This window comes from Drosophila subpulchrella, chromosome 2L (assembly GCF_014743375.2).
Source record: "Drosophila subpulchrella strain 33 F10 #4 breed RU33 chromosome 2L, RU_Dsub_v1.1 Primary Assembly, whole genome shotgun sequence".
Classification (NCBI taxonomy): domain Eukaryota; kingdom Metazoa; phylum Arthropoda; class Insecta; order Diptera; family Drosophilidae; genus Drosophila; species Drosophila subpulchrella.
Genome location: NC_050610.1, coordinates 17,180,323 through 17,291,687, shown reverse-complemented (window position 1 = coordinate 17,291,687; position 111,365 = coordinate 17,180,323). Strand labels below are relative to the sequence as shown.

The window sequence follows — 111,365 nt, the reverse complement described above, 5'->3', positions numbered from 1 at the left end:
AAACAAACAAATGAGAGAAGCGGCTAAGATAAACAGTTAAGACGGCAATCAAGCTGATCGCAGACCTTGTGGTAATCAAAGAGATAAACATATATAAGAAACCATAGAATCGCATCCTATCGAGAGTGTTCTAATTTCTAAAAACTAGTGGAGTGGCTTTAATGGCGATTTATGAATCTGTCCTAAATGAAACGGGTTTTCTGTGGTCCACTGAACGGGAAACAACGACCACAAAAATTAAAACAATAAAAAAAACAAATTATCTAAACTTATAACAAGCCATTTAATTCGAGCGTGTACACTTCAGCAAAGTATCTCTGGAGTTTTGTAGAGGCAGCTCTCATCAAATCATCGACTCCTAAAGTTCGACCTTCTGGCCAAAATTGTCAGTTATTTTGGCCTTTTCACTTATGATTTGTTTATTAGTTTAATTTTAAGCTTTTTTCTTATATAGTATGGTTAAGGTTACCTAGTTCGGTTTATAAATAAACTTTTGGTGAAATTAATAGCTATTTTGAGTCGCCTTCACCTGTTTCATTGAGCTAACATCTTTCTATTCATATTTTTAAAATGATATTTATTATAATGTTTATGAAAGAAATCTTCAGCTCAGTGCTAATAATCTATCGATTTTCTTACAACATTTTACAAAGTCTATGGGTGGACAGATGTTCAAGATAAGACTTTAGAGCATTTATGTTAATTGAAATCAAAGCCAGAAACAATATAATCAAAATTCAATGCCACTTTGATTTAGGATTTAGTGTTTCTTTCAATCTTTTTTTTTCCATGGGCTTTGGGAATGTGGCTATATGAAGTCGGAAGTTGTTGGTCAGGTTTACAAATGGCACTATTGAACGAAGAAATTATGATTTGCTATGGCAGACCAATGCTTACCAGATATATTTACATATTATCCGGCATTCCCATAAATATTCAGAATGAGAAGAACTGTTAAAAATTATAATATTCTTGACGTAGTAATTAACATACAGTCGTTAACATTTTAATTCTTATGAGTCACTGACTGTATCAATGAAAAGAAGTAAGCTGAAAAATGAAAACGAAAAGCCGGTAAATTTAAATATTGGTAGACAGTTAAAAAAAAAACGATTCTTATAATCAGGATTATCAAAAAAATGTAGTTTTACTGAGCTCGACAATTTTTTATCGAAAACATTAAAATCATCATGTCATTGCTAAAAATATGATATTGCATAATCATAAATAAACCACTTTTAAGTAGACGAAAATTGGTTTCTCAAACAATAGAACCAGATTTTGTTGGTTAACCAATTGAAAGAAATCTCCCAACTTCGCAACGCAATTCTTTCGAAGTGAAAAAAGTTTCTTAATTTAAGAGAGAATCCCCCCAAGCGTATCAAATCTGCAAATAAAGAAAAAATATCAAATACTTAAGGGGCTGAAAACGCAATTCGCACATCGCAAATGAGATTCCAATCGATGGCCTTGATGCTATTAGATTTTTGGCAAATAATTATCATGCTCCTTATTGTTGTCATGATAAATCATAATTAATAATACGCGAAGCTTAGGCACTTCTGACCAAATGGGCCATCATCAGCATAGGAAATATGAATAGCATAAAGTTCAAGTCATTGGATAAACACATGGCAAAAAACACGTTCGCTTTTTTACGGAACCCCAACCGGAAGTCAGATGTTAAAACGAGAATTCTGATAGGAAGTAAAATAGGTTAATGTTCAGATTGGCGCTTGGCTTTATAGACTCACCATTATATGTTGGTTCTAACGGGTTTTATTTTTGGCGAAGGCTACCGGTTGATTCATTTGCGATTGTCTCTTTTGTGGGGGGGACAACACAATCTCCGTGTTTCGAATTTGGTTTTGGAATCGGTCAGAGTTCAGCTCATTTTCGGCGTTTGGTCAACAGGGCACGAGGTTAAATTCTCGAAAAAGGAAATAGCCCCTCGCTGTTGATTGCACAGAACAAGTAGAATATGTTTGTTTGGGGCTTAATTATTGCGGAAATTTTGCGAAAAATAAATTTTGGAAGAACGGTTCAAAGGAGGATATTAAATAGAATAGTATTTTTTTGAGTAGAGCTAACTATTTGATAAACTTATGTATGTAAGCCTTATTTTACTATTGGGAAAGTTACTCTTTGAAAAAACCTTCTTAATAATTATTAGTTTAATTTACTATATAAATATAATATGTCCAAGCCCCTATTTTTTGATAATTATTTAATAACAACTTATGTAAGCTTTTACCTACACAGCGAGAATTTTGACGTTTTCAACTAAGTGGAAAATGTTCTTAAAAATAAAACGAAATTTTTGAAGTTGAAAATGTTTCCATTGTTCTTGAATGTACATTGTACATTGTATATCTCAATTATTAAACTATTTGTCCAGCCAGTAGTACATACTTATTCAAAAGTTGTTTAATAAACTCATTTTAACTTTTCTCTGCTTACCATTTCGTTCTAGTATTCAGAAGATTGATACTAAAATGAACTTACACAGTTTTTAAGAACGAATGTTCTCAATTCAAGAACAATGTAATTGAATAATTCTCTCTGTGTACTGTTGAAAAAGGTACACTTTTAAAACTACTTACAAATAATTAGAAGTTTTAATAACAAAAAAATAAGTACAAAATCGTGTTTTTTTATAAAGATTATTATTAATATTTAATTTTAATAATTGTATAATTTTATAAATTTAAAAAGGAAGCGAACTCTGCCAAATTTGTATTCGGTAACGAGATTATTATTAATATTTAATTTTAATAATTGTATATTTTAAATAAACTTTAATAAATTTAAAATGTAGCGAGCAATACCAAATTTTTATTCGGTAACGTTGGCAACTCTTTTCAACAGCTGATGGAAGCTATCGACTGTCACTCTCAAAAATGCTCTCTTTTATTTGTCAAAACAACCACTGGAAACCCTGAAATCAACAGGAACAGCTGGGACTCCCGCCTTTTTCGCCTCTTTCCTCCAGCCCCTTAATCCCCTTTTTATTTTCTCTCACTGCGCCTGCGTCACAAATGTCAAAAAAGCCACGCAATGGGAAACGAAGTTGAGGCGAAAAGCAGTCAAAAAATAGAAATAAGCGAATAAAATAAAACAAACCAGACACAAAAAGAATGCTCAAAGATCCAGTAAATCAATTTGCATAATTTGGTAATTAATCGATCAAGTGTATGCCGGCTTACCCCAAAACAGCTATAAAATAATAAAATAAACCTATTTTGGTGTAATATACGTAAAACGGTGTTTAGGAAATTCGAAATTAAATATAACTTTATAAGTTTAGAAAGTGAAAGAAATTTGTATAAAATTCCTTTTGTTTTTGTGTGCAACATGTGCTCAAGAAATCCATAAACGACCTTAAACATTTTTATCAGTTTTTTGACCCGCAAAACTTCTTGTTAAAAATGCAAATTGAAATCTAAAAAAACGCACGTATGCAAAAAAAACGATATCAGCTAAAATAACTAAAATTCGCTTCTTATGCAATGCGAAAATGTGACGAAATCGTTAAGAATGGCCAACCAAATAATATTTCAATCGATTAACATAACCTGTTTTAAATGCAAAAACCAAGTCCGAATTGATGGCTTGGTGTGTGTGAGTGTGAAAGAGAGGAGAAGGAAGAAAAGGAATGAGAAGGAAAGAGAGACCAAAGTGCATTGTGATGTTGACAATAAGGAAAGAGGATAAAAGTTGGCCAAAAATTGCATTTAACCAAATTTACGGCCAGTGGACTTTCATCTGATTTACAAATAAAGTTAAGGAAAATACGTAAATCGGGATTTGAGGGGAAAGTGAACAGCAGTTTCAGAAGTTAAGGTCGATTTTTATTATAATGATGAGTTAATGCGATAATATACTTTCGGTTTTAATTCAATTGTGAGCTTAAAGACAAGTAAAATGAAGAGCAAATTTTATTTAAAGTGTTACAAAAGAGGATTTGGCGCAATTCAGCTAGGAATATTATTTTCAAATATTTATATTGTTTTTAAATTATTATTATTATTAATTTTAAATTATTATATTTCTTGTACACAAAAATATAAGCAAAATTCTATTAAATTCAAAAGGAATTTGGTGTTTGATCTTTTAAGCTGGCTTTTCCTTAGAAGTCTTTTTTGGGCAAAGTAGACAAAAATTTTAATATGAACAAATCTATTGCATTTACACAATTCTGAGTGAGTAATACAAAGTGTTTATTTGGGAAATCACTGTGTTAAAAGTGAATAAGTTAAAAATTAAAGTGTCAGCAGAAAGTTTAAAGCCTTCTATCAAAAATTTTTAATCATGTTTCCCTTTAAAAAATATCGTCAAAAAGTTCATGCAATAAAAATTTGTTAGCAAAGTGACAAAAATTATGATTCATCTATTCAGAGCTTTGTCATAATATTTAGTCATGTTTACATTGTCCTAATGCTAGTAATAAATGTGTGCAACAAATAGAGCAGCATAAATCTCAAGTAACTTAAGTAATTTTTTAAGTAAAACAACCTATTACAAACGGTTAACAAATAATATTATGACACTTGGGAAATAAGTATACAATTTTATAGTGCCGATGCAGTTTAAAAATCTCTTGATAAGAGCACTTTTTGTTAAGTGATTTTTTATAACTAAGTGATTAAGTATCATAAAAGGGCCTTCAAAGAAATGCAACACCCAAGCAAGCTGTAACTTTTATGTTTCATAACGCTAATTAGTCATATTCCAGCTGCCCTTCTAATGCAGCTAGTGATAAATTAAAAAAAAAACATACAAAAGCATAAATCTCAATTAAGTCGAAACAATTACACGAATTAAAAACAAAGATAAATAGCGTAAAGCGAAGCGCAGCCCAAAGCAACATAAGAACCGAGCAACGATCAAAACAAAAGTAAAAAACAAAAAAATTAAATACAATAAAAAAACAAGCCGAAGCTGCGCTTGAAGCTCGATGACGTCACAAGTGGAGCTTCGGCCGAGCGGCCGCAGCAGCGCAGTCGACGTCGACGTCGACGCCGGCGATATATCCAATAGCGCGCCAAAATAAGAAGTCGAAATTCATTCCTTTCGAGCCCACAACGTTCAAATTCGTTTGCTACGCTCACGAGAGCGGACGTGCAGTGCGGATAAATCCGACGAAAAAGTCAGACAAAAGCCCCCAAACTATATACAAAAAAAAGTCAGATATACAAATCACTCACGAAATTAACTTGAAACAAAAACCCTAATTAATATCGCGTCTGTTGCTTGCGGTTGTGTTTCGTTTGCATTTAAATAAACGGGAAATAAACCTACGAAAAATTACATAAAAGTAAAAGCCAATTAAATTATAAACTTGTGTTGTAGGAAAGTGTGTTTTAACTATACAATAACCAAAAAACAGATCAAACTAAATCGAGCCAGTCTGTGAGAAAAATGGAGAGAAACAACAACAACCTGCCCGTCGAGGATGAGCAACGTCCGGCCAATGGACACGCCCTTAAGAACGGCAACGGAGTGGTCCACCCTAAAGAGGAGGCGATCGCTCCTGCCGCCAATGGCTGGGCTCAGGTCCTGTGGAATACCTGGGATGCCTTCGCGGACGTGGCCTGGTTCATCATCTGCTGCATTGGATACATTCTACAGGTATGTTTTTTAAAATTATATAGGGGTTCTGATGTACTGCTTCATGATAGAATAGGAAATATTAACATTTAAAGTGGTTCCTAGAAAGTTTTAGAAAAATTTCAAAGCAAAAAAATTGCATAATTAAATATTGTTTAGTTTTAGAGATCATTTAAAAATAATAATTTTAGTAATTAGAACATTTTTTAAATTAATATACGGGTTTTGATATACTGTTTCCTGTTAGAATCGAAAATATAGGCTTTTAATGTGGTTCCTAAAAAGTTTTTAGAAAATTGCATGCCAAATAAATCGTATACTTAAATATTTATTAATTTGAGTGATCATTTAATAATAATTTTGAAAGTACTTTAAATATTTTTAAAATTGATATAATTGTTCTGATATACTGGATCCTTTAGAATGGGAAACTTAAACATTTAAAGTGGTTCCTAGAAAGATATAGACAAAATTGCATGCCCAATAAATCGCTTATTTAAATATTCTTTACTTTTAGAGATCATTTAAAACTAATTTTTCTAGTATTTAAAAATTCTTAAACATGATATATGGGTTTTTGGGGTTCTGTTAGAATCGGAAACATAAGCTTTTACGGTGGTTACTAGAAAGTTATCGAAAAATGACATACCAAATAAATTGCATTCTTATATATTCTTTATTTTATAGAGATCGATAAAAACTAATTTTTCTAGTACTTAAAAACATACTAAACTATTTAAAATTAAATTTTAAAAAAATATCAAAGTTTTCTTTGAAAAAAAAACATATAAAGTAGTCTTAAACCTACTTGCTAATTTTATTTAAATAAGCTGAGTCAAAATTTGCTTCAGCTTAAATGAAATACAAATAAAAAATACCCATGAACAAAAGGTTTCTAATTTTTGAGCGAGCAAATAAAAGACACTTTATTGTCTCTCAAACTGTCAGATGACCGCGACCTTCGCACTTTTGTTTACAACGGATTAATAAAAATAGTTAAACGGTTGTTGAAATCCCATTTGTTTCCTCCGCTCGAAAGAATAATTCACCTTCGTTTTGACTTTGGTTGATTAGCAACATCGTGTGATTTAGTTAACGCCTTTTACCTTCGGGGTCTTGTCGAAATATGTGTCAATGCTGTCACAGAGAATCGCAACGAGAATTCCAAGTCAAGTCTGGCGATCGCATGGCTGCCAAAAATAATGAACGGCAGCGATTAACTTATTTAATTAGCTGCGAAAAGGATGTGATATATGTGATGTATGTGATATATGGCCAAAGGTAATGGGCATTGCCAATGGCAGCACGTGTGGCGTTTAATTGGAACCGTGAAAGAGATTTAAGGCATTAAGATCCAGCGGAGACAAGTTTAAAGATCGCAACTTTAGATACGAGGGAGGGGCCCGGCGATTTAGGGACTGCTCGAGATGATGTAAACCAGCCTGTGAACGATAATTTATTTTGACTTGCGAATTTGGTTTTTGAGATGTAATCAGGGAAGGGGAAAGGATGGACGGAACCAGTTCAAAATTGAGTTATCAGGCTTCATATTTTCACATAATAATTGAATAAATCAGGGTCATAAACTAGCCAAGTTTATGAGGACAAAGATGCATACACTTATTAGTATAGTCTCTTCTAAATTAAAAATAAAATAAAACTAACTACTGAAACTACATTTTTCCATAACGTTTAAAAATAATACAGCTTAATAAATAAATAAGTTGTTATATTGAAGAAAACTTTTATGAGCTAATCGTTATTTGAGTTCGGAATAATATTATTAAATTAAAAAAAGCCCATTAGAAAACTCATCATAAATTTACCTTAAACGAAAACCGGCTGCCAATATAACTAACAATGAATTGGCACTGCCAGTAATTATAATTAATAAAAAACTAGCCATCAATCTCAATTTGAAATTCAAATAAGTGCTAAAGTGACTAATGCAACAGCTTAGCTATACTTATTGGTCACATGCCTAATTAATTGCCTTTTTACAGTTGAATGAGAATGCAAACTTGGAGAGTTACAAGCGATAAGTTCATTAGGGCTCTCAAGCCAATAAAACGGCTTAGAGACTCCAAAGATCTCAGGGAATTTTGAAAATTAGGCCCAGACCCGTATCGTATTCAAACTGACACTCTGACAAGCTAAGTGCTTTTTAAATAACCAAAAATAAAATACAATACAGGCAATTTCAATTTCATTGCATAATACTCTGTTTGTGGTAATTATATTTTCACTTCACCGCAAAAACAAACTCAAAAAAAAAGCATAAAACCTTTTGTAGCGATATGATCGTGAAATATGTGTGGCATGATAGCCAGATTCATCGGTATTCCTCCGTTGCGGTGTCATCATTATGAGGCATGAGCCCCATGGGAGAGGCCCCATAGAAATAGAGACGCTGGGTAAAAATCTGTTGACATTTGCATGCCAAATGCAAAACCAGCGACTCAGAAAGACAACTGAATTTGCATGTTAATTCACGGATTTGGTAAACGCTTAAATGTAATTCTAAACGCTAACCGCCTGACTGGTTTTGTCGATGATAGTTGGCAGATGTGCAAATTGCATGCTGATTGTTGTGATTGAATTAACAATCGGTTGGAAACCCATGGTGTATTATTAGCCCGATTTATGTCAATGCATTCCTGGCATGCATTTAACAAAAGACTTGGGCAACAAACTTGCGCTGAAAGTTCCACCTACAAGTTAGATATTAAAGGAAAAAAGATATGTGGGCTCTGTTACACAGCTAAAAAAAATAGTTTTATAAGAAGGGCTATACGTTATTTTAAAGAAATATAGACCTAATTCTATTTTCAATTTTTTTTTAACATTTTATAGAAAGTTAATCTTTAAAAAAAAGGAAACTTTTAAAAACAGCTTCAATTAATGTAAAATATATCAGTATTATCCTTCTTATCACGAATTAGGCTCTCGTTCCTTCTTGAAATAAAGTTTTGTAACTGAACCTTTTAGATATATTTTAGAATATTTTAAGGTGTAGAATAAAAAAGGGTTATGTATTGTATTTTAGTACACACCATTTTCAGAAGAAACACTTTTTTGTGCAGTTATGTAAGAATACAAATAAAATTTAATTATCAAATTCCCTATTCTTAGTTGTAAAACATATTTATAAAATTTACCAAAAATATCCGATTTGTTTTATTAAAAATTCTTATTGTATTCTAAATTTCGCCAAAAAGAATTGCAAATTTCTTGACCATTTCGGGCCAGGTTTCTTCGAGTGCCCGGGGCTTGTAATGAGCCAATTCAGCAGAGTTTCTGCCCGCTGCTGAAGTCGCTGTCAACTGCGCCGCTGCGTTTGGCTTGTTGACCTAGTTCAACTTTTGCATTTTGCCGGCTTTGTGGTGGTGGTGCTGTTGGCCACTTGGCGAGCCTGTTTTTATTAGCTAGCCGCAAGAGGCACACACTCACACACATCCATTGCATTGTAATTGTGGTAACAACAACAGCCACCGCAATTTCGCGGGCATTCGTTGGCTCTTGTGTGTGCGTTGCAAACGCAAACGCAATTGAAATTGAAAGTGTTTGCGGCCACCCAAAAGGCAAATAGCTAAATACAATATCTTACTACTGGATGGGTTGCCATAGCTCACCACTTTGTTGGCTGTTAGCCGTAAGTCGTTTTGTTGGCTTGGAGACCGGGCCGGTTGCAGGTTCATAACCCGCATGCGGCCTTGTGCTTTCGACTGATTTACGGCTGCCAGTGTGTGAGTGTGAGACTGAAAAATGGGTTACGGGGCGGGTGTACCTCGTCAATGTCCATATAATATATACAAGACAAAAAAAACTGCCTGACAAGCACATCGTACATCATCGCCGCAAAGAAACAACACTTACAATTATTTGAGGAAGCTAATTATTTCTCTAAAAAATTCCTTGAGCATCAACTAATGGTTTCGAAATCACTAAAAACATATTTCGTTAATCGAAATTCAATTGTGCTTATCTCTTTGCAATAACAACAGTTTTTAGAAGGCCGAAAAAATCTTGAAAAATTCGATTTATCACATGCAAGTCTCGGTTTTCTATAAATAATAAATTATAATAATACAAAGTCTTAAATAACTAAAAATGTTATTAAACTAGTTTTACCTTTTTTTTAATGATACAAAATTGCTTATATTGCAATGGATTTTTAGAATATATATATATTTTTTTGTTTTTTAAAGCATTAATTGAGTTTTATAGAACTATTAATGACACCTGCTGGTTTCCCTGTCTTAAAATAAAGTAACTACTAGCCAATCACTCGACATATCCGTTGCAGCTGATTTTAGCTTGGCAAATATCCGCTTTGGCAGACAAATTGCCACTCAAGTCACTCGATTCACAAGTTGCAATAGTCGATATCGCATAGAACTCGATTGTGCGATTTATGAGCGCGTGTCTCCATGGCAAATACACTGTTAGATGCCTTTATTGTGATGCTAATTTTTCTCCGAATCTATAAATGAAAATTGCCATTGAAGGCCGCACCGGCAACCACCCGCCTGCCATAAAAATCAAAAAGCACAAAAAAAGCAAAGCAGCCAAAAGAAGCCAATCATTGGCCAATTGGCCAGGTAGGCTAAAAACTTTCAAGTGTATAAGGGGAGGGGAGCGGATACTCGATTCAAATGCAATGCATCGTGCTGCAGTCAAATGCTAGCTGTGTTTTCTGCATTTGTTGTCGGCGGGTTTCAATTTCAGGTTTATTATTATATTTTGCTGTTCACTTGTCCTCTTTCTGGGGGTAATACGATTTATTTGCTGAATGCTTCAAAAAATGCTTATAAAACATAAAATAGTTATTGGGTAACAAACCTATTTTATATGAAAAACCATTGCTTCATAAATATTTTAGATTTTATATTCAGATTTTCAATTTAAATAATAAGATAAATAATAATAAAATCATTCAAATTGTTTTAAAATTTTTTAATCTTATATTAAATCGTTTATAAAGTAAGTCCTGAAACAAAAATGTTTAAAATGCTAAGAACTACATTTTCAATGCATTCAATATTAATATATCAATTTTTATTCAATTTTTCGCTAGGAGGAAAATAATTATTTCATAGTATATTACTTTTTTATTAAATATATTTACAAAACTCGCTTATATAATATAAATCTTAAGACAAGAGTATTTAAAATGCTGCCAGCCAAATCATCGATGCATTTAATATTGCTGCCTAAGCTTTTTTATTTTTATTGCAACTGTCGGTGTCTGTGTCTAGTTTCAAAGCATTTCGGCAAAGAAGGTCATTCAGAGGGGTGGCTAAGAGGTGGATACAGGCGGAGGGGGTATTACCACTCAACGTCTGCCAAGTGTTTGTGCATTGGCAGCATTGCAACACCGGCGTTTACAATGTTTTGTGGCAAGTTCGTGCCTTAAGTCTTTTGTTTTGGCTCATTCGCTCATTCAATGCACTCAAAGCCACTGTGTATTTTCCACTCGACTCATGCAAAAAGTGGCCAAAATTGGAGCCAATTTGGCTGACAGCCAGGTGCGAGTGTGTGTGTGTGCGATATCAAGCTTTTTAGTGGGTTGGGCAAGAGGCCGCCAGCTTGTGGTATTCGGTTTCACTTTCAGCCGGCTCTAGAACCACGTTAACCGCCTTAACCATGTTAACCAGGCGGCGGCGACTTCGGCTTGTTGATATTTTCGCAATTCTCTTGGAACCGAAACAAAAAAAAAAGGGGAGAGAGAAACAAGTTTGTCCAATTGCTTTTGTCTGCAAACATTTGATTACTGGCCGAGAGCAGAGCTACCACAAATGATGATGATAATGATGATGGCGGGAATGGAAATAACCCAGCCGGCTTAGCGCCTTAGAAGTATGAGCGCAAGATGATCCCGAGATCCAGAGATCAGCCACTTGGCATTTGGTTTGCATAGATATTATGCAAGATTTTCGCCATCCCCAGAGACGAGAGCATTCCACACATATTGGCTATTTAATGGGGCTAATGAATGGGGAAGACTCGTGTTAATTAATGTTCAAACAGCTCTAATGAGCTAACACACATTCTGCCATTTGTGCAACTTGAGTTAGCTACCATCAGAGATTTTTATGCTATTGCTAATGATGTTTGTTTGAGCAAAGCAGTTCAAGTATAAACATTGCAAAGCTACAAAAGCCAATATGAAATATGTAAATTCCGTATTGAAATATGAAAACCTGAAATGCAACCTTCAAATGTAAATTTAAATTTTCCACTCTTGTAAGCTGTAATTATCAAATGCATCCATAATTAACTTGTCCGATTTCACGCCCAATCATAGACCAATTTCCGTTACAAACTGAAACATACACAAATCATTTTCAAATGCCAAAGACCTTAGAAAATTTTCCAATCACTAAAAGCTAAGTCTATCAAATCAAAATCAGTGCATCCGAGATCAAGCCGATTATGCGGCCCTCAACAGCTTACAAAGGTCAATTCATTGGACCTTGACAGTCACCAGAAAATCTGTAGACAGACTTTAAAGACGTCACAAATGCTGCGGGACCAATAAACCCAGCTAAATGGACTTTATGCTGACTCGGCATGTTTTTTATGGGGGAAATACTTTAGCCAGACAACCAAATTCTCAAATGACATGGCTAAAATTTTAAACCTGCGCGCAAAATTTACATTTGTCTGTATAAAAGTCTCGAAAAATTTCCATGATCTCTTGGCAAATCTTTCTCTTTCATTCTTGATCACTAAATTTGATTTCAATTTGCATTTTTTTGTCATTTTATGCCACAAAATGAAAAGAAATCGCTGCTCGTATTATGTTAATTATCGTATTATGTATAAATTATAATTGCGCGCTTCCTGTCCTTGTTATTTGAGTTGGGCTGAGAAAAGAGCACATTGCATGTTAAATTATGTGACAAAATGTCTGTCAACGAGCTGGCAGCAGCAGCATGGAAATGAAAGGGCCAAAAGCAACTCATCATCGTTGTTGTCAGCAACATCAACCTGCCCAAGACACCGGTAACAAGTTTCCTTTGATTAATTTTAGTATAATTTATGATATCATTTTTCGGCGGGGCAGGAAAGCGTTTGCGAAAATGTAATGAGGGGAATATGTTTTCTTCTTTATAAGGGCACCGAATGCAATATGCTCTAAAAATATTAAAAACATTTTTGAAATAAAAAAAAAAATTACATAGGTATACATTAATATGTTTTATTAGGTCCATATTTTTTTAAAGTTCCATAAAGTTTTAGAACGAATAAAAAATATATTAAGAATACTAACATAATTTGTAAGTAAAAAAATTACCTTTTATTATTTGAAATTATAAGCCTAATGTATTTTGATGTTCTGAAATATATACAAGTAACTTAATAAAATGATGAAACCCTGTAAAAAACAAAAAATGAAATGATTTTAAGTTGGTGATCTAATATATGTTTATTATTTATGATATCACCCCACTTGAGAGTATAAAAAGACACAAAGTTGCGACACATTCATTGTTAATGTCAAAATAATTGGACACGCTTGCCGGACCGGGCTCGAAACCCCGGTTCAGTCTCAGGTGCAAAAGCCAGCCCAGGAGACCAGGTGCCCTAAGCGGATGGGGCGAATTGCTGGCGGCAAGTTCGCGTGTGGCATGAAAATTTATGGGATGCCCCCGCGTGCAACGCAGAAAGTGCTACTGTGCAACATGTTAAATATTAAGTTCGCTGCCTCAGTCTTTTGTTTCGCCTTTCCCTTTCGGTCACTTTTTTTCCCAAGCCGCAAAGGAGGCGAGATGGTCATAAATTTTGACAGCTTATTGACACTAAACGAGCACAAAATGTTTTTTTTAGTTTTTTGCTTGCAAATATTTTTGACTACCTACATGTATCAATTAATTGCGGGGCAATTGAGTTGAACTACTCGCCTCGCCCACTGACGCCCCCAATAGTTTTTCAAGGCGGCGAAATGCGGTCTATTAACACGCAGATGCCAAGTGGCAAAAGTTGTTTACAATTTTACACTTTGTTTGGGCTTCCATTTGAGTATTGTGTAAACTTTGAATTTGTCTTTATTTGCATACGCGTGACTCGGATCAGTTTTGGTGTGCATACATATAGGAAATGAATGGGACGAGAAAACAAAAGACTTAAGCGACAAACTGATTTGCATAGCGTGGGGCAAGAGAAAGAAAGAAATTTTATGGTTTTATTTTTGCAGAATGGGAATTTTTGGTTTAGCATATTTTGTAGAATATCTTCATATTTATTTATGCAACTTGGCAAGGCAGATATTGTTTCTAAGAACTTTTCCAGCAACGCTGCCTGCTCATTAGAAATTGTAATCAACGCAAAAAAAGGGCCTCACATTAAAGACAACATTCAATAAACTGCATCACACATAAGTATTCCTTGGAACCCTTGCCAAATGGATATTTAATTAACTCTTGGTACAAATTTAATTATAGCCCTTCTCTAATTAAATTCAATTTTGTGTCGCTTCCAGGATCTCTACTACATTGCCTTCGGCTATCCCGAAAAGGAGCTCAACACAGACGTTGCTCTGATCACAGGTGGTGGCAATGGACTTGGTCGTCTGTTGGCAGAGAGACTGGGAAAGATGGGAACCAAGGTCGTTATCTGGGACATCAACAAGAAGGGTGAGTGTTCAGATCAAGCCATTCGAAAGAGGGTTAACAAATAATTGTGTTATAAACCTTTGATCGCAGGCATTGCGGAAACCGTCGAAATCGTCGAAGAGGCGGGCGGCTATTGCAAGGGATATGTGGTGGATATATCCAAAAAGGAAGAGGTCTACAAGGCGGCCGATGTTATTAGAGCGGAAGTTGGTGATGTAAGTACACAGAGATTATATATTTTAATCAAAAAATATTAAATTTAATCATAAAATTAAATATTTATTAATAAATAAAAGGAAAGTGAAAACATATGCTAAACGTTTTCCAATCAATTTGTTTTTATATAATCTTAACATATAATATTGGAATATTTCACTAAAAAAAGTTTACCAAAAATGTGCTATTTGAACCCGTTTTCGTGCGATGAAAAGTATATTTTTAGCCACAACAATGAACGTAACTATTTTTAAGAAATGGTAACCTCAGTTTGGTATCATTATCCGATATTTTTCCCGTGTTACTCAATTCAGGGGGGATAGGCGGAAAGTGCGTGCGGGAATTGAAGCATAAAAGTCCAGTAATTGCTGTTTACAGTCGAGCGCCTAATGTGGCATCAGACTAGTCGTCATATAATTGTTTGTTGAGGGGCGTTTAATGGCCTTTATGCCGGCCAGAACCCAGCCTTCTTCTTGAGAGCGCGGAACACATGTAAGCCGGCACCATCCAAGACTTGCAACAGTGGCTGCCACACCCCGTAGCAACACATTTATGCATATTCATGTCATAAATTTAAAGCGAAGCCAGGGCGGAGAAAAAAAAATTTGTATGCATGAGCGCATCGTCATCGTTGCGGCAACCTTGAGAAATTGTTGCACATTACACAAACGGCAGGAGAAAAAAATGCAGAAGCCAAGTCCAATCCGGTCTTCTGCAAACTGGTTGCCACTTCGCATCCGATCTGCTCATTTATCACAATCTGGGGCAGTTTCCAGGCGCTGCAACATTGCAAGTGATATTCAAAGTAATCCACAAATTTTTTGTTAAGCTTAAGTGACTTTTCACAATTTTAATCAATTTGCTTTGCTAATTATGTAGATTTCTTTTAACATTGTTCTTTCAATTAGAAGTCTACAAATATGAGCTTTGGTAATGAGTGGGTAAGCAGTCAAGGTTGAGGTAGTCTGTTAATTATAGGAAGAGTAATTAGTTATTACTTAAACAACCAATTTGGTTTAATGAAAGTCAAGCAACGATTTCCTGAACTTGTATTTGCATAAAGTACTGATTTACTAATAGTAATTTTTTTATTTTTTATAAAATCAAAAATATTATATACATTTCTTTCTTTACAATTTAATTTAAAAATTGGTTTTCCTATTCTGTTAAGATTAATAATTAATAAATTTTCCAAAGCTAGAGGCACTTTTACAATTTTATTTTCCTCTTTATTACCACTTTAAATTTAAAAGAAATTTCGAAACAATATTCTTATTCACCGAATCCAACATTTTACCATTTATACAATTTAACCTCAGTTAATTGCTCCAAAATTGTTGCCACAAGCATCTAATGCCATCATTATGAGATTTTTCATGCATGGCCAGGTCAATTTCCAAAGTTTACTGAACTGCCAAAACCCCTAAATTATTTGCTGAAATTATAACTTCAGTTGAAAAGCGATGGAAAAGTGGTTAACATTATGACAGAAATTCAAGCATAAAAAGGCAAGCAACAAGAACACAAAAAAAGTTGGTAAAGGAGAAAAAACAAACAAAGCCATAATTTTGAAAGAGTTATATAATGACAGCGGCAACATCGTTGAACCTGAAAGTCACAAAAAATAAATAGAGATGAAAAACAGTGGCTAAAAAAAATGTTAACTGCTTAGTAAGTCATGCGTTATGCAGATGACGCGTTGTTTTTTAGCTGCCTTTTTTGTAGTGTCAAATTCTGTTGTTGTTTTTTGTTTTTATCTCTCTGTTTTACTATTGCTCGAAGCCCTCTGAAATATTACATTTAATATTTTTTAATGGCCTGGCAATGTTGTTGTTTGGTTTTAATGGTCCGCCACTGTTGTTTTTGCTTAATGCACGCCTCGTTAAATGTTTTTGCCCGGTTACAGCGGGGCAAATTCGAAATCGCTCATACGCAATGTATGACCTGCCCCTGCCCCTGCCTCACAAACCAATTGCACTTGAACTCGCCCTCGATTCGGATCACTGTTGTGCACTTGTTGTTAACTTATTTAACCACCAGCTGTAATCGGATAGGTTTCAGGGGGACTAAGTGAGCCAACTGTTGTTACTTGAGTTTTTCAAGCATCTTACATTATTCGCATTTGGACCTTGACATGACCGACATTATGGTTGGCTGCCATTTGAAGGATTTCACTTTTCGGTAAATAAATCTCTGAAGCTCGCGTATATTTCAAGGGAAACTTGAAGTTCTTAAAAAATTTGTCGGTACTTAAAAAGCAAAATAAAACTAGGAAAACTACGTTAAAGTTGTTTATTAATATTGCAAGATACATTTCATTTTAAAATCCGTGAAGTTTGACTATATACTCTTGCAAAATTAGTCAAAATTTAAAGAGTAAAATAAAACTGGGAAAACTAATGTTAAAATTATTTTCCTTTGGCATATCGTAAATCAAATAGCTTATGAACAGACTTTGACTTAGGCAAGCCCACGCCTTTAAAATATTTTACCAGATAGTCAAACAAGTCGAGAATATACATATTTTTTTGGCATTTTGGTGTTAGTGGCACGACAAGAAATTACGCAATCTGCAAATTGCTGGCCACATTTTTGGCAAATTTATTTCCATTAATCTGTTTATTTCGATAAGAATGTCCTACTTTAATACTACTTAAAACTTATTTTCTATAAAATTATAAAATATATTTAATTAGCTTACACTAATAGCGTGTTTATATTGGTTTCCCTCTTATGGGTTTTTAAATTTTAAATAAAATATTTCTTTAACATTTTTTTTATAGGTATTTACATTCCTTGCATATCGCTACATAATTACATACCTTTCCCTACTAAAATTTGGCAACATTTTGTGTACATTGCAGGTCACTCTGCTGATCAACAATGCGGGCGTTGTATCTGGACTGCACCTTTTGGACACACCTGACCATCTGATCGAGCGGTCGTTCAATGTGAATGTCATGGCACACTTTTGGGTAAGTCCATAAAAATGAAAACCACTTTGTGGCGAGAATGCTGTGGATGCTAATGCCAGTGTTTCAATGTTGCAGACGACAAAAGCGTTTCTGCCCAAAATGATTGAGAATGATCGAGGACACATTGCCACGATCGCCTCGCTGGCCGGCCATGTGGGCATTAGCAAATTGGTCGATTACTGTGCAAGTAAATTCGCAGCGGTGAGTTTGCTTTATATACCCACACCCGTGTTCCCCCGCCTCCATGAGTTATCGATAATTACAGGTTGGCTTTGATGAGGCTTTGAGGCTGGAGCTGGAAGTCCTTGGACATACGAACATCCAAACCACCTGCATCTGCCCCTTCTTCATCCAGGCCACTGGCATGTTCGACGACGTGAATGCCAGGTGAGTGCCATCCAACCAACCAACGATCCAACTTCTTCTCCCGTTCCACGAGAACTGACATTTTGACTTGGTAAATGATTGCAGATGGGTCCCCACACTGAATCCCAACGATGTGGCCGATCGTGTCATTGCGGCCATCAGGAAGAACGAGAAACTGGCCGTCATACCCGGCTTCCTCAAGATCCTCCTCTCCTTCAAGTGGTATGTAAACAAATGGACTTTCGCCCCATCACTAATAATGATAATTTGCCGCACTTAATTAGGCGCCATAATGGTTGTAAGGGACTTGTAGTCCCCTAATGGGAAATGCTTGACTTGAATATTTTAATTTGAGCTTATTTAATGGCAGTGTTTCCCGTCGAGGGGGAAAGTTAATCATATATGTTAGTGGGAAAGGGTTGCAGGTGTTGCAGCTAATTTTGATTTAATTGTGGTGTCTAATTTCTTGTGAAAAAGCATAAATAGCATTCTTTGAGCATTTTAAGTTTGGAAAAGCTATGGAAAAGATTTTTTGATTTGATCTTTCCCTTTGCTTAACAGTGTTTTGAACATAAGTCATATTGTTTGAAGAAAAGAAGAAAAGAAATATTTATTATTTTACAGACTTATGAGTAACATTCATTTTAACTTTAATGTGTTCTTTTTGTGGCAATGCCAATAACAGGTAGAAATTCTACGTTTTTAAAAGCATGACCACAAATTTATCTACCCCCATCAAATATGATAAAAACCTAAGTTGGAAATGCTCGCTCATTCACTACACTGCAAAAATAAAAGTAGACAAAAATAAGCAAATATTTTGATATAACAATTTTTATTTATCAGAAAACCACTTGTGTAACCTTACACAACCTTACATATATTACATAAATAATACTATTTAAAACTTATTGGGTTTATTTTTTATACGACGACTTTAAAGTATTATAAAGAAAGAATTATGGAAACCATACATTGTATTATAATGAAATCATTCAGTAAGCTTTTCTATATATTTTCAAGTAATTTAAGTGAAGTATGGAATAGCGCTTAGCTTTTAGAGCTCGAGTGTAGATAACCCCACCTTAAATCATAGCGTACCCCCTCGGCCACATTACCATGCCTAATGGTCTCGCTTTAATGTGTTTCTCTTAAATAATGCATAATATTTACCTTTGCCTTGGCCCACCTTTTGCTCACCCACTCTGCTTGTATTTTCGCAGGACCTTCCCCTGGGGCTGTGTGGGTGGCTTGCTGAAGCGCCTGGTGCCCGATGCCTCCCCCCACGGCCTGCCCAGCTCCATAGCCGCCCCGTTACCGCTGAACTCCAATGGCAAGTCGACGGCCGCCGATATTGCCGCTCTGGATGCGGAGCTAAGTAGCGTTACTCTGCCGGCGAAGCCACCCTCGATGCTCATCCAAAGGACACCGTCGCTGGGGGAGCGTGTCCTTTGAGCGCCCAACGAACTCCATACCACAGCGCACCACCCTAAACCCTACACCGCACCACCACCCACTCCTGTTGTTACATATATCCACATTATACTTTCTTTCCAACGTTTGTGTGCATTTTATGAGCTTGGAGTTACGAGCATGTGTAATTGAATTTCGTGTTTTTGGCATTTTTCTGCTGCGGAGAACCATTTACTAAATCTAAGCTACAAATCTAGTGATATTACATTTAGTTAAAGTAGTTTGAAGGGGAAAGCGTTATTAGCCTTAATTAATCGAATTGTATTTTTGTAATGCCTCTTAAGCGTACGTTTCTATGTTAAGGTAATGTCTTGCATTTCCAATTTTGCCAGTAGTCATCACTTAATTTAAAAACAATCTCCCCTCCCCCTCAGCCTGTTTAATATAAACAAAGTCTTAAGCCATTATTTTTCTACTTATGTAAATGCAATCAAAACTCTTGCTCAATGGAATTGTCCAATTCAAAACTGAAAACTAACTTTGTTAAAAACATAAACGTTTTTTTTTAGCTATAACAAATTCTTAGTTAATTTAGCTTAGATATTGTATAGGTATTATTGAACAAATTCATCCAATGTTATGTATAAAAAACAAATTTATGTTCAAAATATATTATATGAAAACAGTGTAATGTGTCTTTTGTTCTGGTATGGTTTTAAAATATAATTGGGATTGTGCTATTTAAGTACGATGCTTTCAATAAATATAGTAAAGACTTATTAGGAATACTTAATAATATACATTTTTGGCTTAGAGAGAGTACTGAATTATTAGTTGGGCTTGTAGTGTTTATAAAATTAAGTTAAGTTTCAGCTCTGAAATACTAGTATTCTTAGCCATCTATTAAACACTTAAATTAAATCAACTAGCGAATGGGTTCTCATCGTATTTGATACTTAGTGCCTTGGGCACTTCGTATCTTCCCACGGGATCCCTGTAAATTGGATTAATGTGTTCCACACTTTTCTTTTGCTCTTCCATAAATTTGGCATATTCCCTGGAATCTTTAGCTCGAATACACCACAGAATTAGGAACATGATCACGAGTCCAATGAGCAGGGTAAATGCCGATATATAACCAACTAGGGCCACGTAATCCAGGGGCTCGCATACGACATCTTGGATAATCAGATAATTTGCATGATCGATCACCTGATAGACAAAGAAGCTATCACATTGGATGCCATGTTTGTTCACAACTCGAACCAAGCAAGGATCCTGTTCGGGATCCAATTCTTTAACAAATCGTGGCGTATATTTATCTTGTCTATCCAAACTGCTGCATATTTCAGTCAAGTTATCACATGCGCCCATTCCCTGCTTTTGTTGAATTAGGCAGGTAACGCAGGGTTCATAGAACAGGCACAGTTTGTTATCCTTTTCCGGATCGATTTCACAGAATTTTCCCAAGTAGGGCTCATCACACAGGCATTCTTCGCACTCGCAATGGCCTCTTTGCGAACAAATCTCCGCCGTGGGTCCCACACAGGCATCCGTAGCCCCATCGCAATTGCATTTGCTACCCGACCATCCGTATTTGCAAACACACTGGCCACAAAAGCAATCCGCAAGCTTTTCATCGCAATCATAACACTCGCGACACTCACAAAATGGACCCGTATACCCAGGATCACATTGGCAACTCCCGCAATCGCAATCCCCGTGATTGGAGCAAACCAATTCCGATGTTGTTTTATCCGTAAATGGTTGACGGCATTTCTGGAGCAGGGATTCATTGTTGGTGATATTTGTGGCATCCATGGGACAGGTGCAAAAGGGGCCAGTCCAATTTTTGTCGCACGTGCACATTCCGCAGTACATATAGCCCTGATTATTGCATTGGAAACGGCCTTCTATGTTTTCGGGATCCGGGGTTTCCTGGCAAGGACAAGGGCGCTGCAGCTCGATATCCAAGTCCATGTGCTCACTCAAGGAGGTTTCCTCCACCCGGATTTTGTGGTCCTGAAATAAAAAGAATATGGAATTTTAATATATTTAGTAATGATCTTGATATAACTAAAAAAAAGGTTTTAGTTGTAGGGCTTTTATATTATAATTTAGAAGATGAAGACCATTTTTGTACGTAATACTCACGTATACTCCATTATCTGGATATTTTTTAAGGGTGATGTTCACATAAAAATCAATCTGCTTGCCCAGACTGACATTATTGCAGTAACTCCTTTTCTGCAAACTGGGAAACTGACCGCCACAATCCGTATAGTAGACCATTTCTATGAAGTCCGGGCTATTATCGGCGAACTGAGTGCGCTTAATAAGGCTCTCATAACTGAAAAATAAGAGCAAAAGGTTTAGGATCAATATAAAGCTAAATAAATAATTAGGGGCTTTCCCAACCTCACCTCTTTTTGATAAGTTCCAAGATGTTCGAAGAATCAGCACTCAGTCTGTCCACATAAGTAATTTCCCGCATCAGGTCACTAAGTTCCCTATAGCTGTATTCAACCTCTCTTGTAACAGCAAAAATCACATTGATCTTGCGGCGCAATAGTTCCCTGTAGATTTCCTCAAGCGAGGGATAATCAAAGTCCAAGGATGCCGTATACTCTCCTTTTTTATTTAGATGACACTGCTTATCATTGGGTTGAGTAATACCAGCTAAAAGTCCTTCCCCAGCTAAGTGCATAAAACCATCGGTTACTAGGATCACAACTTTTCGAGCCTGTTGCTTCCAACCGATTTCCTTGGTACACACTATAACCTGCATTAAGGCATCCAAACCACCTTCGAGATTATCCAAGTTTCCGGTGATTTTACTATTTGCCACAGCCGAGGTAAAGTCAGGGATCTTATCAGTTAACGATAACTGATGTCTATATCCATAAGTTGGTTCACATTTGGTCCGCTCCGCAGCACATGGATTTTCCTTATGCTGGGGAAGAATCATCGGAAAAATTGGCTTATCCGCAAAGGAACCAAATCCCAGTCGATAGTTGGCAGTTAAATTTTTAAGGGTCTGACTGAGTTGAGCTCCCAACTCCTCCAGAGTCTCCTTGTCGTCCCTCATTGTCCAGGTGAGGTCCATCAACACGTACAAATCGAGTGGATTATTGCGTGCTGTCCTATAGCTCAGCTTGATTTGTTGCGTGTTTCCTGTGGGACAATAGAAAGGGGGTATAAAGTTATAGATCGGTTTACTATGTACTCGTTAAGGGCTACCTTGTTTATGAGCTGTTTTATGGACTGACAATTCTACATAAACGGAAACCAGTCTGCTCTGGATTCCACACCCAATCAATTTTTGCAGAGAGAGAAAAATTTATATTTAAAATCAATGATATCAATAAAGAATATATGTATATTGCCTCTAATATATGGAAATTTCCCAAAGGTTTTAATTTAACTTAAGACTTTAGTTTATATAAATAGATTGAGTTCATCTCCTTAGTTTTCTTAAGAACTTTCTTTCAGTGCAGACTGCTACCGTTTTGTAACCATTCATTACCACTTCAGCCAGTTCACACCCAGTCTAAATGTTTGGTTTCCTTGTAATCCTTAAGCGTGCAATTTAACCAGCTTTTTCACCACTTTTCGACCCTAATTACTGGGTTTCAGTAGTTCTTAAGCTGACTGCGATCTCTACTTAAGCGATGTAAATGGGAATAAAATTGGTTAATAAGCCGTTTGGGGAAAAAAATGATTGACAGACGTCAAAATGGGTTTCGATTAGTGTTTAACTCAACACCACATCGATTGAGATGTAGGAATCTTTATTATGGGTACTGAGGAATTATGATGGCAGTCACGAGAATATTCACGTCTTTAAAAATGTATAACATGTCAATAGTAAAAAAATTTCTTTAAATTGTACTGTTTTGTAGTTTATAAGCAAATAATTAGATTCATTTAAAAATGTATTCGTTGTTGAACAATGTTTTATCTTTTGTATTATAAATGCATTTAAATTTTATTGAAATTTCTATTTGTCGTTCAGGTGAGTAAAATATAAGGTATGGCTCAAAAACGTGATTCATTCGCTTTAAATAATATTTGAAAACCTTTCTTATGATTCATATTTGCACGTCGAAATAAACTCTAATGTAAACAGAAAATCTGCTAATCCTTGGATCGAGGTATAATACTACTTATAAAGTGGGTTCAGTGAACTCAGGGAAAGACAAGGAGGGAGGAAAAAAAGGTAGGGATAGAGCGGTATTCCCACGCCAAATACAAAAACAATAACAACACGAAGATGTGACAACCACAAAATGCTGATAAGCGAACTGCGGACACAAAACAAAATGTTTGAAAATGATGTGGAACAAATCAGCAAAGCAAACACGAAGCAGGGGAAGAGAAATGAAAGAGTGACACACTTGATAGAGGAACGAAATACAACGTGTTAAGGCGAGCTAAAGGGGGCTAGCCTCATAGTGACACACATTTGATAAGATAACCAAATAAAATAATGAACAACACACACCTTTGACCAACTTGAGTTTGGCTCGTTGGGGCGTCACTTGCACTGCCTGATCGCTGCTTTCGTAGTCCTTCAAGGGTTTATCCTGTAGGACATCTAAAAAAGGCTTGTTCTCGTATATATCCGTCTCATTGCAGTTGTACTCCAAGAGTTTCGAGCGAGAAAGGCATCGATAACCCACTTGATATTCCTGGGAGAAGTAAATTTATCACGTTATTAAGATCCCAAGAATCATAATTATTAATTTTATCAGCCTGTTAAAGATTTAGGAACTTATGACATATGTAAATTTTAAGGAAAGGTATAGTACAATAGAATTCTAAATAATATTGATACAATAAAAAATGTTATAAGAAATACAATGAAAAAATTGTATTTTAAATTATAAGTTATATCAGCTAAATATGAGTATTCATTGAATACTAACTATATTTAACTTAATCATCGTTACGTTTTTTTTAAACTAGACTTTATTTCATATATATAGTCTGCTTTTAGGGATACAGCACTGACTTAAAGGATCTTCGTTAACTCTGTAGCCATCTCGCTCTCACTTACCTTGTCCGTGCACCAGGCGCACTGCAGGTGAGCGGATAAGCACCTTTCACAGCTGTCCGAGTGCATGCATTGTTCATCTGCGTAAGGGAGATGGGAGAGATAAATAGAGCGTTACGTAACGGTAAAATTAATGGGCTAACGAACCGATGGAAGCTGCCTCCGAATAAGTAGTTCCCCAAATTAAGCAGACCAAAATAGTCAACAAAAGCACTTTTACGCCCAATGACGTCATATTTTTCTCACTTAACATGTGCAATTTTTTCGATCACTATTCTTATTTCTAATATTTATTTTGGGAGCCAACAACCGTTCGGCATGAAAGTTCAGCGCAACTAATATTTATTCAGTACGAAAAGCGTTGATTTGCTCCGCTCGTTGCCTTTTTTTATAAGCGTTATCTTATCGGGTGAGCGTGGTAAAAAAAATGTGTGAAGTTATTGAGAAAATATTTTGATTAGAAAAATGGCACTATCAAAGAGAGAGGGTTCTAGCTGTTAAGAAGGGAGAAACTGATAGTAAATAAAAACAAATCACTTTCACTTGTTGTCTTAGTCATACAAATGTTCAATTGTATTTCATTACACTTAATTCATTAACAAATTTGTTTTGTCCCCTAATGAATTACAATTTTTTGATGGACCGCTTGGACATATTCGCATTTATAGCGAATAATTTAAATTATTTCAATTTTAAGTGGAATGTTTTAAATTGTAACCGTTTTAGTGATCTGTGTGTGATTGATCAGCACCTTAATTTAACTTTTTATGAATAAAACTTTAACTATTTGTAGGTTTAGATTTCTTCAAAGCTTTTAATAAGTGAATAAGTATTTTATGGTCTATGTATATTCATTTGTTTATTCACACATTTTTTCAAACTACATAGGATCTTAAAATTTATGTTTTGAAAATTCGCTTCTAGTTTCGTAACCATCAGAGTTTGAGAGATATCAAAAATACCAAAACAGGAAAAACACTCGACTGATAGCAACGACTCCAAAGTGGACAGATTTAAGGTATTTATAAAGAATTGAATTCATCGGGTTTGGAATTAAGTTAAAGTTTATAAATAAAACTATAAATATATAAATATATTTTATTTAAAAACCGGAATGCCTAGGGTGGCTTACAGGCGACTGGTCACACTGCCCGGCTTACTGCTAGCAAAACATGTTTGAGGAGAGCTCTCTCCCCCTCTCAACGGGTGGTATATTAGCCCAGCCAAAACGCGGTCACACTGCCCACTCTCTGCATTCCTCCCCCGCACCACCGTTATTACTCTCTCACCACCATATCGTTGTTCTTGTTTCTTAACGGGAGAGGGAAATTGAGAGAGCAGAGAGCGCGGCAGTGTGGCCATTTTGTGCGCCGACTGAAATACAGAAAAGTACAAAACCGGACTGAAATACTCAAATTGAGACCCAATGGTCAGTTGAAAAAAAATTTCAAATCGCGGGGTTGTGTTGCGGACGATTTTCTCTTTGAAGCGCAGCGCGGAGTTTCGCGTTTTTTGTGTTTATAGCGGAAAATCGGATGAAAAACTCCAAATGTTTACCAAATGAGCGGCGACAATTACGCGACCAATTGACGAGATCGTGTGTGTTTTATCCAATTAAACGGTGAGTGTGCGACAGAGATGGAGATGTAAAGTATGAAGTCTATTCAAAGTGCGGCAAAAAAAAGTCTAAAGGTGAAAAAGTCATTAATAAAAAAAGCAAAATAGAATTGCTGTGTGGAATACAAAAAAAAATACACATATATATATATAAGTAAGGAGACGACGCGCAGCGAAAAAGGAATTTTTTGTGTACTACGGCGGAGATTTGTTGTTGTTGTTGGCGTCGTGCAGTTGCTCTTGTTTTGTGTTTGTACGTTGTTGTTGCTTTTGCTTTTGTCTTTTCCCCGTGTTTTGTGAAAAGAAAGCAGAAAAACTAAGGTGGCAAAAGTAAAAACGAAACAAAATAAGAAATTTGCCCATTTTCCGTTATTTTCTGCCTGAGAAAAGTGAAAAGTTTAATTTACTAAACAAAGCGGCAAAACTGTGTGCGTGTGCGTGGGTGGCTGAGCCTCTGTGTGAATGTGTGTGTGAGTGTGTGTGTGTCTCTCTAGTTTTTGCAATTCCCTTTGCACACGCTCTTTCGTGTTGGATTATTGGATTATACCGCCAATAACGGCACACGCACAGCAACAACAACCATAGTAAAAACAACAAAAAGCGATAAAGGAGAGCAGACGACGCTGGGATTAATCATTAATGTCCTAAGAGATAAAGAACGGGAATCTAGAAGCATACGAAAGCAGCAGCCGGCCAAAAAGCAGAAGAGGAAGCAGCAGACGAGCAAGAAGAAGACGGCAAAAGGTAAGCCAAAGTTTCAAAATTCCATTTCCCCCCACTTGGTTTCCTTATTTTTATTGGATTTTTCCTTGTATCTTTTTTAAATGTCTGCATTTGTAAGAGAAAACAAAGATACATCTTTAAAATCTTTAGTTTGGTTTCGTTGGATTAAGTTTGATTCTGGTTTTTCTACAAAACATACAAGTTTTGCAGTAAACTTAAGTGTTTACATTATAACAAATTGAAATTAAGCATCAGACTCACCAAACTTTCATTTAACGACTGTTTTAAGTCTATTTCACATCACTCAAAGGTCAAAACTTACAATCTATTAGTTCAATTTAATCGCGTAATCGCATCTATAACTTACAAACCTAGTATTACTGTTAATAAGATATACGTACTAGAATTTCGAACATTTAAAGGTGGTTTTCTCTCCATATGTTTAACTAAAAGTAGGGTTTTAAGTCTTAGTTTCCAAACATTTACTTTACTAAAAATCTACTTAAAGTTCGGCATTCGGAAGAGAAAACGGCCTTAAATCTTGCAAACTCCCCGTGCTTAAAACCAAGTCATAACAGTAATGTGTTATAAGGTTCTGAAATGTATGAAATAGTTTATCTAATATTCACCATATTAAATGAACTTCTTAATATAAACATATATTGCATTATAAATAATTCTAAACATCCAATTTCCTTGCGGAATTCCCCAGACCTAGAACTCATAATTATTGCAACTGGAATTGAACAGAGTTGTTTCCCATCAATTCGTTTGCTTCACTTGGTCGGGCGCTCATTTTCCAATGAAAATTTATTCTAATGACGCTTTTCGCGATCCTAATCTGCTGCACATAAATTTCTTTGGCAACTTTGGGTGATTTATTGCCTGTCGATTGTCGTCGTAGTCGCAGGCGCTGCTTTTTGGCCAGTCCCAGAGACTCGAAGCGATTCAATCCGATCCGTTTCGAAAAGCGGACCAGAGGCCCCCCGTCCAGAGTGGTGTTCAAGACCAGACGGGCCAGGACGGGGCGGAACGCGATAGGACAGGACTGGACAGGACGGGACGGGACTGGACAGGACAGACTGGTGCCAGCTAATGTACGCGTCTCCCAGATGCCGCGGATTAGATAAAAATTCTCAATTTATGCGTTGCGCCAGTTGCCAATTGCAGTCCACCTCCTAAAACCTCCTCCACCTCCTCCTTCTCTGCGAAACATAAAAAAAACTTGTCGCGCCTACTAAAATCTTAGCCCCAGGCCCTGAGATGCCTTCATTCCAGTCTACTCCGCAGTCTATCATTTGAAATCATGTCCCGGCGATAAGAAATTATAGTGGCCCGGTCATAATTTACGTGATTTGCCTGCCTAATGTCCTGCCGCATGACACAAGGACAAAGCGGGAGCCATAAAAATAGAGAAAAATTCACATTTGGAGGCTGTTCTAAATGAGAAAGAATTAGGCCAAGAAGTTGGGGGCAAAATACGATTGGGAGTTGCAGAAATATGGATTATGGATGTTTAACTTGCAAAAATAAATGATGTTAGATTTTATATGGATTTAAAGACAAATAAATTATGTAATAAGGTAGATAACAGTTGTAAAATTCAGATGGTAAGGAGATATATGTATAAACGGTTTGACTTTTACTCTTCGGAAAAGAGGATTTGCCTTGTCAAGTATTAAATACTAAACGATTAGAATTATTAGACTGGCTACAACAAAATGCCAACTATACTATCTCGCACACAAAGATACAAAAGAAATTGTATGCATATTTTCTTTTACAAAAATTTTACCTTTGAAAAGGAAGTTATAAAGATAAGGACAAATCCTTGGGAGTGTTGCCCGAACAACATGCTAGGGTCAGTATATTTTTTAATATTTATGCACTCTGGTTTGTATGTCCTAACCCATAGACAACACAGTGTAGATTATTTTCCAACCCCATAGCCTACAGTAGACCCATTCCTTTCCCGTAGCCCCTGTCCAGTTTTCCATGGGGAATGGCACTCTAGGTACACGCATACTGGAAAATCCGTTTCGTTTTGACATTTATTGTTTTTAATAGTCTCGAGAGCTAGGAAATTTTATGATACATCCTCGAGCGATAAAAATCTTTACTGCCCCGGGGTACATGCATGGTTTATTCGTTCCTCTGTTCAATAAGAGCCGAAGGTAAATAAAGTAGGGGATAAAAAGAAAAAGAGAACTTTGGAATTAGCCGAGGGCACCTCATAAAGTGAAAAGTGTCATAAAAATTAGTCAAGAAATCACGCTGCCCACACCCCAATTTGTATTTCTTTCGGACGGTTCTTTTCTTTTGGTCTCCTAACATTTTGAGTTCCTTTCGGTTATTTGGTTGTTTGTTCTGACACATTTGTATGCTAATGAGCGAGCGGGATATGGAGGTTTTGTATGGTTTGGATTGGGTGCTTCCGGCGGGAGTCTCTTGGTCTTTTTCTTCTGACTGGAATCTATCAGGTTTTTGACGAGGTTTTAGGCCGGGGAATCGCTTTCGGAGGATAATGCATGCAGCTCAGGTCTTGCATATCGAAGTGGCCGCTGATAAAGGATTTGGGAAGTAGTTTAGGCCATTCGCATGGGGTCATAAATTGAATTATAATTCAGGCATAGGCATACCAACATTTTTTTTCTGTCTTTCTGGGAGCTTATGTCTAATGTTCCTTGGATTAGGGTCTTAGGTATGAGCTGTTTTGCCCTCCATCCCCATGAGCGTGTTTCTCGGGTCTTTAAGTACTGAATTTTTCTTGGGTGAATTAACTTGAGCTGAAAACGATAAAACGAAAACATAAAAAATATGAATTTTGAAGACTTTCAAGGAATGGTTTTAAGGCAAAGTGTTGCGTAGAAAATCCATGTCTAAAACAATAATTTTTCGTATCCAAGTGCGGCAAATTACAATAAAATGGAATACTGTTTCCAGCCACTTGAACCCCTTTGATTGGCTTTTCTTAAAGGCTTTCTGTTTCCGATTACCTATCCAAGATTTCCCATTTTTTGTGTATTTTTCCTTCAACCGCTTTGGTTATCTATAAATAACATTTTGCTTGCCTTTCTTATCAACTTCCGCTACTTAATGTCTCCCCAACCAAATTGCAGCTAAACTCTTAGTTTTTCCCTCTGTTTCTTTCTTTTTTCGGCCACCCATCTCTTTCACTCCAGAACCCCCTCGTCTCTTTCTAGCAAATTGCCTTCTTTAGCTGTCTTATCCTAAATTGTGTGTGTGTGTGTGTGAGTTTGGGTGTGTAACAAAGATATCAATGGCAACGAAAAAAGAAATTAGGGAGTGGGAGGAACCTTGAACCTTGAACCCAAAGAAAAAAAAAAAGAACAGGCAGGGCTCATTTCCGTTGCGGGTCAAACAAAGACAAATATACGCGGCTAGAAGGAGATAGCAGGGGATAGTACCACAAATCTAAAATCCACAAATGCCACAAAAAGTCAATAAATGTGCGCCTTTGCTAAAAATTATCAACAGCTCGTTAGCAGCCCCAAAAGAAATGAAAAGCGATGGATAGATATAGAAGGGAAATGCATATAAAAAAATAATAGGAGTCTAGTTGAATGAGACTGTGGCAAGGAAAGACAATCAAACGAGAGGAAAAACTAAAACAAACAAAAGTCGCACGAAAATGAAAGAGAATTAAGTGAGGCCTTCGCAAAAACTAAATGAGGAAAAAAGAAAGTTCCGCAATTCCTCTTGTTCTTGGGCACTTTTTTTTTATTCCCAGCAATTATCCGGTGGTCAAACAAAAGTCATTAAATTGCGGAAATCGGGTCACCAAACCGACAACAAACTCAACTAAAGGAGGGACAAAAAAAATAAAAACAGACAAACGAAGGGGCAAAAACTCCCGAAAAGCAGTCAAAAAAGAACAAACGGCTAAATTGTGAATTTATTTACATTTAATTGCATCTAAATTACAAAATACGAGCGGTTTGGCAGCATTGTCTCAGAAATTATATTTTAATGTGTGTCCTCCGCTTTCAATGTGATGAAGTCCCTCCATGCCTTCTTCCATCTTTCTCCACTTTTCTTATTTGCCTCAGTGTCGAGATAATGATGATGATATGACTCATTAACCTCGACGCATGACCCAAGCAAATTAGAACTACAAGAAAACCCATTCCAGCCACAAAGACACCATTTCTTTACACTTCTCAGCAAGGTGGGAAAATAACATTTTAAATAAGGAATTCTAATAGTAGGTTTGGAATAAACTGGGAATAATTTAAAAGATTACAATGGTGGTTTACACATTTTAAAGTTTTTACCTCTTGAAAAATGTAGATTTTTCTATTGGGGATATTAAAATTGTGACTTCTTACGTATTTCAAATTTGATGTAAAAAGTCCTTAAAAATGTTCTTTGGAGTATGTCTCTTTAAATTATAAATTTTCTGATTATAATCTTACGATAAGCCGCCTTTGGCTTAAAATATTTGCCCTGCAGCTCAGTGTAATCTTTTTTGAAGCGCATATGAGCGATATAGATACATATTTCAGCTGTCTGAGGCAAACCCGGTCTGTTTGAGCTGTAAGTGTCTTTTGAGGCCGTGTTTTATTGCTGCTAAGTTCGCTTGTTGACTTTGGCTGAGTCATCATCTCGCGGTTCGTCGGCTTTGTGTTAGAAGTTCCCCATTCTGGGTTTCCCCCGAATACCCCTGCCCTTTTTGGGGGACGAAAAAGCTGAGCACTTAGCTGACATATTTTCCTTTGTAAAACTTAATGGTCTAGATAAAGTTCGGTCGGCTGACTGCGGTTTTGTCGCTTAAAGTTTCCTAAACCGAGCATCGCATGCTTAGCATTTAAATGAGCTGAAAAACGAAGTTTTGCATTGAAGACCTGGCGATGATTCAATTGGCCGTGCATTTGCTTGGCTTTTGCAATCTTTCGGATTGCAATTTGAACTTCGGAGACCACACCTTGGAACCGTTTCCATTTTCCCATTTCCATTTGAATTCGTTGGGTTGGTTTTTATTTTTGCGCTTGGGGTTCGTATTCTCGGGTTCGTCATGATTGCAATATCATCTGCAATCCGAGGCGTCTCCATTTCCCACGTTTTGTGTTCTTTGGAGTGCCCTGCTTGTGCAATTAGTTTGGAATTTCGAGTCATGCCTAATGAGGCGAGTGGGGTCAAGGGATTTAATTGCATCTTAAACGGTTCTCTCGACTTCAATTTTAATACTGCCGCAATGCAAATGCAAATGCACTCGTCGAGTTTTCCTAACCACATCCCGTGTTTTCCCTCGGAAAATGTATGTGTGTATGCTTGTGCTTTGTTTATTGTTCATTTGTTTATTTGTTTACATGGCAAACATAAGCCAAACAAGCGCCGACGCCACTGCTGGTGGCAAAAAACTTTTAAGCCTGAATATGTTTACAAATGGCCAAAGACGTTGCGCCCTGCTGTGGAAAGTGTTGGGTTAATTTTAATAAAAGATGTGAAGGAGGTGCCAAGGCCCTTAATTGCTTCGAGAAAATATTAATCAGGGTTTGGGTCGCTGCAAAATGTTGGTATAAATTAAATTGTAAACGTTGTTACCGTTTACTTGCCCCATTTAAATTATTAAACCCAAATAAATAGTATTAATTACATTCTTAATGATACTCTTATGAAATGTTGAAAATGAACTGTTGAACTGTTGAATAATTGTTTGATTTGCAAATGTAAATTCAATTATTTCAAAACAATTTAGTAAAAGTAGGAGAATATAGTTCCTGTTCACTGCCCAATTAATATTAATTGGTTTCTTAGTTTTTCTCTAACTATTGTCTGTTTCCGTTTGTTAGAATCAGAATAAAATATCAAAAGGGTACATTTATGTATATTCATGTAAAAGTATCAAATAAAATTGACAACTGGGCACAGAAAGAACTACTTTTCACTGCTATAAACTATTTGCTCGTCTATTTACCCCCCTACAAAGACACACTTCCAATTGTTTTCGATTCCACAAATTTGTTTACTCTTGAATGCAATTGAAACCTTTGTGGAGGTTAATTTTCTTGGAGTTTCGTGGAAAAACAACTTCATTGTTTACTCGTATTTCTCTCAACTGGCCTTAGCCTGGATTCATTGGTGTTTACGTGCCACATTCGGTGTCTTTGTTTACACGGAACTTCAGCGACCGGAATTCTCCAAAGAGTTCAAAACAATTCCAACTTCTTTGGGGCTTTCTTTGGGGTTTCAACATAAAATTTTGGGTTGCAAGGCTGTGCTTTACCAAATTATAATCCGCATTTATCGTTGCTGCTAGTGTTAATGCAGCTGCAGTAATTTTCTGCATTTTTCTCGCTCATTTCTTTTTTTTTTTTTTTTGGGTAGTATGTGTATAATGGGTTTTAATTACTGCGGGAAAAGAGGTTTTCCGTTCGTCAGGATGCGAGATTTTCCCTCCTCGCTGAATTTATGGACATTAACTGGAAATGTGCAAAGTAAATCGTGTTAAAAAGAACTTATCATTTGCATTACGCCGTTCTTCTTTCACATTCAGTTATTATTATTTAATTGCTGGCACTTTAATTATCGACCAGACACGAAACGAACTGCAATTTAACATTTCATTCGATAAAAAATAAAAGTAAATCAAAATGACAACCGCTGGCAAGAAAAGCAATTTCCGAATGAACCCATGGCAAATTACATGCCAAAAACACAAGACAAACGCTTCAACCGACTAAAACTAAAAGTTGCATTCGGAAAAAAGTCGAAGGAAAACTAAATTAAGCGCCTTTGACATAGAAAATGCAATTTGGTGAAAAAAAATGTATCTGCATGGTGAGAGGGCTCAAATAAAAGTGAAATGCATGTGGGTGAAAGGGCAATATAAAAAAAGAATCGACAAAAACTATACCTAGAAGAATAAAAAAGGAAATTACGAGCAGTTTTATTCTAGTTTATCATACGAATTGAGTTTGAAAATGCGTAGCCTGGCAAAGTGCCACAGGAAATAGGGATGGAAAATGGGAAAAGAAAAAGGAGCGGTGAAAATTGCAGGGGAGTGGAAAAGGGAAATGCCCTAAGATAGATGCATCAATTGGAAAGGCAGAAGAAATGGCACAGAAATCGACGACGATGTCGAGGACGTTGACAAGCGTAAAAGACACCCAGGCATAGAGGACATGTGTGCGTGTGGAAATCCTTTAAAAAGGCAATTTTGGTAGCACTTAAATGCAGACACACAACGAAAGAAAATCAGTGAAGGGAAGCGGAGTGAAGCCAGGACACGCGACTTTTTCACCAGTTCCGCCAGTTCGGTTTCTATACCTATTAAAAGTGGAACTAAAGGGAATGTTCTATAGCTGAGGATAAAATATATAAAATAAATAGTATGTATAAATACTATAAAAAAGTTAGAAACTTAAAAAAAAATCGAAAATCGGGAATAATTGGGAAGTGCTATCTAAAGACTTATAACAAGATATTTCTGTCCCCATCTGAATGACCCAAAGTGTTCTCGAAACTTCTCTCTTTCTTTTAAATATCAAGAGATTGGAAGTTACTACCTAACTCCTGATAAAGACTAGACATTTTTCACCAGAATACCTTATAACAGGTACTATAAAGTCTGGAAGCCTTTTCATAATGTTCTTAGTGGTTTTCCTTGGCCTCCCAAGGAGGCTGATATGTGGGTGGTGCACCTCCTCTGCCTCCTTTCTGCAATCGACATTCGCCTGCCACGCCCACAGACACATCCGCCGCATAACTAGTTGCCGTCGAGAGTGGCAGAATGGAACGGAACGTGGCGCTGCCGAGCAATGTGGCATGTGGTAGGGCGGCGTGTGTGGCATGTGCCATAACTCCACGAGCCACCCAACCACCCACTCTTACACACAAATACATATTTGTGTGGGTTTGTGCAATGATGACACAGGATGCCAGGTTCTACACTGCAAATGCGGCAGTTTTAAAATTTAATGGAATTTCTATTTCAATTTGGATGGTATCTTACCGAGCCCGACTTTGTAAAATGTTTATATAAAACCGTTCATAAAATAATTAATAATGTAATAATAATATTAAGAAATTATACATTTGATACCATTAAAAATAAGTTGGTACTTGATTAAAACATAAAATTTCTTTATTTAATATCATCATAGTTAGTTTTTATTTTTTATATTGACTAGTTAATTTTGGGAAAATTCCTTATTGTTACTTTTGAAGACATATTCTTGACTGTTAGACGGTTAATATAATAATATTATTTAAAATAATATGTCTTATTCCATTAAAAATATGTTGGTACTTGATTAGAACACAGAATTTCTTTATTTAATATCATCATATTTAGTTTTTACAATTTCTATTGACGAGATAATTTTTGAAAAATTTGTTTTTCTTACTTTTGAAGACCAATTCTTGACTGTTTGAAGGTTTTCAACACAGTGTTGCTCCCTGCTGAGCCACATGTTGATGATGAAATAAGATCCTGACCAGGACATTGTTGGAATCGGGTAGCTGACGCCTTAAATTAGGCAGAGAACGGTCTTGGTAACGGCTAAGATTGCAACATTGGTTATGGTATATCGAATTAAAGATTTATTCAACGAGGGACCACTGTAGTTACACCGCTCAGGCAGGAGAGTACACATCCTTGGTAGTGGGGCGCAGGGCATAAAATTGTGTCACAATAATTTTACCACGCCTGGCAGGAGAAGAAGAAAAGGGGGGAGTAGCAGCAGATTTCTGCCATCAATGCAATTGCCAGGATGTGCCATTCGCAAGGATGTGCTGGGAAATGGAAGGGGGGCAGAGGGTGGGGGTGTAGGAAGCGGGGACAGAGGCAGTCATTGCATAATTGCAATTAACACAGTCCTCGGTTGAAACTAAAACAGTTACTTAGTGCAAAAGACAACTTCCTCTGTGGGCTGCCCGCTGCCCTCATCCTGCATCCCTGAATCCCTGCATATCTTCTCTGTGTGCGTGGGTATCTGTGTGTGGCGTGCGAAAAGGTTTCCCCATTGTGCACTCAAGTGTGCGCAACACTCAAACACAAAGGCCGCATACGAAATTTCACACGAATCCTCCTCCAGATATATGTGTACTTATATATATATACAAATGGAGGATGGAGGATGTGTTCTCTACCTTTTCTGGCTGGGCATAATCGATGAGGGAAGCAAGAAAAAGGAGCGCAAAAAAAGAGGAGGCATGTTAAACAGAAACTGAGCAACGAAATCAACGCCGCCATGTCGTCCTCACCACACACAAAGGACATTTTGCTGCAGTGAAAATGAATATGGAAAAAGTCCAAAAACTTCGCTCTTCAGGCATAAGAATGCCGTACAGTGGGGATTCGCATGAATGAAGTGAAGTGGCAACGAACAATAACATGTTTCCCACATGCAGGCCGAAGGGTATTAAAAACAGATCAATTGCCGGCAAAATTAGCCAGCGGGAAACCATAGTGTTTTAGGGGTGCAGATGCACAGGATCTGGGAAAAATATGATCCCTTTTGGATTATAAAACTTAAACGTATGGGAATATAAAGAGATAATATAAAGTGTTTTAAAATAGAAAGTAATAAGAAGCTATAAAAGAAAGATGTTTTCTTTTTTAAATATTTAGTAATTTTCAAAAACAGTTTTTCGAATTTTGAAAAAAATACATGTACATGTAAGTTAAATATTCTCCAAGGTAAAATTTTTCGGTGTAGCTAGAAATAAGGTAGAACTTTACCACTATTAAACTCAATTCATTTTAATAGCTCTTTGATTTCTTCATCACTGAACCTTTCAATCAAACCCTAAAATCGAACCGCAATCATGAATTGTTCCCATTTTAGATTGACTTTTTTGATAGTTTGGAAGTTCCTTAACAATCAGTTTGAACTTTGAAGTTTTCCGCTTCATAAATCGATTGAGTTTTAAATATGTTATGGACATGTTCCCAATCCCTTTTCACCATAAATGTTTCCCCTTTCATAGGAGTTTTCCAATTTGCCCATTTTAACGGTGGTTGTCATCGCCGTTTTTCGCGAGCAACAACTGTCTGTGTTTTTTGAGCTGTCCTCGGCAAAGATTTTAAAGGAATTTTACCCTGTTATGTCCCTTATAGGAACCCTCCAATATTCATAACCCCCACCTTAACTCGTTGCCAGCGAAATATCACTGTGGCTGGTTTTAACATTGTACAATTTGCCCAATAACATGACACAGGCATGAAAATCAGCCGAGCCAACTAGGGGTGCCATAACCCCCGACCCCTATCAACCCCTCTCCGCTGCTTTTTCTAGCCACCCCTGCGCGTGCGTGCTGCTTCTGCTTCTTTCCCCTTACTTTACTTACTGTACGCTGGTGGCAAAAAAAAAAAAAAAAAAAAAAAATACACCAAAGCGGCAAAAACTGGCGAAAGGTAGAAAAATACAATGTATACGACGTATATGTATAAGAAGAATATTATTTTTCGGTATAATGGCACATGAACACGAAATGAGCAGCGGCGTACTGAGTCCAATCGAAAAGTAAAGAAACCGGGTACGGCGGTGTAACGGGCATTTTGGGGAAGCGGTAACGGTAACGGTTACCGGCTGGTTGGAATGGGAACGCCGTGTGATATATTTTATTTTTATTGATTATTCCTTGACTCCTGGATTCGCCCGGAACACCGGCGCCCCCACTTCTTATACACGTTCTAACGCCTTCAGAAGGTGCACCGTAAATAAATAGGTATTTCCTTAAATGGTTTGGCTACTTTGGAAAATTTCTAAAGTTTTTGAAAATGTATTTTTTAAAATGATGGTAGGTTGAAGGTGTACCGTAAATGTATAGGCATTTTCATAAATGATTTGGTTACTTTTGAAAATCTCTTAAGTTTTTGAAAGTACATTTCTTAAAACTATGGTAACTAAAAGTAGGAACCATACTTTTTAAGAAAAGCTGCTTAAAATATTATTATTTTTTTGATTTTTACAAAAAAAAGTACTTATAAAAATTTACCCACTTCTTAAAAGATAAATGAAATGATTTTACAATTGTCTTTTCATTGTCTTATTAGACTAAAATGATTATATTTTCAGTGTGTCAATATAAATTGTAGTTTCACGTGGAAATTGTTAGTAGTTGGCAACTTATTTTCCTTGTTTTTCAACGTTTTGGTATGGCTAACATGCCACGAACACTTTAATCAAGCCCATATTTTATGCACATGTGGGCGTTTGTGGGTGTTTATACCTTTTTACCGCTGTCCTGCATTCGCTTTCATAATGACAGCGACAACAGCAACAACGAATACAATACTTTGTTGTCGTTGCTGCAATTTTCATAATAAAGCAAAAACAAGTCAACAGCAACAATAATAAGAATAATGAAAACAGAAAACAAACACCTTGACCCAAATGCGCGTTACCAACGCAGAAAATAAATTCTCCTCCGCCCATAGAACCTTTACTCTTACTATTTTTAATTTGTCTAAACATTTTTTAGATTCAAAAAGCAAAAAAAAAAAAGATGAAATTTGAAAAGGAAAGGAAATCCAGCATATGGCCCAGACAAAAAGGCTTTGTTTGCGTTTTTCAGATCCTCACCGAGCTGCCTGCCTCTCTTTGCTTTAGCATAAACAAGCAGACAATCGCCTACCATCCCCATAGAACCCCGAAAAGAAACCCACCCACATCCACATCATCAAAAAAAAAAAAAATGCATACGCAAATTTATACACTAGATATAACTATGGGGTTGAAGGGGGTAGCGTTTGCTGGAATATACATGAAACATGTATGGAAATTTTCAGTAAAAAGCAAAAATATATTTTATGCACTGTCGTTTGTGGCTTCGAGTTCTCGTTCTCGTTCTGGTTTTTGGTTCTGCCTCTGGTTTGGTCCAAAAAAAAAAAAAAATAAATATACGAATAATAATAAAGTTTACTGGGGAAATGCAAGCGGTGAAATTTTCTTTTTATTGTGATACCCCTTTTGGGCATCCATAGATATGATCAAAGTGTTGAGCGTGGCTTAGACGTGTAGAAACATGTGAAAATTCACTTTGATAAATCTATTATATTTTTACCGAAGTTTCTGTAGTTGTAAAGGAATATATCAAAGGTCTAGGAATTCAATCTTCATATTGGCTTTTTAATTTTTTTAAAACTGCTAGCAAATAGAATTTTTTAATGGTACTCACAAGGCTTTCTTGACATTACCATATTGGAACTATTTTTCTTGTCACTATTTTTTTGTTCTAAATTTTTTTGTTCAACTGACAAGTTTCCTTTTTTGCATTTGGTGTTTCTGCTTGTGGGTTTAACTAGATTTGCTTTAGCTGCATTTTATGCGAATTTTTCAGTTCCTGCTCCTTTTTCTTCGTGGGGCATCTTCAGCTTCTGCTTGGCATATTTTATGGACATAGTGTGTGTGTGTGTGTGTTGAAGGAGCTTTTTTGCAAGTTTTTAATTAAAGCGAAAGTGTCGACAGGCATGCTGGGAATATGGCCAAGACCAGCGGCGATGTCCTGGGAGCCAACGAGCTGCCACTTTTGGCTTTTTGCAAATTGTTGCAGTTTATTTTATTTAGTTTGCCAAGCTGATCGATAAACTTGAAAATTTTCGGTTGGCCGACCGTTTGGTTCATCGCCTGCTAACTGGAAAACTTTTGTGGCAAAAGTGCATAACCGAATGCAAAAGGATGTAGAACAGTTTATCAAGACTGGGGCGGGACGGGAAGCAGTTGGCATTAATCAAGACATCCTTCTGCAAAACTGGTGGGAAAAAACATGGAATCAAAATAAATATCACTTTGGGCAAGCTGTGCCCATAAAAGTATATTTTATAGCTAACCGTTGTTCTTCCATCACATCATTTCAATTTGCTTACTTTAATCTTTCATAAATTTGCAATTTTAATAAGGATGACCTGCAGCCCTCGGCCCAAAAAGAAATCCAGCAATTTGTCAAACAAGTCGCTGCCCACGCGGAAAAAAATGAAAAAGAAGAATAAGAACCCTAACAGAAGAAAGAAAACAAGAATTTGTAAATCTTCCAAATTAGAAACTTGTCATTCCGATTAGCTTCAGACACATAACAAAAATGTTTCAGTTGTTTATTTTTTCCGTTCCCAGCCGAAAAACTTAACTTAAGAACAGGTTTAATCTCGACCCAGAGATTGCCTTTAAGGGTTTAAATCGCACACAAAAGGAAGGAAGAAGCGAGGAATAATAAAAGGGACACGGCGACATTGTGGCCAAAAGGACCTCGAAGGAAAAAAAAGGGTTCAAATGAGAGAAAATGCGTGCACATAAAACAAAATGAAATAAAGGCCAAAACGGCATTAAATACAATAAAAACACAGCAAAAAAATAAAAGTAAATATTATTAAGAATGCGCAGAGAGAGAAAGAAAAAGCAATTAATAATAATTAATGTTTTTATCTTTTTGTTCAGCCTTCTCTCGTCGTCGTCTTCGCTGAATAATATTTCTCTCGCAGAGAGACAAACAGGAAACCCAATCCCAGACTTCGGAGTCCAGAGTCCCGAATCCCAGAATCCAGTTCCCTACATTGGACGTCTGGCTCCGGGTTTTATTATGTACAGCTGGCCCGGAGTTGACTTAATTGATAATTGGAATTTCTTTTTCCCCTGCAAAATGTATTTAAATTTTTCAACATCATTTCGATTCATTTGTTTCATTGCTCTGGCTACTTTAACCCAAAAAGGCCGCAAAACTGCGAGCCGAAATAATTGTTCAAAAGAATCTGCAAGCCGGACGAACCAAAAAAAAAAAAGAAAAGAGATACAAACAAAACCAGCAATAATAAAACCAAAAAACCGCAGCAACTGCAAAAAGAGCGAAAAACATTTTTTTACGTATTTTTTTGGGCTCTTGAAATCGTTGCAAAAGTGTTGGGAAGAGGCGTTCTAGCGTTTAAAAATTGTTGTGGCCGTCGCCAATCGACAGCAGCCGAAATGTATCTTAAAGTTTGCCACTTGCTTTTCTGATGGTGTTGATGTTGATGGTTCTTCGGCTTGACTTTTTGGCTGCGGGCGGTTTTTGTTTTCTTTCCGTCGAACTCCGTCGCTGCTCTCCAGCCAAAATGTATCTGTATCTGCAGCTGGGCTTGTGTATCTTTTTCGCGTATATGTAGCTTCAGGTTCAGTTTCAGCCTCAGCACTTTTTTTTTTACAGAGGCCTCCGCAGCTTCAGTTCGTTTGTTATTGCTTTTGTACAACATTTAAATGTTTAGCTGCCGTTTGAGCTTCGTTTTTGAGAGTGCTATATAGTGGGTATGAGGGGTATTCTGGGACTTGGAGATTTCACAAAAGAAATTAGGATACAAATGCAGAAAAACCTTATACACTATTATTCATTCATTTAACTTCTTACAAACATTTGAATTTTTATAAATTCCATATTAATAATAATACCAGCATAATTTATTATTATTATTCATAACATGCATATCTCAACTGTCAAATCAGAGAATATCTGTAATTAAAGCCATAATAATTAATGGGTATTTCCTAAAGCATAAACCTCCAATTTGAAACCCACTTCCACTCACGCTTTCTTGTTCGCAGAGGCCTCTTCCTTTGGCTTTTTTGTAGGCGTGAGTTTTATTTCAGCTCACTTAATGCGAATTAAGCTAATTTAAAAGCGATTCGAAATTAACTTTAATGTGTATGCAAAGCAACACGAATCGAGAGGAAAAATAACACAGAAACCAAAGCAAAAAGCATTTCTAACACTTTGGCTCCCTTTCATTATGGGCTGGGTTTTTCGTAAATTTTTGGGCTTGGGTTTTTTCGGTCTTCGATTTGGATATGTGTATGTGGTTTTTGGGATTCGATGTGTGGGCGTCTTGAAGTGGCTTCTGTTGCGCCCGCTTTCCCAGTGGATCGAGCCCCCATGTTCGTTCTATATATCTATTGAAATTGCTGTGGTTGTTGTTGCCCAGATTGTTGTTGTTGCTGTTGCCGCTCTGACCCAATTGACGTAGTCAACGTCGTCGTCATCGCTTCGCTTGTTAGAGGAGCTCTTAAAATAAAATTGAAAAAAAAGAAAATCAAAAAAAAGGAGAAAAAAAATAAGGAAAACCAAAGTAGAAGAACTGCAGGTCGCTAGTAAAATGCACATTGGATGAAGATGGTAGGTTCCACCACATGTCTATAGATACACACACACACACACACACTTTTGGCCATATATATTTATATGCATGTGTGTGTTTGTGTGCCTAAATTGTAGGTAGCAGGCATGTATCTTAATGAAGGCAATTTGCTTGTCGAGTTTAGGCAAGTTAGTTTACCGAAAATTGGCATATGGCCAGTAGCAACAAAAGCCCCGTTCAGGGCACTGCATTTGAACTCCCCGAAAACCACCCACTTACCTCCCCCTCACACCTTCCAGGTTGCCTTACAGTTTTGCTAGCCTAAAACGAACCATTAACCGGTTGAACTATATGGTTTTTATGGATCTGACATTTTTTTTTAAGTATCTCTCACTTTTTCTGAATGTTATAAATATTTATTTAGTATTTGCATGCTTATATCTTTTTATTTCCCTAATATCATTACTTTTAGGTATTTATATAGATATAAACAAAAATTTAAATAAAACTTTTGGTAACTAAAATACTGATAACGGCTTCTTTACTTCTTGCAGTTTTTAATCGGAAAAAACGATCGTCAGAGGACCAAAAAGTCACAAGTAAGTCTTACAGAAATAATAATAATATTTTTATATTAGCCAAGAAAGAAGGATGGATTGATTTTAACAATAAGATTTAGTATTGTATTGGAACTGCTGAGACTTATCTTTAAGTCTTCTCGTTCTGCATTTTTACGCCAATTCTCCTGAATTTTCTTGAAGTTGCCGAATATTAAATTTAGACTCGAGGAACTTCCTCTTTAGGAATTTCGACCGTATCCCCCCTTAGTCATTCACCAGTGCGCACATGTCGATAAACCAACTTACACACATCGATGGCGATAGGGAACCCTATGATGAAGGAGGGCAGGGATAAGGGGGCTTCGAGGAGCAGGGGCGACGAGGACGAGGATGAGGACAAGCCTGGCATGCACTCTGGGGGGTAATGCGAATTTGGCTGTTCAGCTCCTCACTTCCCCATTTCCCCCCTTCTCCACCCATGCCGCACTTCCTGCTGACCCTTTCCTACACGTAGCGAAAGAAGAGTTATGCAAGCTGCAGATACATTTTGGCCCACATGTTTCAATGTATGCGTGTGTATCTGTGTGTGGTATGTAGATACAGGGCTCGAAAGGATAGAAGTTTGGGTCCAAACAAAGCCGAGAAGCGATGGATTAGAAATGATTTACTGGCCAGTTGCAGAAATTTTCAACGATTTCCTTTCATTCAGTTGCACAAATTTAATGTACTTTAAAGGTGTACACTTTTAAATATTATAAAATTGGAAATTATAAACTAGCTTTCAATAGCTTAAAGACATGATTAACATGTTTCACTTATTTTAACAAGCAATCGTTTGGTCAAAATTACCAAACAATTAAACTTAAATACATTTCCCTCTGGGCAAATTTCTCACTGCTTTCTTCATGCTTTCATTTACCAACCTTTCTCAATTTTAATACAAAAATTCTCGGCAAATTTAATGAACTTAGCCCTAAAGTTTTGTCATGTTTACGCGCCAAAAAACTTGTGCACATTTATCATTCGGCAAAAATTTGGCGGCTCGGCCATTAATCAAAAGGCTTTAAGTATTTTTTGCCGTGTACATTTCGGGGCTGCGAAAATGCCAGAAACGAATTTTGCCTAAATTGCGAAAATTTAATAATCTAATAAGGCAAATTTTAACAAACTATTTAATGGCTAAACTGAATGCAGACTCGGGTCAAATTCATGGAAGGCAAAAGGGGGCAGGCCGGTGGAAGCCAAGAGTATTGGAATTGGCCTAAGGCGGAGCGTTTAGCTTAAGTTAAGCGGAGACAGCAGCAGTCGCGTTTAATGTCTGTGAAATTGAAAAATTTACTCTTTAATATGCGAACGGGTTGGCTGTTGGGTTGGTCGGTTAGTCGCTTAGTCGCTTGGCTTCTGAGCCCGAGAACCTGCCGGAAAGAGTCAGATACGGATGCTGGATACTGTATACTGGATACTGGATACTCGACTGCTGGCTGGTCAGGCCAAATGGTGTGGAAGCCGCTTTTGCTGCTTGAAGTGCAGTTAGAGCAATTTCACAACTCACTAACAATCATTAATGCGTCGCCGACATTTTGCCGCCCAACCCCTGGACTCTTTATTTTTCTTCTTTTTTTTTTTTTCTCCTAGTCAAGGAAGTCGGCCTCTAATAAGCAGCCTCTCCCGGCGAACTTAAATCATAAACAGGCCGAGCTGGCTGCTTTATGAAATGGAAAATGTGCAGCAGCAAATGAAAGAAAATACAGGCGGCGGCAGGCGAACAAAATGAAATTATTCCGAGTCGAGAGGGAAAAGCTTTGGCGTTGTAGCGATGGATGGTTAGAGATGGTTGGTTGGTTGGATGGTTGGTTGGTTGGATGGTTGGGTGCCTCGTTTGGATGTGATTGAGGCCTGCGGCTCATTTTGAAGTTCATGTCGTATAGCGCTTGCTAAATCGACACGCAGATAGATATGGGGGAAACCGTAAAATAGGAGTGGATTCGGCTGCTGGGGAGGATTTGGCGGAGAGAGTCTAATGACAGCTGCGAGTACTCAGCGAAGCATGCGAGGTGGGTTTGAGATGTATATAGATGTAATGGGGATTTTAGTGGAATTTCATTAAGCATTATTCGAAGGAGTATGAGATTGTTTTTTGATTTTATATTTGTCTAGCTTTGGGGGAGCAATTTATAAAAACATTTTAGTTTTAAAGTGTGTTTATACAGAATTTTCTTGAAACTTTAAGTTGAAATTTTGATGAGAACATACAATATTTTACAATATCTTACTCAATATATGAGTTAGAAATTAAACAAAATTGAATTATTGGTTTTATTTTTTAAGTTTGGAATAATATTTGATTTTAAAGAAGAATGGTAGTTTTTTTAAAGCCTCGAAAATGTCTGTATAATGTTTTTTTTTATATGCCATGTATCTTCCTGTTAGACTTACCCTACTTTGTTGACAACCCACGTTCGCGTCGTTTGTGTTATGTCATGCAACACAGCGGATTTGATGACGGCCTGTTGCTGTTGCCCCGGGAGTTTGGTCTTTCCCCACTCTTTGCTCTATGGCCGAAAAGATCGTAAATGTGTGCCAAATTATAAGTCATATGAAACAATGACTGCTACTTAGTTATGACCATAAAAACGAGGCCAAACGGGGGGATGGTCGCTGTATATATGTATATATTTATATATATGTATGCCATGCCAGTCGCGACTGCTGTCAAAGTCATTTTGGCGCATAATTTTTACAACCAGTCCCTCGCAGTTTTGCCCCTCTTTTTTTTTTTTTGCTGTTAACTCGAAACTCGTCGCGTTCTTCATATAACTTTTATAGTCTCCCCTGGTCGTTGCTAAAATATTCTAATTGTTTTCAGCAATTTTTGAATGCGCCGTGTACGCGCGGCAGTGTCATAAATCTCTTTTTAGCCGTACTGCAGCGGGATGAGGCTGGCAGCAAACTGAAATGGCCAAGACAAATTTGCTTTAAAGCTCGCCAATAAAAGTTAACAGCGTCGTCCATGCGTTGCTATCCTCTCCGGCTTTATACTACCTATGAGTATGAGTGTGTGCTTTTTGTATCTTTTGCATAATCTAGCCAAAAAGAACGCATTTGAGACTGGTTTTTATGGTTCGCCAGTGTAAAGGGATGCTGTTCGGGTGGGGAAGGGTGTGGGCCATGATTGAGTGGAATTCACGGAAATCGTAATTAAAATTTGTTGCTTCACAAGAAGCTCTATCTGAATTGCTCAGCATGCTTTTTATTTTTATGATATTTATATCTATTTAGATAGTTGGTACTTTATAGCTCCACCTGGTATAAGTATACACTCTAGAGTCTTATTGCGCAGTCATTTGGGTAGATATTTTATGGTTAAAGGATTTTTGCAGATGTCGTAAATTTGATGTCTAATGTGCGGGTAATTCAAGATTGAGTTTTTGCTTGCGGTGCTTTTAACCTCACTTTTGATGGAGGCCAGCCTAAGCAATTTTAATATTTCACAAAATAAACATATATTACCTAAAAAAGATCTAACTTTGATAAAATAAAATATTATAAAGAGATTACACAGAATAAAACATCTACATAACCTTTTTAATTCCCCTAAATATTTCAAAAGTTTCCTAACCATATCGTAGTTAATAAATTGAGCATAGAATCAACATAAATTTTAGTAAAGCCCTTCAATATTTCATAACTTTCTCACGCAGCCTCAGATACTTCCCACAGTAGTTAATACAAGCTGAAAGATACACAGCGCAGATTACGTAAATATTTCCTCATACATTTCTCGCTCTCATCCGCAGATACATTTTCACATGCTTAGCCCAAGTTAAGCGGCGCATCCGTTAGATACACCCGAAAATAGATACTTTCGCCCATAACTTAGGGCCATTGCACGGCAGCCACTTGGCCCATGTTCATTGCCAATTCGCATGCAACTTGCAGATACTTCGCACTCATGTCTCAGCTACTTTATATCATTTTAATAATGTATCCGCTAGGTAGCTCGTAACCAAGAGCTCCGCCAAGAGTTCAAAGTAGTTTGCACTCAATTTCAATATTTTACAGACCAGAAAACAAAAACCAAAAACGAAAAAAAAGAACAGGGCAAGGAAGGAGAGTCTTGCAGCTGGCAAGACAGCGCACACAATATATCCCATAGATACATATGTTTTATACATCTACCTATATTGCTTATTATATATTAGCGTGTGTCTGTTGTTTGGGGGCCCCTCAGGAGCCAAAGTAACTAATATGAATAGCTAATAAATCACATTTGGACGGTGATTTATGTGACAGGTGCGTATTGCGATTTGAAATTGGCAACAGTTTCCATTTCGTATCCGCAAATTGGCCAAAAGCCAATTTTTTTTTTTATTTGCTGCTCCATTTTGTCATGTAAAATATCGAATAACACAAAATAACCTAATCCAAATGTGAGCGTTAATTTCACCCTAAGAGTTGTCAAATTAGTTCAAGGGAAAGGTCTCCTAGCTGACCCTCAATTACGCATTTCTTTGGAAAACTTGGTTAATTTGTTGTGTCGACTCAAACAATGAGCTCTGGGGTTAATGGATTTGTGGAGTGAGTGTATATATATAGAGTGGGTTAGGACATTGGTTCGTTATTAGCCACCGCCCCGCAAAGAAAACAGAAAGAAGAACAAACGCATACGCACCGAACCGGACTTTATCGATGCCATCAGAGCTAGTTGGTCGGTCTGGTCTGGTCTGGTCTGGGACTGCTCATTATGTAACCTCTCATAATTCTTTCATTAATGAAATTCCCACACGACGCTGCCACCATCATCTGCATTATGTAAATCTTCCATCAACAACACGGCTCAGCACGGAGTCGGTTTCATTTTTGGGCTCACCCAGTCCACTTTTCTGCTCCTTTCATCCTTGTCAACTAATTTCAGGGTTGTGCGGCCGACTGACTGCCTGCCTGTCATGTTTTTTAAGACTGTTTTAATTTTCATCCTTTTTCGAGTGGAGGAGAAGCGAAGAGAGAACCCCTGAAGAACGTAGGACGGAGGACGAAGAACGAAATACGGTTGGGTGCATCGGCTTTTACTTTCCTTTCCTCTTGGCCTTAAAAATGTTGGCCAAAAACCAAATAAGACGAAAACTACCTGTTCACAAAACCCACACACACCGCAGAGGTAGCAGTAACAACAGCAGCCTCAACATATCCCCCAAACGAACAACGAACAACCAACGCCAGGCGAACTGAACCGTCGAGCCAGCAAACAACGCCCAGTGGGCACAGTGGTTCCGGCGCTGGGTTCCTTAATTTAAGGGGTTAATTAAAATTTAATTGGCAAGTAAATTAGCTTAAATTGCAGGGAATTAGGTGAAGTTTCTGTAAATAGTTTTGTTGCGGCAGGGGATATAATGTCATAAATAGTGAAATATTAGGGCACACATAAGTAGAGTATGTAAAACTTTATTATCAATGTTTTAATATTTGAGTTTTGTTTAAAACCTAAAATAAATAAACATATTTAAGGCTTTTACAAAATGTTTTTGGTCTATCTAAAAAAGGAAGCAGGGTATATAATGTCAGATATTGTGCAATATTGAAACAATCAGGATTAGAGAATGTCAGTCCTTAATAACAACATATCTCCTTATATTTTATATTTGTTAAATAATAAAAACAGTCATATTTTAAGGTTTTTTTTTAATGTACCTTTTTTTTGATTTATTTAATTTTGATAGACATTGCATCCTCAAGTTCCATGAAATATTTTTTAAAAATATATGCATTAACAAAAAGAATTTATAATTTATTCTAGAGGTATTTCTTGCTCATTCTGGTTCCCCAAAATCCTCAGAACATAACCACTGTGCAGCCGCATTTGTCTTTTTGACTCCCATTCCCTCTTGTCTTTTTTTTCTGGCCTCACCGGGGTTCTCCTGGCTTGAGTTCGGGTTTTTTAGCCTGGCTTGGTGGCTGCTTTTAAATACCCTTTACCTTGGCCATATTAATGCGGCTCCCACTGTTACTTGTGCATTGTTGTTGTTGCTGTTGCTGTTGTTGTTGCTCGTGTTGCTGCTGCTGTGCTGTTGGTGTTGCTGTTGTACTTCACATGTAGTTTGGTTGTCATTTGGCAGCGCCCGCTGTTTAGTGTCCAACATGAGGGCCGTTGGTGTCGGCAACGCTGCTCCCTGCGATTGGGGAATGCGAGAAAGGGAGAGGTGAAAGAGCCAGAAAGAGATGGGGCGGAGAATGTGGAGCTCTGATGGAGTCTCCTGATGCTGCTGCTGCTTTAGATGTTGCTGCTGCTGCTGTGGATGTTGCTGCCGTGTCTCCTTGGTCTCCAGTATTGGTATTTCGCCTGGTAGCCCCAGCGACAGTTGTTGAAATTAAATGCTCACATGTGGGTTTTGTTTTCTTGTCTGCCTTTGCTGCCCTGGCGCTGTGCTAAAAACTCCCAAGTCAACACAGTGAAGAACAGAGCCAATACAGGCAAAATTCTATAAATCGAACCAGAAGAAGTTAAAGTTTCCTTGTTAAAAAGATGAAAACTATAAGTTAATTTTTCAAAAATATACATATAAGAAGGCATCCCTAATCATTGATTTCAATCTATATTTTAAATTCGAATTAAATTTTTTATTACTTGTATTTATATAATTAAGCCCCAAGATCAATCAGTTACATTTAGTAAGAGTTACAAAAAATTCTATAAGTCCTACCACAAATTATTAAAGATATGTTATTCAAAAGTGTTTTATATCGCACTCCTAAATACGTATTCCAATCTTTAATATTATTTGGAATTAAGATCATCATTATTTTTTTATGTATTTATAATTGAACCCAAGGTATTATACTTACGTTTCAGTGTACCAAAGAACACACATCCCATCCAAATAAAATGGATGGAAGTAAGTAAGGTAACACAGGAGGCAAAAAGGATTGCTCCAGCCAAATACGAGAAAAAAAGACAACTCAGACAAGAACAACAATGCTCAAGTCTAGGGCGAGTGCCAAAACATACAGAAACATATTCATACATACATACATATGTACTCAAAAAAAGCAAAACAAAAAAATAAAGGAAGATGCTTTCATTTCAGTTGCAATCTCCAATAAAGCTTAAAACATGGGCGAGGGAAGTTTTAAAATTTTAATGATTATTGATGGATGGAAAGTTGGTGTGCCCAAGGTGAAAAGAGCTTTTGAATGATAAAAAAAAGGAGGTAACAATTTTGGGCTTACCAATTTTGTAAATTATGGTTCATTAATAAAAAATAAAGATCTGAAAAAAAAGAGTTTTAATTATAAAGTTGTGACTTTCGGGAGGGGCTTAAAGTCACTTTAAAACAGATGGTGTTGAATCAGTTTCGCATTAAAAATGTACAAAAATGTGATTCCATAAATTTAAGGAGACTTCAGTGGTGTCGTAGGAATTTATGGGGATGTTTAGGGCGCTTAAATTTTTTGTTTCCCGCCAAAAATATTGGGTTTATTGAAATAAGAAGGCTCTTTTAATATTTCTAAATTACCTATATTGAAATAAATAAAAGTAGTGGAAGATCCAATCAAGTTTTGTATAAATTGATTCTAAATTTAGATTTATATCTCTCAAGACTCTTTCGAAATTTCAAAAACTCCAATAGCCACTCTCCCTCCAAAGTTTGCCTCCCCAACTCCTTGAGCAAATCAAAAGCAACGCTTATGTGTAGTTTCTGCTGCTGTTATTGCCAAGTCTTTACAATTCGGGGCCAGGCACTTCATTTGCTCCGCTCAAGTTCCGCAGATACAGATACAGATACTTTGGCATCGTTCGCTTGTCTTCTGGCTGCATTTATGGTTGCATTTACTTTTTAATTTCATTTGCTGTTGCAGTCGCTGCACTCCTTTTTCGAATTCAAGTGGAGTCAATTTCTTATGTCATGACAAGACACATACTTCAATACACACGGACACAACAACGGGCTCAAGTCGGGATAAAAAAGTACAACAAAATAAAATAAGAAATGCCCAGACAGCAGTGTTCAGTTCAGTTCAGTTCAGTTCGGTTCTGTTCTGTCTTGGGATCCCGATCCCTCGGAAGATGTTGTCGCCATTCGGGAATGGGGACTATATACCTTTAGCATTTTCGGGGCACTCACTGCTGCGCCCCTGGGCTTAAATATCTTTACTTATTTTTGGACATACTTGATTGAAGTATTTATGAGATTTCAGGCATTTGTGTAATTTCCTTTTGAGCTTTAAGTTACGCTCTTCTTATTCGGGGTGCCCCCATCGTCAAATGTTCGACAAAAGAGTTAAATGTTAAATGTAGGAGAAGAACAGCTGAAAAGGGGCAGAAACACAGATATATTTACATATGCATGGGGCCTCCGTTCAGGTCCATGTTTGTCAGATGAAAAGATATGTCTTTACATGTTTTAATTTTCTTGGAAATTGTTGTTCAACTTGAGCACAAAACCGAAGAAACCGAAACCGAAACCGAGAATCAGGCAAAAAAGAAAAAACACACACAAACTCAGATACTTCTCACTCGGCTCTCCAGCATTTCTTTCTCGACTCTCGGTTTATTTTTTGTTTTTAAGTGAAATGTTAAACCTTTTGACAGCGGTAGTTTTCTTATTTAATTTATTTTATTTGCGGTATTTACTCTCGTCTCGATTCGGCTCCTTTATCCCCCCCCCCCCACTGCTACTTCACTCTCGGAATTAAATTTTGGCTTTTTGTTTAGAGCCAGTTTCTCCACTGTCTTTCTCTGCGCATTTTAATGTCAAACAATTGACATGGTTAGGCTTAAAGTTCTCCGAGCGTGTCTCAGTCTGAGTTTGGTTTTTGTGGCCAATAATTAAAGTTGACAACTTGGATACGGATACGGATGAGGGGAAAGACGCAGACGCAGTCACTAATTTTGTCTTAAATTGCTACATTTTTCTTCTGGTCCGTGCAAAAACCTCAAAGTCGAGGTTTTCAAGTGCTTAAAGAATTAGACAAAGATGTTTTAATCTGCGTGTGATGAACGATAAAAAAGGTTGGCAAATTAATTTGGATTAAATTGACTTATATTGGATTTAATACCTATTTAAAAGTATTAAAGTTTTAAAAAAATGCATTGGAGATGATAACTTTATCTGTAGTTTATTAATTTACTAAAAGAATGTGTTTAAAATTTGTATCATTTAATATTTTAAACCATCGAAAAAACAACACAATTTTTTAACTCGACTCACCCTTTCGCAGAAAACTTTCTACAGTAAAATGTTCCCTGTATTCCCTCTAGCAATTAATCCGTATTATGTGCCGACTACTTATGAAACTCTAATCTAAACTATACACAAACTTATAGCATTTTTCTCACTCGAATCATTTATCTTTGAGTTGGTCTAAAGTTTTAAGTTTTTGTTCTTTTTTGTTTTTAAACTTTTGATTAGAGCAATTCTTCAAGTTGCCGTTGCTGTAACTCAAAACGCTTTGGGGATACCGCACAAAAAAAAAAAGGAATTTCTTTCTACCAGAACTAGGAAAATTACAAATACTTTTGTCATTACACCAAGCTCTTTTGTTGCCAATGAATTCCAATCGATGTGGACAGCTCTCTCAGCTACCTACCAAAAAAAAAAAAGGAAAAAAAGAACTTTCTTCTCGTCGTCATTTCTCAAGCTCAAAATGACGAAACGCGCAGCTTGGGTTATTAATTACAGTGCCCAGAGAGATGAGATGGTTTGGATGGATTTATTTGGGTGTGTGTGCCGGCAGGCAACCGAATCAAAATCGAATACGAATACGAGAATACCGAACTCACCTTCTCCCCACCTCCCTCCCACCAACTGTGCGACAATTTTGACTTTTATAAATATTTTGACTTGTTTTTGTAGCTGACAGATACCTACGTTCTCCATCCTCCATCCAATATCTTTTTGGACTGCTCGGGTTCTGTTTTTGATGCTGCTTATGTTTCTGGATGGCTGTGTGCTGCCGGCGGCATATCTGTGACAAAACATCATTCAACGTGTGCAATGATTGATGATGCAACTCAAAGCAACTTGTACTCAATTTTCACTGCCCGCTGAGCCAGGAACGTGGGGCTCATGCACCCAGGCACACACAATCTGGCAAACTCACATAACTTGCCGGGCATGACAAAATGTCACAAATATTCTACAAGCAATTTGTTTAAATATCGCATAAAAAAAAGAGAGGGAGAACCAGTAAGGCTAAGGTGAAATGGGGATTTGCAGGTAGAAGTGGGGATGCCCTATAAAAGGAGGAGGCAATTATTTAGAAGATAATAAGGAATATAGATGGAATATTAGTTGTGTTAATATTTGTATATCAAAAAATAATAAAACTTGGAAGTATAGTTCACGAAATTGACAATCAAAGGTCCGAAATCATACATTTATATATGGTATTTAGATTTTTTGCACTGCCTTTTTTATAATAAATCAAGAGTTTTACGAAATATTACTAGCAAAACAAGTAATTTACTTAAAGTCCTTGTTTTGAGATAATAATAAATAAATAATATAATATATAATAATATAATATAATAATATAATATAAATCACATCCATCCTTTGTTCACTCAACCCATAAACCCCATTGGTCGAGGGTATAATAAAACGAAAGGCTATTGCGTGATGCAGCCAAAGACCAAGCGGGAAGTGCTTGATGGGGGATTTCAGGGGATATAAAGGTACACATATATATATATGAGAAGGAGGTGAGGGGAGGGGGTATGCCTAAGTCTAAACTGGAAGCCCAAGTGATTGGGGAGCCACAGAAAGGCGCGCAACCGTGCGGCAATTAATATGTGAGCAAGATGCAACCATTGCCATTACCATGTGCCTTCAACTTGAACACAAAATAGTTAACTAAAAGGCAAATGGTGGAGGGGCGGGGAAATGGGAAGGTGGGGGGAATCGGAGAGGGGCTGAAGTCCAGGTCGAAAAGCTGGCAACGGCAACAGCTACATGATGTGCAATTACAAGGCGGGCCAGCAGCAGCAACACTGCAACATTGCAGTCGGCCAACAGCAACAGCAACAAAGCAGCAACATAAGTGCAGTGTCTGCCCTGCCCTGCCCCGCCCCCTTTTTGCAGGCAAAGGAAGAGGAGCAGCAGCAGCAACAGCAACAGCAACAGCAGCAACAACCATTGCAACAGCAACAACTGCTGCAGCAGCAACAGCAGCAGGCGAAGCAAAAAATATTGCATCTTCTCAAGCATTTAATCTTCTTTGCGCCTTTTTTAACCTTTTATTATTATGCCTTCAACGTGCAAACGTTTTGCTACGCTTTATATACCCCCTTCCCCTCCCCCTCGCCTTAACCCTTACCTTTCCATTCTGTCCCAACTCGCCTTCCGTTTCGGGGCGCACTTACTCACACGCCAACCCCGGAGATGCAGTATTATTCCCAGACCCAGACCCAGTCAAAGTCCAAGTCCCAGTCCCAGATCGCAGCCAAGTGGAATTCCAGCTTCTGCTTTTGTTGTTAATAATTTCTTTTCACTCCTCGGAGCTTGGCTTTTGCAATTAGAATGCGTGTTAAGTGCACAAAGATACAAAAGATACATTTCAAGGGAGCAACCTAGCTAAGGGATGTCTGTACACGGACAGAAAAAAAGATCCCAAAGGTATTATCGAAATTAGAAAGAAAAGTATTATAACATTATTATAATTATGTTTCCATTTTTTTTTATTTTAGTAAAATCTACAAAGCTTATATAATTGTCTGAATATTAAAAGAGATTTTATCTGAACACCCCTTCTAAAAATATTTCCCTGAAGATGTTCCCAAAAATATTATTGAAAATGGGAAGAGAAAGAGTTTAGTATTACCATAAATATATTATAACATTATTATAATTATATTTCCATTTCAATTTATTTTAGTAAAATCTACAAAGCTTTTTTAATTTTCTGAATATTAAAAGAGATTTTATCTGAACACCCCTTCTAAATATATTTCCCTGAAGATGTTCCCAAAAATATTATTGAAAATGGTAAGAGAAAGATTTTAGTATTACCATAAATATTTTTCCATATTTAATAAATTAAGCAAAACCGACAAAGTTTCTTAAGTTTCCAACCTTGTTACAACCTTTCTATTTTAGTTCCTGCATAAATTCCACCAATTTTGCATACAATCACAAAGCGATGGCAATAAATTTCAAGACAATAAAATTTAATTAATTTTCCATGTGGGCCCAAAATCAAATTCCCTTCTTGAGTAACCCCTAACCCTTCAGTAACAACCCCTCGATGAATTGTGTCGGATGGCCAGGTCTTCTTAAGCCGCTGATTGGAATGTTTTTGTGTATTCAACTCGGTCCAAAGCTGATTTTACGCTCTCATGCAATCGTTGGAAACGTTGAGTGGAGTGGTTGGAAAAACTGTTGTCGATAGAGGGTTTTACAGAAGGACTGGGGATTTTCAATTAGATACGTCCTTCGCCTCGCCTGTTATTCCGATGATGGGTTTGCTATTGTGACGGGTTTTTTTTTCTTTTTCGAGGGTGGGTCAAACAAACTCGCGGTTTATTTCGGCAATTTGTCTAAGTGAAATTTGCATTAATCCCATGCAGATCAGACCTTTGGATATTTTTTTGTGTATGCCATTATTGGTCAACGAGGCCCAAGTAATTTGCCAGACTGCGATAACAAACAAAAACTTTAAGCTGCTCAGACAGCTCAAAACTCGTTTAGGGGTTGGAAATTAATTAATAAGCCGAGAGATGAGATAAAGCGGGGATTTATTGGGGGATTTTCGGTGGGGCTTGCAAAGCAAAATAATGTTAAATTTTACTAAAGCTGGAACGTAATATAATTTAAATACATAAAATGTAAAAGCTTTTTAATACTGAAAAATGTTTTTCATTATTCGAAATCAATAGCATTAATAAGTTAAAGCTACTCGTACAGACTTTCTCAACCTCCAGGAAAGAAAAATTCTTTCCCATAACCTCAGAGCTTCATTAGCATACCTGTACTTTTCACACCTACGCAACTCATTTATGAATCACCTTCCAAGATCACTTGGCTACCGTGGCTGCATTCAGAGGTCTTAAGAGCTGTCCCACAAAGGAGAAACCATCCACACACGCACTAAATATGCCATGCTGAAAAAAAAATGGCTTGACAAAAGCAAAACTGTATCTTATAAATACGATTATAGACCAAAGTAGCCACAGCTCACGAAGAATCTCGGGGTGGAGGGACAGCCACAGAATGCCACGTTATAATTTCACGAAATATTTTCATGAAAAAAGCATCTACTGAAAAATGCATTAAGTGCAACTCTGACTGCAACTGCAACTGCAGCGGCAAGGAAGCCATACGAACGAGACGGCAGTGGAGTAGGCACTGGGGGGTTAAGCTTGAGGCAGGGGTTAAGAGGGGATCTCGGTCTGTGTGCGATGTATGCTTAAAAACAAAACTGGCTTCAGCTTTATGGCAGCGCCAAACAAACAAACCAACTCACACAAAGTTCTACTTCTGCTGATGCACTTGGTTTTTTTGTTGTTGCTTCTTTCTGGTGGCAAACTGTGTTGGTGTACATTAGAAATCGCTAAATCTCGAATTTTTAAAGTTAAAAAAATAAATATTTAAAACAGACAAAAAGATCTAAGTAATAATTTTAGATATTATTTATATACTTGACAAAATCTCTAACAAATCTAAGTATTTTTATTTTCAAAAATAAAATAACAATAAAAATCTTAATATATAAATCTTGATATACAAATGAAATTATAAAAAACATTTAGTTATTTATTAAAATACTTAAAATTCGCAAGAATTTTTGCTATAATAATAACAAAATAATTTGCTAACGGATTATCACGTTTAAAAAAATCAGATTCACCTAGCAAATAGCCAGGTTAACAGCACTGTGTGGCATTGCCACTGCGACTGCGCCTTAATTCTGTCCACTCCTCCAAGCCACTAAATCTCTGATATATCCGAAAATGCAAGCCAGATTTGTGGAAAAGCAGTGGAAGTACAAAAAAAATAAGGGGAAAGAAACATTCTGCATCTGGTAGATACATGCGCTCGAATGGTTCTGGCAAATATTAGAGCTATGTTCCTGCGGCTAAAGATTTAATGATTTGCACTTTTATGGAAATAATTTTTGCTCCTCTGCGGAGCTACCTCAGTGCATTCAGCATCAGCATCAGCAGCAGCAGCAGCATTCTGTGCATGGCAGCAATTAAAAATATTTAATTATCGTGCAAAAAGTTGTCCGAACATGCGCAACATTTCTCACATGTCCAGAAGATACAGCAGTGAACCGAGGAGATTAGAAATACGTATTCTTGGTTGGTTGGCTGGTTAAATATCTTGGCAGTGCGCGGTGAAGGTGTTAGCATTCTGTATTAGAATCTACCGAAAAGCGTTGTTTGAAAATTCGGAGGCTGCCAGCGATTTCCTGTTGTCCAAAAAAAAAAAAAACCAGAAAAAGGCAACACTGAGATACGCTTCTTGGGAAACAATTTGGCAGCTTTTGGAGGCGAGGAACCCGACACATTTCGATTTATTCACTTTGAAGACGAGCCGCCACACGTTTAACCCCGGCTTTCTAGGCAATTTAATTCGATATAGACTCTGAATATTAAGCCCCTCCATAATAAAGTCAACAATTTATTGTTTATATCGGTGGTTTTGTGTGTGTGTTGCCGAGTGTTGTGTGTGTGTGGTATTAAGAACACTTTTATGACTCAGATATGATTTAACTTAATAAACTGGGAACTATCAAGCGCAGAATTTATGAATGACTCGTTAAAATTATGAACCATTAGGATGATTATATCTTATGTTCTAGGGTCTAGACTCTTGATTTTTCTCCTCGCTTTTTCCTTGCGCGTTATAAAAGACTAAATATATATTCAGCAAATTGAAAAATATGTGCAGTCGATTTTAGATAGCATTAATATTTGACAATAAAAAAATCAAAGATGAGGCAAATGCTCTTGGAATCTAGGTGCTGGCAATTTATGGTTTATGCGTTTAATCATAAAAATCAGATGAAGAAGCGAACTGTTATTGGAGTTTTAAGATCAAGTTTATGTTCAAGAAGTTGGGTTTGGCTTGAGCCCAAATAATATTTAAAAATTCTTCGAATTCAAAACTAGAACCACTTAGAATCCCTTGCTTAGAGTTAATTAATTGATATTCATTTCAAAGGAATTTTTGTTGCATCTAGAGTAAATGGAAATTCCAACTGCACCTGATCTCTTTACCTAATGAGTTGGGATTCCTGTCATTCGATTCATTATCTTTAGCGCCCTCTTACTATTTCAAGATCCCAGACCATTTGCCATTTACCATTTCCAAGCACAAACTATTGCAGCTGTGAAAGGCAATTTGTAATTGTGTCGTTGGTTAAAAGGAGGAATAAAATGGGAAGCAGATGCCTGGGTGGCTGTGGAAAAAGCATTGCTCTGTTTCAATTTAATTAGCCATTAAAATGTCTGCAATTGTGTGTGCGATAGTGTGTGTGACGTCACATGCCAAACAACTACGTGACGGCTTGCATCCTTTTGCACTCCATTCTCTGGGGGATTCACACACAACACCAGAATATCTTGGGCATCTATGGTCTGGTTTTGTTTGGTTCGGTTTGGTTTAGTTGGGCTGGGTTAGGTTGGTTCGGCTTGGGTCCTTATCCCCAGCCGATATCTATAGTTTACCTCACTTTTCCACCTGACACTGGACTTTGCTTGACTCCACTTCACTTTTATTTGTCTTCATCTGCTAACTGGCTCTGGAGTCTCTTTTTCATTCATCTCTGTTTGCCTCTGTTTGTGTTTGCCTTTCCTTGTGAATTTAACTAATTAAGTTTCCCATTTTCTCTCTCTATTTGCAGATGTAAGTGCTCGAACGGATTTTTCTCCAATCTCAAGGCAAAAAGTGTTTGCGTGTGTACGTAAATCAATTTTAAATTTATGCGACATGGATCTGGTCCATTGGATGTCAAGGTTTTGTTTGTTTTCTATTTCTATTTTATGAGAAATTCATCAGCCATTTTGGCAAATTAATTTATTATGCTGCGGGATAAGAGCGTTTAATATTTAATCAGAGGGGATTTTTGCCTTTTGGCTTAGACTATTTATAACTTTATTTATTTAAAGTTTTTCTAATATTGAAAAAAAATCAACTTTAGTAAGCCTAAGGAAATTTTAGAAAAGGTTTGCAGAGAAGGCTTAAGCCTGGAAAAATTTCAGAACTCCAACTTGAAGCTATTCCATTGAAGGAAAGATATGTAGTTTTTTCACTCTGCAATCTTTTCAGTCTTAAGATTCTGCAATGCAATTAAGTTTCTCGCACTACCAATCAACATTCAACACTCTCTCTCTTCGAGTGTAATAACTCAAAGATATTTTAACCCATTTACCATGAATGGCAATCGTTGGAGCTCGCATTTAATTGACTGATTGCTGTTGAAATTGCATGCATGTGTCATATAAAAAAACAAAAATCTGAGCTCGTATAAAAAAAAATCCTTTTCATGTTTGCCGCGCTCTAAATCACAAACACATAAACCAAATTTAATTAAAATCCACTCAGAACGGCATCCGGATTATGTGCATGTGTCCTCTTCTCTATTATTTCCATTGATTTATTTTGCACACACACTCAGTGGGTTTTTATTTTAACATTTTCATTAAGAAAAACTGCAACTGAAACTCCACTTGCTGGGTGTTCCCAGTCGAATAAACATAATTCCCATGATTTATGGATTTGGCACAATGAATAAACACTGGCAAAGTGCAGACTTTGTGCAAAAGAGATTGGGAACACACGAGCATTTATTTTGTTACGGGCCAGAATGTTGATATATTAGCCAACAACAACTATGTATACATGTTTATTATTAGCCAAAGGCTGGACTCTAGAGAAAATCCAAAAGATCTGGGGGGGAACCATGGGACTTGGGACCATGGGACTTGGGGGATCTGGGAGCCGGGAAGTCGGGAACCCGGGAAACCGGGGACCGACCGGCCCGCAATCATAATAAATGTTCATTGAAACCTTTTAAAAATCGCGCTGCCACAGCCGCCGCGCCTCAATGAAGCACGGCAACAATAAATTTTAGCCACGAAGTCGGGCTCTCTATGCACCAGCACATAAACATTAATAAACTTGTTGCAATCCAAAAGATAATTAGCCATGGCTAGAGCTGCAGCAACACCAGCGAACACAACCAACCCGGCCGACCGCCACACACACATCCCATAAAGCCAAAAGACAAGAGCCAACAACAATTTGCTATTTAGTATAAAGTTTCATTAAAAACCCACTACGACCGAATGCACGGCCCATCATGCAGTTGTGTATCTTAAAGATACAATGGATACACAGGCACAGAAGAGGGTCCGCTTCACATGGCATCCCATCGCCATCGGTTCGCATCGCATCGCCTGCCTGCTGTCGATCATAATTTAACATAAAAATGATTTGATTACTATAATTTCTTTTGTGTTTTGGTATCACCTGGTAAGCTCATTTACTACAACGGCAACGCCGCCTATTACTCACACCGGTCCGCAGATCCCATATCCCCAGAACCCCGGGTCCGGTCGTGGGTCCTCGGTATTGGGTTTTTCGGTCTCGGTATCGCACCATGGACCTCACCGCATGCAGCGTGTGTCGTTTTGTTTTGTTGTATGGCCAAGAAGAACCAGAAACGAAAAAAAAACGAAGGCAGAGATGAACACAAGTCGGGGAGAAAAGGTAAAGAGGCCCGAAATGAAACTGCGGGAAGGCAGCACCCAGAGTGCCATCATTACACTGGGAAAAGTTACCTATAAAAACCGTAATATTTAAAAAATTTTACCAAAGTTGGAAACAAAAGAATCTCGTCAAATCTGGGGGTATCTTTAGGTGTCTTAGGACAAGAAAATGGTTTTTACACCTTACCTGATAAAATGAAATTTTGGGTAGGTTAAAACTAGTTCTAAGAAGCAACTCACTTTTGTATTTGATTTTATGAAACGAAATCCAAGCCATAAAATATAGATCAGGACTTAAATACCTCTACGAAAATAGGCTTTTTAAAAAACGTATATTACTTCCGGAAAACCTATTATTTGTTTATGATAAAATACAGAGGCCAAAAAATAACTAACTTTAGAATAGAAACATCAGAAAACTAAATATTTGTAGCTTGTCTTGTGCTCTATTTTTCTCTCAGTGCATCACGAAAACTTGCCGGCCAGCGAGGAGTCAAAGTCAAACTGACAAACCCGTTCCGGTGCCTTGCAACAGCCTTCTGCCTTTTGCCTCGGTCTCGACCAAAGTCAGAGAGTCCCAGTGCCAGTTTAAGACGAAAAAGAAGTCCAAGTCGAAGACTTGCAGGCAATAATAGCATCGACTTAAGAGCCACGAAGAAGTATACTTCATCGGGTACTGGTACAAATATCTTGTTTCATGTGTGCGCTGGACGTTAATAGCAGGCCGTACCATTGTCCAAAAGCCAGTCAAAGTCCCCGTTTGCTCCGCTCCTGTCTTTTCTATATATATATATATATTTTTTTTTTTTACCTGTACCGCTTGCATCTTCGCTGAGCGCCGCTTCTTGGCAGCCTTCGCTGCATTTCATCATTCATGCGCATTATTTTAGCCAATGCCGGGATTTCAGTTCTATCTGGGATCCAATATGGGGACTGTAGATACTCTTTTTGGATTCTTTAAAATTTGCTTTTCTTGATAAAGAAATATCCATATAAACCATATTAACGTAAAGTTAATCTGATACCCAAAGTATCATATAGAAAAAATATTTTAGAGTTTGAAAAATTATGAAAGAACATTATATATTATTATATTACATATATAGGATCTGTGATTTATGATCAGGTTTCAGATACTTAATTATTGGATTAACCACACCTATTTGACAATAATGTCCACTATTTTGATAAGGCTTTTTAGAGAGCATATGGTATTCGTTTTATATGAAATTTAGCATTACTCTTTTTATTTTTTCTGGTGCACTCCAGCGTTTTGTGTGCTCCCTACTCCCGTACTCCCGTACATCGTGTCCTGTCCCGCTTGCGTATCGCAATGGTCGAGGCTTAGAAGCGGAGATTGAGTTACATTGCTGGGGATTATTATCAACTGTACTATCTGCCTTTTCTTCTCCTGTTTTTTTTTTCTTTCTTTTTTTTTTTGACCACGGCGGCAACTGCTCTTTGGCCAGAAAAAAAGCCAAATAAAAATTCGTTACGCCGCTGCTGCTGCAGCGTTTACTCAACTGAGGAGTGAGATTCGTGGGTTTTGGTTTCGGGTTTTTCCGTTTTTAGGGTTTGTGCTTTTTTAATGATACCCTCTCAAGTATTTTCTCTTCCTCTTTTGCAGCAGTCTTTTTTTTGTGTGTGTGCCTGATTCGGTTCAAGTGCCTTTTGGTGCTGTCGTAATTTTTTGCTTTGTATTTTCTTCTTTTTTTTTTTTTTGGGAGGCGACGGACATGCATGTTTCATAAGTTTTGGGGGCAACAATTGTGTAAAATTATGAGCTGTCGTCCATATTTGCCATTTGGCATGGTTCCAGGGCATCAGCAGAAGCAGCTAAAGCTTGGCCAGCAAATCCGAGCCGGTCTTTTGTTTCATTTTGTGGCCATAAAACAAACTGGAGTAGGTGTTGTCGTTAAGTTTTGATGTGCCACATTAAACTAGACTCCCTAAGCAGATTGCGTTTGAGCCGAGCCACCCCATTGTGCAGTTTATGATTGCAGATGAATGAAGCTACTAAAAAAGCGAGGAAGCCCACTGTGCTCTAATGGGAAATCAGATTTAGCCTATTGGCATAAAACTCTATATATTCCATCGTCTGCTTTTCTTGGTCTTGTTTTTATTGATTTTTGTTTTCGCATAAAATTGAGAGACGACACTTTCACACAGAGAAAACGTAAAATACCTCTGGATATTGTCTTGGCCATAGATCTCTTCGGAATTGGAATTGAATAAAAGTGAATGTCGCTGGGGAGTTGAACTTTGAAGAAATTAAATCACATCGTGATGGTATTTTTTATGTGGGGGAAGTTTATGAATCAAACTGTCAAGCTAATATACTATTGAATTTATGGGTATTTATTTCAATAAAATAAATGCTTAGGTTGGGCTATAAAACTAAGATAATTGAATAGGTTTTTTTTTGGTATAAAAGAAAAGTTTTCTAATTTATATTTTATGGTTGTGCGTTTTCTTAACTTTAATTTTATAGAAAAGCTTTTGCTTCTAAATCAGAATGTTAAACAAAGTTAAGAAGTCTTAAAAGTTGTTTAAGTTATTTTCCTTTTGTCTTCGAAAACTTCTTTATTACTTTTTTATACAATAGGCCACTATTTCGACACACAGTCCACCCCTAACTAGGTCACATTACAGTTGGCAAATGTCTGCGGTAAAGTTTTAAATCATATTTAAAGAATACGGCAATAGATTCGGGCCCAACTGTTCCGATGGCAACCGCGAAGACATATAACACACGGGGCACTGTGGAAATAACCGCAGGGAAAGCTCTCGGGCACAAGTATTGCACCACACTCAAATGGTGGTGGTGGTGGTGGTATCATGGTATCGTAGTGGTGCTGCTGCGGCCCGAGATGGAAGCCAAAGCGGCAAATGTTCCAGGAAACTATAAAAGACAATAGCGGCAATATGCCAGCTCTGGTTTTTGTGGTTTTTTATGCTCGGACTCTAGGAAGAAGAAGCCTTTCTGCCTCTTGGCGTGGGCCTAAGTCAACAACAAAGAAGCGAAGCCTCAATGCCCTGGACGGCGCCCCTTTTGTTATATAAATATAAACGTATCTATGTATACGTATAGGAAAACCCTCCAAAGAAGTGGGGCTCGTGGGGCGGAGGAATTTTGCTTGGTAGCCAAGTTGTGTGTGCTCACGCATTAATATAGTTCGAAGACAAAGTGCCCAGAGGAAAGGGGTACACAGGAAGAAGTTATCTAGCAAATTATTAAAGTGTCTTATCTATGGTATGATAAACGAATATTTTACGAGGATTAGATCATCTTTGTCTTCGAAATACTAATTTTATAAAGTAATCCCTCGTAATCCTATAAGAACAATAGTAGTATGGGGGGATAGTAAAGCTTTTCCCTCCCACCAGCTACCATTTTAAAAACGAAGCATTTAGAAGGATTAAATTTTTCAATTTTCTGTTTTATATTTAGACATCTTTTATATAATGTAATAAAACTTTTTTTTCATAGGTTGAAATTACCCTAATCTCCAGTTTTGCATAGTTTGTTTTGTTTTTTCTCTCTGCACCTAGAGATATAGACTTGTGTGAAACTAGTTTATGACAGGGCCGAGTTGGTATGGGGTGGCAAATAATGTTGTTTATGTGTTAGGCCGAGCCGTAAATATGACGCACCGTGGAGATGGGGTAAACCGTAACCTGGGCCAGCTGAAACCTGGCTGAAAGTGGAGTGGTCAAGTGTAAAGTACGCAACTGCTCCTATTCCTATTCCCATAAACCCATACCCCCATACCCGTTCGCGTTGCCAGTGCCATTTCCATTGTGGTGTCGTCCACAGAATCGAAAGACGACTGCTGGTCAAGTGTTGCAGTTGCTTCCTGCCTTTCGGCCTGACACTCACCTGGCCCTCTAGCATTGGACTGCTTTTGCTTTTGCTATTGCCTCTGCATCTGCTTCTGGCATTCAATGGCCAATTCTCCACGCAGACGAGCCATCCTTGTTCTTGTACTTGTACGAGTATTTATATTTTCTTGGCATTGGCCTCTTCCCATGACACCGGTTAGCCGCATCTTCAGCTGCTCTGCGCTTATTTGGTTACTTTATGCCATTACCTGTATTCCTCTACCTTCGACTTGGCTCCTCTACCAACTTCCTCTCTGGCGCGCTCTGATAATAAAGATGACAAAATATCTAGAGAAAATCATAAACCTTGTGTGTATGTTTGGAAAAATAATATCTTGCAGATATAAAGTACCATTTATGTCGTGCTTATATCTTATTTCGCCAAAGTCGTGCCATCGCAAGAGTCGCGAATCCCGAAACGCTTTTCGCAGTCCAAGTCAAGAGTTGGGAGTCCCAGTCGATGGAGGAGCAGTCCATGCGGCATTTGAGTTTGGTATGGTTTGGTTGGGTCTGCTTGGAGAACTGCTGCTGCGTTGGGAGATTGCTTTGCAGGCATGGTTGCGTGGGTCACAGTGGTCAGAATTTGATGTGTTATATCGTTTAAATTATGTTTTATGGGATAATGTAGAAAATGTTATAATCATAACTCGGTAAATATGTTTTCTGGTATAAAAAATTGGAAATAGTAATAGAGATACCCATTTGAGAAAACCACGATAACAGGTATCAGATTTTTTAATAATTTTTCAAGATAAGAATTTTTTTTTTTGTTATTTTGATAAATACTACCATTTTTTTAAAAGATAAAAAAAATTTCCCATTTTCGTTTTATTTTTCGCGATTTGGTAAAGTCATTTAAATGACCACATTTTTACCCGGACTTTTCTATGTTTCTGCCCCACTGTGCGTAGACTTGGCTGGAGTTCTACAGCACTTCTTCACATGACGGCGACAGGCAATTGGCCAATGCAGCGCCAGCGACGCCAAAGCCATGGCCACGTTGTCATCTTGGTCAAGGAGACCAGCCAGCAGGGGGGGGGAGAATGAAAGTTGGGTCTATTGGCAATCTTTCTGCTCGTCCAAGTATCTTCTCTTTTCTCCTTTTCAGTTCGGTTATATTCCGTTCAGTTCTGGCCTGTCCTGGCCGACTTGTATATATGCTTTCATTACGAGCTTAGTTCACGTCACAATCAGTTGTTGGCATCGTTTATGCCGCATTGCCGCACAAACACAGACCAACCTACAAATGATGTTAAAGTTATAGGAAATTTAATTTTAAAAAAAAAATTTTCCAGTTCACATTAAGTTTTAATATGTGAAAGGCACAAACTTTATGGCTAAAATGGATTCATTAAATTAAATACTATATCAACCAAATATTTATTTAAATCTCAAGAACTGTTTAAAAAATTAATTTTCTATAGTGTCTCCTATTTGGTTGACCTCTGCTGTACACATGGTAACTAGTTGGCTGCTGTGGCAGCTTCTTCAGCAAAATGTCTTCCAACTTATCGCACTCACACACATATGCCACATATATATATATATCCTGTGGAGGCTCGCTGGCAATTTGCATGCAACCCAGAGGAACCCCTCTGCCACCCACTTTCCCACTGTACGTGCATGTAATTTATGCGTTTAGATAACACTTTGCTAATTTTGAATGGCATAAATTTTTTTCCAACATTAGAAGGAGAAGACGGAGTGGCCCAGTCCTTGGGATCGTGCCTGTAATTGTGTGTGCGTGTCTGTTACTTATTTTTTTTCCTTACTCCTTGATTTTTCTTTTTTTTTTGCATGCCGCACTTATGATGATGTATTGATTGTTCGAGGTGTCAGATTTTTGTTGTTGCAACCAACACTTTTGCCTGGTCTTTTTCTCCGCTTGGCGTAATTAAAGGAAATATTTGAGATATGCCAAGATAATAGTGCTGGAATGTTGTTGGATTAATTAATTGAAAATGAGTTGTGGCGGAAAAGGAGGAGGGGGGTATCTGGGGATGAGGAGGCAGAAAGGTAGATATCTGGTCTGCCTGGCTTTATTTGGCGACTGTTGCTTTTGCGTCTGTTGGCCATGTCGCCCGTTTGCTTATCAGTGGCAGCATTGACTTTTTATGGCCATGAGCAAGAGGTCTCCTCGCGGACCCGCGACTCTCTGTGATTAATAAGGATTTTCAAGTCGTTAGCCGTCTTCGCCGGCCGTTCATCGCGTTTTTTTATGGCCACAACGAGAGGGAGACGAGAAAGACGTGAATCGAATTGCGAGGGACGAGGCAGGCAAATTACCGATTTCAACAATGTCGCTCAAGTGGCTTAACTTAAGTTTTGGCTTTGACAAAGGCCCACTGAAAAACGAGCGAAAAACTGGAAGAAAAGAGAAAAACCAGCAGTTGATGCTTGAATAATGATGTGATAACCGTAGGCATAAACTGGCCCACGGACCCGAGATGATCCATTCCAGTGTCCACAACTTTGGCCAGATACAATTACGGACTAAAACATTTCTAGCCAACTTGTAGTGACAGTTTAGCCATTTTCTAGCGAAGTTTTAAGAAGCCTTAAAGGGCAAAAGCTGCCTATTTTGATATATCACAATATTGCTTATACTTTGAAAATTTGTTCTATATTTCCAACGTGATATTTAGATGGATTAGAACATCTTTCAAGACTATAAATTATTTTTATCTTTTCTGATATTCAACTATTATTTTTAAAATTTTTTTCTTGAGGTTTGCTTTGATTAAAACCTTAAAAAAATGTCAAAGACATTCTTGGAAGACAATATGAGTGTATTAGCTATTTATTAAAGCCTTAAAGATAGTATTTGCTGCCTAGCAACACTGATTACCACCCACTTACCCCCGCCTTGAGGCAATCGCGTCACAGCTGCATTCACTGGTAAAAAGTTGCTGCTTAAAGTTTTCAAATTATTCTAAGTAGGGCAGAGCCGAGGATTATGCCTGGGAAATGCTTCTTTCTTGGCTGTGGCGCCTTGGATTAGGCTCGAATTAAATTGGAATTAAATTTGCCGCTTAAAGCGCGACAGAGTGAACTGAAACGTATTAAGCATTTGCCATTGCATTCGCCTTCACAAATTGAATGGGTGAATCAAAACAAAATTGCTCGGCAGAGGGTGAAATTGTCGACATTTATTCGGAATGAATACATTAATACATTCATAAATAATGCGCATGAAATTCGAAATCATAAATAAAGTTAAGCACTTGCTGTACAGATATTAAAAACATAACATTTGCATAATCTATTTTGTTCTTTACTCCCTTCTCTAATTCAAATCTCACTTTAATTTATGCAAAATATTGCTAGCGAAAAAAAAACAGCCGTGTTAAAAATGTCCAATAAGTTTGCAATGCAAACATTTGGTAATTTTGTATGAAAACACAATTCCATTAATTATTTAGTCTAATTTAATTTTGTTCTAAACGGCTTTATTGAACTTTGCTGATATAATGTTGATCGTGTGTAGAAAATGTAAACACTTGTATTGTGTAAATAATAAACAAGCACAAAATGGCCGAAAAATCTGTGTTTAAATGTAATTAAACTTTTTGGTTGTGAAAAATCTATTATTAATTAATTTATTTTTTATAAAATTCAAGTGTTTACTTTTACCATGTATACACACTTTATAAACGCAATTTCATGCGACAATTTCAAGCTTTATGCTAATAAAAATGGGAAAGAACTTTCCCCACTAGTTTTGACAGACTAATGGAATGTCTGGGCTTTCGGCTGTCACTTTTGACAGCGAGGTTACACAAAGTTTTCTAGACTGTGCTAATTAAAAAACCCAATAGTAACAAAAATCGGAAACCAGTAGAGGAATGAAAGTTGAACAAACGGAAAAATGGATGTGGGCATAATCAAAACTGCACGGAAAAGTTGTTCTGGTTTATTTTTATTCCGTGCCCCACTGATTTCCCACCGAAATGCATCCACTAATCATATGCAAGTGTGGTGGAATTAGAGGCACTAAAACTCAATCAAATTTCATAGCATTACAACGAAATGCGAACCTTAGATGTGAACCGCCTTTGGCCCAAAGGGGCAGAGATATATAAACAGTTACGTTAGTCTTAATTACATATCAAATATATCGCCTTGCTGATTGATCTCAAGCCAAGCAGAAGCCAGTGGAGTTTCAAGTGTTCCCCTCTGCGTTGGGCGGCCATAAAATCAACATAAATCTGAGTTATAAAAAGTCATGTTCGGCTGCACTTAATTAGCGGCCGACCGACCTCTACGGAATGGGTGTCATGCCCATATGTCCTCTCTATTACGATGCCATCCTCATCTCGGTTCCCATAAATACCAGAGGACCGAAAAGGAGGAGGAGGAGTCCTCCTCGACAACCGACTATAATTCACACAATTTGCTGATGCGTGTGCCACGAGTGTTGAGCCCAAAATGTCAACAATATAGCCATCCCATTCCCATATCTTTTCTAAATTCGGAGCGTATTCCCACTGTCTGCCGCCCTGTGCTCCAAAAATTAAATGGTGTGAACGAAATTTTATGCCGAATCATGCGTGGAAAATGATGAAGATGCCGCCGCGACCAGGGAAACCTCATCGAGTTTCTACGTTCCACGCTCGTTTGAAATATATTTGCGTGCCTCATTTCATTTGTTTATGTTTTTCTAAAGAGATTTACAGTTGGAAAAAAATATAACAATAAATTTTACGAAATTGGTGGCTTAATTGTTGGACAATTAGTTAGTTTTGAAGATTTACATTTAATTTTAAAAGCTCTAGTTAAGGAAATAAAAGCAACTTTAGTATATTTTTGAGAATTATTTTCTGACTATGAAATATAATCAACATTGCTGGGATTACTGAATAAATTAGAGATGATTTTTTGTGTCATGTCCATGTTCTGAATTCCTAAAGCAATTTGTTTTCCGAGTGTACGGGGAACTTGCATGTGTGAGGCCTCGTTAGAGAAGCCAGTTGTCTTGATGAAGATGCACACACTTGGCCATGATAACTGGGCCCCGAAATTAAGTTGAAAACAATTTAAATTTGTTAGAAGCCGCCGGCAACGAGGCGAGGTCCCAAGTAGTGTAGTCCCCATGCCAAAAATGGGTAAAAACACTTTCAACTCCCCAGCACCGGGCATCAAATGGAGGATCCGGGCCCAGAGAGATGTTGACGTCAAACGACAGCCACGAGACACTTCACTTCTACTCGTATACATACTCGAATGTTTCTTTTTTTTTTTTGGGTCGCACTTTTATGTGTAATTTCATGTTGTGCGAAGCGTTTTGATGGAGTTGCAATGTCCTCTCCCCGGGGAATGGGATTTTTTTTTTTTTGGGGAATTCAGTTTCTGGCGGAGTTTCTTTACGGAATTTTTATGGCCTAATAGAGTTGGTCTTGAGTGTACATTTAGTGCTGAAAAGGTGTTGATTGTGAAGGAGTAGCGCTGGCCAGAGAAATAAAACAAGAGTTCAGTTTACGATTCCGTTTATGTTTTACAAATAAGTCGGGTATTTACAGCTTGCCGGTGGAATTTTAATTACTTTGCAGTAGGTGATTTAAGACAGGATGTATCATTTACTAGGTGGTTTGAGCGTTTTGTTTTAGGAGGTGTTATCAGTAGTTAAACGATAATAAATATATAAATATTATGATAGTAGAGATTAGTGAAATTTTTGTTAATACACTTTCTTATATGATTTAAGTTATAAGAAAAACATTAATAGTTCTATAATGAAAAATATGCACGTAATTCTTTGAATTATTAGAGGAACGGGATGGATATCTGCACAACACGATATCTTAAACTAAAACCATGTGTTCAAAGATCTCCATTTCAAGCTCCTTTCAATCAACATCAGCCATCAAAAGAGCTAACAGATGAGGAAATCTCTTCAATCCAGAAAATATCCCTCATCAGAACATCACTTTTCGGATCGTTGCGAGTTCATTTCATGCGAAACATCTTTGCTTCTCAGATTTCTCGGCTGTTTTGGCAGCCTGTGAAGTCGCTTCCTCCCTCTATTCCCACTCTTGAATACCCCTTGATCCCTTGAAAACACTCGAGTACTCAAGTCCACCCAACTTGGACGACAATTAAGTGATTCATTAAAAATGACAGAGCATGAATTGAATTGAGAGCCGGCGTTGGAGTTGGAGTTAGAGTTGAGTTTACTGTTCTGGTTTTTGGTCTTGAAGTTTGAATAGAACCCATAATAGTGGTGGGCTATATGGAGGAAATGTCAGTGCGTGCCAGAAGATAAAGGAATAAAAGAAAGTTGTTGATGTTGCCGCTGCCCGACTACCGTTCAAAATTTAGGAGCGTACGTACGTGCACAAGTATTTGAAAAACTCATTTAAATCCGATGGACAGACGACGACCCCTTCTCGAGGGTGGGATCTGGGAACTGGGAACGGGGAATTGAGAACCGAGAACTAGTGAAAATCAAATGCAAACGACGAAGGCTGACGCTGACATTTGATGCCAAATTTTCAAGTGGAGCGACCAGCGGCAGTGGCAGCCAAAACACTTGAGGAATTGCCGCCGCTGTCGTTTAAAAGATGATGGCATGAGATACTCGACGAATGTGCGAATGTGTTCTGCCCCAAAAACAGTGGAAAAAATCTTGGTAATATGACATCATAAAAAGGAAATAAATTTTTATTGATCAGAAAAGAGAAAATCAAATGGTATTTGATATGAGTTTTTTAAGAATTTCACTTAAATATGGGATTTGTTCAGGCGGAAATATTATATTTATTAGTACTCCTTAAAAACGTTTTTAAAATTCAACGATTCTCTAATTCAATGAAATAAAATCTAAATAACGCTTTCCGGACTAAAATTTTTGAACTGATTTTGAGATAACAGCATTTTATTATGATTACCTTTCAAAAGAAACTCTTAGGAAGGTTAATAAACATAGAATTGTCCTAACCAGAAATAATAATTCTATAAAATAAGGTCTGGAATCTTTTTTGTTAACCCTTTTTTCGCTCGGTGCCTTAGTCGCCCCAGTAGCAAATACCATCCTCCGCCGGCTGGACCAGTCGTAAATATGAAGCACAAACAAAGCAGCTCGTCCAGACAGAAATCAGTGGAGTTCGAGAAGAGGAGAGGGCACAACAGAGCGATTCCGAGGCCGTCGCATTAGTATACGGAAGCTCGAAAACGAAAAAATTACAATCTCAACCGTTTGGCAGACAGACGATGACAGAAGAAGCCGTGATCCAGTGATGATGGTGGTGGTGGCCAAAAGGAAGAAAAGTGGTAAGGGGCGGCAGATTCCGTCGGCAGATAGCTATAGTCGGCCCAAGCAGGCCATAAACTGGCGACTATGAAGATATATTAGGCAAATAGATGGATGGATGACTATAGTACGCCATCTCCATCCGTTTTCTCTTCTCCTATATTTTTTTTTTTTTTTTTGTTAGTCGCCAGCCGAAGAGAAACAATTTTCGACAACGTTTTGGCAAATGCAAATGGAGTTTGACAGGCCGCCGCCAACGTTCCACCATCAAATAATAATAAAAGACTCACGGAAAATGATGGCCTAGGAAAATTGAAAAGCCTCATCGATGGGAAAATACCCTAAACTGTTAAAATGGGTTTTGCTAAAAGCAAAATTAGGATTTAATATAATGCGTTTCATACTTTTTTGACAATGATAAAAAATACATTGTTTGAGCAAATCATTTTATTAACAATACAAAAGCCCTAAGAAAGACAAAACAATATTTTTTATACGAGAATTTGTGCCTCTTTTTTTGATTTATAATATTTTTTTCATTGTTCTCAATGCCCAATTTTTAGACAGAGTACACAAAAAGGTTATCAGCCATATTGCGGCTTATGATGAGTATGATGAGCATTAGAAAAGAAGTTTTTCTTTGGCTACCTGGCACATACACACACTCGACTCACCGAGCACTGCGTCTCAAATTACATGACCATGAAGACATGGGGGCAAAAAATTTATTACAAAAGATAGACAAAAGATGCGAAATATTTGCCCCTGACTGACGATGGCGATGACGATGACGATGACTATGGGAATGCTGGCAACTGCTGCTAGAAACTCGCACAGTGCTGCAGAGAAGTTAACGCACGCTGAATGTGCAAACAACAAAAAAAAAAAAAAAAAAAAAAAAAAAAAAATACAAATATGTCTGCCCGTCCAGCCAGCCGCATAAATACTCTCCGGGGAGTAGTTAGTTTCGTGGGGTTCTCTCGTGTGGATTGAACGGCCTCCAAGCCGGGGTTTTTCGCTACCATAGATTGGTGTGGGCTATAGTTTTTGCCAACCCTCCATTTCTCCCAGGGCAGGTCCTTTAGCACTACACTTGAGGAAATAATAAATCAAGTATTTCATTCGCATTCCTCGAGAAATTATAGGATCACTTTAAAAAACTGGACCTAAACTTAAAAATGAGAGAAAAACATTTTTTTTAAATCTGCTTTTTATAAACTAATATTTTTAAGACACTTAATCAGTTCTTGAATATGTAAACAAAATCCGCATATAGTCCTTCACCATATATAAATAAAAAATATCAAAAAGCTTTCCACAAAAGATTTCAATGATAAAATATTTACAAACATTTTCACCCATACGATTTAATTTTTTTAAATGCTGAATGTATACTTTTGTGATTCAGTTAAGCCGAGTTTAATTAGATGGAATATATAACATAAAATCCTTAAAATTTTCTGTGGGATAAAAATAAGAGAAAAAGTTGTCCACAAAAGATTTCGATGATAAAATATTTGTTAGCATTATGCCCCAAAAAGATTTATTCTTTCAATCAGTGTAAATCAGGACATTTTTTGTGAATTTCGAAATGATTCTCTGTTCATATTTCTTTGCCCTTGGGGGGGCGGCGATGGCGATTGCCACCCAAGTTGCCTGTTTATGAATTACTTCAGCCGTGCAGCACGCGTACATATGTACTATATAGTTATGCATGTACATTGTACACTGCACAACATGTATTTATGTATGAGTATAAAATGGAAAGCATAAACAACGACGACGAATGAAAGCCCTGTAGCAGCAACAAAGGGCATCTCCCTGAAATATGCTGCAAAACTGCGAATTGCAAACTGCAAAACGAAACGAAACGAAACCAAACCAAACGAAACGCACTGTGTGCAACAATTTATGGCCAACATTCAACAGCGGCGAAAGCGAAGTAAAAAAAAAAATACAAACTGAATTGTTTGCGGCAGCATAAAAAGTAGCCAAACAGATGGAGTGAAGAGGGCGGGGCTGGCAACTTGGTTGCTGCATTTCTTTGCATAAATTGCAACATTTTGTGGCACCGAGCTTGAAGTTTCCACTGCCGCTGCTTAGGCAATTTGTCATTGCAACCATCACAGTTCCGTATAAAGATATCCAGATATAAATCTATCACAGCGTGCGAGAGAAAAGCCACTTTCAATGGGGTAATAAACAGGTTAAAGAGCCCAACTTAAAGTTTGATTGCCAAAAAGTCCCTTTGGAAAGTTTTATGCTTAGAAAATGTAATGCGTTAAATGTATGCGCAAACTTTTGGGGCAGTTCAAAGTCAAGAAAAATGTTGAGAGTTTGTAAAGGGCACAAGAAAAAAAGGGTCTAACATGTCTTAAATATTTGTTGTAAATATTTAATACGGTTTTTGGTAGATAGTTGTAGATACTTAAAATAATTTTAGCAAAATAAAAAATTCTAAAAGGCAGAAGGAAAAATGTCAAACAGGTCTTGAACAGTTTTTGGAAATATTTAATTCGATTTTTAGTAGATACTGAAAGGGATTTTAGTAAATTCAAAAAAAACATTTTTTTATAATTTAAATATTATTAGGAAATGTAAACCATATTAAACCTTCCTTTAAACGTAAAGCTTTTATTTATTCCACAATTATACCCTGTTTAGAAGATAGTCTTATTTTTTTCGGTGCAAGAGTTACTAGCCTAAGTGAGGAATCAGTCAAAAAGTGCGAAAGTATTTCCACACGCCCCGTCAATTGAGGAGAACGAGTTGAGGCGTAAGTATGCTGCTGCCACACTGAGATTACCCCATAGCCCCCGAAATGCATTTACGCCAACTCAACTGATGCAAATCTAATTCTCGGATGTCTCTCGCACACACAGATACACACACACACACACATCCCGTTTAGTCGGTAGGGCGCAGTGGAAAATATAAACCTCTCAAGTGCAAAAACCATTCAAAAACTAAGCTAAATTTATTTAAGGAACAGCCAGGCAACGGACAACGAATGCTGCTGCAACCAGAATATTTTTTTTTTATTCCGCTGCCTTCTGTGTTTTCTCCGTTTTCGGTTCGGTGTGTTGAAGCCCCTGCACATTTCACTTAACAGAAATAAAAACTGAAAAGAAAAGCCAACGCAAATGCGAGCAAAGCCCAAACCAAACTGAACCGTGCCGTGCTATAAAAAAGGGAACAGAAAAGGCCTAAGCAAGTTAGACTTAGAGCTATGTGTAGACGCGTTTATATCCTGATAATGGTCTTATGGGTATTTTCAATAGCTCTATCAGGTACAGTTGATTCTTGACAATAGGAAAAATGTATTTTTTTGCTTGCTATAATTTTTGTTTTATTATTATTTTGTTTTTCTTTATACAATGGTTTGTACACCATATTTGATTTCAAAAAAGATCCTGAATTATAGGAAAAAGAACAGGCCTACAGCGATTATATACTGAAAATGGTTTTATAGGTATTTTCAACACTTTAATAATATTCTGAATAACATTTCTCTTAAAAGTTCCTAAAACAAGTTTGATTGTACACAAATCATTTAATAAAATAGTAAAATAATAATACTTTATAAAAATGAACCCTTATCTTAAAGACTCTAAGCAATGATTTTAAAAACTTTTTTGATCTCTGAAAAATACTAAATTTTGTATACTTCCAACACATTTTAATTCTTTAAAGAAATCCTCTAGGCATGAAGGTAAAAATTCTAAGTGTGTGTTTATTATTTATTTATTTATACCTGAAAGAAATCCTGTAGCCATGAAGTTAAAAATTCTTAGTGTGTGTTTATTATTATTTATAAAGAAAATTCTTTTTGCACCAGGAACACCCCTTATCCAGGGTATCCCAAAAGAAGTGGGAAAACCCATGCGGAGGCAGCAGAGCAGAGCGAGAGCAGCCGACAAATGTCGCCAGCGAAGAGCTGGGAAAATCGAGGGGGGGCTATACGAGTATAGTGGCGGTTGGGGAAATTGCAGGAATGAAATTCAGGTGGTGTGGTGGTGACGGCGGCTGGAAAACACTCGGGAAATACGTTGACTGGGCTGGCTCGTCTATCGTCTCTTTCCCTCTTTCGCCATTTCGACCACGTCCTGGTCCTACAAACGTGTGCATGCAAGGTGCTCGTATAATGCGTTGTGCGTGTTAAAAGATAGTTTTGCCCAGCTCAACGCGAGGCCAAAATCCAGCAACTTTCAGTGGCAGTGGCAGTCGGAATGGAATGGAAAACTCAAAACCGAGCACAAACCCAACCACACAGCCCAGCGACAGGTAGTTTTACACATTGAAAAATCCCAAACACCGTGAAACGTATCGTTTTTGTCGGTTTTTTTTTTCTTTTTCACTGGGTTGGGTACTGTGCTCCCGTTTTTGGTGGCTACTGTGTGTGTGTAGATATATGGGGATGGGCTCCCTAATGTAATAGGTCTGGGGATCAAGGCAGCGCGAGACAAATGCACAAAGCCCCTTCCGCACTTCTTTGTTTGTTCAGAATTCAACATTTGCAGCTGCAGCATTGGCATTGGGATCTTTTCAATATCTGCTGGCATAAAAAACGGGGCGTTCTAAGGGGATTTCTCGGCATTTGGCTGCGATTTGTCGTGGGGGTGGGGGGAAGGTCATCAAATGGCCTCAGAGGGATTGCCGTTTTCACTCACTCACATTTTAGTGGATTTTGTGGAAAGAAGTTTTTGGTCTATCCTATACAAGTGTTTAAGCTGCCTAGGTTTTTAAAAAGTTATCAGAGTTTTAACGGGTTTAAGGTTTGTATTGTTTTTGATCCCAAAATGTGTTAGCTTTCTAAAGCCAGCGAAAACTTTTTATTTTTTGAAAAGAAATGATAATTTATTGCTGCTGCCCTAACTAAGCAATTATTATTACGACACCATTTTTTGCTTTCCACCAAAGTTGTTGTCTCACAATTGTTAAACCAACACGAATCAGGGATCTTTTGTTTTTTCGGTCTTCTGCCTTTTTTTCCATGCTGCGCGTGCTTCTTGTCCATCCATATAGCCCTTAACCCCAGAATGCCCAACATCGCATGCAGCAAGCATTGTCATCATGTGTTGCTCGTAGGTCTTCGGCTGTTTTTTTTTTTTTTTGTATTCCCTGTTTTCCCTCTTTTCATTGGATGTTCGGGTTCCTAGACAAATATTATTGTTTCCAACACGCCGTTATTGCATATTTGCCTTAAATATATGTACGTAGATATTTTTTCAAAGTGTGAATGAAATTAATGCGTTGCACGGTCCCGTGTCTCGGTAAAATGGGGAAGGAATTTTCTCTTTTTCTCCCGATTTTCCCATACAATTTGAAATACTCTGTTTTTGTTTGTACTCCGTTCGCTTTTCCTTTTCCCCTTTTTTTTCACCCTACCCAAATATTCTTTTTCTATTTTCACACAGACTAAACGTTATTAAATGCAGGCAAATGCCTCGCCGGTCCAATGGTATTTGTAGTGTTGTCTTAGTCGCTGTCGTTGATTTTATGTTCTTGTTGTATAGTGTTGTGTAGTGGCATAAAGGGCAGAGTTCCCTCGATGCTATATATATATGAAATATTCTCCTTTTTTGCGCTCGCTTTGAGTGTTTATTTTTTGTGTTGCCTACATTTTTGGGTGTTGCTAAAATAAGCGATGGCACAGTGGGTTAGAATTTGCGGAATTTTTTAGGTATGGTTTATTGCCAAAAATTCTTTTTCCCATGAAAAATTGACTTGGAAAATGGATAAATAAACAAAAAGCACTTACTATTTTGAGCCAATAAAAAAAAACAAGTTTTGATTCATTTAATAATTTTATAGCCCTCAGAAAAATTTTAATCCAATTTTAGTATTTCTTTGTGTTCTCTAAATTCCCCTTAAAAAATACTTCAAACCCACTTTAATAGCACAAACTCCTCCAATTAATTGGCTCAATTTATATAAAATTGCATGGCTTCAAACTTTAAATATTTTCCACACACACTCGGGAAACTTTTACATAGAAGAACTTTCTGTTGTGGCCAAAATTAGCCTTAACTGATTTATGTTCTCTAAAGACTTTAGTTGGCTTCGAGTCCCCCCATCGATATATCCCATGGTTGGGTAATCCCAATGAATAACGCAGACACCTGTTCATTTCATGCATCATTGGGCTCTTTTGGGGCAACCAAAGTGCTGAGTAATGTCATTGGCTGCTTTTCAACACCTGTTACCGGCCGGCTGGTTTCGTTTGGGTTGGGGCCCACTGTACCTGGCCTTAGTCCTAATGCTAAGTAGCTTTAATGCTGCCGCATCGCTGGCTCGTTAAGCGGGGGGCGGGTGCGGTGGGCGTGGCTGCACACACAAACGAATGCGGCGGGGAAAAAAATGCCGCCCTAAATGCTACTAATTAATGAGGATTTAGTGAAAACTGTTCTCGGTTTGGTTGAAATACAAAAAATAAATAAAAAATACAGAAAAGAAGGAAATTCCATTGCACCACCGCCCTCGCATTTCGCTTTTGGTATTTGTAATGCAGTTTAGGGCGTTTTCATTTCCCCTGAATTTGTGTGTTCGCTGGTATTAGCATATAAATAGCGTTTTAAATATTTCTAGGCGCACATAATTCTAGGTATTTTCGACCCCCCCTCGCCAACCGCTACAAAGATATATTACCGCCGTTTTATTTGTTAAGTATTTCTCGTGGCCTGGCCATGAATTTGGTGCGTTTGCACCCTGGGTTCGCGTGTGCCAGGACCCTAGGTCTTGGATTGTGTAAACAGGAAGCGATCCTAGACACACACACACACACACACCAGCTCCTTGGTTGGAGAAAAAAAATAAGAAAAATATACCTACTCTAGGGCATTTAACGCCCAACTGGCAAACGGCAAACAAATGTAATCAATGAAATTTTATGTGCAACAGAAACGCACTTCAGATTTTCTACAATATCCTCCTTGGCATGGCGTGTTTAGGCGCGCTCTTTATGCTTTTATAACTTTATTTAGCCCAACCAAACAGTTCAGATACAAATTACAATTGCGGCGCGTAAGGAAATTAAAAAAGGATTTCCATGTCTCGCACAGCAAGGTTGCTTTGCCTTTCGTAAACAGCAGTGTTCGAAATATTAGTAGACATCTTTGGTTGTAAATAAATATATATTGAAGTCGTTAAACTAATAAGAATTGCATTAGAAAAGTGTTCTCTTATGTGAAAAACCCAAAACAAATACTATTTGTATAGCAAAGCCTTACGTAAACAAAAGTATTCGAAATATTTGTAGTCATCTTAGGTTTAAAAAAAATATGTAAGCCGATAAATTTATAAAAAATACATAATCAAATGTTTTTTTTTGTGGAAAGCACATAAAATTGCGCATAAATATTTATTTTACAGCAACGCCTTTCGTGGACAACAGTGTTCAAATTATTAGTAGCTTATTTTGGTTCTATAAAAAATATTTGAGTTGTTAAATTTATATAAATTGCATTAGAAAATGGGTTTTCTATGTGGAAACCCATAAAATTTCCGCATAAATATTTATTGTATAGCAATGCCATACCCAAGGCTATTATTTTGTTCACATCTGTATATTTTATTTATTTATTCTGCCCAGCTAATGTAAATATTTTACCTTGCTCTCTTTTTACAGACAAGTCCGTTTCACTTCTGCTGCTGGAAACCTTCGTCCTTTCGTGCGTCCCTTTCTGCTAATTGCTTTGTGTGCCCTGCTCCTGGCTCCTTCTTGTCCTCACTAAGCAGCCCAGATCCTTCCACACTCAAGGCTCAAGGTTGGTATTATACCCAGTTTATATACATTGTAATATGTATTCTGTGTTTTTTTTTTTTTTTTTTTTTGTGTCGAGGGGTTAGCAATTGGTTTTATTTTTGGGGTTTAATTGCACGGCTTTGGACAGATTTTAATTACTGACAGCACAGGCGGGCACAAGTTGGGTAAAAGGTCATTTGGAATGTTATCCAAACAGAGGAATATTCAAATTGAAATTAAGCTAAATATATGGGAGGCCGACGGCAAAAGGGTAAATAAGTATTTGATAATGAAAATCGTCGGAGCTTGACCTTTTCCTTTCAGTTGATAATAATGAAAACGAGAGAAGTAATTTAAAAGTTTTGAGAAGGATTTAATGCAGTCTTAATTACACTTAAAATGTCAGCAAACGAATTTATTGGTGTGATTTATAAACAAAATGAATGAACGAGTATTTTAATATCTTCTGAATATTTATTTTAAATACCATTGAAAAGCGATTTGGTTTTACAAAGTCACTGATAAATCAATCGTCTGCGATTGCAGCTAAAAAACTTTATCCACAAAAGTTTCCAAACAATTGCATTCAATAAAATCAAGTGAGGCTAGCAAATCAAACCCCATCTAAACAATGAAACACAGGAACAACATTAGCATTTGTTAATCAAAGTGTAATTCCGCAATTGCTACCAGATTCCAGAGAAGTTGAGCCGTTTCTCGGCTAAAACTGCCAACTGAAGAGCCATAAAAACCTCCAGCCAAGCGAAATAAAGTGAGACACACAGCGACAGATATAGTAGAGGGGGGTAAAAGGAAACTTTCTTAGCCACTCCAAGCGCCACAAATCACTTTAAACTGTAAGGACAAACTTGTGGCCCAGAGATGGGGGCCTTCTGATCTCTCAGACCACCGATTCTCGATTCCCCAAGTTCACCTGAGAGTTGAGCCACTTGCTAGCTTTACTGGCCCGAGCTATTAAATCTCGCCACTTGTTCAACGAAATCGTATATCTGTAAGATATACAATCACTTAAATCGTTGAGCGGCTAATCCAGCCGCAGACTTCTGCCGCCGCCTGGAGTTTATCATATATCACGGGAAAAACTTCCCCAACCGATTAACAAAAAGCAAAAAAAAAAACCGCCCGAATTGCTCGCATTTCAAATGCCAAATATCAGTTTACAGGCACAGCACAGAGAACAAATCAATAATCCCGAAAACCTCACGAAAAAATCAACACAAAACCCAGAAGGCATATCAAATTTTTTTTTCCTTTCTTGATTGACGTCTTTTTGGCTTCGCTAGAGGGGGCGATAAAATGGGCGGCGGTTAGAAGGTTGTCTGAGCTGGAAGCTCTTTTGAGGAGTTCCTTTCTTTCATTCTTTCACTGATTTCTGCTTTTACTTTCGATTTGGCTTTTGTATTTTGGGTATTTGCGCTGATTAGCACGAGGGGGGGGGGGGGGTGACAAAAAAAAAAAGAAAGGAGAGGTACACTATCAAAAAGTTTGGATTAAATTTAAAGTTTTATAAATTTAGGAAAATATTAAGATTAATAAATCTTTCCTTACTTAGTTTTGTACTCTTGGAAGGTAAAAATATTTTACAAAACGATTTTATAAATGGTTTTTTATTTAAATACACATTTTTTTAAAGAAGATTGTGATCTATTTTGTAATATATTCCTTTAGAAATGTATAATATTGAATGTTGGGACTTTTTTCCCAGTGAATGCTGGGAATTGCAAGGCGAGTCCTGTGTAAACGGAAAAGAAATCAAATGTTGTCATCATTGCCGGCGTCGTTCTAATCTCTGGAGCATGTTAATAACCCAAAGGGCCAGTGCCACGCCTTCCCGACCTCCCCATTCCCAGTCGACGTCCCCAATCTCAATCCCAATCCCCGCCCCCCAAACCATTCCCTGATCAGTGATGTCCATGTAATTTCATGCAAATATCATATTATACGACTGGCGATGGAGAACTGTACGTGTTGTGGGTATGGAAACGGCCTCTGACAATGTCGCACACAATATAATCATAACAACTCTTGGCGGGGGTGGTATACCCCATACAACTGCCCAGGGGTTGGACTTGTTGTAATATTTGTCAATAGCCAGCCAACCGATGTGCCGACAATTGACATGGCTAAGCAGGGAAATGCAGGGAAATGGAAATGCGAATGGCAAGAAAACTCAAAGTGGAGCCGGACAGCGTGAAAGCAGCCCATAAATAAGCAAATAAAATGTAATAACTAAGTGAAAATGTGGAAAATGCTGTCGAAGGCCGTCGCTTTTAATGTGCCCCTGGAGTGCTGGTCTAAATGAAAATGTCGAGTGAATGGTGAAAGGATCGGAAAAGCTTTGTGTTCCGTATCAAAAGTGGTTTTAGATAACAATGAAGCCAAATTATATAGAAGTAGTGCTGATTTAAATGGGCCAAGATGTTTGAGATTTTGGCTTGGCTCTAAGATTTTGCAGTTGTAGAAAACTCAATGAAATTAGTTAATCTATAGTTATTTTATTCATTTTGAAGTAATTTGAATAATTAACAAAGCTTAGCCGAAATTCATTTGAATATGAATAATGCAGCATTCACTGAGTTAATCACTTAAGTGAGTATTTCAGCTATGTATAGTTATTTCGCAGAATCTTTGCACATGCACCATATAAAGCAAACCTGCTCTCTATCAAATTCGCACACGTGCCGAGCTGTGAGCTCTTAACTGGGATATTTTATTCATGGCACCCGAAATCTATTTCGACTTGAGCTGCTTAAGTGAGCTTCTGCTCTTCACCCAGCTAGTTAGCTATGCATTTTGCCACGCCCACAGAACTACTTAGCAGCTGCAATTCGAATGATGCACTGAGAAAAATGTTTGAAGGTTTTGTACAACTTGGTAAAAAAAAATATACTATTCAGAAATCGAAAGTTTCGAATGATACTTGAAAAATATTTGCAGTTAAATCTTAGTGATTTCAAAAACCATCTTTAAGATATAATATTTTAATATTATACCATGTCTTGTCAACTTGACGTGAAAAATCTTCAATCGTAGACCTTTAAGAACCAAAAACAAATTGGTTTCTTTTTATCAATTAACTAAAAAAAAGGAAAAAAGTTCAAAACATCATGAAATGTATATATATTCCCCATAACTCCTCATATTTTTTCCTGTGCACCATTTGAGCTCAACACATTCTACTATCTCCCCCACATTCTGCACACATTTGCTGCCCCTCTAGTTGGTATTTGGTATTCGGTATTCTCCGCCCTGATAAGTTGCAATGCATTTCTTGGCATTTCTCTCTGGGCTGTCAGCTATCTGCAAAGCGCCACGCTGGCAACTAAACAATGAAGAACTAATCCACAGAGTATACAAAAGAATGGCTATAAAACTGCTCGTGTGGGTGGAAAAAAAAAATAGAAAAAGAAAAGCAAAAAATAGGAAAGAGGGAGTGGACTTATAGGTGGGATTGTGTTTGTGTAAGGCCACTTTATGACTGCCCTTTTGCAACAATTGTGCAGCGCTGCATTCAATCAACAAACTTTTAAAGCGCAGTTACAAAACTCAAACAAACTGAAGAAGCACGAGTGAGTTGCAGGGACCAACGGAAAGAAAGGAAAACATGGGGAAAAGTGGGGAAAGATACGTGATGGTCAGGGAAATTGCACAACAGCAGCAGCAGCAGCAGCGTTTAATTATGACAATCAATACTCACACACACACTCGGGCATTTTGCCCACACAGATACTCGATTATATATACAGTTAAAACTCTATAAGCCGAACAAGAATATAAAAGTTTTAAATGGGAATCAGTAAAAAAACAGTTACAATCTCTATCATCAGTTGTGCAAATGTAATCTAGTTCGTTTATTAGCACTAAAAACCTATTTAAATATCATACTAAATTTGGTATTTATGTGATATGTTGTACATTCCCCAGAAGCTTCACTGTGGCAGACTCACACATATGGCAGATTTTATTGCTGATGTGCTCTCATTGCTCATCTGCGCTGCCCAGGGACCTCGGACTAGTGCAAATAAAACTTGATTAAATTCCATTGGCGGTTCCAATTTCGCACGGGTTGAGCTCTGGGGTCGGTTGTGGAATTGACCGGAGAATCTCTAGAGATAGTTGGCGGCCAGAAGAAGCTGATGAAGAACAAGGAGCTGGAGCAGCGGTTCTGCCATATTACAACAATCAAACATAACCTAATTAGATGGACGTTGGTTTCGTCGTTGTGGTTGTTGTTTCTACCATGTAAAACCCGCGAATTTGTGGCAAGTACGCCTGGAACCAAGGGTTAACTAAAGTTATGTAATCAAGTTATTTACTCTACACAATACAGTATTATTTAAATTATTGTTCTAATATTGCCTTGATTATTGACTTTAATTGAGTGTAATTCAAAATTCCTACATTTCCTTATGAGAGACTTTCAACAAATGACAAACAGCATATTCATTAATTGAACCAAAAACTGTTGACTAAATTGCCCAAATGGGATTGGAATAATATTGAAGCATTGAGAGCGAACTAATTAATTAAATAGCATTAGCTGCACTTAAGTAGAGGATATCAAATAATATTTACAGCCCCTAGCTGGCGGGTATCGGGTATCACAAAACCCATCATAGCTTTTCAAAGGACCAATTATTGCTATTGCATTGTTATTGACTTCGTTGTTGGTCGTAATTGCATTACTCATCTCCTCGTATACATATAAGGTTATATCTTTCTCTGTCTTCATTGCTATCCCTTTTTTGGGATAATATCTCTGGCCCTGGATTTTGCTGTGCTTGCAATAGCTTTAATTAACATGTGCGCTACGCACTTTCTTTGACCAGATACATACGCACACATAATATTGGTAAGAGGGTGCTTTCACTAGTGATGGACGCGTGAAGGAACTTTATTTTAAGTATGAAATTATTTTATTAAATAATATTACCTAATAATTACTTAAAAAAATTACCGTAAATATTCTTTAAGATTTTAGCTTTACACCTGGCATATACACAGAAGCCTCTCTTCTATCAAGATGATATCTTTTTGCTGTCAGTTTGATTTAATCATGTTTTAATTAATTTAAAACCATAACTATACACGATATCACTTTACGATGTCTGTTGCCAATTAAAGCCTGCAACACGCACAGTACTCAATGACACGATTAATATTTCCATCACGCACGCATCTCCAATTTGGCCTGCATTAACTTGAATGTGTGTGTATATCCGTGCGATAGAGAGTCTCATGTGAAGTGGCGACAATCAAACACACACTCAAAGATTAATCCTGACACTCACTTGCAAACTAATTACATGGCTCTTAGGCAACGCCCCTTGCCCCCAAAAAGGACCCAATCCGCAAACGTCCCTTGCAAACCCATATCCCCCCCCACAGGCTGGAAAGCAACCTCGTAATAAGGTCGCCTTTGCTGCAAATAAACATCGATTGAATGCAACATTTGATTGGCAATAATTGAAAATAGTTGTTGCACATTAAGAGATGGATGGTTGGAGTGATGTGATGGTTGAATGGATGGAGGGAGGCTTCCTTCCGACACCCACGGTGTTGCCATGACGGCCTTTGTGTACAAATATGTGTACACTCAGAAAAAAAATCAAGTATTTCGTGCTTGAACCTAGTATTTTCGGTGTCAAAACTTCGCCAAGCATGAAAAATACAGAACGCGAGAACAAAATACTACTTTTGAGCACGAATTTTCAAGACCGAAAATACTAGATTTAAGAACCTTTCGGTCTTCAATCAAGTATGAATAATTCTTAAATCAAGTCATATTTGGACTAAAAACAAGAACGATTTAATAATAAAGTAAGAAATTTGCAGGCATGATTTAAGGACGAATAATTCTTAAATCGATATATAAATATTATGAAACTAAAATGAGTTTTTATTTTATGCTAGTAAGAGAAATAAGTATTGGAAACTGAAACGAAATAAACGAGATATGTATAAATAATATTAATATTTTAAGTTTACTTACGACTTGCCGCTCACGGGCACTAACACTACCTTATTTATGCGCGTTATATACTGAGTACTTTCAGAATAAACAGTTGGGAATTATTAGAGTTGGCAGACATAAAAACTCCAAAATGTGCTCAATATGAGAATTTTTTGAGCACGAACGTTCTTAAATGTTAAGCATGCAATTTTTCTTAAATCAAGGCTGTTTGTACTTGTTTTTAGCACGGTGTTTTTCCCTGAGTGTACATACATACATACGGGGGCTTTATTAAATTCACACCCATCGGACACCCAGGCAACGTCTGTTGTCATCAACATTATTATCATCGTCATGCTCATCATCATGATGGGTTTCTTCTTATACGAGCATCTTGACCAACACAATGGCACTGAGCAGCAACAATAAATGCGTAATGATAGTCAGTCACTGTCACTCCCCCCAGAAATATCCACATCCACCCATCCATCCATCCATCCATCCATCCACCCAAAGCCCCCTGAAGCACCCACACTCTCCCTTCCTTACAAGCCATTTCATTTAACTGCTGCGAACAAACAAATGAAACGAAGCTCCAGATCAGCTTCAGCTTTCAACTGGGAGCAAAATACTTAAATATTTCGCTGACACTTGGAAAAATACCTATAAATGTTCACTAAAAAGTAAGGACAATTCGTATATTCATTTTAAGATATATGATAATATTTATACCTTTTTAGATATTTGAATCAATCGTGTTTCTTTTGGATACAATATTTTTTTGTTATTAAAATCTTGTCATCACATTCTCCCAGAAAACTTTTCTTTAAAGAGGGTTTCTATTATAAAATCCCTAATAAAATTGTTAACAACCAAAAGGAAATATTACCTGGTGTTTTATGTATGATTCGTATATTCACTTTAAGATATATGATAATATTTATTCCTTTTTAGATATTTGAATCAATCGTGTTGCTTTTGGATACAATATTTTTTTGTTGTTAAAATCTACTCATCACTTTCTCCCAGTGCAGTTCAGAGTTCCTTTGACAATCCCCAACACCAATCATTCCGCACAACTCAGCTCAGATGCCCGGGCATTGGTCATTTGTTTATTTCATCTGCTGTAAACTGTCATTACTTTGTCATGGGCAATCCGAACTGAGGAGCGCAATCAGGGGCCACAGCTTGGGCCGATTGTCAGTACGCATTTCACACGCCTCTTTGCAGGTTTCTTGTCTACCCTCCTTAGTTCTGCAATTTTTCAAAGCTTAACACAGGAGCATCACAAAATAAACAGAATGAGGAAAATATGATAAAATAACAGTTCTTATCTGTCCTTATGCCCTAAGCTTTGGGATAAAAATGCAAAAGGTTGTTTACATCTAGTTAGGAAATAATTCTAGGTGGAAAACCACCAAATGGTGACCAATTTATAAAGGGTGGAGTTCTGTTGTCAAGTCAACGGATCCCCAACCTGCCGCTGTCGCATAATCCCTGTCAATCATTCAACCTATTCATAAAAGTAGAGCCCCCATAAGCTTCGAGTACATCGTAAATTCAAGAGTAGAACACATAATTAAAAGCTTTTCAAAGGCCCCCTCAAAACATCAAAAGCCACAAATCAGTAAACGAATGATCGAACGAAAAAAAAAATATATACAAGGGTGGTCAAAAGTATTTTCACAAAAAAAAAGTTAAATATACTCATAATTTGAACTTACATCTTGTTAACTTTGGCATCAATGGAAAGGTAATTTAAATGCCGTTTGAATGATACAATACATTTCTTAACCCATTCAGTACTTATTGAAAAGGACGAATTTGTGTAAAAATGTCCTTTTTGAACTTTTTTCCTCGACTTGAAAACTAAAATTTTTTGATGCAAAAAGTTTCTTCAAACAAAAATAATAGTAACTGCAAAAAGAATTTTTCAAAAATCATTTTGCTTATATTTTTTATGATTTTTTAAAGGTGACAATGTCGGAAAAAATTTGTATGAAAAAGAGAAAAATATGGCTAAAATGCATGTTTCTAAGCATTTTCAAAAAATCATAAAAAATATAAGCAAAATGATTTTTGAAAAAATTTTTTTGCAGTTACTATTATTTTTGTTTGAAGAAACTTTTTGCATCAAAAAATTTAAGTTTTCAAGTCGAGGAAAAAAGTTCAAAAAGGACATTTTCACACAAATTCGTCCTTTTCAATAAGTACTGAATGGGTTAAAAAATGTATTGTATCTTTCAAACGGCATTTAAATTACCTTTCCATTGATGCCAAAGTTAACAAGATGTAAGTTCAAATTATGAATATATTTAACTTTTTTTTTGAGAAAATACTTTTGACCACCCTTGTATATATAACAACATGCTCTTGAGGTTTCAGATAGAAGTGCTACTGTCTGGCATGCAGATATATATCTCTGCTTTCCCATCGCATATTGTTCGATATTAATCGCATTACTTATTAAATCAATTAAAAACTTTTTCAAGCGCATAAATAACAACATTTGTTGCGAACGCCAAACGGAAAACAGACAATCACAGAGCATAATCTTTTATTGTGTGTCTGTCTGTCTGCACTCCACATCCAGAGCATTGTTGATTTTAATGTAATTATTCGTACTGCAATTATACGAATCATGGCTAAAAGTTTGTACTCGGCGGCTTCTGCTTTATGTTTTGCCGCTCATAATCTGTAATAAAAACACCAGCTGACAGCGGGAGATGCACATTATTATGTGATTTCAAAGGACCGCTACCACTGCTGCCATGCCAACATCCAACCATCCAACCATCCCCCCCATCTGACATTGCATAATGTGTGGAATGCCGTTCGGTAATTTTATACTTTTGCATCCAACCATCCATCCATCCAACCATTCGTCTATGCCTTCACTCATCCATCCATCCATAGCACTGAATATCCATAACCCTTTCTTCTTCTCGGTAGAATGCAAAATGCAGCAATCAAGTTGAATACCAGCGAGTGGGTAAAATACCTTGCAACTAATAAACTCTTTTGGAGCGCACACACAAAAAAATTAGAAAGCTTATGTTAAAATGGGCGGTAAACATAAATATGCTAAACAAAACACTAAACAAAATTATGTGAAAAATGATTTTGGGAAGTAATATTAGATCATATCATCATATTAAATAATTCTTTGTGTAGGGACCTTTACTGTTCTAATTTATGTTCCCCCAAATTCAGATTGAAATCATTATATAATAGATTGTTTTCCCATGATTGGATTATATAAACTCATCGGTGTAAAAATGCAAATGCAAATAATATATCTGAAATATATATTTTCCCTAGATCATATTATATTGTTTTTTTGTATTAGTTCTAATTTATTTCCCCCCAAATTCAGATTGAAATCATTATATAATAGATTTTTTCCCATGACCGGATTATATAAACCCATCGGTGTAAAAATGCAAATGCAAATAATATATCTGAAATATATATTTTCCCTAGATCATATTAAATTGTTTTTTTTTTGTATTAGGACCTAAACTGTTCTAATTTATTTCCCCCCAAATACCGATTGAAATCATTATATAATAGATTTTTTTGCCATGCTTGAATTATATAAAACCCATCGGTGTAAAAATGCAAAATACAAAAAGGAGAATCACGAAACAAGAGGAAACCAAATTGATTGAAATATTCATGGAATATCCCTGTAAATTGCAGATGACTTTTGCCGCTGATAGCATTAAGGTAGAATCTGGTATTTTCCGTTTGAAGCTTGTCGAGAGAGTCTGTCAACTTCATTTCAGCCAAGGAGATGCTCTGGCTCAAAGGGAGGAAGCGTTTAATTAAAAACATTTTGTATACACATTTGCTTCCTTTTTGCGAGATATCCAGATTGTAGCTGCTGATGATGATGGTGATGCTGCTTTTGCTACAACAGTTTGCTGTGTGTTATTGCGATTCCGTTTGCCAATTGCTATTGCCTTAGTTTCCTTTGCTTAAAGTAGTACCCATTCCTACCCCGTATCTTCCCGTCTAAAATCACCATCCTGCTCTCTTGTTAATGATATCACCAAATGGCTGCCTTTGTTGCTGCTTTTGCTGCCTGTGATGCTGCTGATGTTGCTGCTGTCAGTTTGTCTGTACTGTCTGTACTGCTTGTTCGTTGCTGTGTTAATGATATTTAATGATGATGCCAGTTCTGTTCCTGCAGCTGCCACGCCCCCAAGCGAACCGAACCCGACAAACCGTTGAGGCCACCCCATAGAATATTTTGGCATCTCCACCGATATCCTCTGGCCCACTCCCGCCATTGCACATGCACATGGAAAATTTGTTTGTCTATGCGGGACGTCATTTGATTTTGTCTGCCGGTTTTTCTCCTCCTGCCGCCTTCCTCTGCCTGCCTGCCTGGCTTTTAATATGCACCCGAAATATCCTTTGCCAACCCCCCGAAAACCCCGCTTGGTAGGCCCCTGAATCTGAACTAATTTTGGTTAGGCAGGCGCCAGTTATTGCCATGGCTCTCACTCTATATCCATGAATCTGCAGACTGAGAGAAAAGGGATTTAAAAGTTTTTTAAAAATATTTTTTCAAAAAAATTAAAACAATTGTTTTCTTATTTCTTACAATGAAATATTACTGTATCCCAAAAATAATATTAAAGAAATGATTAGAAGTATTAAAAACTAAATGAGAAAAATTCTTTCATGAACTTTAATTCTGCACTACATACTGAATTTATACTAATAATACTAAAATACATTCGGATATGAATGGTATCTCATCTTTTTTTCCCTATGCTTTTACGGTTTGGGCTTTTGGTCATTGCATTGAAGGCCCCGCAGGCCACAATCATTATCAGTTTTCCGTTCGCTTTTTCGGTCGGATGTCTGCATCCAAGGGATTCTTCATTTTGTGGAAAGCGAACGGAAATACAAATGCACATTTCAGCTTTGAATTTTCGGCTTTTATCCATCTCTGACTAATTTTTTCCGTTTTGCTGTTTGTGCCATTGAGGTCGGGAATTTAAAAGAGGAGCTGCGGCCTCACTTGTTGCTGGACCCACTTTGCATTGCATTCAATGAGCAGTGAACAAATGGCAGTTTGCACCAGAGTTGGTAATTGCTATTTGCCAATCCGAAGATTGAGCTAATAAAACGTTCATCAGTGGCAATCGATGAGAGTCGGAGAACAACTGCAAAAGGCCAAATAAAACTGGAGACATAAAAATTAATTACCAACGAAACAAGATCATTTATCGAGAGCAACTTAACTTTAAGTGTTGCATGGAAAAACATAGAGCTTTTGTCGATGAATTGCAAAATATTTGTCAAATTGTCTGTTAAAGGATAATTAACTATTTTCCATTTGTCTTGTTGTCTACGACTTTTAATTAAAAGACAAGTAGAAGCTAGAAAAACTATTAATAGTGAAATTGCTGTCTATTTTTATAAAAATAATAAAACGAGTATGTCCCTTAATCCTCATGGCTTATTTTATGTCAATCTCTATTTCGCTAGCACAATAATTGGTATTCCATCAATCATTTTGCTGGTTTGGTTAGGGGAATCCATCTTTCCACTGCTTAGTTCTACTTGCATTTGCGATTACCTGTTTGCGATAACTAATTTTAGCTATCCACCAATGGAAATACACTTTTGGCTTTGTTGGCTCTGAGGTTAACCATACATATTTACCCACCCTGGAATAATATCTTATTCCGCTTCAAGGACTCCTCATCTAAGGGTGGTAGGTGGAATCGAACCGAACTCCCTCTTAATTACTCGGAATCGCGCTTGTCAATCCGTCGCGGATGGATGGTACCATCCTTTTTGGCGAAAATTTTGGAGAGACAGCCAACGAACGGACTAATTTATGCATGCTGGAGTGCCGAGTACTTGTATTTCGTATCTATGAGATACTCTCCTGAACCCGTGGCTGTGAGTTTATTTAATATGCGTGCTGCGTCAAAGTTTGTGATGATTATTTTGGCAGAGACGGTGGTGGGGGGGCGAAAGAGGGCAGACGGCTGACACGCCCCCAGTTCATGCATACAAAAATAACCAATATTGATTTGTCATGGCGCTGGATTTTCAGCGTGGGCGGGTAACTTTGAATGAGGACACGATGATGGTGGTTAGGGGGGATTTTCCCCGGTTCATCGCTTCTCTGTCAACGCTCCTTTGTGTGTGCCTTCTTTATTTTTTGTATTTTCACTTTATTTCTATATTTTCTTTTTTTCCTGTGACCGGTTTTAATGATTTCGGTTGCAGCTTTGGTTGAGCACACAAAACCGCCCTCGACCCCCCACATATGCAAACAATCCATGCCGCAAACTCATCCTAGAATTTTTTCGTCCATTCCTGAATCTACTTAGCTGGCTCTGCTTGAGGATGTTCCAAACATTTTCATAAATGTGTAAATCTATCATTTTTACTACTTTGACTGAATTGCATCAATTGTTTAAAGCTTAAGACAACTCAAAATATTATTTAAGTAATATAAAGTGTTAAAACATTTTAGTGTGCAGTCAACTTTAATGCAATCTCTACATAACATATAAAAAAAAATTTAAACTTTTTAAAGTCTGCCAACTTTATTTAATCTTCCTTTTTCAATTTTGCTTTTGGCAAGAAAAGGTAATATTACCTTTTTCCATATAAAAGTTTCTGAAGGATTAATCCATTAGTTAAATTTCCCCATGGATTTTATGGAACATAAATGTGGGTAATGGAAAACCTTTGGAATTTTTCCATACACATTTGAAGTGTAATTTATCCCCTTACCAGAACATCTTTCAAAAATGTAATTTCGTTTATTAAATTGTTTTGTTTGCCAACTCTTGTTGAGATTTTATTTTTGACGTTGGCCAAAAAGCCCTTTGCCAGACAGCCTACCCTTGAGTGTGTGTGTGAGTGTTTGTCTGGTTGCATTATGATGTTGATTATGCAGATTATTATTATCAGGAAGGCAAAGGCAGGGCATAGGCTGCGAGTCTGAGACTGAGCTTCATCATCGTTGCATGATTCATAGTTAGTTGGCCCGGTGCATGCCTCAATGGTCTGAGCCGCTTAGGCACGCTTGATGGGTTCGGGCCAAAGTTGGGCCACGTAATGGAGCGCCAGCCAAATGCATTCAGTGAACAATTGAAATTTATAATTAGTAGAAGCACCACACGCACAAAACACTCGGCACACACCCACAAACACCGTATACACCGCCGGGAAATATGATTAATACTTCCCGAAGTTATTTGTTATTAGATTACACCTAGCCGATGCACAAAGAAAAATATTTGGGAAATGTTTTTAAGAAAATATCTTCAAATGGAAAATGTTCTTATGGCATACTTGAGGAATGTAGTTAAAAGCTATAAATATATTTTGCGTTCAGAAGATTTAATAATTAACATAATAAAGATACTAGATAATATTTTCCAAAATATGTATTAACTATTATTATTATTCATTTATTTTTGAAGGAATAATTTGGAGATGCTTAAATAGGGTCGAAGATCTCACTACTTATTATATCTGATCTTAAATAAAACCATATAACATCTATAATATCTAGTTTTTTTCATATAATGAACAAGTATTATAGACTAATTTTGTAGATGCTTATTATATCTGATCTTAAATAAATCCATATAACATCTATAAAATCTAATTGTTCATATAATAATCCAATATTATAGTGAAAAAGAAATACTTGATCTATTTTTTTTAGATACCAATTTAGATAATTTTGAATTCACTCTTCATTTTAATAATATAGCAAAGCCCAGAATATGCCTAGATTGTTTTTATAGTGCTGTATTTTTTTCCCAGTGTTTTGCTTTTGGGATCATTTCGGGGCTGCATTGTACTCGATGCTGCTCCATTGTCTGCTCGCTGGCATTGTCTGCCCGGCTTTGTTTTCATCGCCTACGATGTTCGTTGCCTGCGATAAGAGTCTCTTTCTAGGTATTTTGGTGGGTCTGGTGGGGGGCTGACTGGGGGAAGTCGAAACTTCAAATTGAAAACTTTAATTAGAATTATTGTTATTGTTGTTGCTGCCGCTGCTGCTGCTGCTGATGCTGCCATTGTCAATGCGTCCGCTTCTCGTTGGATCTTAAGTGCCCAGACCAACTGAAACTCACCTTCGTCTGGGGGGTCTTGAGTCCTGGGTCCTGGATCCTGGTGCCTGGTTCCTGGTCCTGCAAAAGTTGACGCAAAAGTTTGCCGCAGGAACTTGACGCGTGTTCAACATACTTGAGCGCCTTGTGCCATTCCTTTGCCGATGGTCGACCACGGGGGGAAAATATCCATCCTGGCAAGTGCAGTTTTAATATGTTGAAAGTTTTGTTCGGAAATCAGTTAGCCGCTTAGTTTTCCACCCTCCTTCTCATTCGAGAATGTCTGGCACGCTTCCACGCCCTTCGATTGGAACTCAAAGGCACTTTTATCAATCATGCAATTTAGAGAAATACATACATACTTATATGGTGGGGGGACCCCACAACTATCTACTTCCTGCTTAATTGTCAATTAGTGGGCACATATTTTGTAAACGTTTTTCAAACTCAATCAGCCGCAACCAATGGATCTGCGCCTCCAATCAATTTATTTATTTGGCATTTTCTGTATTTGTCGGGGAATATATGCGATACCAAAGAATGCCAAGTAGGGTAACAGCAACCATTAATTAGTTAGGCCGCAAATTAGTGGAACATTTTCCGCACATATAGAGTTTCAGCCAGTTTTGTATATATATTTTATACATTCTCTTTTTTAGGCCTTAGTCGAGCTATGTAATTATTAAAAATTAATTTCAATCTAATTTATAATGAGATGGTTTTGTCAGGTCCATTGTGGCCCTTGTTTGGCGATTCTTTGCCTATTTACAAACTGAATTGTGGTTGTGGTCCTATTATTGGATTTTCAAACAAATTGCTTTATGGCCAAATCAAATTCACTTAGCGTGTGATTTTTGTGGTCCAAAAGTTTTGTTGGCCCAAAAGATATTTCTTTACTACAAAATTAGTGAAGGGCTTTATGGAAAGTACAAAATTATATTAATTATACGGTTGGCAAGATTTTCAAGCGAAAAAAATAAATTGATTGGGAAATACATGTTCAATCAAACTTTATTGGCACTTTTGTTAGGCGTTCTTTATTTAATTTTGGAAAAAAGCCGACCAAAATAAAAGAGCAGAGCAATCAGTTCCAGATAATAAAAATATCTCTTCCCCAATCAATCAATGTCATGTCTCCCCTTTGATTGTCCAAACACTTGGTCAAATAAGCATATAGTTAAAATGTATATAAAAAGCGAACAAAGAACTCAGTCAAATGTCAAGCAATTACTGCACATACAGATAAAACTTGGGCCGTTCTCATTCGGTAACGATCGAGTGTCGATCATTTATCAATATTCATGGGCCGATCAATTTGACCTCATGCCACACATTTGTTGTGGCCCCAAAACGCGTAAACCTCTAAATTGTGCGCGTTTCGCCATATTGTTCTAATTGCAGCCATTTGTTTGGCTCTTTGGGCCGAAAATAAACTGTGGATAAGGAATAAAGTGAAATGCGTGTCGTTATTTTGAAATCAGCTGTGGCCCAGACATTTTTGGAGCGGGGTCCCTAATTGATATTAAATAACTCAACGCTCACACACGAGACAACCTGTTACGCAAAGCCCATTTGGTTATATGTACATACATGAATTTGAATTTGTATGTATATGTATTTTAATAAATGCAAAGCCATAAATAAACTGCTGCCCAGGTTCGTTGGAAAACCAAAAAAAAACATATCAGAATAAAGAATCCCGACACAAAGGCGAGAAAAAACAAAATACCCGAAAACAATTTCTCAAATTTCTCAGCTCACAAAAAACCGCACTAAACGTTTATCATACACAAAAAAAACTTCCCGTATTTCATGCATTATTTACGCATTTTACTACCGATGGAACCGTGACTAATTAAGCAATTTTTCGAGCCAAATTACAGGTCGCATTTTTCGCTTTGCCATTAAGGCTTACTAATTATTTATGGTCTTAATGATAAGTTTTTGTTTGGCTTTTGTTCGTTTTTAAATTCTGTTTTATTGTCGGCTACATTGGAAAATCAATGGGGGTATTATCCGTTTTTGTTTTTACACTTTCCTGAAAGGTTGTGATGAAAATGGCCACAAAGACACGTAATTGGACTGAATATATTGGAATTTTTCTGGTCATAAAGTTGGTTTTGATTTTAAAATGAGTTTATATAGTTGGGAAAACTACGAAAGTAACTTTAAGTTTCTCATAAAAGTGTGTTATCTTTTCCTACATGACTAAGAAATAAATATAAGTTCTGAAAATAACTAAATTAACAATTTTTTTTTCCAAAAGCACGGCGGTTTTAACGATGCTACCTCTGTCTATCTTTATTTCGATCTTGTTCCACTAGTAGTAGGGTACAATAACTTCGACTTTAAGCTCGATCCTGTCCATTCCATCTCTAGTTGACTTTTATTTCATAAGTTTTAGTGCCTTCATTAAACCATTTTTACAGCCACGACTTGACTTTTGTTTTAGCTTAGCATCTTGGCCTGCCCTTTTTTAATTTCCTCCGTTGATTGCCTGTTCTTAGTTCCCCATTGATTCTGAGCCCGATTCGTTTTCGTTATTGCCATCTATAAGTGCGTAATTTACTTAAGCTGCTTTCGGCTTAATATGCGCATTTTAATAGATTTGTTCCACTATCGTCAAGGCAATAAATTAATAAAACGCTCAGCCCCAGCAGCGAACCTGCCTTTTCTCCTTTGCCGTCCCCACCTTTCCCTTGGTTTCCTTTTTCCTCTGGCCTATCCAATGCATTCTGCACTTGACTTGGGCATGGTTATGGGTAATACACTGCGAGAATTTAACTTGAGCTATCATAAATAAAAAGGAAGGAATAAAATACACAAATGTCAACAAGTATGTAAGGGTTAATAGGATATTAAAAAAAAGTTTTAACTTAATTTTATTTTTTATATAATATATGCATTAATACATTAAAACATTATTATCCTCAAAAAAAATTTTTTTAGTATAAAAGGAAATTTAAAAAAAATATATTATTCCAAAACTGGTTGGGAATTATAAACCAGCAAAACAAAATTCAACTGAAATACAATAATTTTTTCAGAAATTAAAGTTTGAATAACGAAAACTCTTTCAGGACTATAATTTCAAGAGTTAAATTTATTCAAGACTATAACCTTATTTCTGCCCTTAACTTATACAAATATTTCCCCCAGTGTAGAGCTGGGGAACGGGGCTGAAAGCTTTTCAGCTGCGGCTGAGTGCCTCTAAGATGCAACTAATGATAACGGCGGCACAGACACCGACTATGGCTATGGCTATACGCCTGTGGATGGGGTTCGGGCTTGGGTTTTGGGTATGGGTTTCGGAACTGGGCTTGGAACCGAGTTTTAGGGGCTGTGTCGGAGATGCAGCTAGTAGATGCAGCTCGATTAAGCTGCTTACCTCTGCAGGGGCGTTGCATTTTGGGTGTAGCTGCCGCATCAGCGAGGTCGCCACAGCTGACAGCTCAATGGCCCCATGTGGGTTGAGTTTGTTTTGTGTCAGTTTACAGTTGGCTCCATTCATAATTATCAACCTGGATGCCTGCCTAACAGCCAGCCTCACCTTTTCCAGCTGAGAGCGAGGGAAAACTGAGGGAAAACTGGTGGAAAAGGCGGACGGCATTGCGCCGCTTTTTCACGCTTTGGCGGCTCATTAAAAGAACCGCAACTGACATTGCCTTTTGTCCAAAAAACTTGCACTGACACATCAGCCACGCCTACTTAGCACTGAGAATAAATCTTAATAAATTTCAATTCATTTAGGAACTCTTATAAGGGGATTGTTCAATATAAAAGAAATTAGTAATAGATATATAAAGATAACTAGATATTTACACATAAGGATATATTAAGGTATATACCAAAACCTCTTGTGGTATCATAAAAACCTTTGCTATATATTGATCAGAATTCTTAAAATTATTTAAGAGCTCCTTAAAATGAGTTCCTTAAACTTTTATGGAACAAAAAAGAAACAATTGATACAATTTTAACAAGTTATGCGGATAACATTTAAAATTGAGTATTAAATGGTCTAAAAGAACACGTTTTTGTGTATATTATTCACTTAATTTGTAAATCACATGCATTGCAGTGTATCAAAATCCGTGGGCGTTGAATATTGTGCCATATGCAGAAGAGATTCGAGAGATGCAGCCATCCCCTTCGGTTATGAATTATGTTCGCCTCGCACAAGATTGATAGTTCTCCGCTGGCTCCATGGGCTAGGCGTCATCTCTTCGTCCTCATAATAATGCTCTTCTTTGGGGCCCGGCGAAATGCCGTTAGCCCCGGCTATATGCATATTCGCCGATGTCATTCCCGTGACCCAGTTAGTTGGCCCCAAAGTGAGCGGGCGGACCCCTTAATTAGCATATGCTGAGGCAGGTGTGCGGGTTTGTGCGAAACGCGATAATTTGTGGATGGCTGCCATTTGAATAATGCCCCTTAACTAAGGAATATTTCAGGCAGAGGGATGTGCATTTCAAAGGGGGGATAGATGAGATATTGGTGCCAAAGAGGTAGGAAGCACAGATAGAATTGAAAATTGACCTACTCATTATGGAATTTAGGCTTAAAGGATATTGGTCGTTAGTTTAAAGACCTTTCAAAATGATATCAAAAGCTAATCCTAACTCTACACCCTGATATATAGTTGATCAATTAGAATTCTTTAATTCTTTAATCCAATAACTACAGAGCTTGTATGGGTTATGTCAGTACTTTAAAAAACTTAAGAGTTTAATACTTTTAATATTTTAAGAAATTGGTGCCAAAGAGGTAGAAAGCACAGAAAATTGAAAATTTACCTGCTCATTATGGAATTTAGGCTTAATGGATATTGGTCGTTAGTTTAAAGACCTTTCAAAATGATAATAAAGGCTAATCCTAACTTTATACACTGATATATAGTTGATCAATTAGAATTCTTTAATTCTTTAAACCAATAACTACAGAACTTGTATGGGTTATGTCAGTACTTTAAAAAAATTAAGATTTTAATACTTTTAATATTTTAAGATATTGGTGCCAAAGAGGTAGAAAGCACAGAGAGAATTGAAAATTGTCCTGCTCATTGTAGAATTTAGGCTTAATGGATATTTGTCGTTTATTTGAAGACCTTTCGAAATGATAATAAAGGTTTATCCTAACTCTATACCCTGATATATAGTTGATCAAATAGAAATCTTTAATTTTTTAATCCAATAACTATATAATTTGTATGGATTATGCCAGTATTTTTAAAATCTCATTGCATATATGTTGGTAAAGAGTAAAATGCACACTTTAAGGAACAATCAAGTCACTTTCCAAGTTATAAATCCGTGCAGCACTTTTTCCATATTCCCAAAGACTTCTAAAGGCATTCCGAACCAGAGCCCGAAGACATTGCGCTGCATCAACAAGTACATATGCATCAATTTGAATTCGGCTTCACTGCATAACAGAAATCCCTTCTGGCATTCACCTCGGGCACGTGTGCGAGTGGGCTTATACATATTATATGTATAGGTATGTATCTGTGTCTGAGCCCAGAACCCAGAACCGTTCTAATCCCTTTTGCCATGCATCAACCTCTGCAGTCTGGCTAAAAAGAGGTTAAATCCAATTCGGTTCAGCTTTTTGGTGGCCGCTCTCTTCGAAATTTCCAACCTCCGCAAAACACAACAACAATAGTTGCCTCGGGTCGGTCGAAAAAAAATATATAAAGAATAGAAAAGAAAAGTTTAATAGTGGGGGGAAACCCTAGACTTCCAGAGTGCAAGCACTTCAATTTCAATGTAATCTCTTTAAACGTGAAACTACTCGCACAATCGAAAACCTAAATGAGTTTCGATTTCAGGGAGTGGAAACCAATTTTAGATGCCGCTACACTTTATTTGATTTCATTACTCCTCCATTTTATTACTTTTCATGTATGGACAATCAAACATTGATGTCAGAATTTAATATGCTGTATAAATCGTTTTGAGCCATTGACACATTCATGCGTTCGTTGATTCGTTCGTATGAGTATTCGTTATTCGTTATTCGAATTCGTATTCGTAGAATCAACAAACCGGAGTTGTCTCCATGGAATGTAACTCCCCATCGCCGTCATCCGTTTATTTTCTTTTTTTTTTTGGTATTTGTATGGAAAAAATATTTATATTTACACGCAACTCATACAGTGGCATACTCACTTTACATATATATTTTTCTTTACTTTTCTTACTTTTTTGTTTTGTGAATAGCATATAAAAAATAAAATGAAACAGAAAGGGGAATTTTTCACTCTTATTGCTTTTGGAAGCTTTTCCATGGTTCACATTTCATTTATTTTCTCTCCCGTGTGAGTACGGCTGTGTGTGCACTTCACAACTTAATACACTTTATTATTGAAAATATTTTTTATTACAAGTGGGCTGGGCCTGATCGCTGTGAGGGTTTCCCGGAATTATTCGCTGCGATATATATATATATAGTACTCCTTTCATTTCCTTTTTTTTTTGTTTGGCCCTGACACGCAGCTCTCATAGTTCCGTTTGTTGGGCATTGATTTGCTGCACTCGTTTCCACGAAATACAAATATAAATACAAGCCCAAACACTCTTTTCATGCATACACATAGTAGTACCCACTTTCGTACCGCCGCCCCCATCAGAATTTTTATATACTCTTTTTATAGCACAGCTCCCTCACTGATTTTGATATTCATGTTGCATGTTGCTGACTTCTGAAGTTTTTGGCAATTGGAACTTTTTCTTTTTGTCGAGTGGGCGGACCGGGTTTTTGGCCCCCAAAAAATAAAATAAAAAACAATTTGGATAGCTCTCTTTGCATTGTTTACTTTAATTTACATTTATTTTTCGCTTTTTATGCGTTTCATTTTTGAGGTTTTTTGGGAGGGGGGTTTTCGGTTGATTTTTTTTTTGTTTCGTATGCAAATTTGGAACCCGAACTTCTTTAATGAACTAATTTTGTGGCAGAGCTGCTGCGATCCCGTCCGATTATTTATGTATTTCTCGCTTACTCTCGCAACGCTGAATTCAATTAGGCCTCTCAACCCCTGTTTATTTATGTGGCGTTTGCCGAATGGCTGCCTCATTTGCAAAAGTTGCCAAAGAAAAGATTCGCTCCAGCCTCACTCGCCGTTTTCTGTATGTGTCAGTTTGATAAATGATATCAATTTCTTATAGACCCCACACTCGCACAGCACACACTCAACACACACAGAACAGAGGGCATCAAAAGTTTGTTTTAGAATGTTTCTGTTTTTGTTTTTACTTCCCCCTTCAAGTCCAAGTCCACTTTTGCCAATTTGACACTTTTAGCGATGCGCGTGTGCCTTGGCACTTGAATTTCAAATGTATCTCAAGGCCTGCCAGTTGAGAGCATGAATTTTTAATGCGGAATGAGGCAATCTCTTAGGGAGCCCGTAGTCTTTCCAATATGCTAATCGGCCCAGCGAGTTGGATCGCATGAAGATGAAAACTTTTTCTTCAAAGATTTGCCTAAGTAAATTATCCAAAAATTTAAAAGGGTATTTACCTAACTAAAGCAACAGGTATATGTTTTAGTAAGCCATTTTTAAGACCCATGCTGGTATGAGTAATATGGCCACTATCGATTATATTGGTTTAATTTGGGATAATTAATTTAAAACTTAAACATTTTCTATCAATAATTGTGTTAGATATATAAATTAATGATTAAAGATACATATATGTATATTTAAAAATATTTTATCTAAGGAAAGCAAAGCAACGAAAGTAAATTTTCCCAAACAAATTTTAAAACTCTCGTAAACAACCAGTAAGGTCTATAAATTATATCATAAATGGCCTGGCTCTCTTCCCAAAAAAACCAAATCTCTGCAATAACTTAAAATGCCAACGGACATTCATAACGAGCATACAATTAACACAAATTCCCATTGGCAGCCAGCTATTAGCCCAGAAAAACACACATCCCAGCTCGCAGATACATTTGTATCTGCAGACCCACCAAGTAGCCAGATACAAAATACAAAAAATACAAACGGCGACAGACGGACGACAAAAAGGGCCGCGGGGCAAACGGTTCCCAGATCCCATGCAAATGACATGGAATGGAAACAGAAAATAAGTTTAAAAGGAGGGGTAGCGGACTAGAAAAACTTTCGGCCACTAATCTATAATGCTGTCAGCCATTAAACAACTGAAAAACCAAATTTGTAACTCATTAAACAAAAAGGGAGAAAGAATGGAAGAAACAGAAAAAAAAGGCATTTAAAACGAAACTAGCCAAAGTGAATGACTGATAAATGCCACTCGGCTTGGCTGTCTCATTTGGACTGCCAAATAATATTTAATTATAAACAAATAAACGAGACCCCGGGGTTATGCACGTCCCCCAAAAGGTGCCGAGTGATTAATTATTATGTCAGGGAATTAAATCAAATATTTGAGTTGACACAGCGCGTTCCTATCTTTTTTTTATCTGTCTGTTCGAAATCACGAAATGCAAATAAAAATGACTTTAAGGAAAGCCAAAACCGGGAAAAAAGAGAGGGAGAAAAATGCCATAATAATTTCTACTCTTGCTGCGGCGGCATGAAAAATTGAAAAGCCAACAGGCCGCCGCGTTTAAAGATAACATAATCCATGGTCGGGAACCGTGAGGAACCTTCTTTTCTTTTCTTTTCTTTTTTTTTGGGTTGGTTTTGTATTTGTATTTCGAGGGAAAGAGGGAAAAAACATTAGCATATATCAATGCCAAATGCAAATAAATCATCAATAACATTTCTCTGCCACTTATGCACCACTTACAGATACTTACACCGCCGAAGATACCTGAACTGCAGCTGTGCAGCCAGCCAGCATTATTTGCCCCGAGGAAAATGGAAAAAGAGGAAAAATCCGAACGCCAACGCGTCTCGACGTCTGTCATGTGCGATCCGAGTTTTGTGGCCCCTAACTAAGGCGCCTTGCATAAATTTACGCCAGAGGATAAGCCAAAAAAAAAAAAGAGAGAAAAGAAGACGACTGGCAAGGCAAACATAAAGCAATTTTATGCGTTTTTAAAATGCCGGCAATTGACTGAAACAACAAAAGCGAACTGAGGTCTGGAAAATTCAGATGGGCCGCATGTGAGCACGTTTTCCGCTTTACACCGAAGGGTAAATCAAATACGAGACCAAAACCGCATCGAAAGGGAAAAGGAGGACCAGGACCCCATATACACTATACCATATCTCAGTCGCTGATAAGCAATATAACGCAAATGCTTGATGGTTTGTTGACGACCAACAAAAAGTTCTTGAGCGTGTGTAAACATTGGGAAATACTGGAAAACGGAAAACAGAAAGCAGAACAGCGGAAAAGCAGCAAAACAGCAGCAAGGACATCGAACGAAGGAGCCATCCAGCCATCCAACCAGCCAGCCAGCCAGCGTTTATAAATGCGCTACAGTTACAAATTGTTGCCACAGCTGTGCGTGTGTGTTTTGGGTGCTGTGCGGCACATGTGCGCTCTAAACCATTTATAAATGTAACAAAAGCAACGCCAGCAGAAGAAAAAAAAACGAAGAAAAACAGTAAAAAGCTGAAAGCCCTTGGCACAAGTGCAATGCATAAATATAAACAAAGAGATACGAACTAAAGACGGCCAAAATACAGGCAGGCACAAGGTGCTATATGTGCACATATCTTTTTTTATTTTTGGAGAAACATAACGCGTTTATAAATCGATAATTTGAGACAGTGAAACGCGTATAAAACGAGCTTTCCAAAAGGTATCTCAATAAAAACTCACACCTACAATGTGATCAAGTGCTAAAAGTTGTAAAAAAATAAACATTAATCAAATGCTTCAATTTCTTTTATAATTCAACAAATTTAATATGATCAAAGAGACAAATTGAATTCTCAAAACTGAAATGCCAATAAAAAAAAGTGTTATAATTTTCAGATAAACAAAATTCAATCATATTTCGTTGAGAAGTAGAGAAAAAGCTATAAATCGTTGCAAAAACAAATTGATATTCTCAGAAAAAATCACACCATTCGTTCGGTTAAGTGCTAAAAGTGCAATTTCAGCAATTGTATCTGCAAGATACATTAGCGCTGCGTGTGTTTTTGTGCGTCGGTATAATGACAATTTGACACAGGCAAAGTACATGAAATTGAGCAATTTATATGCCAAATGTGTAATTTTGATGTTCGGTCGAGATACATTTTGTATCTGCCAAACAGATGTCGGTTGAACAGGACTGCAGAAACTTTAATTGCAACCAGTTGGTAAAGAGTGTGTGTGTGCTGCAACATTGAGATACAAAGCGTAACCATAAGATACTTTTGGGTGACTGATGTGCAACAATAAACTTGCAACGTACATTAATTGCAACTGCCACTGGTAGAGTGGCAGATGGTTATTTATATCTGTGAGATGCATTTATATCAAACTAAACAAGTATTTTTTAAAAAACTAAATCAAATAATAAAATATATAATTTAATTTGATTATAAACAACCCTATATTAGATCTTTTTTGCCGCCACATTTAGACAAGTGCAATTAAGCCAAAGCCAATCAATTATTAAATGAAATCCCCCCTGTTTTTTCGCAGAGCATTGTGCACAATTAGCGCCATCGGAGCCAGGGAGCCAAGAAACAACCAATGGAACATGTTGATGCCGGTGCGGGAGTACAACAAGCACATAGCCAAAATACCAAATTGCAAGATGAGGCAGCGGCCAACGCTTAGAGCCACCTTTGCATCCCTACTGCTGCTGCTCCTGCACGTCGCCCAGGCTCTTGATCCGGCGGCTGCCAGTGGTTCAGTGGCCGGAAGTGGTGCTGCAGCGGGTGGTGCAGGTCCAGCTTCCACCGGCGGTGCAGGTGGCGGCAGCCTGAGCAGTGGTCCACCCACTCTCATTGCCAATCTCACGGAACAGGGCAGTCCCGGTGTGTATAATTCGACAATGGGTTAATGCTAATTACCCGTTTATATATATTTGGCATTTACGTGGCTGTTTAGCTGACCTTTCAACCTTTTAGCCCCCCCCGACAACACTGCCATTTTGGTATTTGCTAGGACGTTTATGCGTGGTACTTGGCAATAAAATTTATTCCAAATTGCTGTTAAAAATATATAATCCGATTACTGACTTGCCTTAATTTCGATTTAATTGTGCATTTTAAAATAAACATTGTGGCCATACTCCACTACATAAAATTTTTTTAATTTATATGCATATAAACCAAAATTAAAAAGCTTTATATTTAAATCTACATTTTTACTGCCCCTAGTTTCATTGAATTTTAAAAGAGGATTACCTTTAAATTTGGATTACACTTAACAAAAACGATATGGCAACTCTTCTCCAAAAGTTTTTATGCTTTTGGCCACACTTAATTTGGCTCAAGTCAAGTATTCATGAAAATCTTAGCATAAACTTGGTATGTTTTGTGTGTGTGTGTGTGTGCCAATGTTTGTGTGTATTTCCTTGTGCGCATTTCCGGCTTCCGCTTCCGGTTGCCAAGCGACAAGGGGTGGCAAAAACTATTAGCCACTTGGCGCTAAATAACACCACCCACGCCCACTCATCCCAGCCACTGAGGCAAAACACTAAGCATCAATTAACCCAATTTTCAGAATCCATTTTCACCTGCAGGTACGGCTTCAGCTCACAACTCCGGAGCTTTGGCTTTTTCTGAGTATTTTTCTAGCTGCGTGTTTCACAGCTCCATGCTTGCATATATATATTTTTGCTATTTTTTTTACTAGCCTTTTCTTTTGCCCCTTTCTCTTTGCCGGCAAATACCCAAGTGGCGGTGTTGAAACCAACGTCCAACTCCCAATTCCCCAGACCCACCTAATCCTATAGGTTTAATTCCGGGCACTCTTGCCCAGACTTTTTCGTGTTCCGTTCTTTTCCATCTTTTCTTTCGCAGGCTTTGGCGCTATTGTTGTAGTTTGGTTTGGTTTGGTCACTGGATCTGGAAATGGAAATGGAGTGGAAGCTGAAACCATAATTAATCCATTGATTTTCGATTTTTTTCAGCTTAAATAATTCATACAAATCATTTCAGCAATAAATATGCATTCGTTCACAGCATTTAACAATGAATTTTTCAGGCAACAAATGTTTTTTTTCATCCTAGATTTTTTTTTTTTGTTGAATAACATGGGATCCAATTACAAATTGATGAGCAGGTAATGAACGTAACAGAAACAAAAAATCGAATATTTTAATTTTGAAAAGCCACTGTTGCAAACTTTGATTTGCATGTAATGTCATAAATAATTCATTTTAACACATTCAACATTTATGAATAATTCTTTTTGAACTTTTTTCTTTATTTTAGCTGTCGCTATTAATCAAATTATACGTTTACTACATGCATTTTTAAATTGTTTCTTTATGTCGTTACGTGTATGCAGCCGCCTGGAAATTTGGTGTGACAGAGTGTCATAAACTGCAGAATGCGGGTGGCCATCATTCCCGGCGCTTGATTGAGAGTCCAGGCCAAAAAAAATCACCTGGAACGATGCCAGATGTTGTGGATAATAAATTCCTGAAGATGTGACAACACTTGGGATACATTTTATGTGGCTAAAAGTCTGCTACAAAAAGTCAATGTAATTGATTGACCAGTTGGGAAATTATTTATCTAATATTATTAAACGCCTAAAATATTAACTTAAAAGAAAATTATTTATTGTAAAGAACATTTCCAAATAATTTTAAGAGGAATTCCTCTATTACTTTAAAGAATAATTGTATAAAATACAGTTATTCACTGTTATCTTAAAAAATGATTTGTTATTAAGAACATTTCCAAATAATTTTAAAAAGGAATTTCTGTATTATTTTAAATAATAATCATATTATACACAGATATAAGGCTTTCAAATTTGAAATATTTTTAAACGATATACAAAAAACTGTGAGAACTAAAATTATTAATATCACTTAAATGTCCTACCTTACACTCCTTATATTTTTAATGTTTTCACATTATTTCCAAGAGAAACATAAAAGAATGTATTGTAACTACCTCAGCTCATTTATAACTCTGTTAACTAACTTTAAGATCTGGAAATAAAAAACTAATTTATATAAAATACCATGAAATGTCTTGTGGTGTGTCATTCGTTTTGGTTTCGTTTTCATGTTGGACTGTCGATCAAGTAACTCCTCGATGGCGATGGGAGGTCGAGGGACGCAGGAAGTTGTCTTAACCTGTCCATAAAGATGGCACTCTTCGGCCTACACGATTGCCGTTAAGAACTCGTTTTAATCTGAGACTCTTACCTACCTTCTTGCGGTGTGTAGTACTGCGATGTGGCTCTTGTTATTGTCGTTTGCCGTGAGATACGTCTTTTATGCATTTTCTGACTGCATCTTGATAGGGCCGGAGACGGGCCGGGCCAAAAAGATTGACTCCGGTGGAGTGTTGATAAGGCCCCGCTCGAACGGCCGATAAAGTCAATCAATCAGCTGGCAGACAGCCGCGGCTCAAAGCGGACTTAATTATCTGTTTAGATAACCAAGGCCAAAAATAGCCTCAGTTAGTGTTAGTGTTATGTTAAATATACGCTATAAAAGCGGTAATTTAATATGCCAATTGTGTGGCGAACAATGACCACAGTTGGCTTATAGTTATGACCATATTTAGGTGGCTTTTAGAGATGCTCGAACAAGGCTTTGAATGGCTTTTATTAATATATTAAACAAGCCATTTGGACAGCTTAACTGTTTGCCTGGAACCACCTGGGAAGTGTGAAATATCTATGGCAAATAAGCGAAAGCCATTCATAAAATGGATTTGAATAAGTGGAATCTGTCTAAAATGGCGTTAAATAATACAACTTAAACAAGAAACCACAAGATTATATTGTGGAATTAACTAACTATTTAAAATTATTGAAATATTTGGTAATGGAGAACCAATGTTTACTTAAGTGTACCCCCAGGTCTTTCACATTCCCGTCGAAAGAATTTATCTTGAATTTGATTTTGTTAAATTGCCTCTAAAATTATGTGCCGAACAATTTGCCAATCCAATTCCTGCCGAACTTGGAGCCACCCAAGAGGAAAACTTGTCGATTGCCAGGCCCTGGCTGAGGAGAAATAAAACTTTCACATAATGGCTTCGAAAGTTCCACACCTTTTTGCTTTTGCCCGGCTTGGCCCAAAACTTGTTCTTTTCGTCTGCCAAACAAATAGTTGGCCATAAGAAGTTGCTCAAATATTTATTTACTTTTTCAAGTTGCGAGCATATTTCTTTTTATATTTTTTTTTGCGAATCGTGTGTGTTGTATGTTCTTCCTGCCCGGTTTGGTCCAATGTTTATGTATAATTCCCTGGGCAAAGTTACCAAACGGCAGCTGATGCGGCTCCTGTCACTTTTTGCACTTCTACCAGACCAAAACTAATAACAAATCTTTTCATTAGTTGCGTTAGACAAGTTAGTTAAAAACTGCACTTTAGGCAAACAAATGCGTGTCGGTAGAAAAAAAAAGGAAGTAAGAATTCAGAGTGAAACCCAAATTGAATAGAGCAGGAGAAAAATCAGCTAAGCCAATAACCAGGAGGAACTTGGCCCGGAACTTGGTCGGATGGGAAACTTTTGTGGGGGCTACTGAGCATAATGAAAGCATAACATTTAGTTAGCACTTGTGTATTCCCTGTATAAACTGAAGCCCTGCCCCTGGACTCTTTCCCTTCATGTGTACACCGGATAGACAACAACTTTTCATTAATAACTCAAAAATGTTTTGTCTTCAAAAAGTTCACCTCACTCGGAAGAAGTTGGGAATAAGGATGAGTGCGGGTCCTCCATTCGTTCATACAAAACTTTTATACTGTTGTGCTGAAAACAAATCAAAGGAGTTTCCGACAAAGTTATTTTTTCCCCCTTTTTTGTGATGAGGGAGGGTGGAAATGGGTCTGGGTGGAACAGACTGTGACACACAATGACAACGGCAATGAGCAAGCCCAGCCATGACAATGGCAATTAAAGCTGCAGCTACAACTACAGCTGCGAAATCGGTACAAAGTTGGTCCATAAAAAGCATGGAAAAAACTATGGCAAATGGGTAAAAACTCTGGTAATAAAGGAAAATTATGATGATTTTCTATTTGGCATCGCGCTGAACAAAATCGTTTGGCGTGAAAACAAAGAATCATAAAACCGGGTCGGATTCTGGAAGTGAGTCCCAAGTCCCGGCCAGCGTCAAAGGAGGAAAAGAAAGCGGAGAGAGCCAAGTGGAAAAGAAATTAAATGACAGGAAAATATAAGTATTAAGCGATAACATTGTTTTTCTATCCCGAGAGCGTTAAGTGAAATCATTCACAGTCGAAAGAACTGGCGACACGATTCAAATATCCATCCAAAGGAATGGAAATATGGAAACCGAAAAGTTTGCAGAACTTTGAAATGTTAAGAAATAGCATGGAATTTAATAAGTTGAAAGAATTATATTAAGAGTCGATGAAGAGGATTAAAGAAGAATTACTTCAATAAATTCCCAAAATCACAATGTAATTAAATAAATTTAGCATGGTAAATTTAAATGATTTTACAGGTTTGTATTAAATAAAAAAATGAGCTATTGGTATCTGGAAAAAATATATTATATATACAAATATTTTGAATTAAAAAAATGTGATAATTTTTGGAAACAAATATTAGAAAAAAATGTTAAATATGGAATTCAATTTTTATTTACTTTACGTAAAATCCAAAAAAAAATATTGCTTTTTTACAGACAGAGTTTCCAGAGATTTATCAATTAGTTGGGTATTAATTAACCAATTCATTTTAAAGTAAGTTTCTCTTCCTTGAGTCTTTTCTGAATTCTATCTAGCATCTCTTTGACAAATTGCTGTATGAATGATTTTCCAGTTTCCTCTCAAAGCGCCCGCAATTTCAATTTCCATTCTGCCAAGTGCCTGGTGCTAGAGCTCCCTGTCGTTCATTATCTGCTTTGTAATGTCTGTTTATTAACAATAACGTATATAAAAAAGATGGTCCAGAAAGAAATGAAAGGCAAGGAACGGAAAGGAAAGGCGAAACGGCAAAGGGAAAGCGCAAATAATGTTTAAACAATTTGTTGTCGTTTCGTTTCATTAAATGTCTATTCGCCCTCATTGACCAGCCCCACAGGCCCCTCCTGCCCACCCGACACTAACCGACTACTCGACAGTATTCCGTATTCCGTACTCTGTATCTGGGCCGGGGGCTGTCATTATAATTTGCAAAAACTCACTGGTAGAGCGAAAAAAGGAAAAAAATTAGCAATAAAATGAAAAGCAAAGTGAAATGGCCGCAGGAGCTGAATCTCCGCGAGAGTCGTGGCCACTTGTTGCCAGTGATTTCCTGCAATGATAGTGGTGAGGGGCCGGGGGAGGGGCATCTGAAGCTGCGGGGGCGTTCGGAGGCGACTGACGCTTCCTGGAGCTTGGCGCTTCCACTTGGCAGTGTCCGTACGCGAAATTATTATTGCTCTGCCTTCCTTTTCGTGGCAATCCATTTATACCCTAGCAGAGGGTATATCTAATATTATATTCTAAATTCTAAGAGCTGCTTAGAACGAAGATATTGCGGTGTACTATTCATTTTCACATCGATATATCATCATTTATTAATATATAAGGGTTTCTTAAAGCATTCTATAAAAAGTTTAAGATCATAATAACAAGCTTAGGAACAACTACAAACACAATTTCTGAATTACTTCGAATTCGCATGAGACTATAACAAAAACTGTTTAGAAGAAACACAATATTTTGAGATGATCTACCTTGAAATAATAAATTTTGTTTATAAGTTTAGGTATTCACGACCAACAAGCATTAGAATTCACATTGGACTACTTAAAACCAACTTGTTTTATATTAACATCGGGAAATACTCATCATCAGTTAAGGTTTTTAGTCGCAATTCTTATAAGAAAGCTTAAGAACAAATACAAACACAATTTCTAAATTTACTAGATTTCGCATTGTACTAAAACAAAAACTGTTTATAAGAAAAGCAATATATTGAGAATATCTACCTTAAAATAGTATATTAGGTTTTTAGGTTTGGGAACTCAAGACAAATAAAAACTAAAATTCTCATTGGACTACTAAAAACCCAACTTGTACTAAAAAATATTAACAATCAGATAACGTTTTAACCGCGTTGCCTATAAGAAATATTTTCAATTAGCAAAACATGTAGATTAGCAGCTAAAATTTCATGTATGTAAAATAAAATACTAAGTATTTAAGCCGGAAAAGCTAATGTTCAATGGCATTACTATGGAAAATATTCGCTTAACTTACTGCAAGGGTATAAGGACTTCAGCACTCACAATCCAGCCTGCAAAACCATAATTTTTCCGATGTTCTTTTTGTTTGTTGTGCTGTAAAAATGATTATTTTTATGCTGCCTGGCTGGCTAGTCAAGTCGAGTCGAGTCGAGTCGAGACCAGAGTAGTCTCGGGCCAGTGAAGTGGACTGTTGAGGAGCGGAGCGGCGGCGACTCGAGTCTGTTGCCGTCTTCATGCCACTTGAATGACTCATTAAAAGTGATTTCATTTTAAAACATTTTCCTCGCTGCGGTCGCCGGCCGCTCCAGCCCCTGATCCTTCGGCCTGAGATATATATACCCGCTCCACTTTCTTACCCATTGTCGTTTTCTCCCGGGCTTAGCGCCTTATCAGCTGGCTGAGCCGCCTCTCATTTCCTCCGTCCTCAACTTGGCCGTCATTTAATTTACTTTCGAGTTTACTTTTTTAATTCGCTTAGCTACTTTGACTGTGCGTTGGCTGTCGTAAATCCTTGAACGAGAAAAAAAGAGGGCAAGAAAAAGAAATGGAATAGGGACAGGACACTTGGCCAACGATAAGCGGCGTGAGTCAGGCCAAGTTACTTTGCGTAATAAGATACGAAATTGCAATGTGCAGCAGCAATATCGCCGCTTTCGTCAGCCTTTTTACCTAATTCCCTAGATAAGCTGCATTATGCGCCACACCGGTGGCATAATAACAACATGGCCCACTCCCACTTCCATTCGCACTCCAAGTTCCAAGTTGGCCATGCTGTCCATGTGGCACATCCTCCTCATCGCTGCTGCTTGTGTGAGTGGGCACATCTTGAGCCATGGCTATGTGATGGCTTCCAGAATGGACCGACACACGTTCGGCCCCTCAGGTTGTGTTTCACGAAGCTGGATCATCCCGGTCTTACCCCCATGCACTCAGAAAACGGATCAAGGGTTCACTTCATTCAAATCAACCTGGATTATACTCAAAAATAAGTGAAGTTAAGAAGGACCAGTCGAAATATACTAGAAAAATATTTAAAAATTGGATAAGGGTGCTAAATTAAACAAGGATATTCTTTAATTATACATCCTTATAGATCAGTATACCTTTTAATAATGTTCTTGATATTAAGAATACTTTAAAGTGAACCTTTAAATAACTAACCTCTTCAATGAGCTATACTTGTTACTACTTTTAAATATTGATTTTCTGAAAT

General features: G+C 37.2%; 3 protein-coding genes across 5 annotated transcripts; 2 read left to right on the top strand and 1 right to left on the bottom strand.

Annotated features, from left to right (window-relative positions):
* The first annotated feature begins 3,031 nt into the window (after positions 1 to 3,031).
* LOC119547609 (estradiol 17-beta-dehydrogenase 11) lies at positions 3,032 to 19,359 on the top strand. The gene is made up of 9 exons (XM_037854533.1): positions 3,032 to 3,174; positions 5,353 to 5,631; positions 14,096 to 14,249; positions 14,319 to 14,443; positions 17,309 to 17,419; positions 17,495 to 17,620; positions 17,685 to 17,806; positions 17,891 to 18,007; positions 19,009 to 19,359. Exons 2-9 carry the CDS (start codon positions 5,422 to 5,424, stop codon positions 19,238 to 19,240), a joined length of 1,197 nt encoding a protein of 398 aa, XP_037710461.1. The 5' UTR covers positions 3,032 to 3,174; positions 5,353 to 5,421; the 3' UTR covers positions 19,241 to 19,359.
* Positions 19,360 to 19,505: 146 nt separating this feature from the next.
* Positions 19,506 to 24,571, bottom strand: LOC119547608 (integrin beta-nu). The gene is made up of 6 exons (XM_037854532.1): positions 24,402 to 24,571; positions 24,258 to 24,334; positions 23,703 to 23,889; positions 21,622 to 22,372; positions 21,353 to 21,548; positions 19,506 to 21,220 (listed from the first exon to the last, which is right to left on the bottom strand). The coding sequence occupies exons 1-6, from the start codon at positions 24,505 to 24,507 to the stop codon at positions 20,120 to 20,122; spliced, it is 2,418 nt and encodes an 805-aa protein (XP_037710460.1). The 5' UTR covers positions 24,508 to 24,571; the 3' UTR covers positions 19,506 to 20,119.
* Positions 24,572 to 25,693: 1,122 nt separating this feature from the next.
* On the top strand, positions 25,694 to 105,955 carry LOC119547699 (centriole proteome protein 16). 3 transcript variants are annotated; one of them, XM_037854672.1, is made up of 6 exons: positions 26,122 to 26,615; positions 42,213 to 42,257; positions 44,284 to 44,285; positions 78,687 to 78,825; positions 101,659 to 102,620; positions 103,454 to 105,955. In XM_037854672.1, exon 6 carries the CDS (start codon positions 103,512 to 103,514, stop codon positions 103,815 to 103,817), a length of 306 nt encoding a protein of 101 aa, XP_037710600.1. In that variant the 5' UTR covers positions 26,122 to 26,615; positions 42,213 to 42,257; positions 44,284 to 44,285; positions 78,687 to 78,825; positions 101,659 to 102,620; positions 103,454 to 103,511; the 3' UTR covers positions 103,818 to 105,955. The 3 variants fall into 3 exon arrangements, 2 of the variants coding, with proteins under 2 accessions (XP_037710599.1, XP_037710600.1); XR_005219241.1 differs by lacking the exons at positions 26,122 to 26,615; positions 42,213 to 42,257; positions 44,284 to 44,285; positions 78,687 to 78,825; positions 101,659 to 102,620 and adding an exon at positions 25,694 to 25,875 and having other exon boundaries at positions 103,454 to 105,043; positions 105,272 to 105,955; XM_037854671.1 differs by lacking the exons at positions 26,122 to 26,615; positions 42,213 to 42,257; positions 44,284 to 44,285; positions 78,687 to 78,825; positions 101,659 to 102,620 and adding an exon at positions 25,694 to 25,875.
* The last annotated feature ends 5,410 nt before the right edge of the window (positions 105,956 to 111,365 follow it).

Excerpts from the sequence above, each read along its gene's own strand:
- LOC119547609 (XM_037854533.1), top strand. The coding sequence starts at position 5,422 with ATGGAGAGAAACAACAACAACCTGCCCGTCGAGGATGAGCAACGTCCG. Across the intron at positions 17,621-17,684 it reads GTGCAAGTAAATTCGCAGCG|GTTGGCTTTGATGAGGCTTT; the intron begins GTGAGTTTGCTT and ends CGATAATTACAG. Across the intron at positions 18,008-19,008 it reads ATCCTCCTCTCCTTCAAGTG|GACCTTCCCCTGGGGCTGTG; the intron begins GTATGTAAACAA and ends GTATTTTCGCAG.
- LOC119547608 (XM_037854532.1), bottom strand. The coding sequence starts at position 24,507 with ATGTTAAGTGAGAAAAATATGACGTCATTGGGCGTAAAAGTGCTTTTG. Across the intron at positions 23,890-24,257 it reads GCGCCTGGTGCACGGACAAG|GAATATCAAGTGGGTTATCG; the intron begins GTAAGTGAGAGC and ends TACTTCTCCCAG. Across the intron at positions 21,221-21,352 it reads ATCCAGATAATGGAGTATAC|GACCACAAAATCCGGGTGGA; the intron begins GTGAGTATTACG and ends TTTTTATTTCAG.
- LOC119547699 (XM_037854671.1), top strand. The coding sequence starts at position 25,790 with ATGAAAAACTCCAAATGTTTACCAAATGAGCGGCGACAATTACGCGAC. Across the intron at positions 25,876-103,453 it reads GTGTTTTATCCAATTAAACG|AGCATTGTGCACAATTAGCG; the intron begins GTGAGTGTGCGA and ends GTTTTTTCGCAG.